Below are 124,879 nucleotides of genomic sequence, written 5' to 3' on the forward strand. Positions count from 1 at the left end.
GGGGAAAATCTTTCTCGAACAGAAACTTCAACAAGGTTGATGATGCAATTCCTTGGCTTTGTACCTTTAGAGCATCCGCAATAGGGCAGACAATAGCCCGCCCGATGCATCGTCCACCACCTCGTAGAAAAGCATGTTTTAGGTTTTAATTAATCTTAAAGCATGTTTTACTTCAAGTTTTTAGCATGATACATGTGACAATTACGCGAATAGATTTTGTTTAAATAATCTGCTGAATAGATCGAATTATTATGTGATTTATTTGTATGCGCTTCCGCTGCCAACCCCTTCAGGATGATCCATATTTAAACTATCCATCGTAATAATAAATATAATAACATAATTATTATCTAACTAATAATTTATTAAAATTTTTATTATTATTTTCTTCATAATTAAAATAATAATAAGTAGTATATTTTAAGTTTGGTGTTTAAATTAAATATAAAATTTAAAATCTTGATATTTTCCAAGCACAGGAAAGTAAAGTTATTGAGAATCATATTCTCAAGATTTATTTTTCAAGGAATCACCAAACATGGCCTCTGTATTTTTTTTAATCCGAATAAATATTCCGCTGGGTATTCAAAGTTTTATGCATAATTAATTTGTTGGACCCATACAATTTTGAAATGTTCATTAGATCAGTTCCATCACGTGGTCTAAGAAAAAACAATAAATAAAATCAAAGTATATGAAAGATATTTACATAGATAGAGTATGAACTTCACTTTCCATCGACAATGGTCAACAACGACGAGTAGTACAATTATTCCACATAATAAAATTTAAAATCTAGATGAAAATCTGAAGTCAATAATATTTTTTTTAGTTGAATGATAAAAACCGAACACATATTAGTTAATTTATAAAGTTAATTATGTTAATAGAGTTATATTATACTAATAGAGTATATAATAAATTTTATAAAATAAACAAATAGGAGTTGCCAAGCTGTTCTAATGCAACAAATTGTGTCATTTTGTATCAAAATGGTTGTTTGAATTAGTCAATATACGGTTGTTTGAGTTACTTCTAGATCTCTAAATTGTGATAATAAGTGAACACGACTTATTAATATGTTGGTGTTTTCATAAAATTGATGTCGCATTACCACTCCATCGCTAAACCAATTATCACACAATTGATATCGTCTACTAATTAATAAATGTTCTTGGTCAAGATTTGTTGTATTTACAGTTTATTCTGTATAAAAACGAGTTAAATCTTCAAAGGTTTTTGCAGAATTTTTGCACCAGTACAATTTTCTTGTCATAGTCCATCCACTTTGATGATTCATTCCACATTCTAAAAAGTGACATTAGATGAATAAGGGTTCGTTTGGTAGTTATGTTACGACTATATAATAGGACTTATTCGGGTTTAACTGTGTGTTTGGTAGCTATGTTACAAATCCGCATGACCTGTGTATTGTATCCGGCCCGGACAAAACCCACCTAAAAGCCTATGTTTCAAGCAACAATGTAACTACCCATTTGCCTAAGTTACATATCTACTCTACCTAGTTAATTTTAGGAAAATACAATTTTATCCATCAATTTTATATATAACCATATATATATATATGTACACTATATTTTATATACATTGATACTTTAATTATATTTCAATATAATAAATAAGAATTAATATAATTAATAATGTGCAATAATATAATAAAATAAAAATTAAAATACATAATTATTAATATAATATACGATGAGAAATGCTGAGTTATGGTATGATTGGGTATTTTTAATATACATGAAATATGTAATAAAAATAAAAAGTACTCCACAAATATAGTTATGATCATATTTATTTAATTTTTCATTTTTATCTTTTTTATACAATAAGAAATGGTATGCTTGGATATTTTTTTCGTATAAATAACGTTATATAATAAAAAATTAATAAATTTAAGTTATGATCATATTTATTATGTACTCCATTTTTAGCATTTTATATAGTAAGAAATGGTACTCCATTTTTAGCATTTTATATAATAAGAAATGGTATGCTTGTGTATTTTTCATTGTGAACAAACTGTCAAACCCACCCAAAATTAAGGCAACATGAAGATAGTTTAATCATTAAGTTAAACTAATAAGGGTAATTTCGACAATCCTAATTTTTATCTTTAGTTATAAATTGTTACACCAAACATCTAAATAGGATAATTCACAATTATCTTTATGTACCAAACACCCAATCAAGATAAATTAATTAATCGAAACTATGATAACTATCACTATTTGTATCATGTCTAGTCGAAACATAACATAGCTACCAAATAATCACTATTCGCAAGTTGATTATTCATGATGTCATTTCCTATATATTACTCCATGTATATCTCTTAAAAATTGTCATACATGCATAGAAACTCAACAATGATGATGATCATCTTCATAATCATATTGGCCTCCTTCCCACCAACACTAGTATTTTCATCATGACAATATAATTTCCCTATAGCTAAGCACAACTGCGACAACACTTGCAGAAATTTGTATTGGAATCTTGAATTTAAGATGCCCGGTCAACGAAATTTGACCAATAATAAATGTGACGAGACATTTAATTCTTGGAAATTAAATTATATAGCGTCGATCTACGTTCCGCATACATGACCGTAGTATATTCACTTTCTCAAATCCGATTCCCGGTGAGTGAGAAAAAGTGGAATAAAGTTGGTCACATAGTAGCTTTTAATAAATCTATGAGATTAAAGCTTAGGGAGTAATTAACTAGTGTTAATTATCCCACATAGGAGATGAGACACATCTTTTAATGTGTATTTATTAAGTGTACGTGTATTTATTAAGTGACTTTACTACACTTAATAATTATAGTGGACTAAGATGGGTTGAAGAAGCCCACACGCGCGTCGAGCCGAGCCGCACCCGTGCCCGTGCTCTTGCTCATGCTCCTAGACCCAAACTTAATGTTTTGGACCAACGCTTGTTCAGCGAGACCAGTGACATGACACATCGTCAACTATGACGCAGTCAAAGTCTACGAGGCTGCCACATAACGAAGTCCACATGTGACGGATGAACTAGGCATGCATAGCGTCTAGATTCAACGTCGATCACTCCAGCTTTCAAACTCGTAACGGCTGGTCGTTACAGCCACACCATGATGAGCCATGATGATAGCCATCAAGGCTGAGTTGACCCCTGCAGTGGACTAGGCCTATAAATTGGCTAGTCATTTCTTGCATCAACACATAACTTACACACAAAGCATCATACTCTCTCTGCATAGTCTTTTCTTCCCCAAGGTCTGCCCTCTCCTCTTCCAGTTCACCGAAGCTCTGCGGATAGCGGTGCTGCTTCACCAGAGACGTTGCCGTTTTATCTCTGGGGACGACACAACAAACCGAGAGCACTATTGGGGCGTATCTCGTCTTGCGGAAAGAGGACTTTCCTCGACTCGGCTAAGTTTAATTTTCATTTTACAGTTTCGTTGTATTTTTCAGTTTCTGTTCTTCCTACTTGGGTTGTATTACGCCGGTTTTTGTTTATCTCTTGTAATTCCAGTCATAATCTCAACAATCGCAAGACGAGATATACTTGTCGTTGAAGGATCGAACCTTAACTGAACTTAAAACTATCAAAACCTAATCCTTTGCTTGGAGATGTCGACCAACGCCAACACCTCCGCTGCCACTACTCCGTCCACCGCCGCCTCCACTGTTCCGGCCACCGCCGCCTTCACTGCTGCCGCTTTCTCATCAACATTGATGGGTCAAGGCACTCCCTTTTCTGCCTTAAATACCTCTTCGGTATGGGACAACCCCTTTTGGGCGTCCACTGGATCCACCTTTGGTGGGTCGATAGGTTCCTCTTTTAGTGGTTCCTTTGGATCCTTTAATGGATCGAGTGTTGGTGCCTCCGGGCTCAATACTAGTGTTGGATCTATTGGGATCAACACGAATGTGGGGTCATCTATGGGCCACACATATGTGAGGGGCAATAAGCTCAACACAAACTTTGGAGGCTCAACTGGAGCCAACATGAATGGTTCATATCAAGGACCAAGCTCGGTGCCTTTGATGCCGAGGATGATACCTCCCGCCGAGAAGCCCTCCAAGTTTGGAGGATCCGACTTCAAGAGGTGGCAACATAAAATGTTGTTCTACTTGATAACATTGGGGGTCGTGCACTAGCTCAAGGAAGACGAGCCACCCACCCCAAGCGATCAAGAGACTAGGTTGGAGGTCTTCTCCGACTACGATGCATGGCACAAAAGAGACTGACTATCTATGTAAAAATTTCATTTTAAGTGCATTAGATGATAACCTCTACAATGTATACTCTAATGTAACCACAGCTAAACAAATGTGGGAAAACCTAGAGAAGAAGAACCGTAGTAATGATGCCGGTACTAAAAAGTTTGTAATAGCTAAGTACTTGGACTACAAAATGGTCGATTCAAGACCAGTGATAGACCAAGCACAAGAGTTCCAAATTATCATCCACGAACTCGCCGCCGAGGGGATGATCTTGCCAGAAAACTTTACTTCTGGTACGATAATTGAGAAGCTTCCACCTAGTTGAAAGGACTTCAAGAGCTACCTTAAGCACAAGCGAAAGGAAATGACCCCTGAAGAATTGATCGTGAAGTTGCGCATTGAATCTGACGTGCGCAAGAACGACAAAAAGACTAAAGGCCATGGCCCCTTTGAAGCCAAGGCCAACTTGTTGGAGCGAGGTGGTCCCTCCGACAAACGTCTTGCCCAAATAGTCCAACGTCAAAGGACAAAGGCAATGCAAAACAACTTGTGAAAGGCGACTGCTAATGTGGCAAACCTGGGCAACAAGAAGCCTGCTGCCCACGTCGTCGAGAAAGATTTCAAAGACTGGGACGAGAATGACCTCATTGCCGTGGTCACTGAAGAGTCCAACTTGATTGAAATAAGGGAAGCTGGTACATCGACACTGGAGCAACTGCTCATGTTTGTGCCGATAGGAGCAAGTTTTCAACCTACAATCCTGTTGATGGGAGAAAGATCAACATGGGGAATGAAGCATCATCCGAAGTGAAAGAAACTAGAGATGTGATCCTCAAAATGACATCGGGCGTCTGCATCACCTTGAAGGATGTGCTGCATGTGCCCGACATCCAAAAGAACCTAGTCTCGGGATCTATACTAGTTAATAGGGGTTTTAAACTTGTATTTGAATCCGATAGGTTTGTATTGTATAAGTTTGGAAAGTCCCTCGAAAAAGGTTATGTAACCGATGGACTTTTTAAGCTTAGTGTGGCTACGCGCCTTGTTCCAAAACCTTTGGCTATCAATAACAATGCATCTACTTCCTTTTACTTGACTGAGCATTCAAACTTGTGGCATTGTAGATTGAGACATGTAAACATAAACGCCAACATAATATTAGTAAATCTTGATTTACTAAAGGCAAGTGAAGTTTATAGTAAAGATAAATGTGATATTTGTCTTGAAGCCAAAATGGCTAAATTACCGTTTCATTCAGTTGAAAGAAACACCAAACCCCTTGAATTAATTCACACCGATGTACGTGACTTAAAACTTGTGCAAACAAGAGGTGGTAAAAATTACTTTATCACCTTTATAGATGATTGCACAAGATATTGCTATATCTATCTTTTGAAAAGCAAAGATGAAGCAATAGAAGCATTCAAGAATTATAAGAACGAAGTTGAGAATCAACTTGGTTGTAAAATCAAAATGATTCGTAGTGATAGAGGAGGCGAATATGTAGCACCGTTTGAAGAACTATGCAACGAAAGTGGCATAATTCATCAAACAATTGCTCCCTATTCACCCCAATCTAATGGGGTTGCAGAACGCAAAAATTGAACTCTAAAAGAGATGATGAATGCATTGCTTCTGACTTCAGGATTACCACATAACATGTGGGGGGAAGCGGTTTTGACCGCCAACTATATCTTGAATAAAATTCTTCTTAAAGGTAAAGATGTTACTTCTTATGAGCTGTGGAAAGGAAGGAAACTATCATACAAATACCTCAAAGTGTGGGGGTGTTTGGCTAAGGTGATGGTCCCCCCGCCCAAACAAGTTACAATCGGACCTAAAACGGTTGATTGCATCTTCATTGGATATGCTCTTAATAGTAGTGCATACAGATTTGTGGTCCACAAGTCCGAAATTCCAACAGTGACTGTAGGAACAACGATTGAATCAAGAAACGATATATTTCTTGAAAATACATTTCCTTGTAAAAATAAGGAAAACGTAGCATCCAATTCTGAGACAAGAATTGAGGATGAAGCCACCAGCTCTAAACCATTGGAAATAGAGCCCGATACACGCAAACGAGCAAGGCATGATCCGAATGAGGCAACACTGAGACGTGGGAATAGGGTCAGAACACCAAAGACATTTGGTCCTGACTATATTGCATTCATGTTGGATGAAGAACCAACATCAATAAAAGTAGTCTTTGCATGCCCAGACGGGTTGCATTGGAAAGAAGCTGTTCAAAGAGAAATTGATTCAATTTTGCTAAACCACACGTGGGTGTTTGTTGATCTACCTGAAGGTGCTAAACCTTTAGGATGCAAATGAGTCCTTAAAAGAAAGGTTAAGGCCGATGGAATAGTGGACAAGTATAACACATCTTTTTAAGCCAGGTGTGTAGAGAATTCGCCAGGTCCAGGAAAAGAGAAGGACGTTTGCATGGTGCAAGGAAATGGCGATAAAAGTGAGCATTGTGGAAAAATGACCAGACGGAGGAGATCAAGAAGCTGAAGGGCAGAACGGATATTTCTGTGAAAGCTTCTAGAAGATCAAACCCGCACCTATATAAGGAGGAGAGCATGCATTTTAAGGGAGGATCTTCTCGCTGGGTGACTTTAGACAGGGAGCTCTCATCTCTCGGCACTTTTGGTTCTCTTAGCTCACTCGCCATACTCTACACACTTGTTTTATCGGGAACTTGAGGGGTTTTCGGGTTCATTTTCATTTGGCTGTTATGTAGTTGGGTAACACCGTCCTTGAAGAGGGTGAAGATACAATTTATTGCTTTCGGTTTAGTTTGTTATCGTGAATTTCACCGAGCTTCGCCGTTCGAAGCTCGGCTCTGTTTTCTGTTGAATTTTCGTTATCTATGCAATTTTCTGTTTCTGAATTTACCTTGCTGCTGTTGATTAAGATTATGGATGCAATTGGTTTTGAATTTATCATAGTTACTGAACTGGATGTTTGACTTCTGCGTTAGTTTACTGAGTTTGAGTGGAAGTATTGGAGGTTTGTGTTGATCGAAGCAGATCTGTTTAATCGAAAGTTATGGAGTTGATTTTTTTGGTTGTTGGGTTCGGAATGCTTGGATCCGGAGTGGATTAAGCATCCGACGTCTGGATCTGAAACATAGTTGATCGTGGTTGATGCCTAGTTTACGTGTTTTCATTTCATTCCGTCTAGTATATGTAGATCTGTTTTATTTCCGGCTAATAGCAAGTTTCTGACGTCCGCATTTTTACATTCTGTTTGAATCTGGAAATGTGCTCTGTTTTCTTCATGTTCCCGTGTGATTCAGGTCATGAAATGTAGGTAGTCGGTAGTTAAATCCTTAGTTTGTTATTAGCAGCTTTTATTCCGTACTTGCTATTTCTGGACAATGGTCCCCGTTGTTTACTCACTTTCTGTCTAGCTAGATTAGGAAGCTATTTGCTCGGTCTAAGAAGTTAGTTTAATATCTCACAGTTATGAGAAAGTTCAATGTCAGCATGATGTTTTCAATTTCCTAGGTCCAGAGTTTAATTCGTTCCTAGGTCTAGTAGTAGTTACACCTCAACCCAAATTTGCGTGGCAGCAGCCATTCACCATTTCCAAGGTCTTGTAAATGCTTTCTTGTGCGTCCATCTTCGCGGGATCGATCCTTGTTTCTTGTACTAATTCATAGTATAGCGGGTTGGGGGTTTTGAACGCGGAATCAATGTGTCCAACGACTGAGATTTCTGATATCCTCTGAGTTCCTAGACCTCGTGATCTAGCGGATTCTATGGATCTGAGAAGCTTGACCTAGCATTAAAAGCACACACGTTTCCAAACCGAGTTTCAAATGGTGCCGTTGCCGGGGATGGATGGCGTAATTTGTGATTGTGTTTAGAGATTTTGGCATACATAGTTTTGATTTGTTCTTTTCTTTCTTTTCAGATTCGGTTTATGAGCGACAGCTCACGGTTTGTATACTGGGGTAACTCATCTGAGTAGAGGAACGATCAGTTTATTTGGCAAGTCAAGGACACAGCATCTACGGTCACCACCAGATCAGGATTATCTACGGGAGATCCATTTCCATTTGGTTCAGGAAGCAACGAAAGTTGGTGTTCGTCGGGAAGGGAGGATCCTGAGTCATCTTCAGAAACAAGTACAGAGGAGGCAGAAATCGGGGACATGGCACACGTAGTTGATCCAGATCCGGAGATTGGTTCGCTCACTGCCCATCTAGATGGTGAGCCGGCCCAGGCTATAGTGATGAACCCGCGTCAGAGAGCCATAGATATCAAAACGAATGTGTCTACCGACATTCTCTGGACGGAGGAATGAGTGTTCGTATGAGTTCTTAAATGAGTTCAGCAAGCTGTGCAGTATTCAGAAAAGGCCTAACGACACAACAGATGAGGATTACCGCCTACGTGCGATTCCGTTTGCCTTGAAGGGAGAAGCTAACACATGGCTACTGAGGCTACCTCCAGATTCGATTCGTACATGGAGAGATTTCAAGCTAGAATTTCTGGATTACTTTTTCCCGTCGAACAAGACGAATGCCCTCAAGAAGGAGATAGTAGAGTGTAAGCAGGAGTATGATGAGTCTCTGAGTCAATATTGGTTGCGATTTAAGGGGTTGTTGGACGCTTGCCCAAATCACAGAATGATCGAAGCAGGGATTTATTATCTATTCTATGAAGGAGCAAACCCTGAGTCGAAGGATTTGATGAACTCCTCGAGCGGGGGAAATTTTACGAAGAAAAAGAGAAGTGAAGCGAGAGAGATCTTGGGGAAGTTGATAGAGGCCAAGAAGGCGTACGACAGCCCGAGGAATGTTATGAGGAGAGGGTCAGCAAATGCGCTGAGAGAACAAGATGACGAAAGAGTCAAGGCAAGAATAGATAGGCTTGAGAAAGCACTGTTGAATGCAATCGAGAAAACTAACTCACCAGCCTCACAAGAAAAAGAAAAGTCCCCGGGTCCAGGAGAAATTTCACCTCAACAATATTACGGTCCTCAAGAAGGAGATTATCAGGCCCAGGTGAATGCAATGGGAAGTTGGAATCCAGATAGGAGTTGGAACCCGGGGAAACAGAGGGATGCACCGTGGAGAAACTATCCCAATTTTAGATGGTCTGACAACGATCCGAACCAGCTACCCCCGCAACAGAACACCCAGTTGACACATCAACCAGAAAGACATACTAATTGGTCTGGGAGAAATCAGGAGGAGCAGAACAGCTGGAACAACCGGAACCAGAGAGATCACTCTAATTGGGGAACAGGAATCAGAATCAGGGGAACTCTCATGTGCCGCCACACCAAAGGAACTACACCGGAAATTATCAGAATCCCCAACCTACTTACCAGGGGAATCAAGGGCTGGGAAATCAGTATAACAACAGTTCAAGAGGTCAAGGAAACTTTCGCCATAATCAAGGAAGTGGTGCACATATGGGTCCAGGACCAAGTTCTGGCCAGTCTAGTTCTAAACCACAAAGGAATCTAGATGATATGGTACATGATTTAGTCAGTTCTCAACAGCATATGCAGAACAACTTGCAATCCAACAATGACGTGGTGCATATGAAGGGGTGGGCAGCGGAAGCGTGCGTTCAATATCCGATCACATGAATTTGATCTATTTAGCAGATTATTTAGACAAATTCTATTTGCGCAATTTTCACATGTATCATGCTCATAACTTGAATTAAAACATGCTTTAGCATATAAAATCCCTAAAATATGCTTACTACGGAATTAGCCAGTTTACCTCGTAGATTCAATCAAGAATCGATGATGGCTTGCTCCGTCTCCACGTGAAAATCTTCAATACAAGACCTCGGATCTTCTGACTGGTGTCCCGGACTATACGTTGATATTTGTGTGGGCAAATCTCACCAACGTACTAGGACTCGAATAATGGAAGACAGAAACTGCTCACGGAGGAAGCTCAAATTTCAAGCTCTCTCTTTCTAGAGGGGGACGAAAATTTTGTGTATTCAAAAGTGTATTTTATGTCTCCTTTATTCTCCTATTTATATAAGTCACATATTGGGCCCAGTCAGGGATCTAAGGAAGAATTTGGATCAGGCCTCACCCAATTAGCTTTTTACTAATTAAATTGAACCCACAAATTAATATAAGCTTATATTGGAATATTACAAGCAGCCACTACAGAAGTAATATTGCACTGCCTTTCCAAATCTGAAATTACAAGTATTCCGGGTTTCCTTTATTCGCGTTCAATTTATTTCCCGTGCTTAAGATAGAAACATCCATTAATTAATTATTGTCTGCTATGGACTTAATTAATTAATATATTTTATTTTCCAGGAGTGGACTCAGCAAGAAACTCTTATTTATTATTCATAGAGTAATCAAACTCCAACTAGCTAGGTTCCGAATAATAAAACCTCGTTTTGAGCTCCTCTTGTGGATGTTATCAAACGAGACTCTCCTCGCGCACGTTTCAACATAATAGCAATCCTAGCACCTCTAGATAATGATCACCACTACCCAATATACCTGGATAGTTGGGTTACGAAAAACTCGCACCTTTGGTAAGTCAAAGTAGTGGATACTCAATATCGTATGCTCAATGCTAACGTACATTGATTAAGAAATTAATTATCAAGACCTCGTCTTTCAGTAGATAGCATAAAGACTCGTCTTGCTGTTAGATCCATTCAGTGCTATACCACACCAACGTCATCTTATTTCAATAAGGTTTAGAAATAATCGGACTGACGTTGCAACCTTTCGCGATAGGTAGTCTAGGCCAATCTAGGTTGTGAAATTCCCATTTTTCTTTGTTTAGAACTGACCGTGTTACCTTCAATTGGACGACGCCCACAACCGGTCTACTAAAACAAAGACTTAGACTTTGTTACGGTTGCTCATACATTTAAATATGCAATAAACAACCATTAAATGTAAAACATAACAACATTATGAAAAAAATAATATGTTGCATTTATTGGAAAATAACCATTAGAGTTTTACAGTATGCAATCACTCGAAAGGTGATTTCTAGTATACAAAACCCTAACAATCTCCCTCTTATACTCAAAACAGCTTTCGAGTATACAAAATGGTAGTGCACACGTCTAAATTTCTCCCACTTATACTGAAAGCGAGTTGAGGTCTTGAATGAGTCGAACTCCCATCCCTTCAACGTGGTAGTCGAACGGTTTCACCGCCAAAGCCTTTGTAAAAGGATCTGCCAGGTTGTTCTCTGACGTAATCTTGACCACTTTTATGTCTCCTCTCTGCACTATATCTCTAATGATATGATACTTCCACTCTATGTGTTTGCTCGCTTTGTTAGCTCTTGGTTCTTTCGAGTTTGCCACAGCACCAGAATTGTCACAATAAATGGTGATGCTCTTGCGCAGATTCGAAACCACACCTAAATCCATAAGGAAGTTCTTGAACCATACAGCCTCTTTTGCAGCCTCCGAAGCGGCCACATACTCGGCTTCCATGGTCGAGTCCGCGATGCATTTCTTCTTCACACTCTTCCAAATTACGTCTCCACCTCCTAAGGTGAACACATATCCTGAAGTAGATTTTCTCGAGTCCTGATCAGCTTGAAAGTCTGAGTCAGTATATCCCAAAGGACAGAGCTCAGCTGCATTGTAAACTAGAGCATAGTCCTTAGTCCGTTTAAGGTACTTGAGTATGTTCTTTACGGCAGTCCAATGTCCTTGGCCCGGATTCGACTGATATCTTGCCACCATGCCAACAGCAAAGCAAATATCAGGTCTAGTACAAAGCATAGCATACATGAGACTTCCAACTGCCGAAGCATATGGAATCCTTCTCATTTCCTGTATCTCAGATAGCGTTTTAGGGCACATCTCTTGAGATAAATGGATGCCATGTCTAAAAGGTAAGAAACCTCTCTTGGCATCCTGCATGCTAAAACGACTAAGTACTGTTTCGATGTAAGATTCTTGAGATAAGCACAACATCTTCTTCTCTCGATTCCGAAGAACCTTGATTCCGAGGATGTGTCCCGCATTTCCCATATCCTTCATCTCGAACTGGTTTGATAACCATGTTCGAACTGATAACAACATCTTTTTATTGTTTCCAATTAGAAGAATGTCATCTACATATAAAACTAAGAACACCACATTCCCCATATCAACTTTCTTATACACGCAGCTTTCACTTGGGCACTTTTCGAATCCAAACTTGCAAACAGTTTGATCGAAACTTTGGTTCCACGATCTAGATGCTTGCTTGAGGCCATAAATGGCCTTCTTAAGCTTCCAAACCATGTGTTCTTTGCCCTTTATGGCATATCTTTCGGGTTGTTCCATGTAGATGGTCTCCTCAAGACTGCCGTTTAGAAATGTAGTCTTAACGTCCATCTGCCATACATCCCAATCCATATAAGCTGCAATAGACAACAGTATCCGGATCGATTTGAGCATGGCCATTGGGGAGAAGGTCTCATCATAATCGATGCCTTCCTTTTGGGTATACCCCTTGGCCACTAGTCTTGCTTTGAAGACTTTAACTCGTCCATCGGGTCCACGTTTACGTTTATATATCCACTTGCTCCCAATGGCAGTACAACCTTCGGGTAGGACGGACAAATCGTAGACGTCTTTGTCTATCATAGATTGTAGTTTCGAATCCATTGCTTTCACCCATTCGCAATGATCGACATCTGTTTGCGCCTCCGTAAAGTTCCAGGGATCTAATACATTGCTGTCCGAGGAGTGATCCATAGATTCTCCCAAACCAATGTATCTGTCGGGCTCATGTGAGACCCTCCCACTGCGGCGCGGCACTACAATATTTTGAGTAGAAGTTGAAGTTTCGGGAATTGTTTGTACACTTGGTACTTGTTCTTGGTTAATGGAACTTGTGACAGAAGTTAGCTCATCAAGAGCCACTTCACTGCTGGGTTTATGATTCATTACATAGTTTTCCTCTAAGAATGTCGCGTGAGTACACACAATGACTTTCTTGTCTCGGAGGCTAAAGAATTCATAGCCTTTCGTCCCTCTAGGGTACCCTATAAACAAGCATACCTCCATCCTAGATCCTAGCTTAGTTGGATCCTTTTCCAATACATGAGCCGGGCAACCCCAAACCTTGAGATGTGCTAGATTGGGCTTACGCCCAGTCCACAACTCATATGGAGTTTTAGGTACGGATTTTGATGGTAAATTGTCTAAAATGTGACTTGCAGAAAGCGAGGCATGTCCCCAAAACGAAATAGGCAGACGTGCATAACTCATCATCGATCGAACCATGTTTAACAAGGTCCTGTTCCTTCTTTCAGCCACGCCGTTCTGTTGGGGCTTGCCCGGCGCAGTCAGTTGGGATTCAATTCCCGACTCCGATAAGTAGTCCAAAAATTCGGCACTGAGGTATTCGCCTCCACGATCAGATCATAGGCATTTGATATTCTTTCCATGATACTTCTCCACAAGAGTCTTAAAGTCTTTAAACTTGTCAAAAGACTCTGACTTGTGACGCATCAAATAGACATATCCAATTTTCGAGAAGTCATCAATAAATGTGATGAAGTATCGAAAACCACCTCTTGCCACAGTAGACATTGGTCCACATACATCGGAATGAACGAGCTCAAGTACTTCCTTGGCCCTATTGCCCTTAGCCTTAAAAGGCCTCTTGGTCATCTTGCCTTCTAAGCATGACTCACAATTATGAAAAGGTTCCTCCTCTAGACCTTTGATAAGATCTTGTTGAACAAGAGAATGGATCCTCCTTTCATTGGCATGACCAAGTCTAAGGTGCCACAAGTACGTTTCGTTCATTGAACTCGAAGGTTCCTTTCGTTTCTTTGAAATTTTCGATGTTGTATTGAGTTCTGATTTGCGATTATTAAACTGTGTAGAAGTGATTGTGTACAGATTGTTTTCCATGATACCACGACAGATATAAGAACCATCTTTCTTAATAACGCAGTTGTCATTAAAAGAAATCGAATATCCATCATAAACCAATTTAGAAACTGAAATTAAATTTCTTCTAAAAGAAGGTATCAACAAAACATTCTTCAAAATCAAAAATCTATCACTACTAAAACGCAAATAAATATCTCGCACTGCAACGACCACCACTTTGGTAGGGTCGCCGAGGTGGACTTCGATTTCACGATCATGTAGCCGTGTTGTCACCTGCATTAAGTCAGGATCAAGACAAATATGAGCAGTGGCTCCTGTGTCAATAACCAAAGTGCAAATTGATGTCGAAGTCAAACAAGACTCGACAACTAGAGCCTTGTGCATACCTGTAGCCTTGCCCCGTTTAGGACAGTCTGGCTTCCAATGCCCCTTCTCTCCACACTTGAAACACTTCCCCGTGGGCTTCTTGTTAGCCCTATTCTTCTTTCCCTTAGCTATCTTGGCCAGTCCTGAGTTCGGTGCCTGCCTTTTTCCTTTGCTAGGCTTTAAGTCAGAGGAACGAGGCGCCGAAATCATCATGGCCGCCTTAGCTTGGACCATAAGGTCCTCTGGCGACTGAAGTTCAGTCAACAGCTCTGCCAAGGTGTAATTCCTTTTGTTCATCTTGAAGTTGAGCTTGAACTGTTGGAAGCTAGGGGGAAGACTTTGAAGGATGATAGTCACCTGGGACTCGGGATCGATGGTCCCTCCCAAGACCTCAATTTGGTTGAGGTTGCCCATCATCTCGAGGACGTGATCCCTCACAGATGAGCCTTCCTTCATTGTCTTCGACATGATACTCCGAAAGGCTTGAGATTTAGCCGTTCAATTCTGAGTACCAAAAAGATTTTTGAGATTCTGCATAATCTCAACGACTGTTTCCATGGCTGAATGCTGATGCTTGAGTACCGAAGACATAGAAGCCAACATGTAGCACTTAGCCATCTCATTCGCCTTATGCCACCGGCTATATGCATCTCTGACTCCTGCCGCAGCGTTAGCCGGCGGCAGTGGAGGTCGCGGGGTGGTGAGCACAAAGATGTACTCATCTGCTATGAGAACGATGTCCAAATTTTGTTTCCATTCTATGTAATTTTGGCCCTCGAGTTTATTTTCTTTGAGAATTGCGGAAAGAGGATTAAACGACATATTGACGATTTGTTTTGCACTGCAAAACAGAATATTTTACTATTGTCATAAACTTATGTAAGAAGTTTGATTAGATTAACCATAAAACTTTTCAAAATCTTACAACTGTAAAATTAAAATTTTGTACCCTCCAGAGGAAGTCAATACGCATTAAAATCGTACAATTTTACTGGTCACAACACCGACGAATAGTCCAGAGACCACAGAGTGGCATGGCCGCTTAATGTTGCCTAAGCATGACCATCTCTTTAGCATTACAGAGTCTCATTTCTACAACACACTCCCATAACAATGCTCATGTGCTGCTAACAAGATCAAGCTATCTCATAAATCCTGTGTGAACTTCTGAATCTCGCATTTTGTTAGGATTATTGTCCCCACAAAGCAGGTGGCGATAATATTGGAAACTATATTCTAGTTCATACTATTTATATTTGAGAAGTCCGCCCTCATGAACTTTCTATTTCGTTAGGATTATTGTCCCCACAGAGCAGGTGGCGATAATATTAGAAAAAAGCTTCATAAATTGCAGACCAATTGATGGAGACCATATACAAACGTTGAGTTCGTAATTATAGCTTAGATATTTAAGGTTATGGTTTTACTTTAATTATCCTTAGCCTTGAGGCAGTTTAAGGCTTAATTAAATTCTGTTGGTATTTAATCTACTGGATAATTAAATCTTTAGATTAATGTTGTTATCTTCCTGTAGGAAATTGTTGATCTAGAATTTTATTCTCATTCATGTCTACTATAGGGTATATCTAAAATTAACAAATTATTTAATCCTTAATAAGACATGAAAAATAAATTCAAATTATTTCCTTGTTCAAGATTAGGAAGAGATATTTTATTATTTAATGTATTCATACATATCTATCTTTATTAGGATCTTAGATATATAAAATTTTAGGAACTTATTAAATTATTCTCATCCATATCATCTAGGAATAAAATAATCAATATTTATTTCCATAGATATAGATAATAATAAAAATATTCCTTAAATCTAGATAAATATTAGGAAGCTATTAAATTATTTTCATCTATATCATCTATGAATAAAATAATATTATTTATTTCCATAGATATAGATAATAATAAAAATATTCCTAAAATCTAGACAAATCTTCCAAAAAGCTTTTATTTCCATTAAATAATAATATTTTAATTATATCTTTTAATAAAATAATCAAATAATCATTAAAATAATCATTCATCGTTATCTCATCGCACGAGGTTCGCACGAACGATGAACGACGAATATCCAACGAGTTCATCGTCGAAACACGACGCACGCAGCGTCTCGGCCACCGGCGCGCAGGTGGCGCGCCAGCGTATCGGCCCGTCGAGCCTTCGGGTGTCGTCGTGTCTCAGCCAGCTGCGAGCGCCCGTCTCGGTCGTGTCGACCATCGGGTGCCGACGCTCGTCGGCCGTCTCGGCACGTCAGGTGACGCGGTCCTCGGCCAGGAGCTTGCGCGGTGGCCCGGCTCCTCTCGGCCAGTGGCTCGTCACCCGTCGCGGCCTGTCCAAGCCACGATGCTCCCACTGCCTCGGCACACGGTGCGCGATACCGCGCGTCCATCTCGGCTAGCGGCTCAGAGCCCGTCTCGGTCCTTCCGCCTAGGGATTGGCCTGGTGTCACGCGGTGTCTCGGTGGTTCTCGGACGAACCACCACTCCGCGTGTGGCACCACCTCGTTGATCTCGACCCGGGTTGCGTCTGGGGCGTGTGGTCTCGGCCGGCGGTGCGCACGAGCCCCACTCGTGTGCGCGTCGCCCCGTGATCACCGCTCCCGGCTCCCACTGTCTCGACATCCCTACCTCGATCACACGTGGTACGTTCGAGCAATTCAAGTTCTTTGATTCGATAGTTCTTGAGTTCATCATGCATAAAATTAAACAAAAACACCAAGAACATGCTTCGCAATCAAATAACACATGCATACATGAATTTCGCGAAATTTAAATCCAAATAATCAGAGCCAAAGGCTGGCTCTGATACCAATTGAAGGGGTGGGCAGCAGAAGCGTGCGTTCAATATCCGATCACATGAATTTGATCTATTTAGCAGATTATTTAGACAAATTTTATTCGCGCAATTTTCACATGTATCATGCTCATAACTTGAATTAAAACATGCTTTAGCATATAAAATCCCTAAAACATGCTTACTACGGAATTAGCCAGTTTACCTCGTAGATTCAATCAAGAATCGGTGATGGCTTGCTCCTTCACCACGTGAAAATCTTCAATACAAGACCTCGAATCTTCTGACTGGTGTCCCGGACTATACGCTGATATTTGTGTGGGCAAATCTCACCAACGTACTAGGACTCGAATAATGGAAGACAGAAACTGCTCACGGAGGAAGCTCAAATTTCGAGCTCTCTCTTTCTAGAGGGGGACGAAAATTTTGTGTATTCAAAAGTGTATTTTCTGTCTCCTTTATTCTCCTATTTATATAAGTCACATATTGGGCCCAGTCAGGGATCTAAGGAAGAATTTGGATCAGGCCTCACCTAATTAGCTTTTTACTAATTAATTTGAACCCACAATTTAATATAAGCTTATATTGGAATATTACAAGCAGCCACTACAGAAGTAATATTGCACTGCCTTTCCAAATCCAAAATCACAAGTATTCCGAGTTTCCTTTATTCGCGTTCAATTTATTTCTCGTGCTTAAGATAGAAACATCCATTAATTAATTATTGTCTGCTATGGACTTAATTAATTAACATATTTTATTCTCAAAGAGTGGACTCAGCAAGAAACTCTTATTTATTATTCATAGAGTAATCAAACTCTAACTAGCTAGGTTCCGAATAATAAAACCTCATTTCGAGCTCCTCTTGTGGATGTTAGCAAACGAGACTCTCCTCACGCACGTTTCAACATAATAGCAATCCTAGCACCTCTAGATAATGATCACCATTAACCAATATACCTGGATCGTTGGGTTACGAAAAACCCGCACCTTTAGTAAGTCAAAGTAGTGGATACTCAATATCGTATGCTCAATGCTAACGTTCATTGATTAATAAATTAATTATCAAGACCTCGTCTTTCAGTATATAGCATAAAGACTCGTCTTGCTGTTAGATCCATTCAGTGTTAAGAAATAATCGGACTGACATTGCAACCTTTCGCGATAGGTAGTCTAGGCCTATCTAGGTTGCGAAATTCTTATTTTTCTTTGTTTAGAACTGACCGTGTTACCTTAAATTGGACGACGCCCACAACCGGTCTACTAAAACAAAGACTTAGACTTTGTTACGTTTGCTCATACATTTAAATAAGCAATAAACAACCATTAAATGTAAAACATAACAACATTATGACAAAAATAATCTGTTGCATTTATTGGAAAATAACCATTAGAGTTTTACAGTATGCAATCACTCGAAAGGTGATTTTTAGTATACAAAACCCTAACAGCATAAGTTCCAGGATGCTCAATTGGAGCAGAAGGTAGCTGATAAGTCGTATTCTAGGCCTTAGTTACTGGTCAATATAATGTGCATAATTGGAATATATCTGCAAAACAATTGCTAAAGTGTGCATTGAAGTGTTCCAGCCAGTATGGGAATGTTAGGAGAATTCAGGTGAAAAGGGCGTTAGGATGTTGCTATCCTGACCAGTATGCATGCTAAAAAAGCTCGAGATGGAGAAGAAGGATAGCTGGGAAGATTAGCCGCAAGCAAGGGGGCAAAAGAGTCACTTCATGTTTGAAGTCTACCCTAAAAATCAAGGGAATGCCTCCTTATAAAAGGAAGCCACTTGGAGAGAGAATCATCATCAATTAGTTCATGAACTCCTACGCTTAGTTAGCAATCTCTCTTCGGTAGATCAATCCTTCAGCATTATCCTTCATATTCTCGTTCCTCGCCGACAGCCATGGTCACCTGAAGCTCATCAGTTCGCCGGAGTTCCGCATTATCTCGTTCCAGCCAGTGTGTTTCGTAGAGTTAGCAGTTTCATCGCCATAAGTGGCAAACAATCATTAATTGCTTTCTTAGTTAATCTTTACGTGTTTCCTTACGTTGGACCTGTTGCACTTGCAATTTCCGTTTGCTTTTGATGAATTTCATTTAGATCCAAACACCTTTTATGCAATGAAGTTGTCTTTGAGCATCGTTTTCTGTTGAATCTGTTTCATTCTGCCTAGGTAGCTTAAATCCAGTAGTTACGGTAATTTCCAGTGTTGAATCGCATGTTTTCATTTCTGTAGTTAATCTGCCTGAGTTTGCAAGTCTAGATAGCTGTTAGATTTTAGATCTGAAATGGTTAAATGTGAAAGCTTAGTTTACGTAGTTTCTGCCACCTTGCATGTCACCCAGTAAGCATTATTTCAGTTTCGCTAGATTAATCTTTTGATTTGGAGTTTCTAATTTTGGATCTGAGCTGTGAAGTTTGTTAACCTGTGTTTCTCGTTAATGAAATCAGAGATTGTTGATCTGAGTTTATTCATGTTGAAGAAGATAACATCCACATCCAAGTTTGGGACCACTTTTACTTTTTAGTTACTTTTTGCTTTTGTCCTTTACTTTTCAGTTGGTACCCTATAGATCTGTCAGTCTAGTCACCTAACTATCTCTTTTCCTCTGATATTCCATTTAGCTTTTTATAGTAATCCCGTACCTTACACATATTTTCAGAGACATAATGTCCCCTACTCTCACGTACCCAGCTGCTTATCAAACGTCTCTCACACCTCCTAATCAGTAGAGTAACATCTTAACTTCCAGCCTAGATAAAGTCTCAACCCAAAGCGTGGTAGCTAACCAAACCTCTCCAGACAATTCCCAAAGCGCATTCATCTCTGTGGGATTCGACCCTTACGTCCACTATACTAGTCAGTAGAAGTGGGTTGAGGAATTATTGATACCAGGTTCAGGCATAGCTGGGGTTCCATCCTGATCAGTAGGATATATCTTGTGCTCGATACGACACCTGACACAAACCTGCTATTTCAAATGGCGCCGTTGCCGGGGATGAATGGCGTTATTAACTGTTATTGTGTATGAAACTTTGTCGTACATATTATGGATAATTTTTCTATTTCTTTTTATTTCAGTTTATGAGAAGCAGTTCGGCTCCTGACCAGTGGACACCGAAGATACTTCAGCGAGGATCTATACTCCTAACCACTCGATCCGGCCTGTCGACAGCTTTGTCTGATTTAGGTTCGAGTAGTGACGAAGAACAAGACACCATAGAAGGAGGAATACCAGACAATCCAAGGCTACAGTTGGAAGGCAATCCCAGGAGAATGGCAGACCACAATGATGACGATCCAGAGATCGGGACGCAGAAAGCGCATACCGAAGGAGAACCACCGCAGGCTATAGTAGTCATCCCGGGGCAGACAGTCTGTGATGTGAAGCCCCATGTTATTGCAATCCTGCCCACGTACTGTGGAAAGAGCTATGAAGGCCCTTACGAATTCCTTCATGAGTTCTGTAAGATTTGTAGGGCACAGAGAAGGCCAGCAGTGGCGACCGAGGATGACTATAGATTGAAGGCTTTGTCGTTCGTTCTGAAAGGGGAGGCTAACACTTGGTTCATGCGACTGCCCCCCAATTCCATTGAGAGTTGGGCAGATTTCAAGTCAGCATTCTTAGGGGAATGCTTCCCGTCATCAAAGACGAGCGCGCTGAAGAGAGAGATCACTAGTGTGAAACAAGGGTACGATGAACCCTTGAGTGACTATTGGGCGAAATATATGAGCCTCTTGGATGTATGTCCGAATCATCGTATGGCCGATATAGAAATACATCATACCTTTTATGAGGGAATGAACAAGGCAACAAATGACCTAGCAAACTCCTCGCCGGGAGGAAGTTTCACGCAGTTAAGGGTCAGTGAAGCTAAAAGAGTCCTAGGGAAGTTATTGAGTGCAAAGAAGGAGTACGACTATTCAAGAGATGGTTACAGCAGAGAAAGGATTGCTAGTGCCTTGTCTACTGACCAGGAGCACAAGTTAGAGCAGAAGATGGATTTGAAAATGTACGAATTGAAGAAGACACTCCTTAGCGCGATCGAGAAGAACGCACTACCCACTTCCCCAACTAGGAACTACAAGGGTACAGACTAGGGAAATCAAGGACCAGGCTATGATCAGCCTAATGATTTCGTCAATATGGAGCAAGTCAATGCTGCGGGGTACTATAATTCTAATGGGAATTGGATCCAGGGAAGCCAGCGGGACGCACCATGGAGGGACCATCCGAACTTTCGATGGGGAGACGGGAACCAAAACTAGAGCCAAGGTCAAAGTCAGAACCAATACAACCCCCACCTGAACCAGAATCCCAACCGTGGCCCAGCAAATCCTGACCACCAAGCCAACTGGTCAGGAAGGAACCAACAAACCCATAATCAGAACTCACAAAACCAGAACCCCGAACCCTGTTTATATACCACCCCACCAGAGAAACTTTCAAAATTACCAGAATCAGCCTAATCAGGGTCAACAACATCAGCAGAACTAAAACCAGTTCCAAAACCAAAACCAGAACCATTATCACCAAGACCAGTACAACTCTCCTGGCCAGTATAACCAGTACCCGCCTAACCAGTACCAGCAAAACTTCCAAAATTTTCAGCCCAACCAAAATTCCCAGTTTAACTGCACCAAGGGCCAAATCAGTCCCAATATCCTAACAGGTCAAGACGATCTATGGAGGATATGATGGGAGAATTGCTTGCCTCGCAGCAGGGCATCTAGGGTGAGTTCCAGTCCAATAATGAAGTAGTGCAGGGGATGCAGAATGCCCAGAAGGAGCATAAAGCGAACATTGATATGATGAATAGGCAGTTGGCCCACTTGGCAAGTTCGATGGGTGAGTTAAAAGGAAATTCAGGGAAACTCCCGTCTACAGTCCATGTACATGAGAAAGCAAACGTGAGCAAGGTCACATTGCGGTCTGGTACCTCCTATGAGGGGCCCAAACCAAAGAAGTCCAGTGGGGATTCAAGTGGAGCAACATTACTGAGAGACGCTGTCTCGGAAGAGGAGCTACACAAACCTCTACCCCAAATGCAAGATCCATTTTTCTTGAGTAAGGAACGGTCGAGGAACAGTGAAATCGGAAGCAGGCAGCCCAAGGTGGACTCATCTAAGGAAATAAAACCGACGAAGGAAACTCCAGCCCAGAATGTGCCCGAGAAAGACTCCGGGAAGGCTGTCGAGGAGCTGGTCGAAGAAGAGAAAGGGAAAAAGCCATTCCCTTACCGTTTCGTGACCAAGAGGAAGAAGGAAAACCCAGTGGATTACATGTCAATTTTTGGGAAGCTGGATATCACCATACCATTCCTCCAAGCCGTGAAGCTACCCCCGCTTGGAAAATTTATCAAAGAATTCATAGCCGAGAAAGCCCAGAAGGATGGGAAGATCATGGTGGAAGGGATAGCGTCAGCAATTGTGCAAGAAAAGCTACCACCCAAGAGAGCAGACCCCGGTATGTTCATTTTGCTTATAACTATAGGAGATGTAAAAATCGAGCATGCAATGTGTGATCTGGGAGCTTCTATAAATGTTATGCCATTGTCAGTTTATAATCGGCTGAAGGGAGTAACGTTGTCTAGCACTAGGGTATTAATCCAACTGGCTGATATGTCGTGTATAAGTCCTGAAGGAGTGTTAGAGAATGTGTTGGTGAGAGTACATGACTTTACTTATCCTGCTGACTTTTACGTGATCAAGATGGGTGAGTCTGAAGCTAGGGAGTCTAGCGGTATTTTGTTAGGAAGGCCATTTCTTAGGACAGCCAAGACAATTGTAGATATGGCTAAGGGAACAATTTGTATTGATTTTCATGGAAAAAAGTTTACCTTTGATATCAATGAGGCCATGAAAAAGCCTATCGATTCTGAAAATCTATGCTATGTGGATGTGATTGACCCTCTAGTCCAAGATTTTCTTGAGACTGAACTATTGCAGGAAAAGCTACAAGCATTGGATGTATATGGGCAGGCTGATGTAGAGGCAGCTGCATGGTGTGACCTGATCAGTAGCCAAGGGTTGACTAATGAAGAGATAGAAGGAGCAATTATGGACTTTTGTCAGAAATCAAAATTCATTGGAGCCGGAGGGGCTAAGCTACCAGTCAGTACAGATGAACTCTCAGAGGGAAAATTAGAAAGGGAAGGGGATGCTGCAAGAAACCCTCTCCCAGCAGACACACTTCCCCCACAAGTTGAATTGAAGAAGTTGCCAGCGACCATGAAGTATGCCTTTCTCGGGGAAGAAAACTTATATCCGGTGATAATAAGCAGTAGCCTGACAAAGGAGCAAGAAGCAAGGCTACTGACCGTTTTAGGTGGGAACATGAAAGCAATCGTATGGAGCCTTACAGATTTGGTGGGAATAAGCCCTGACATCTGCATGCATCATATTAGGCTAGAAGAAGGGGCGAAGGCACATCGAAGATTCGTAGAGAAAGGTGAATCCCAACATACGGGAAGAAATATTGAAGGAAATCTTGAAGTTGTTGTCATTAGGGATTATCTATTCGGTGCCCGATAGCGAGTGGGTCAGCCCTGTGCACATGGTCCCCAAGAAGTCCAGGATTAAAGTGGTTCAAAGTGAGAGGAATGAGCTGACACCGACAAGGCTAGTCACTGCTTGGCGGATGTGCATAGACTACCGCAAGCTGAACGCCGCGACCAGAAAAGACCACTTCCCCCTACCGTTCATCGATCAGATGTTGGAGCGACTGGCTGGGAAGAAGTACTTTTGTTTTTTGGATGGGTACAGCGGGTACAGACGCATGCCGTTCGGACGCATGCCGTTCGGACTTTGCAACGCTCCGGGAACATTTCAGTGATGCATGATGAACATATTTTCTGATCTACTTGAGGAGTGTATAGAAATATTCATGGATGACTTCATAGTCTACGGAGATTCTTTCGACTCATGCCTTCGTCATTTGGATGTAGTCTTGGAGAGGTGTCGAGCGAAGAGCCTAGTTTTGAATTTTGAGAAATGTCATTTCATGGTCACAGAGGGCATCGTCCTATGGCATGTGGTGTCAGAAAGGGGTATCCAGGTGGATCAAGCCAAAGTGGACATCATTTCCAAATTACCTTTTCCTACTGACCAGATGGAAATAAGGGGTTTTCTGGGGCTCGCGGGATTTTACCGCCGATTCATTAAAGACTTCGCCAAAATTGCCCAACCCCTCACCAGATTCCTCCAAAACGAAGTAGAATTCAATTTTGATGATCAATGCAAGGACGCTTTCAACTTGCTCAAGGAAAAGCTGATATACGCACCGATTATCCGGGCTCCTGACTGGGATCATCCGTTCGAAGTGATGTGTGATGCCAGCGATTATGCAGTAGGAGCGGTTCTGGGTCAGAAGATCGAGGGAAAAAGGTATGTGATCTTTTATGCATCTAAGACATTGAATCAAGCTCAAAGGAATTATGATACCACGGAGAAAGAGATGCTAGCCGTGGTTTATCCATTCAAGAAGTTTTCGGCAGTACTTGTTGGGGTCAAGGGTCATCGTTTATACTGACCATGCAACCATTAATCCGATGGGTACTCTTGTTACAAGAGTTCGATTGGGAGGTGGAAGACAAGAAAGGGGTTGAGAATAAGGTTGCGGATCATTTGAGGAGGATAGCGCATGATGGAAATAACGAGAAGATGAGAGATCGATTCCCAGAAGAACACTTGTGTGAAGTTATTTTCGCCGCCAGAAAAATTGACTGGGAAGAAGTGATAAAGCTTACTGGCCAGGATGTGACAGAGAGAGGAAAGGAAAAAGTAGGGGAGGAGCCATGGTATGCGGACCTAGCCAACTACCTCGTTTCAGGGGAGCTTCCAGAAGTGCCAAACGTCACCAAAGCTCAAAGAATGAAGATCAAGAGTGAGTCGAAATACTACTTTTGGGACGACCCGTATCTTTGGAGGGTAGGAGCCGATCAAGTGATAAGAAGATGCGTTCCTGACTGGGAGCAGAGGGACGTATTGACGCATTGCCACTCTCTGGCATGTGGAGGACATTTCGGTCCCAAGAAGACGGCGAGAAAGATTCTGGATAGCGGATTTTATTGGCCAACCCTCAACAAATATGCCTACGAGTTTTGTAGAAGTTGTGAGCGTTGTCAACTGACCGGAGGAATATCCGCGCTAGACGAAATGCCGCAAGTCCCGATCATTATTTGTGAGTTGTTCGACATATGGGAGATGGATTTCATGGGGCCTTTTCCCTCGTCGTATGGGAACTTATATATCTTAGTTGCAGTTGACTACGTCTCCAAATGGGTAGAGGCCAAGGCCACGAGCACGTGTGAAGCAAGAGAGGTAGCCAAGTTCCTCAAAAGTAACATTTTCAGTCGATTCGGAGTACCAAGGGCCATAATATCCGATCAAGCCCCTACCATCCACACCATCGAAGCCTTGATGAAGAAGTACGGAGTGCATCACAGACTATCAAGCCCCTACCACCCGCAAGCGAACGGGCAAGCAGAGATCTCTAACCAAGAGATAAAGAAGATTTTGGAGAAGACCGTAAATCCTTCCAGGAAGGACTGGAGTATGAGGTTAGAGGATGCTCTATGGGCATATCGCACAGCCTACAAAACCCCCATAGGAATGTCCCCGTACCGAATCATTTTTGGAAAAATGTGCCACTTACCAGTGGGAATTGAGTACCGAGCATACTGGGCAGTACAACAAGTGAATATAGATGCTACAGCCTGTGAAGAGGAAAGGAAGCTGCAGCTGCAGGAGTTAGAGGAACTCAGATTGGAGTCGTTTGATTCAGCCATGTGGTACAAAGAGCGAACCAAATTGCGGCACGACAGGAATCTGAGGACCAAAGATCTTCATGTTGGGCAGAAAGTACTACTCTTCCAGTCGAGGTTGAAGCTCATGCCTGGAAAACTCAAGTCGAAATGGACAGGGCCTTATGTCATCACCGCACTCCGTTCTAATGGAGCAGTGGAGATTTTAGGGAGTCTTCCTAACTCTGAACCCTTTATTGTGAATGTGCATAGGCTGAAGGTATTTAGGGCCAATAGTGATGTGGATGTAGTGGATGAGATCCCACTGCAACCACATACTCAGGTTTCATACTGATCGGTAGGATGGGGATTGGAATTCCACTGGGCTAACGCCTTTTAGCGTAATGTACATATGCTGGCAAAGTAGAATTCCAATTTTCCCAAGGGAGATGTAAATATGGTACATATGTGGTAGTTAATTAATTTGAACCTTTGCATGCTAGTTAATTTAAGAAAACCCAAAAATATTTTTAGGACCTCAAATGTTAATTGGGAGTACGTACTGACCATCAGAATACCATTTTGGTGAAACTCCCCAATTTGTTTAAGTGTCCTTTTTACTTTGTTTCTACTCTAGGAAAATATAGGGGGAAATCATTATAGGGCAGAATTTAAATTTGGGGCTTGCTGCAGCTTTGCAGGCGGGCAGCGACTGAAAAGAGGCGCGTGGCGCAGTGAAAGGACGGGCAACATCCAATCAGGAGACCGCTAGCTAAACCGTCCCTCACACTAACCAAAGCCAACCTAGAATCGCCTATCATCGGTTACAAACCCCAACTACCCTTTTTCCACCCCATAACTGAACCGTCTCTCCCATTTTTCATTTCACAAACCCTTAATTTTTCCATTTCTCTCTGCATTTTTCCACCATCACTCCACGAAAAAAACCACCACCCACATTCACCCAAGAAATCACAGATCTAAACCATAGGAAAGAAAGCATGGGCGAAGAAAGTAAAGGGCGAGAAATCTACTGCTCACCGCAGGGAAGAAACCCCAGAAGAGCAACCGCCCGTGGAAGCGCGACCTCCGAACCCGCCATCTCCGACGCTAGTTCCTCAGGCGCCGACGATGATTTCTTTAGATGCCATGGCGGAGTTTCTGCAACTACAAGACCCTAATCGGGACTGGACAGCGGCGTTGGCCGGTTTCAGTCAAATAGGGGGAGCCCCATCTGAACCCCCATCTGAACCGAATGTGCAATCCACGGTACAACCAACTGTTTCCATTCCGATTTTCGCCGAAATTCCACCAGAAAGAAAATCTCCATCGGTAACCGTACCGCCAGAATCTTCGGAAGCCTCCCAAACTCCACAACAAAGTGATTCGATGGAGGTTGACCCCATTTCCACCCATTACAATTCCGATTCAGATGAACGTGAAGCGAGGAAAAGCAGGGAACTTGGGAGCGTACAAGGAGACGATGAACCAGAGAAAACGCCAGCGGCAGGGACCGTTTCTCAAGGAACGGCGAGGGAAGAGATAGATTTAAATGAGACGGCCAAGAAACAAGGCCTAACGACGGATGACAAATTTCAGGCAATTTTGGATGGAGTAAACCAGAGGGAAGATGATACTTCCACGATGGTTGAGGATCTAAACCTCACATCTAGGGCAGTAGGAGAAGGTGAAGAAGGCAGGTCAGGAGAGAAAGAGCCAGAGCCAGTGAACCCCCAGACAGAGGCGGGGAAGAGAGATGTGCATGTGGAAGCAGAAGAAACAGAAGCAAGAGCGGAGATACCAAAACCAGTAGCACCTCCGGTGACTAAACCGAAGGCAGTCAAGAGGAAGTTGGTGTTGAAGGGCGACCCTAGGGCAGAACAGCCAAAGCCGCAAAGGGTATCTCAACAATGCTTAGGAAAGTGGGCAGCTAGTAAGGCGAAGCCGAACACAGAGGTAGATCCGGTGGAGATCTTGAGTGATGAGAAAAGGGCTACTCCCACAAAACCTGGGGAGGAGTTTTGCCTACTACTGACTTAGAGGATACTGCAAGGGAAAACGAAGCGGTCTCTCCAACACTGAGTGGCCAAGGTGAAGAGGCTGACGGGATGGCTGAGGGTCTGGAGCTCACATCCAGGTCAGTAGGCCACAAGGAGACCAGTCCTACTGCCCAGGATCAATTTTCAACACAAGCTGAGAAGGAACCCGAAGAAGAGAAAGACGAGGATGACGGAGAGGAAGCTAGATATCAGGAAGAAAGAAAACGGAAGGGGAAGGCCCCTATGAAGAAGAAGCCCAGCAACAAGAAGCCACGTACAATGAACACTGGCATAGTCAATACTAAGTCAGTTCAGCGAGCCCAGGTACACCGGAGGGAACAAAGTGATAGCGAATACGCTATCAGTGAAGAGTCAGAATCGGACAACGATATTTCCCTGGAGGACGAGGAGTACAATGAGAAACAGCTTCCGCATGATCATCGGGAGCTAGTACATCCCCCGGTAGAGAGACTGAGGTACCGGCGCTGGACAGTGGACCTTACTGATGATCTGGTGGAGGAGATGAAGCTTTTCGACTCGAAGGAGCTACAAAAAGTTTTCGATAGCAAGGATGAAGGGAGTAAGCAAGTGAAGAGCGGAAAGGTACTTCATATTCCTTCTTTAGATGAGTTGGGTGCCCGCGAGCAGTTTCTCTCTTATTTGCACGCGTTAGGATTCGAATGGTAGTTGGAGAATGGAGATCCGAGTGTCCCGGTTAGATTAGCAAATGAGTTTTTCACGTCCTTTAGGTTTAAGGTCACCACTGATCTAGATGAGGAATGTATCAGTTTTAGGCTGTTTGGCGGAGAGATACGGATGAATCTGATTGAGTGGACTGTGCGTCTGGTAATGTGCAGGTTGGAGGAGGCCATAAGGCCTGAGTGGAGAAGTAGGGAGCGGGGAATTCCCCGCAGACATGTGGAATTTGAGCCCCAGGAGGCATGGGAGGAGTTAACTCACCCAGCCTCTGGAGAATTTGCATCCACTCTCTCTCGCTCAATCCATTTCAATAACCCAATCCTACGCCTAGTCCAGCTTCACTTGGACTTCAATTTGTTGGGGCAGCCAAACTCCGCTGTCAGGACATCGATGACGGAGTTATACCTTCTCTTGTGCGCCAAGCACGGAAGGAAGTTACATCTGGGTTTTTGGAAGTCCTACCAATGCCATCTAATTGCCACCCACCCAGTGAGAAATCTCACTCTATGCCATATCTTGGGAATGTTCGTCTGAAACAACATCATCATCAAGGAGGCCGAGGACTTATCCGACCAGATCATGGTAGACCCTCCTAGTCTCTTTGATACACCTTTGTTCGTCCGAACGAACACCATTTACATGAGGCAGGGCGTACCACGTTTCTATGCAATGGGAGAAGAAGCTATGCCTACAGGGAGAGCGACGGCAGCCCAGGGAACACCAGCGCAGGAGCAGAGGCAGGAGAGGTTGGAAAAAGCAGTGGAAGAGTTGGCGGAAGAAAATGGAAAAGCAAGAGCAGAGTTAAGCCTTTGGCAACTGTGATGGAAGGAATCTTGAACAAGTTGGAAACCGGGAAGTTGGTCCGTGAATCTGGACCGAGTGGCCACGGAGGCCGAACTAATGAACCACGAGTATCAGAGGAGGTAGTACCCGAGATGAAAGAAGCAGAGCAGAAAGAAGAAGTGGAACAAGAGGAAGGAGATGCCGAAGAGTCGGCAGAATCTGGGAACAAGCAGTCCGAGAATGAGGAGGAACAACCGGAAGAACCACCTACACCACAACCTGCCCCGCGAAGGAGCAGGAGGAACAAGTGACCACCACCCCACCTGACCAGTTAGTTTTCTTTTTATTTTCAGTTATTAGTTTTTCGTATTTTAATAGTGTTTTGCTTTTTTTAGGTTGTATAATCTGTGTAGTACGTGAGCAAATCCCTTTCATAACACTAGCCTATGCAATAGTCTAAGTGTGAGAAGTAAAGGGTTTGCTATTTTTGGCGCATGTGTTTGTGTTTTCTGTTTTCTTTTTCGTATGCATGTCAACTCACACTTAGCCTATTATATAGTCTAAGTGTGAGGAGTTTGTTGTATATATATGTTTAGGTTTGATGGTTTCTGTTTAGATTTTAAACTCTCCCACTTAGCCTATTATATAGTCCAAGTGTGAGAAGTTTTTAGTATAAGTATGTCTTGTTGTGTTTTGGTATGTCTGTGTGTCAGCCATACTGACCATTACCTTTTTTCCACTTCACAGCCTTATCTGAGGGCAGACATGTGTGAAGTGGGAGGGGGGATGCAATGACTAGTATGACATGTGTACATATGTGTTATCTGTGTTTAAGTGTTTGTGTAGTGTCTAGGTCTAGTTTTTTATTTTGATTGGGCTTAAAACTCAACTGTCTTGAACTGACGGTGAGGGGAATTGAGGGAGATAGGACATGCTGGAAAATGAAAACCACCCCCCCTTAGTATTTCCTAGTCAGTATAGATGATGCGAGTATGAGAGAAAAGCCCACACTTAGAGCCCTAACACAAAAGCCCTCTTAAAATGTGAGTTAAAAGTCTAAAGTGGAACCACTTTCCACTAATTCAGAAAAGAAAAGAGTGGCTGCCACAAAGTGCCTAGGGTAAAGTGACCGCGTGTAGCAACACTGAAGGCAGTAGGAACCCCCCCCCCCAAAAAAAAAATTCCAACCCTTAGAACCCCACTTTCTAGCCATATATACTCAGATATAACCCCTAGCCCCTGGAATTGTGTGTGTGCGAGGCATAAGGCAAGGAAGCAACTGGCCAGCAGGACATACAAGAAGAAAACCAAGTGGAAGAAATAGAGAGGCAAAGAGAAAATGACCAGGAAGAGATTCCAGGCCCCAAAAAGATAAGAAGGAATAAGGGTGGCGAAGCCACAGAAGAAATGAGAAAATGCGAAGAAAATGGTCGAAAATACTTGACCACAAAAAGAATGAGAAGGAATAAGGGTGGCGAAGCCACAAGATGCTACTGACCAGTTGGGAAGCAACTTCGGAAAAAGTCCAGCCAAGCAGAAGTGGCAGCCGAAAGCCTGAGAGCACACAGTTCCCCGCATCAGAATAAAGTAATGATTTTTTAACCTTAGAGCCTTAGGAACAACCACCCCAAACACTATAACCCAATAGCCCTGTTACAAGCCTAAAAGACTTTCGGTAGCCGCACGTGAGATCTAAGTCCGAAGCATCTGTAGTTCAGTGCTATGAGAGAATACAGTCCTAACATCCCCAGTGAGGAGTGAGCGACTGAGAGAATCCAGTGTTAAACCGAGAGTGTGGGTGATCTTGACAAGCGGATGTACTGACTGGGAAGGAAAGGGGGGGCGGCGGAAATTCAAGGCTGTCTAAGGCCGGATTGCACCTAATCCCAAGGGGAGGGATGGTTGAAAATATAGCCTAGTTACTGTATTTACTGTGTTAATGTGTTTAAGTGTTTTTAGTTCTGTTTATGTGTATGTGTCCGTGCTTATGTGTTTTTCTTTGCGCCATAGTTAAGGGTCTAGGTTAGGATAGAGTCGGTCATGGGAGTAACCAAGCTAGAATTCGACTTACTTGTTTTGTTGTTCTTCACGCTTGAAGACAAGCATGTCGTAAGTGTGAGCAGTTTGATAAGTAGTATTCTAGGCCTTGGTTACTGGTCAATATAATGTGCATAATTGGAATATATCTGCAAAACAGTTGCTAAAGTGTGCAGGGAAGTGTTCCAGCCAGTATGGGAATGTTAGGAGAATTCAGGTGAAAATGGCGTCAGGATGTTGCTATCCTGACCAGTATGCATGCTAAAAAGGCTTGAGATGGAGAAGAAGGATAGCTGGGAAGATTAGCCGCAAGCAAGGGGGCAAAAGAGTCACTTCATGTTAGAAGTCTCCTCTAAAAATTAAGGGCAAGCCTCCCTATAAAAGGAAGCCACTTGGAGAGAGAATCATCATCAATTAGTTCATGAACTCCTACGCTTAGTTAGCAATCTCTCTTCGGTAGATCAATCCTTCAACATTATCCTTCATATTCTCGTTCCTCGCCAAAAGCCATGGTCACCTGAAGCTCATCAGTTCACCGGAGTTCCGCATTATCTCGTTCCAGCCAGCGTGTTTCGTAGAGTTAGCAGTTTCATCACCCGGAGTGGCAAATAATCTTTAATTGCTTTCTTAGTTAATCTTTACGTGTTTCCTTACGTTGGACCTGTTGCACATTCAATTTCCGTTTGCTTTTGAAGAATTTCGTTTAGATCCAAACACCTTTTATGCAATGAAGTTGTCTTTGAGCATCGTTTTCTGTTGAATCTGTTTCATTCTGCCTAGGTAGCTTAAATCCAATAGTTACGGTAATTTCCAGTGTTGAATCGCATGTTTTCATTTCTGTAGTTAATCTGCCTGAGTTTGCAAGTCTAGATAGCTGTTAGATTTTAGATCTAAAATGGTTAAATGTGAAAGCTTAGTTTACGTAATTTCTACCACCTTGCATGTCACCCAGTAAGCATGATTTCAGTTTCGCTAGATTAATCTTTTGATTTGGAGTTTCTAATTTTGGATCTGAGCTGTGAAGTTTGTTAACCTGTGTTTCACGTTCATGAAATCTGAGATTGTTGATCTGAGTTTATTCATGTTGAAGAAGATAACATCCACATCCAAGTTTGGGACCACTTTTACTTTTTAGTTACGTTTTGCTTTTGTCCTTTACTTTTTCTACCTTTTCAGCTGGTACCCTACAGATCTGTCAGTCTAGTCACCTAACTACCTCTTTTCCTCTGATATTCCGTTTAGCTTTTAATAGTAATCACGTACCTTACACATATTTTCAGAGACATAATGTCCCCTACTCTCACGTACACAGCTGCTTATCAAACGTCTCTCACACCTCCTAATCAATAGAGTAACATCTTAACTTCCAGCCTAGATAAAGTCTCAACCCAAAGCGTAGTAGCTAACCAAACCTCTCCAGAATTTCACCACAATTCCCAAAGCACATTCATCTCTGTGGGATTCGACCCTTACGTCCACTATACTAGTCAGTAGAAGTGGGTTGAGGAATTATTGATACCAGGTTCAGGCATAGCTGGGGTTCCATCCTGATCAGTTGGATACATCCTGTGCTCGATACGACACCTGACACAAACCTGCTCTTTCAGCAGCAATGGATATGTTAGCAAAACAAATGTCCCAGATCGCAACATCCTTGAGCAAGATGCGAGGAAACGAAGGGAAGATTCCTGCCTCAGTAAGGCCGCCAGACAAAGCTAACATCAGTCAAATCACTTTAATATCTGGGCGAGGTTATGAAGGTCCAGCGATGAGGAAGGAGGAAGAAACGCCTTCCGTGAACGGCAATGAAAAGAAGGATCTAATTCCTGAGTCCAAGAATTCGGAAGCAGAGGGTTCTAGGAATAGAGATGACCTTCAGGCAGGTGATCTGGGGAGACCTTTACCAAGTATGGCTGAACCATTTTTCCTAGACCCAGAGCTGGAAGTAGAAAATGAAGTACTGGGAAAGAAATCAGGCAAACTTCCAGCTGAATATTCTACGGGTGCAGCGAAACAAGCGAAACCGTTCCCGTACCGAGGAGAGGCTAAGAAAAAGAGGGATGAGCTTGTGGATTTTATGGACATTTTTGGGAAACTGGAGATCAACTTACCATTTCTACAGCTTTGAAATTGCTGGTATTCAGTAAGTTCATCAAGGAATTCATAGCTGGTAAGACCAGACCCAGTGGGAAGATTTTGATTGGAGAGAATATGTCGGCAGTGATCCAAAAGCGAAGAATGCCCTCGAAATGCACTTATCCAGGTACGTTTACCTTACCTATTTCCATCGGTGATGTAAAAATTGAGCATGCCATGTGTGATCTAGGGGCATCGATAAATGTTTTACTGCTTTCCATTTACAAAAAGCTGGTAGGAGTAGGGATGGTAGACACAAAGGTGGTAATCCAACTGGCGGATAGGTCGTGCATTTGTCCGGAAGGAGTTTTAAAAAATGTTATCGTCAAAGTGCATGATTTTCTGTATCCGGCTGATTTCCATGTTATTAAAATGAGTGATAATGAATCTGCTGAGTCTAGCGGCGTGCTTCTAGGAAGACCTTTCCTCCGTACCGCTAAGACCATAATTGATGTTTTTGATGGGACCATATGCTTGGACTATAATGAGGAGAAATATACGTTTAGCATGGATGAGGCACTGAGGAAACCGCTAGATGTTGAAAATTTGCATGCTATTGATGCTATTAACCCCCTGGTCCAGGAATATCTTGAGACTGAGTTGATGCAGGAGCAGGTTGTTAATTCAGAATTAAGTCACTCTATTGACAGAGAGGTAGCTGGATGGTGCAAGGCAATGCATACAAGGGAATTATCGGATGAAGAGCTGGTCGAAGCTATTTCAGAGTTCTGCACGAATCCGGAGTCAGCTCGGTCAAGAGGATCAACTCATGTGGCTAGTATGGAAAATACTCCCAGGACTGGGAAGAGAATGAAAACTAATGAAGGAAATGATCCCTTGCCCCAGGAAACAAGCACTCCCAAGAAAGAATTGAAAACGCTTCCACCAGGACTCAAGTAAGCTTATCTGGAAGAAAATGAGACTTTCCCGGTCATCGTCAACAGCAACTTGACCAAGGAACAAGAAAGGGATCTACTCTAGGTTATCAGAAGGAACAAGAAGGCAATAAGATGGACTCTCTCAGACCTAGTAGGGATCAGTCCAGATCTTTGCATGCATCATATCAGGTTGGAGGAAGGTGCTAGGGCCTACAGAGATCCCCAACGCAAGCTAAATCCCAACATGAGGGAGGAAGTTCTGAAGGAAGTTTTGAAGCTGCTTTCGCTGAGTATCATTTACTCTATCCCAGATAGTGAATGGGTCAGCCCGGTTCATATGGTACCTAAAAAGTCAGGGATACAGGTAGTTAAGAATGATAAAAATGAATTGGTGCCCACTCGACTTGTCACTGGGTGGAGGATGTGCATCGATTATAGGAAACCGAATGAAGCAACCAAGAAAGATCATTTTCCATTACCTTTCATTGATCAGATGCTAGAGAGGTTGGCTGGAAAACAATATTTTTGTTTCCTTGACGGATATAGTGGATACTTCCAGATCTATGTAGATCCCAAAGATCAAGAGAAGACTACTTTTACTTGCCCTTTTGGCACGTACGCTTATAGAAGGATGCCGTTTGGGCTGTGCAATGCGCCAGGCACTTTTCAACGGTGCATGATGAGCATCTTTTTGGATCTGCTGGAGGATTGTATCGAGATTTTCATGGATGATTTCACCGTATATGGGAACTCTTTCGATTCTTGCTTAGCAAGTTTGGACGTAGTATTGAGGAGATGTCAGGAGAAGAATTTAGTCCTCAACTTTGAAAAATGTCACTTCATGGTACCCAAGGGAATCGTCCTGGAACATGTAGTCTCAGAGAAGGGCATACAGGTGGACCCAGCAAAGGTCGATGTGATTTCGAAATTGCCTTACCCTACGAATCAGAAAGAAGTTAGTGGATTCCTAGGGCATGCGGGGTTTTACAGAAGATTCTTAAAGGATTTCGCGAAGATTGCTCAGCCGCTCACCCATCTGTTGCATAATGATGTTGATTTCGTTTTCGGCGAGGAGTGTAAGGAGGCTTTTCAACTAATGAAAGATAAGTTAGTATCTGCCCCTATTATCAGAGCACCTGACTGGAGTCTGCCGTTTGAAATAATGTTTGATGCAAGCGACTACGCAGTGGGGGCGGTACTAGGTCAATGAATAGATGGTAAAAGTTACGTGATCTTCTATGCCTCAAAGACACTCAACCAGGCCCAGAAAAACTATGACACCACGGAAAAGGAAATGTTAGCCGTTGTGTATTCATTTGAGAAATTTCGACCATACTTACTGGGGTCGAGAGTGATTGTTTTTACCGACCACGCGGCTATCAAGTACTTGCTGGCGAAGAAGGAGTCCAAGCCAAGGTTAATCCGTTGGGTGTTACTGTTGCAGGAATTTGATTGGGAAGTCAAAGACAAAAAGGGGACAGAGAATAGAGTGGCCGACCATCTTAGTAGAATTTTCCAGGGGGAAACAGATGAAGCTATACCTGATGCATTCCCTGAAGAGCATCTGTACTACATAGGGAAAATTCCTAGAACTATTAGTTGGGAAGCGATAATGGCGATAACAGGTCCATGAAATACTGAGAGAGGAAAGTGTCAGCTAAACGCCGAGCCATGGTTCGCGGACCTGGCAAATTACTTAGTCACAGGAGAGGTTCCCGGTTCACAAGAAATTTCTGGGCCCAGAAGATGAAGCTCAAGAGCGAGGCCAAGTATTACTACTGGGACGACCCTTACTTGTGGAGAATGGGAGCTGATCAGGTAATTTGGAGATAAATCATTGCCATGTGTTGGCATGTGGAGGTCATTTTGGACCGAGGAAGACTGTAAGGAAAGTCCTAGACAGTGGATTTTATTGGCCTTCGCTACACAAGGACGCTTTTGAATTCTGTCATAATTGTGAAAGGTGCCAGCAAACAGGAGGAATTTCTAAGCGAGATGAAATGCCGCAAGTCCCAGTGATTGTCTGCGAGATTTTTGACGTCTGGGGGATGGACTTCATGGGTCCATTTCCATCTTCATACGGGAATACATACATACTTGTGGCAGTTGACTATGTTTCAAAATGGATAGAAGCTAAGGCTACCACATCTTGTGAAGCCAAGGAGGTGGCCAAGTTTCTTAGGGCTAGCATTTTTAACAGATACGGAGTGCCGCGTGCGATTATTTCTGACCAAGGGACGCACTTCCATAACAGAACAATAGAAGCTCTGATGAGGAAATATGGGGTCCACCATAGGCTCTCTACCCCGTATCATCCTCAGTCTAATGGACAGACCGAGATCTCCAACAGGGAGATAAATGCGTTATTGGAGAAGACGGTGAATCCGTCAAGGAAGGACTGGAGTAAGAGACTTAGAGATACATTGTTGGCCTACCGGATAGCATACAAAACGCCTATTGGAATGTCGCTCTACGTGCTGGTTTTTGGCAAGATGTGCCATCTGCCTGTAGGAGTGGAGCATAAAGCATACTGGGCGGTCAAGGAGATTAATATGAGAGTCCAATCTTGTGAGGAAGAGCGGAAATTGCAACTTCAGGAGTTGGAAAAATTGAGACTCGAGTCATATGTGTCGGCAATGCGGTACAAAGAGAAGACAAGGCTCTGGCATGATAAAAATCTCCGGGTCAAGGAACTTCAAGTAGGGCAAAGGGTGCTCCTTTTCCAATCCAGGCTCAAGCTGATGCCTAGGAAGCTAAAGTCCAAATGGGTCGGACCATACTGTAACGCCCGTACTTTTTATAGTACATGGAATAACACCAAGTTACTACGAGACAAATAATAATTTGTCTAAACGAAAGGAAACGAACAAAAATAATTAAGGTTTACGAACTTTAATTAGTGAACAAGAATGCAATATAATAATATTACACTTGGAATTCTCAAATGATGAATTAGAGTTGAAACGTTGGTTCACGATGGCTTTGGGCCATGGAAAATAGAAGAGTTCTATGGTAAATAAATAAGTTTGGGCTTGATTTATTTACAACAAAATAAAACATTTTGGGCCTATGAACTTCAACAAATAAATAAAATGTGGGAGATAGATTTTGAGCCCAATCCTTCCCCTTCCCTAATGCCATCTTCCAGGTGATCTTCCATCTTTCATCACAACCAAAGGTAACACATGATCTTCCATCTTCCACCTTCAATTCCACAATCAAAGACCACACAAGTTAAATGCATCAGTTTATTAACTTCTCTCCTTCCCTAACACAATCTACAACAACTAGCAAAATCAAATTGAGAGAGAATCGAGAGGTAAAGAGAATAGAGGAGCTCTTGGTTTTCAAGTTTCTACCACCACAAGTCACGAGAGGTCGAGGAGCTGCCAGATTTTTCAATCAACCTATTCACCAGTTATTCAACAGAAGGTACTCCTCACTTCCATCCTTGTTTCACAAACATTCATATCATTTTTGTAGAATACGCAATCTACCAAACTCGACTCCCACATGAACAAATCCAACAGTAAACATCAATCGAATATTAAATCAGCAACAAACTCAATTGAACACCACAACTGAACACCCCTCGGTAATTAATCGAAAATGAGGAAAAGAACATAAGTTTGTAAAAGATAACTTATCTTTTCGTGTTGGTTTCGGGGCTGTTCGGGGTTGTTTCGGGGGCTGCCAAACAGTCATCGACGGAAATTGAGAGGATAGGTGGACGGGGGCTGCTCCACGAATCGGCCAGCAGCAACAGCTGGTCGGTGACCACCCCCTCTCGAGCTGCAACGGCGATTCCGTCGAGAAAACAGCAACGGCGGTGACTGGCGAAGACTAACTCGTCTGAACAGTGGCAGCAACGGTGGGACGGCTACCGCCCTTTCCTCTTGCTGCAGTAGTGTTTTCGGCGCAGCGGCGGCGATTGGTGAAGCGGTGACGGCGTGTAGTCGACGGCGGGTATATCATGGAGTGAGGAGAGCCACGGTGTTGGTGACCGGCGTCGATTTGGTGGTGAGATCCGAGAAGAGGCGTCGAACGGTATGGTGAGACGGAAGAGAGAAAAAGATTAGGGATTGCTCTCAATTTGGGGATTTCTCATTTTGGGGGAAATAGAGAAAGAGGAAGAGAGAGAGAGCCGAGAATGGGGAAGTGGGAGGCAAAATTGGGACTTTGTATTGTTTAAAGAATTTGGGCCTCATTCTTTTATTTCTTGTTGGGCTCATTTCTTTTAATTGAAGGAAAAAGGTGGGCTAAGTAAATAAATCTTTGGGCCGTCAATTAAATTAAATCGCGGGAAATTATTTAATTAATTTTTGAATAATTCGAGGGATGAATAACTTAACCTAAGTCCGAGATAAATTTAATTTTTGAGGGGAAATAATTGCGATAATTAACTTATGCGCTTGATTAATTTTGAGGTTCTGTAATTCGATATTGTGGAAAAAAATACGAGGAGCCAACGGAGGAAGTATTGGCGTGAGAAGCCGACAGGCGTTGCACACGACGCCTTGGGCGGCCGCCGAATAATCGAAAATGCACAAAAACTGAGAAAAGAGATAAAAGACTTTAATTAGAGTGCATGCATTCTAAATGATTTCTTTCTTGAGAGTGATGTGTACTTTAATTTTTCTCAAAAGGTGGTTCGCACGCTCGTTAAAGTTGGATCAAGAAGTTTGTTAAGGAAACTACTAAGCTTTTGAGGTGGCTTTATTACTTAAATGTTATGGCATGTCGTATTTTGTGTTTTGAATTGCCTATCTGATTGTCTACTAGAATAATGTTCTACTAGACTTTGATGGTTAACGAATTCGGGTCTAACTAGGGTCTAAGCCCTACTTAGGCTAGTGCACTGATGGGGATCGTGAGCCGTCCTTTAGGTCGGCCGGTCCAGTGATCGAGTTTGTGGCCACATTCTCGTTTCACATGATGGTTCAGATATGGTACATGATGGAGGACGATGATGATATTTGTCTGTGCAGACACCTTTTTATGGAAATGATTCTTAGTGTTCTCGGCATTTTAAAGTAAAACCCGAGGTTCACTCAACGATGGCTTGACATAACTTTATTGATAAAATATATTTTGGGCATGAGTTCACTGAGTGCATTAACTACTCAGCCCCTGCATGTGTTTTCCCTATGTGTAGGTTGAGCGTTGACGAGGACGGAGGATGTTGAGCATTTGGACAAAGACAGTATTCAATAAATGTTTCGGTTGCTATTGTGTCTTCATACATAGTAGTAGCTAACTCTCGATTGCTTCCGCTATGTCAAGTTTTTAGAACTCTTATGTTTTCTTTATTCTGTTGGACTATTTTCCCACGAACTTTGTGCTTCGTGTTTTCAGACTATAATCTGGTAATAAAGTTGCATCTTTTGATCAATATGTCGTACCCCTTGACTGTTTCCCCTTTCTTCCCCGCTTCTTAAATCCCCCATTAGTCGCGACCCACCGTACTTTCTATCCTTAGGAAGTGCGATCGTGACACATACACTGTTGTTAGCCTTCGAGCAAACGGAGCTGTGGAGATTCAGGGCAGTGCCTCAAACTCTACTCCTTTCCTGGTTAATGGTCATCGGGTAAAGGTTTTTAGGGATAATTCTGAGTTGTGCGTAGTGGAGGAAGTGCCACTACGCGCACTCTCTGTTATCGCCTAATCGGTCTGATAAGTAAGTGCCTTCGACGAAGTCCTGGGTCAGGTAAATGGAAATGCATTTTCAACCTATACACTGAACCAGGGGATCTCGAAGAGCACTCAATTTAATGAGTAAATAGTTTAATTGCTTTTCTAAATGAAAAAAAATGTCAAACAAAGGAAAAACTCTAATCTTCCAAAAATATTTTCGAAACACCGGGCTCCTTAGGGAAATTGTTTTGTCACAGCTGAATCCTTGACCTGGGAACCTGGCGTTTCATTTTTGTTATTTTTATCTAAGTGTGGTGTTGCAGAGAAGAGCGTTTACATGGGGCAGAGAGTTTTAGTTTGGGAGGGAAGTGGTACAATTCGAATTTCAAAATTACACTTTATGGGAAGGTGTACGGTTGCTAACCTCATGCCTGCAACCGCCTGCAAACCGTTCCTATTCTTATCCAAAACACCCATTTTCTCTCCTTATTCTTTATTTCTCAAACTAAATTCTCTCTCACTCTTAAAATCCCCAAATTTTTCTCTCGCGATATTCATATTTTTCTAACCCTAATCGGAAATTTTCTCTCAAGTTCTTGGCAAGATTTTGCAGATTCAGGCCATGGAGAATAAATCTGACGCAGGGAAACCCACCACATCTGCTGATTCCGGTGCGACGACGTTCATGTCGGATTTGGTGCAGAAATTCGGCAGTACAGAAGAAGCAATGAAGGCCTTCGCCTTGTTTACGACGATGATGGAGAACGCAAAACCTACCGCGTCGACAACCACCGCACCACCACCACCGCCGATTCCGGAAGATTCGACGGTCTAACCTTCTGTTATACATGCAGTAGCCGAACCGTCCACCAGTGCTTCTGAGAAAGACGCTGCAGTAGGCGAAGAACAGAGACAGGAGGTGTATCTGGTTGCGGGGTTGGAACAAATGGCGGTTGGTGATCAAAGGATAGCACCTGTCGCTAAGGGGGAAGCCCCTGTTATTTCTGCAAGTGTCGTTGAGGGGGAAGCCCCTGTTATTTCTGCAAGTGTTTGTGAGGGGGAAGCCCTTGTTTCTGTTGATGGTGTGATTGAGGGGGAAACCCCTGTTTCTTCTGATGGTGTTTCAGATGGGGAAAACCCTGTTATTTCTGAGAAGGTTGTTGAGGCGAAAACCCCTGAAAGGTTAGTGGGCGGTGAAACCCTAATTTCTGACAGTTTGTTTATTGAGGGGGAAACCCCTGTTTACATTGAGGGGGCGACCCCTAGTTTGTCTGGGGGGTACAGACCCTTGTTCTTGATGAAGTTTCGGAGCCTAAGGAGAACAGGCTCGAGTTGGTTATCGATATGGAAGAAAATCCGGTGGGCGCAGACTCACCGGTGGACAAGAGAGAGGCCAGACGTAAGGCCCGACAAAACTTGCGGGACGAAATCGAGGATCTCACTATACCCGCGGAGGTGGGAAGCTGGTGGGCGTACAAGCAGAGGATACCCCTAGGTCTGGAGGTGAAGAAGACGAAGCAGAGGAGCGCCGCTTGGCGGCAGAACGAACAAGGAAGGGCAAACATGCTGCTACTTCCCGGGTCAAGAAGTCCAAGCGGAGTAAGGAGGACAAAGCTGTGGAAGCTCAACTCCTAGCCCCTACTAAAGTGCCATTCGCCAAGGAACCAGTCGGGCCTCCTTCGTCAAGTGAATCCGAGGAGGAAGAAGTGGATGAGCCTGAGGAAGAGTTGAACTTTGAGCCAGCAGAAGTTTGGATAACGAAAGGGTTGTTGGAAGCCATGGGAAGGTTCGAGGATCCCAAGAGAACGACAACTTATAAGGAACGATGTAGTTCGGGAAAGCTAGCAAAGTTCGGAAAATGGTATGTTCGGGAGGAATTGGTGGAGATAGACTCCAACGAGGAGTGTCGTCAGTACATTGGTGCCATAGGGTTCGATTGGCTTCTTAAGCATAGTGACGCGGAAGTGCCAACAGTACTTGCCCGGGAGTTTTTCTCCACCTTCCGCCTGAAGCCCACCACTGATTTGGATGCAGATTCAATTACCTTTCGCCTTTTACTGAAGTAAATGAAATGAGTCTTAGAGAATGGTCCCTTAGGATGGGCTTGTTCACGCGTGCAGAGGATGAGGATGGTATCTGGAATGATCACGTGGTGGGGCCACTGAAGTACACGCCCGGATTCAAGCCGCAATCTGCTTGGGAGTTTGTTACGCATCCGAAAGTGGGACAGTTCAAGACTAGCTACTCGAAAGCCTTCCATATCGACAAACGAATCCTGCGCTTTGCTCAGATGTTCAATAGCTACAACTTGATGGGGACCGCCAATTCTGCTTTGACCACAGCCGACCTTTATTTCACATGGTGCATGGCCAAATGCGTAAAAGTGCATCTGGGTTACTTTTAGGTGCCTACCTTCAGCGCAACTCGATTATGAAGATTGCCAAGTCTGCGCCTGGGGTAGTGATGTGTGAGCCACCGGATCTTTTCAGTGTGGATTACTTTTTCAACAAAGGCTTGTTATACATGCATGGGAAAGATGTCTTCTTCTATGAGGTCGGTAGAGAGGAACCGCTAGTTAAGCCGAAACAGGATGTTGTCAAAGCTGTTGCCAGTGTTGAGTATGAGGAGATGAAAACGGAAGTGGGTGCGATGCACAAGGAATTGGGTGAAGTTAGAAAGGAAATGGGTGTGATGCAAACGACGCTCAATGACATTCGGACGGAGATGATCGAGATGCAGAAAGAATTCAGAGGAGTCAGGGAGGAGATGCAGGCTCTCAAGGGGCGCATCACTGTCTTGGTGGGAAAGTCATCTACACAGAACGATCGTATGGCGGAAGCCGTCAACTTGATGATGATGATGACAAAGTGGCTGAAGTAGAAATTTCCCGAGCCCCAAATGAAATTGTCTGCTGGACCTAGCAGTGTGCCTAAGCAGCCAGGGCAAGGAAGTTCTTCCATCCAGCAGCCCCCACCAGTGTCCAAGCCCTTGACAGCCCATCAGCATCGAAGCCAGTGTCAGTTAAGAAGCTAGTGTCTAGACCGAGTGAGAAGGAGGAGAATAAGCCGGAGTCGCCGGCGAGAAAGAAAGCAAAAGTGACCCGACCCTATGTTCCACCTCAGTTTGGATCCTGAGGGGGCCAAACCCCGAATTGAGACCCCCTTGACCAAGTAACTTTACTTTCAGTATTTCTTTATTTTCTTTCTGCTTTTATATGTTTATGTGTTTGCTATTTTTTTTATGTTTGCTGTGTTGTTTTTGTGCCAGCATGCCTTGTGATGCATATATTTGTCTGCGTTTTATGTGTCTTCTCCCACTTAGCCGAATCGTTGGTCTAAGTGTGAGAAGTTTGTGTTTCTTTTGGGCATGTTTTGGTTTTTGTTCTGTTGTAATCTCTCCCACTTACCCCGTTGCTCGGTCAAAGTGCAAGAAGTTTGTTTCGTTATGGTCTGCTCGTACATATTGGTTGTTTTGTTGTTTTTTTTAAAATTTTTGTGTGTTTGTTGTGGTCTGTTTGTACTTCCCTGTTCCCCCCCTTCACTATGATAGCTTGGGGACAAGCCTGAGTGAAGTGGGAGGGGGATGGAATAGTACTGTTGTGTTTAATGTGAATTGGTTTTTTTTAGGTCTAGGATTTTGGTTTTTTTTTGTGTGTCGCATGAGCTGGTGAATATAATACGGCAAGATTCCCTTAGTGGGAGCAATTGAAGATAGGATGCATGTCAACTTTGAGGCATTTTTCCTTAATAAGCCGAATTTGGTTTGGATGAAGTAAGGACGATAGAAGAGGCTTTAGATGACCTAGTTGTGAAGCCCCACTTTAAAAGTGAGTTATAACCCTATACACTTTGAGCTAACTTGTATAAAAAGGGGCCACCACTTGATGCTTAGGGAGTAGAGTCAGAAGGAGAAAAAAATATAAAAAATGGGTTTTGGAGGTATAAGCTGGACGAAGTCCAAAAAAACAAAGGAAAAGGAGGTATAAGTTGGACGAAGTCCAGGGAAAAATATAAAAAGGGAGAAGAAATAGCAAACTTCCAAGGGCTGGAGGCAATAGTTACCTGACCCAGGAAATAAAAAGGGCCTGTAGGAAGGAGAAACTCTCATAACCCGACGCATAAGTGGTATAACATTGACTTAAGAGTGATTCGATCCTAACATCCCTGGTGAGGAATGAGTGATCGAGTGAATCCAACAATTAGGAAGTCAATAGGTTATCTTGACGAATTGACAGACCGATTAGGTAGAAGAGGGAAAAGGGAGGATTTGGATACTGTAGACGAATCGGATAGACCTTAAGCTTGTGGGGACGACTACCTAAAAGTTGAAGCTAGTTCATGCCTTTGTGTTTTCTTTGTGTTTTTCTTTAAGTGTTTATTTTTGTTAGTCTGTTAGTGTGACTAGGTCTAGGAGTTTGTGTTTAAGCTTTTGTAGAGTCGGTCATAGGACAATCATGCATTGAAATTCGCCTTATATCTTTTTCTTGTCTTTATACTTGAGCACAAGTATGGTTTAAGTGTGAGCAGTTTGATAAGGCTAATTTCATGCATTGATTAAGGGGTTAAATTCATGCATTTACGGGGTCTAACACATCTTTTTAAGCCAGGTGTGTAGAGAATTCGCCAGGTCCAGGAAAAGAGAAGATGTTTGCATGGCGCAAGGAAATGGCAATAAAAGTGAGCATTGTGGAAAAATGACCGGACGGAGGAGATCAAGAAGATGAAGGGCAGAACGGAGATTTCTGCGAAAGCTTCTAGAACATCAAACCCGCACCTATATAAGGAGGAGAGCATGCATTTTAAGGGAGGATCTTCTCGCTGGGGGACTTTAGACAGGGAGCTCTCGTCTCGCGGCACTTTTGGCTCTCTTAGCTCACTCGCCATACTCTACACACTTGTTTTATTAGGAACTTGAGGGGTTTTCAGATTCATTTTCATTTTGTTGTTATGTAGTTGGGTAACACCGTCCTTGAAGAGGGAGAAGATACAATTTATTGCTTTCGGTTTAGTTTGTTATCATGAATTTCACCAAGCTTCACCGTTCGAAGCTCGACTCTGTTTTCTGTTGAATTTTCGTTATCTATGCAATTTTCTGTTTCTGAATTTACCTTGCTGTTGTTGATTTCGATTATGGATGCAATTGGTTTTGAATTTATCATAGTTACTGAACTGGATGTTTGACTTCTGCGTTGGTTTACTGAGTGTGAGTGGAAGTATTGGAAGTTTGTGTTGATCGGAGCAGATCTGTTGAATCGAAAGTAATGGAGTTGATTTTGTTGGTTGTTGGGTTCGGAATGCTTGGATTCGGAGTGGATTAACCATCCAACATCTGGATCTGAAACAGAGTTGATCGTGGTTGATGCCTAGTTTACGTGTTTTCGTTTTATTCCTTCTAGTATATGTAGATCTGTTTTATTTCTGGCTAATAGCAAGTTTCCGACGTCCGCACTTTTACATTCTGTTTGAATTTGGAAATGTGCTCTGTTTTCTTCATGTTCGCATGGGATTCAGGTCATGAAGTGCAGGTAGTCGTTAGTTAAATCCTTTGTTTGTTATTTGCAGCTTTTATTCCGTACTTACTATTTCTGGACGATGGTCCCCACTAGATTAGGAAGCTATTTGCTCGGTCTAAGAAGTTAGTTTAATATCTCGCAGTTATGAGAAAGTTCAATGTCAGCATGATGTTTTCAGTTTCCTAGGTCCAGAGTTTAATTCGTTCCTAGGTCTAGTAGTAGTTATAACTCAACCCAAATTTGCGTGGCGACAGCCATTCACCATTTCCAAGGTCTTCTAAATGCTTTCTTACGCATCCATCTTCGTGGGATCGATCCCTGCTTCCCTATACTAATTCATAGTATAGCGGGTTGAGGGTTTTGAATGCGGAATCAGTGTGTCCAATGACTGAGATTTCTGATATCCTCTGAGTTCCTAGACCTCGTGATCTAGTGGATTCTCTGGATCTGAGAAGCTTGACCTTGCATTAAAAGCACACACGTTTCCAAATCGAGTTTCACCGATCAACAATGGAATCTGAATCCATAGCTTTAGATAAAGTTGGTGAAGAAGCCGAGTGGCTTAAGAATTTCCTAGAGGACATTCCTTGTTGGTCCAAGCCTGCGCCTCTAGTGTTAATTCATTGTGATAGCCAAGCAGCTATCGGAAGAGCAAATAATGGCTTCTATAACTGTAAGTCTCGACACATTCGTCGACGACACAACACCGTGAGGCATTTGATCACAACTGGCGTGATTACAATCGACTATGTAAAGTCAATAGATAATCTAGCGGATCCGCTAACCAAAGGGTTAAACCGTGATCAAATGAATAAACTGCTAGAGAGAATGGGTCTAAAATCCATAAACTAAAAGAATGATCATAGTGGTAATCCAACCATGATGACTGGAGATCCCAAGAACTTGGTTCAATGGGAAAACTAAGCTATGAGAGTTCATGAAGAAACACTCATCTACATCTATTCCCTAAAGAGCAATAGAATGTTGAAAAACATGCCTAAGTGATAAAGGTTATGTCTATGACTTTTAATGGTTCTTAAGGATCTCAAAGAGATGGAGTTCTCAAAGAGACCAAGTAGGGCAAGGTACTTGACTAAGAATCACCTATGTAAATGCGAAGTGTGGTCGCTTCACAAAACGCATTTATGAATCCAAAGTGGTGTCCAAGACCGCAATGGACACAAACTGTAAGAACGGAAGAGGTTGAGGTGTTTAAGTGTTAACATCATTGTCTCGGTACACGCCGTGGAGGAATAGTTCAAGGCATCGCGCTACTAGTCCACCTGTGTATCCGATGGTGCTATCTATGGATGGTTCAAGGCCAAAAACTACCTATCCTTATACTTATATACCTCGCGGGGGTTGAGCTTGTGTCTGCATGCATATGCATTTGGCTTTTTCCACTCATGTGGGGGATTATTGGAATCTTGAATTTAAGATGCCCGTCAACAAAATTTGACCAATAATAAATGTGACGAGACATTTAATTCTTGGAAATTAAATGATATAGCGTCAATCTACATTCTGCGTAGATGACGGTAGTATATTCACTTTCTCAAATCCGATTCCCGGTGAGTGAGAAAAATTGGAATAAAGTTGGTCACATTGTAGCTTTTAATAAAGCTATGAGATTAAAGCATAGGGAGTAACTAACTAGTGCTAATTATCCCACATAGGAGATGAGACACATCTTTTAATGTGTATTTATTAAGTGACTTTACTACACTTAATAATTATAGTGGACTAAGATGGGTTGAAGAAGCCCACACGTGCGCACACGCGCGCCGAGCTGAGCCGCACCCGCACCCGCGCCCGTGCCGGTGCCCTTGCTCTTGCTCTTGGCCTTTGGGCTTGGTGCTTGGGCTTGTCCCTGGACCCAAACTTAATGTTTTGGACCAACGCTTAGTTAGCGATACCAGTGGCATGACACATCGTCAACTATGATGCAGTTAAAGTCTACGAGGCTGCCACGTAACGAAGTCCACATATGACGGATGAACTAGGCATGCATACCGTCTAGATTCAACGTCGACCACTCCAACTTTTAAACTCGTAACGGCTGGCCGTTACAGCCACGCCATGATGAGCCATGATGATAGCCATCAAGGTTGAGTTGACCCCTGCAGTGGACTAGGCCTATAAATAGGCTAGTCATTTCTTGCATCAACACATAACTTACACACAAAGCATCATACTCTCTCTGCATAGTCTTTTCTTCCCGAAGCTCTGCTCTCTCATCTTTCAGTTCACCGGAGCTCTGCTGATAGCGGTGCTGCTTCACCAGAGACGTTGTCGTTTTATCTTTGGGGACGACATGCCAAACCGAGAGCACTACCGGGGCGTATCTCGTCTTGCGGAAAGAGGACTTTCCTCGACTCGGCTATGTTTAATTTCCATTTTATAGTTTCGTTGTATTTTTCAGTTTCTGTTCTTCCTTCTTGGGTTGTATTACGCCCGGTATTTGTTTATCACTTGTAATTCCAGTCATAATCTCAACAATTTGCGCATCCGTGACCGCACATCTTTCAATCCTCCCAAGCTTTTTTGGCAGAACTCAACTATCGAAATCACAGGTATATACCTCGACGGCCAGGTGAGGTTGCTGCAGTACGTAGCCCAAAACTGTTACGATGAGGGTGAACGCTATATCAACAACATCCCCAGCCTACGCGCTACAAGTTACTTCACGGTTAATAACACCGAGAATAAGTTCACTATCGTTGGCTGTGACAGCTAGGGCTTCGTGTCAGCCGCACGGGCTGCACCGCCATGTGCTACTCCCTCGATGATCTCACGGAAGAAGAGTGCACCGGAGCCGACTGTTGCCAGACCACCATCCCAGAAGATGTATGGCAGGTCCAAATTTTTTTTATTTTTATTTTTTCAATTAAAGAGGATTAATAATGGTTCCACGTTTACTAATTTGAAAACAACTACAATATATAGGTGCGAGTTTCGATCAGAAGTTATAAAAATTACACCTCTGTTTCCAACAACATCAGCAAGTGTACTTATGGCTTTGTTGTTGAGGAGTCTGCCTTTAGATTCTCTAAAGAGAATCTTACAAACTTGTCACAAGTTGAAAAGCTTCCTATGGTGGTTGATCAGGCCATCGGGAATAGCACATGCGAGGAGGCCGAGAGAAACGCCACCACCTATGCTTGCGTCAGTGCTAACTCTGAATGCTACAAACCCTCAAATGGCTACGGCTATCGTTGTCGTTACTACAAGGGATTTGAAGGAAACCCTTATCTACCTCAAGGATGAAGAGGAATTATTAGTCCACACTTTACTTAGTTTTATGTTAACGAATTATTACTCCCTCCTGTGTGCTATTTAAAGTCTCAGTTTGCAATTTATGTGATTTAAAGTAATATTTGCTTTTTTTCGTTTTAGATAAGTAGACCTACCATTCTACTAACTCATTTTTCCATTTTTCTTCACAAAACTAATTTGCTGAGTCAAAATGGGACAATAAATGGCAGACGGAGGGAGTAAAATTCTTCGTGTTGGAATTAGTTATAACTACTATATGTCTTTGCAGATGTTGATGAATGCTTGAATGAGAGTTTACATAACTGCGATAAGCATGCATTCTGCACCAATACAATGGGCAATTACACATGCACTTGCCCCAAGAATTACTAGGTGAAGGAATGGGTGATGATGGTTGCAATGAGAAGCCGGCCAAGGATATCAAGATTATTTATGTCTTCATTGGTATATATTCTTGTTCATACAAATCATCTATTTATGTTTTAATATTTTTGAACATATTCAAATAATCAAACAGAGTTGCCTCTGGGATAATTTGTTTGCTACTTGGCACCATCCTCCTCTACTTGGAACTCAAAAGACGATCACATAATAAGATGAAGCGGAAATTCTTTCACCAAAATGGCGGCCATATGTTGCAAGAGAAACTCGCTACGACAGAAGCCTCACCGGAGATGGTCACCATTTTCAGCTCAGCTGAGCTACAGAAGGTGACCGACAACTTCCACAACAGTATGATCATTGATGGAGTACGTACTAAACAAATACTAAACAAGCCCAACAGCAGTAAAGCCCAAGAAAGAGTATCAGTTCGGCATGGCTAAAGAGTATCAGTCCGGCATGACTCAAGAGTTCAGTTCGGCACAACCACAGAGTTCGGCTCCAGCCTACAGCTCGGTAAAAGCCAACCAATCAAACTCTGCTCTCTGGTCGGCATCAAGCTCTACTCTCAGATCGGCAAAAGCTGCTCGGCAATAATTCAGCAGTCCGGTCTCAGTATTCGACCGAACTAGGAAATAGTGGACTCATGCAAGATTTCCACCTCCGCTACACCGACGATCTATTTAGTGGTGTCAAGCAGTCATTAACTCATGCAGGATAGTGGACCCATGCAAGGTCGCCACGACCTCCACGACATCCACTACCTAATAAATGCTGCATGCCACGATCTTGGTTCAATGTATAAATAGAACCTAGGTCAGATAGATAAAGGTGGTCTGTTAACTTCTGTTAAGCTCTCTAGAGAGAAAATAGCAAATAGCAAGTCTGTATTGTTAGCTGTAGAAAACAGATCAAGCAATACAACTCTGCCCTCTTTTCTTCCCGTGGACGTAGATTTACCTCAGTAAATCGAACCACGTAAATCTCTGTGTGTTGATCTTCCTTTATTTTTACGAGCATTCATCACCATCAAAAATTCGCAGCCTCATCACTGGCGCCGTCTGTGGGAAACAGAGAACCAAATTTGTGATAAAGCGAATTTTTGACCCTTTTTCCACCCCAAAAAAAAAAAAATGCATACCAGATCACATACCACCCGTAATACCGTTCGCGATAACCGTGAGGAAGCTAGTCCAGCTCGCAGGTCTGAAAAACGGCCTCGGGAGACATCTACCTCCGGTTCTCACGAAGGAGGAACAAGCCACTCCAGGAGTCATCGCACCGAGTCTTCCCAGCAGCCCGATTTAAATGAAGCTGTCAAGCTGTTCTTGGCCGAGAAGCAGGAGGAGTTCTTAACCTTCCTGCAGAAGAGCCAACAGCCGGAGAAGACAACGGCAGATTCTCCCTCCTCATCCAGACATGAAAGTCACTACCGCAGTAGTGACGTGTCTTCCAGGAGAAAGAATCCTCAACCCCGACATGTTCCAGTTCCTCCTCGGTACCGGAACCACAGGAGAACTCCATCTCCTCCGTACCGAAGAGATGTCGGGTTCGCCATGTACGGAGCATTAAAGACTCCGTTCTCGGACGACATCACCCGAACTCCTTTGCCGCGGAACTACCGGACACCGTCAATGACTTATGACGGGCTAGAGGATCCTCATGACTTCTTGGGACGCTATCAATATAATATGGCGAACCAGGGTCTCAATGAGGTCCATATGTGCAAACTGTTCCCCGAGCTGCTCATCGGGAACGCCAGAAGGTGGTTCGACAGCCTTCCTCAAGGCAGCATTAGATCCTACCGAGATCTAATGGATGCTTTCCACAGGAGGTTCTTTCAGAAAGCAGAAGCCCGGATCACTTCGGCTCAGCTGCTTTCTATACGTCAAGGTCGCGACGAAAAGATCAGCGACTTCCTGACGAGATTCCATAAAGAATGCCTACAAGTAGATAATCTCAATGATCTACTTGTCATTTCGGCATTCCAAAATGGAATCCTGCCCGGAGCTCTCTACAGAAAGCTCGTGGAGTGCGGTCCGCAAACAGCTCAAGAAATGTGGGACATTGCGGACCAGTTTTCCCGTGCGGATGAGGCAGACCGTCGAAAACGGTCTTTAGACAGCTCATCCCGAGGAGACGAAAAGAAGCCCGATCATAGCGATCAGAGGCTTCCTCGCCGAACTCCTTTTGAAAGAATTCAAAGGGCACCGGTACAAGGCAGATTGGGACCACGTCTCAACCCCGAGAAGCCGCCCGCTCAGTTCGTACCGCTGAACAAGTCAAGAGCGGAAATTTTCGAACTACATTCCGATATGTTCGAGAGACCAAAACGGATGACGAAATCAGCCGTGCGGCGACCTCAGGATCAATATTGCTCCTTCCATCAGGCCCACGGACACGATACCGAGGAGTGCCGAGATTTGGCTGCAGATATTGATGTTCTTGTGAAAACAGGAACATTAAAAAAATACCAAAGCAAGCAGCTGAAAAAGAACAAAAGACAGAGAGGTGCGAACTGCAATCCTCAGGATCCGAAAAGGCATGAGGATCCCGAAGACGACGACGAGCCGCAATATGATGGAGTAATCCTGACTATTGATGCTCTCCCTGCCGGGAAGACTAAGTCGTCCCTAAAAGCAGAACGCAGAGGTTCCAATCAAGAGGAGCCAACACATAAAAGGCTGAAGAAAGACGAAGTGATTACATTTTCAGATGCCGATCCCGTCCCAGCCATCTCTCCTCACCAAGACGCTATTGTCATTCAAGCCGGAGTGGCAAACAAACTGATCCACAGAGTATTTGTGGATACAGGAGCGTCAGTCAGCATTCTTTTTAAAGAATGTTTCGATAAAATGGAAGTGGATCCAGCTCGACTCAGTCCGGCTCCGCTTCCTCTGAAAAGTTTCGCCCAGGAGGACACCCGCCCTGAAGGTATTATCAGCCTTCCGATCACGGTGGGAAAAGCGCCTACAAGCTCCAATACGATGATCGAGTTCTTTGTGGTGAAAGCTCGGTCCCCGTACAACATCATCCTGGGGAGAGACTGGCTCAACACAGTTCGGGCCGTTTGCTCTACTTATCACCTCACCATCAAGATCCCTACTAAAGGAGGGATAGCGGTCATCCGAGGTGACCAAAAGAGAGCAAAGGAATGTCTACAAATTGCGCTTAGAAGTGCCGAGCAGTCAGATCGGCACCACCAAGCATAGCAATCACAGCAGCCGGAGTCAGAGGTGATGACCGAAGCCATACCGGAGCCGAACTCGATGACAGTTCAGCTGTACGAAGACGATCCATCCAGAACGGTTAAGATCGGCTTCGCGGGAACACCTCTACTTCGGGAAAAAACCATCCAGCTCCTCAAGGAGTATAAAGACGTCTTTGCATGGTCTCCGTTGGACATGACCGGAGTGCCCCCCGAGGTAATCACTCATCGGTTAAATATTGATCCTTCGGTCCGGCCGATAAAACAGAAGCAAAGACTCTTTGCGGCAGAACGAAGTCAAGTCATCCATGACGAAGTCCGTCAATTATTGAAGGCGGATGTGTTATTCGAAGTGAAGTATCCTTCGTGGGTGGCCAATCCTGTCATGATCAAGAAAAAGGAAGGAGGATGGCGGATGTGCATAGATTTCACCGATCTAAACAAGCACTGTCCTAAAGATTGCTATCCCCTTCCGAATATAGATAAAAAAGTAGAAGCTTTGATCGGCTTCGAAATTTTCTGTTTTCTTGATTTATATAAAGGATATCACCAAGTATTGATGGATGAGAGCGACGCTCCGAAAACAGCTTTCATTACCGATTTCGGCATTTTCGCTTATAAAAAGATGCCATTCGGTTTAAAGAATGCCGGAGCAACTTATCAAAGGATGGTAGACAAGCTTTTTCGGCACCTAATCGGAAAGCAGGTTGAAGTGTATGTTGACGATATAGTCGTCAAAAGCAAAAGCACTTCGGAGTGCGAGCTCAACCTCAAGTCCACTCTCAACGTGCTCAAGAAAGCCAACCTCAAACTTAATCCCCAAAAGTGTACCTTTTTGGTAGATTCGGGAAAGTTTCTGGGTTGTTGGGTTTCAAAGGACGGACTCAAGGCAAACCCCTCAAAAGTTCAAGTCGTTCAGAACATGGCAATGCCGAAGTCCATACATGACGTGCAAAGGCTAACCGGATGTCTAGCCGCACTGAATCGATTCCTTTCCCAAGCAGCCGAAAAGCAACTGCCGTTCTTCAAGGTGTTGAAAAAGGCACCAAAGTTCGAGTGGGGAGCCGAGCAGAAAAAGGCCTTTGACGAGCTCAAAAGATATCTAGCCAAGCTTCCTATTCTCTCTGCTCCAACCGAAGCCGAAGTAATATTCTTATACTTAGCGGCATCAGATCAAACCATCAGCGCGGTGCTTGTACGAGAAGAAGGCCTAAAGCAGTTTCCCATCTACTTTACAAGCCGAGCATTAAGAGGTCCAGAAACAAGGTATCAACCTCTGGAAAAAATTGCTCTGGCGTTAGTAAATGCAGCAAGGAGACTGCGGCCATACTTCTATGCTCACAAGGTATGCGTCTTAACCGATCTGCCTCTTCGGCAAGTTTTGACCAAGCCAGAAGCATCAGGCAGAATCGCCAAATGGGCCATAGAGCTGGGAGAACACTCAATCGAGTACCTACCTCGGAAAGCCATCAAGGGACAAGCCTTGGCAGATTTTCTTACAGAAGCCAAGTTCGATCAAGCAATCCCTGTCATTGCCGAACAGAAAAAGTCTGCCAATGCCGAACTAGCACAGCCCTTGGAATCCGAAGTAGAGCCGCCAGACTGCTGGAGCGGATTCGTAGATGGAGCTTCAAACAAGATGGGAAGTGGAGCTGGTATTTTACTCGTCGCTCCCGACGGACACGAGGTAACCTACTCACTTCGGTTCCTATTCCCCACTACTAATAATGAAGCCGAGTACGAAGCCCTCCTTGCCGGACTCCAGTTAGCGCAAAGTCTGCTCGTCAAATCTCTCAAAGTCCATTGTGATTCACAAGTCATAGTAAATCACATGTTGGGTACAAGTGAAGCTCGTGACGAGAGAATGAAGAAGTATTTGGACAAAGCGCAAAGCATCAGCCGAAGTTTCTCCTATTTTCGGATAATCCGCGTTCCCAGAGCGGAAAATAGCCGAGCAGATACCTTAAGTAAATTGGCCTCAGATCCGAGCTCAAAGGCGGAAGAATTAATGCATCGAAGCATTGATGAAGCCGAGGTACATTCAGTATCCAGCTCGCCGAACTGGATGACGCCGATCTTGCAGTATCTGGATCAAGGACAATTGCCCGAGGATAAGAGAGAAGCTCGGAAGATCACGTGCCGAGCACTTCGGTACGAACTTCATGAAGGAGTCCTCTTTAGAAAGTCTTACCTCCAGCCGTTATTGCGGTGCGTAGGGCCAGAAGAGACGGACTACATCCTCAGAGAAGTTCATGAAGGATCGTGCGGCAGCCACATCGGAGCTAGAGCTTTAGCTAAAAAAGTTCTAAGATGGGGATATTATTGGCCAACCTTGGTACAAGAAGCAGTGCAGCTCGTCAAGACCTGCCCGAAGTGCCAAATCCATGCAAATATCCCAAGGATGCCGCAAACCGATCTATCCACTATGCAGAGCCCTTGGCCTTTCATGCAATGGGGCATAGACATAGTGGGACCACTTCCTCAAGCTCCTCGGCAAATGAAATTCCTAATCGTTGCCGTGGACTACTTTACGAAGTGGGTGGAAGCTGAACCATTAGCTACGATAACGAGCTCGAAGGCATTGGATTTCGTCTGGAAGAACATAGTGTGCCGATTCGGCATACCCCACATCCTCATCTCGGATAACGGGACTCAGTTCACCGACAAGACGTTCAAGAATTGGTGCCAAGAGCTGAATATTCAACAGCGGTTCACTTCGGTCTCTCATCCACAAGCAAACGGACAAACGGAGGTAACAAATCGTATCCTGGTGAAAGGGTTAAAAGCTCGGTTAGAACAAGCCAAAGGACAATGGGTAGAAAATCTCCCTCAAGTCCTATGGTCCTACCGAACTACACCCACAACCTCCAACGGTGAAACTCCGTACAGCCTTGTGTACGGCACTGAAGCCGTAATTCCGGTGGAGATCGGCGTACCCAGTCCCCGAACTCTAAATTTCTCCTCAGAAATGAATGACGACGGACTGAGAGCTGAGCTAGATCTTGCCGAAGAAAGAAGAGAATTGGCATGCATAAAAGCAGCCAAGTACAAGGAGCAAGTAGCCCGGTATTACAACCAAAGGGTGAAGAAGCTGCAATTTCAAGTGGGAGATCTCGTCCTGAGAAACAACGAAGTAAGCCGAGCAGAAAAGCTGGGCAAGCTCGAACCCACATGGGAAGGTCCGTATCGGGTGTCAGAAGTCCTCGGCAAAGGGTCTTACAAATTGGCTCACATGTCAGGAGAACAGGTACCCCGAACATGGCACATTTCCAACCTCAAGAAGTTTCATTTGTAAGAGACAGTCCGGTCAGTCAGTCTCGAGTCCTGTCCGGTCAATGTGCTTTATTTGGTTTGCTTGATCTTTGTTTCTCTACGTGCTTTTTATTTGTCTCTGTGCGTTTTGTCTGTGTGTTTTGTCTGTCTGTGTGTGTGTCGTCTCTTACAAATGTTACTGAGGTATCTTGTTCTTCGAAGGCTGATCCCCTTCTTAGAACATATACAAGCACACGATTGTGAGTCAAAGCTTCTACAGAAGATACAAGACCACAATTCAGCTTAAACAAGCAGTTCGTCTGAAACGAGCTGCAATAAGCAAACGATTGTGAAGTCCAAGCTTCTAAAGAGGATACAAGACCACAATTCAGCTTAAGAATCAAGCACTTCGTCTGAAACGAACTGCAACAAAAGTCTGATTCTCGCGATAAAACTTGCCTGAATTAGGACTAGGGAAAGTCCGATCCACGCGATAAAACTCGCCGAATTAGGACAAGGGAAAGTCCGATCCCCAAATTAGGACAACGGAAAGTTCGATCCGAGCGATAAAACTCGCCAAATTAGGACACAAACCAAGTCCGGTCAAAGAAGAGTTCACTTCATCAGACCGAGGACAAACATCAACTTACCCCGTACCTTTATCCAGAATGCCGAAGTGATTCATTTCACTTTTCGGGGGGGGTAGTGATGGAGTACGTACTAAACAAATACTAAACAAGCCCAACAGCAGTAAAGCCCAAGAAAGAGTATCAGTTCGGCATGGCTAAAGAGTATCAGTCCGGCATGACTCAAGAGTTCAGTTCGGCACAACCACAGAGTTCGGCTCCAGCCTACAGCTCGGTAAAAGCCAACCAATCAAACTCTGCTCTCTGGTCGGCATCAAGCTCTACTCTCAGATCGGCAAAAGCTGCTCGGCAATAATTCAGCAGTCCGGTCTCAGTATTCGACCGAACTAGGAAATAGTGGACTCATGCAAGATTTCCACCTCCGCTACACCGACGATCTATTTAGTGGTGTCAAGCAGTCATTAACTCATGCAGGATAGTGGACCCATGCAAGGTCGCCACGACCTCCACGACATCCACTACCTAATAAATGCTGCATGCCACGATCTTGGTTCAATGTATAAATAGAACCTAGGTCAGATAGATAAAGGTGGTCTGTTAACTTCTGTTAAGCTCTCTAGAGAGAAAATAGCAAATAGCAAGTCTGTATTGTTAGCTGTAGAAAACAGATCAAGCAATACAACTCTGCCCTCTTTTCTTCCCGTGGACGTAGATTTACCTCAGTAAATCGAACCACGTAAATCTCTGTGTGTTGATCTTCCTTTATTTTTACGAGCATTCATCACCATCAAAAATTCGCAGCCTCATCAATCATTGGCCGAGGCGGCTTTGGCACCGTGTACAAAGGCGTGCTAGCGGACAGAGGAATAGTTGTGATCAAAAGGTCTATAAGAGTTGATCCCTGAAAGAGCAGGTTTGTACAGGTGTCGCGTCAAGCAAAGGATGTGTCCTACTGATCAGGATGGGCGTCCCAGCTAAGCCTGAACCTAGTATCAATAATTCCTCAACCCACTTCTACTGACTAGTATAGTGGATGTAAGGGTCGAATCCCACAGAGATGAATGCTCTTTGGTAATTGTGGTGATATTCTGGAAAGGTTGGTTAGCTACCACGCTTTGGGTTGAGATTCCAACTAGTCTGGAAATTAAGGTGGTACTCTACTGACTAGGAGGTGTAAAAGATGATTGATAAGCAGTTGTGTACGTGAGAGTGGGGGAACATTATGTTTCAGAAAATATGTAGAAGGTACGGGGTTACTATAAAAGGCTAAACGAAATATTAGAGAATAAGTGGTAGTTAGGTGACTACACTGACAGGTCTGTAGGGTACCAGCAGAAACGGTAGATAAAAGTAAGGACAAAAGCAAAAAGTAACTAAAAAACAAAAGTGGTCCCAAACTTAAATGTGGATGTTATCTTCTCTAACATGAATAAACTCAGATCAAGAAACCCAGAATTCATCAACTAGAGTTTTAGATTAACAACTCACGAAAACAGATCTAACAATTAAAACTCCAAATCAAAAGATTAAACTAGCGAAACTGAAATTACGCGCACTGGGTAGCATGCAAGGTGGCAGAATCTGAACCTGGAATTCACACTTAACCATTTTGGATCTAAATCTAGCATCAAACTCAATTCACAAACTCAGAACAATCAACTTAAAAATGAAAACATGCATTCAACACTTGGAAATTACAGTAGCAACTAGATCTACACTATCTAGGCAGAAAGAAACTGAATCAAATAGAAAACGATGCACAAAGACAACTTCATAGCATTAAAACGTCTGGATCTCAACCAAAGTACTTCAAAATCAGTAAGTATTGAAAATGCAATAGATCCAACGTAGGAAAAACAAGTAAGATTAACTACGAAAGCAATTAAATATTGTTTTGCCACTCCGGGTGATGAAACGACTATCACTACGCGACGAACTAGCTGGAACGAGATAATGCGGAACTCCGGCGAAATGGTGAACTTCAGGTGACCATGGCCGTGGTGAGGAATGAGAAGATGTAGGACAATTTTGAAAGGAATGATCTACCGAGAGAGAATTTGAACTAAGTGTAGAGCTCCTAAAGTTTATGATCATTCTCTCTTTAAGTGGCGTCTATTTATATGGAGGCCTGCCCTTGATTTTTAGGGTAGACTTTCTTCATGTAATGATTCTTTTGCCCTTGTTGTGGTTGATCTTCCAAGCAATCCTACTTCTCCATCTCGAGCCTTTCTGGCTTGCATACTGGTCAGTATAGCATCATTCTGATGCCCTTTTCACCTGAGTTGTCCGACACTTACCATACTGACTAGAACTCTATCCCTGCACACTTTAGCAACTGTTTTGCAGATATAATCCAATTATGCACGTTATACTGACTAGTAACCAAGACCTAGAATACGACTTATCAAACTGCTCACACTTACCACATGCTTGTCCTTAAGCGTGAAGAACAAACAAAAAGAAATAGGTCGAATTCTAGCCTGGTTACACCCCTGACCGACTATGTCTTAAACTATACTCTAAACTTGACGCAAATAAAAAACACATAAACACACAAAAACACTTAAACACATTAATCGGGCTATATTTTCATCCATCCCTCCCCTTGGGTTCAGGTGCAATCCGGCCTTAGACAGCCTTGAATTTCTACCGCCCCCCTTTTCCTTCCCAGTCAGTACATCTGCTCGTCAAGATCACCCATCCTCGCGGCCAAACATTAGATTCGCTCAGTCACTGATTCCTCACCAGGGATGTTAGGACTGTATTCTCTCATAATGCTGAACCACGGATGCTTCGGACTTAGATCTCATGTGCAGCTCCTGAAGGTCTTTAAGGCTTGTAACGGGGCTATTGGTTTGTAGCGTTTGGGGTGGATGTTCCTAAGGCTCTAAGGCTCAAAACTACTACTTATTTTGATGTGGGAGAACTGTGTGCATTTGAGCTTTCGGCTGCTACTTCTCTCGGTTGGACATTTTCTGATATTGGTCTCCAACTGGTCAGTAGTGTTTGTGGCTTCGCCACCTTATTCCTTCTTTTCTCTTTCTTTTTTTTTGTGTGGTCAAGTGTTTTCGACCATTTTCTTCAGCATTCTTTATTTGGCTTCGCCACCCTTATTCCTTCTTATCTTTTTTGGGCCTGGAATTTCTTCCTGGTCAGTTTTCTCCATGCTTCTCGATTTCTTTCTCCTGTTGGTTTCTTTCTTGTATGTCCTTCTGGCCAGTTGCCTTCTTGCCTTATGCCTCGCACACACACAGTCCCAGTACCTAGGGGGTTATATATGAGTGTAGATATGGCTTAGAAAAAAGGTTCTAAAGGTGGTTTTTTTTTTGGGGTGTGGGGGTTCCTACTTCCATCAGGTCTTGCTACCCGCGGTCACCTTACCCTAGGCATCATGTGGCAGCCACTCTTTTCTTTTCTAGTTTGGTGGAAAGTGGTTCCACTTTAGGCTTTTAACTCACATTTTAAGAGGGCTTGTGTTTGACTCTAAGGATGGGCTTTTCTCTCATTCTTCCATCATCTGTACTGACTAGGAGATACTAAGGGGGGTGGCTTAGATTGTCCATTGTCCAGCATGTCCTATCTCCCTCAATTCCCCTCACCGTCAGCTCGAGACAGTTGAGTTTTAAGCCCAATCAACAAGTATAAGAAAAAAACTAGACCTAGAAAAAACTCTACACAAACACTAAACTCAGACTACACATATACACATATGTCATACTGGCCATTGCATCCCCCCACCCATTTCACAAGTGTCTGCCCTCAGATAAGGCTGTGAAGTGGAAATGGTAATGGCTAGTATGGCTGACACACAGACATACCAAAACAAAACGACAGATGTTGATACTAAAAACTTCTCACACTTAGACTATGCAGTAGGCTAAGTAGGGGAGTTTTAAACCTAAACAGAGCTCAACAAAAGCAAACACATATATACATAAACTCCTCACACTTAGGCTACGCAGTAGGCTAAGTGTGAGTTAACATGCACACAAAAAGAAAACAACATAAACACAAACACATGCGTCAAAGTAGTAAACCCCGTACTTCTCACACTTAGACTATTGAATAGTCTAAGTGTTATGAATAGAATTTACACTCACATGCTACACAAAATTACTCTACCTAAGAACAACAAAAAATAACAAATAAAAACTTCAAATTAAAAAGAAAAGAAAATATACTGGTTAGTGGGGTGGTCATATATTTCTCCTGCTCCTCCGTGGGGCAGGGGTTGGTGCAGGTGGTTCTTCAGACTCCTCTCTCTCGGATTCGGATTCACTTCCCTCAGATTCTGCCGGTTCCTCGGTACTTTTTTCCTCTGGCGCTTCCACTTCTGTCTCGGTTACTTCTTTCTCGGTTACTCTTGGTTCATCAGTCTGGCCTCCGTGGCCACTCGGTCCAACTCATCGGATTGTCTTCCCTTGCGCAAACTCCCTCAGAATGTTTTCCATTACATTGGTCAAGCGGGTCAACTATGCTTTGGTCTGCCTATTCTCCTCCGCTAGCTCTGCCACTGCTCTCTCCAATCTCTCTTGCCTCTGCACTTGAGCTTGTGTTCCCAGGCTTGCCTCTGCAACTCTTCCAACCGGGATAGCTTCTTCTCCCATAGCGTAGAAACGCGGTACTCCCTGCCTCATGTAAACAGTATTTGTTCGGACGAAGAAAGGTGTATCAAACAGACTAGGAGGGTCGACCATGATTAGGGGGGATAAGCCTTCATCCTCCGAGGTAATGATATTGTTCCTTACGAATGCTCCCAAGATATGGCAGAGGGAGAGATTTCTCGCGGGATGGGTGGCAATGAGATGACACTGATAACCTGTCCAGAAACCCAGATGTAATTTCCTCCCGTGCTTGGTGCACCAAAGGAGGTATAGTTCTGTCATCGATGTTCGAACGGGAATTCGACTGCCCCAGCAAGTTGAAATCCAAGTAGAGTTGTACCAGGCGTAAGATCGGGTTGTTGAAGTGGATGGAGCGAGAGATAGTGGAAGCAAACTGCCCAGCATCCGGGTGAGTTAATTCCCCCCATGCCTCCTGGGGCTCAAAGTCTACGTACCTACGGGGAATCTCCTGTTCCCAAACGGACTGTCCACTTAATCAAACTCATGCTTATCTCTCCTCCAAACAACCTAAAGCTTATTGACTCCTCGTCCAAGTCTGAGGTGACCCTAAATCTGAATGTAGTGAAAAACTCCTTCGCTAGCCTTATAGGGATATTCGGATCCCTATTCTCCAATAACCAATCAAATCCTAACGCACGCACATAAGATAGAAAAGGTTCACGGGCATCCAACTCATCGAGGGAAGGGAAATGGAGTACCTTTCCACTGTCCAGCGTCTATACTTCAATCTCTCCACCGGGGGATGTACCAGTTCCCGATGGTTCAGTGGAAGTTGTTGTTCACCATACTCTTCATCCTCCAGGGAGATGTCGTTGTCGGATCCCGACTCTTCACTAGCAGCATAGTCGCTGTCGTTTGTCTCCTGACGGTGCGGTAGGGTTCTCTGAGCTGGGTCTGTGATGACGATGCCTATGTTCATTGTGCGTTGCTTCTTGCTGCTTGGCTTTCTCTTAACAGGGGCTTTCCCTTTTCTCTTTCTCTCTTGCGGTACCTGCTTTCATCTCTGTCTTCATCCTCTTCCGGTTTCTTCTCTACTTGAGTTGAAGGCTTGTCCTGGGCAGTAGGGCAGGTCTCCACGCGGGTATGTGTACTATCATCTCTTGGCTCGACGTGACCTACTGACTCAGATGCGAGGTCCAGACCCTCAGCCATCTGCTCAGCCTCATCTCTCTGGTCACTCGGCGTTGTGGAGACCACTTCAGCTGCCGTCGATGCATCTTCCAAGTTAGTAGCTGGAAAGGATTCCTCCCCAGGTTTTGTGGGAGTCACCCTTTCTTCGTCACTTAAAACTTCAACTGGATCTGCTGCTGTGTTCGCCTTCGTCTTGCTGGATGCCCATTTTCCTAGGCATCTCTGCGATACTCTCTTCGGTTTTGGTCGTACTGCCTTGGGATCGTCCCTCAACACCAATTTCCTTTTGACCGCTTTCGGTTTCAACACTGGAGGTGCCACTGATCTTGGTGTTAGGTTTAGTATACTGTAAAGCATGTTTCGAGCGAGTTCGCACGAATAGAATCTTGCTTGTGTACGGAAAAACTCTACAATCCACTTTTGACCCGATTCAGTATCATTCGAGCAGTTTGCACGAATAGAATCAATATATTATTACATTGTGTTTGCTTGTGCGTTTATAAGATGTTTTATAAACATTTAAATGCATAAGAAGTAAACAAAGCCTAAGTCTTTTTCTTAGTAGACTGGTCGTGGGCTGCTCTCACTTTAAGGTACTACAGTCGGTTCTAAGAAATGCTTTGCAAAAGAAAAGAAGAATTTCACAACCTAGATAGGCTTTGGCTACCTATCGTGAAAGGTTGCAATGTCAATCCGATTATTTCTAAGCCTTATTGAAATAAGATGACGTTGGTGTGGTATAGCACTGAATGGATCTAACAGCAAGACGAGTCTTTATGCTATCTACTGAAAGACGAGGTCTTGATAATTAATTTCTTAATCTACATACGTTAGCATTGAGCATACGACATTGGGTAGTGGTGATCATTATCTAGCGGTGCTAGGATTGCTATTATGTTGAATCGTGCACGAGGTGAGTCTCGTTTGATAATGTCCTCAAGAGGAGCTTGAACAGGGTTTTATTATTCGGAAACTGGCCAGTTGGAATTTAATTATTCCATGAATAATAAATAAGTGTTTCTTGCTAAGTCCACTCTTGGAATTAATAAGATGTTAATTAATTAAGTCCATAGCAGACTTTAATTAATTAATGGACATTTATATCTTAAGCGCGGGAAATAAATAATAAACAAATGGAAACCGGATTACTTGTAATTTCGGATTTGGATGGGAGGTCAATATTGCGTCTGTAGTGGCCGCTCGTAATATTCTAATGTAAGCTTATATTAAATTGTGGGTTCAATTTAATTAGTAAAAAGCTAATTGGGGGAGCCCATATCCAAAACCTTCCATAGATCCCTGACTGGGCCCAATATGAACTATTATAAATAGGAGGATAAAAGAGACAGAAAATTAATGAATTAATTATGAAATTTTCGTCCCCTCTCTAATAAGAAGAGGACGAAAATTTTCTAGAATTTCTCTTCCATGAGAAGTTCTGTCTTCTTTATTTGAGTCCTAGTGTTTCGATAAGATCAGCCCACCCTGATGTCGAGATACAGTTCGTGACACCAGTCAGAAGATCCGTGGTCTAGTATTGAAGATCATCGTAGAGAAGGAGCGAGCAATCGACGATTCTTTGGAGAATCAAATCGGTAACTCTAAACCGTATAATTCATGTTTAGGATTTATATTCTTTAAGCATGAATTATTTGTGTTCTAGCATGCAATTCTATGTTAACATGTGAATAGATTAATCTCATAATCTGTCAAATAGATCCTACGTGTGATTTATTTGTTTTGTACAATTCTTCCGCTGTGCAAGGGGCTCCAAACCCCAACAATTGGTATCTTATGTGGATTAATTTCATGTTATGTGAATTGTTTGGATGCATGTTTTTCATCGTAGTGTGATTTGTTTAATTTCGTTTGAACGAATGACGAAGAATGATTAACCGAATTTTCACGGATGGTAATTCTTTCTCCAAATTTAAATCATGTAATGAGTGCGTATCATAATTACGTTGTATATATACATGGGTAATGTCATGACCGCCCTACTAGGGTATAATAAATGTGGCGATCGCGACTTAAACAGACTTAAATATAACAAGGAAAATAGGCTAGGGTTTCATCAAAAAGGTTTGACCAACATATTAAATGAGTAATTAAGTATAAAACAAAATGAAGACTCGGGTTTAAATAATGAGTTGGGCCGAAAATTAATATTCAAGGAAAAGATTAAGCGTTTGACATTATCCAACAAGACTTTAAAAATCCAATAATCGAACAAATTCAAGTTCAAGCCCAATAGCTAATAAGTAAAAGAAATATCGCAGCAGAAACGACCAAGAGAAAGAGTGAAGTCATGTAGGGGTGGGAAATTATACCGAAATACCGGACTTACCGTACCGAAAAAATACCAAAAATACCGATTTTTCGGTATACCGCAGTTTCCGGTACGGTATGATACCGTACCGCAGTGTTTCGGTACGGTAACGGTATCAATTTTTCTATACCGCGGTATACCGTGGATTCGGTATACCGATACATTTATATATATATATATGTATATATATATATACATTTTTATAATATATATATATATATATTTATATATATATTAATATTAAATATGTTAATGGAATTAGCTCTGTGAGGTTTATGGTGGGTTTTGAATTAGCAAATGAAAAAATGTCGGACATGAAACATATTGTACAGATGTCTATTTCCAAATAGATTATGTAGTAGTATTTTATTATATTTTAATTTGGAACTTATAATACTTTTAATTTTGATTAGTTTTTCCTTAAACTTCTTCACATCTACTCTTGAAATATAACAAAAATACATAGGATTCATTTTACATTTATCTGACTAGTGCTTTGTTTCATGCAATATGCGAATTGCTAAATAACAATACGAAAAAATACAAAGATATTTTGAAACTTCTAATCATTATAACTATTTTAAATGTTTTTTCATAAATATAGTTCATTTTTCAAAAATATGTTATAATATATATATATATATATATATATATATATATATATATATATATGGATGTATTCATTTCCTTTTGGCATATTTCCTCTTTTTTCCTTCTTGATCTCAGCCCCACGATTTTGTCATCTGACGGTTAGATTGATGCCACGTGTCATTTAATAATGCAGATTTTCAGTTGAATAATGCACACCGACTAATAATGCACCATTATAGTGTAATAATGCAGATTTTCAGTTGAATAATGCACACCGACTAATAATGCACCATTATAGTATAATAATGCAGATCATCTGGATCGTTGATGAATGAGATCTAACGGCCCATATTAAGAAGAATAAAGGATCTAAGGGATGAATAGGAGAATAACGCTCCCATATATATATATTACATTTATATATATATATATATATATATATATATATTATATTTAAAAAAAGTTTAAAAATAGAATTTTCTAATCTACGGTATACCGTTACCATACCGCATACCGTTATTACGGTATGGTAACGGTATCAAAAATTATCATACCGAATTTCCGGTATACCGGAGTTCCGGTATACCGGAAATTCGGTACGGTATCGGTATGGAATTTTGTCATACCATAATTTCTGGTACGGTATGCGGTATGGCACGGTCGGTACGGCCCACCCTTAAAGTCATGTGTGAAGACACGACGACACTCGGAGTTTTAAGACAATACTATCAATTAGTTTAGTTTGCTCAACACCGCCAACCGCTCGTCGCCGCTCAACCTGCACATAAGGAGAACACATGCAGGGCTGAGTACTTATAAAAATACTCAGTGGACTTATGCCGAAAACATTTTCATAAAAAAATTGTTATTTATCATACCATACGTAAGTAACCATCGGGGTTTAGCTTTAGAAAGGCCCGAGGCACTCAAAATCATTTCCCATTGTAAAAGTCGACTGATCAGTCATTTTCCCATAGACGTTAGCCATATCTGCCAATACATGACAAGGAATGCGGCCGCAAACCAGGTCACTAGACCGGCCAGCCCGTACGCTAGCACACGATCTACCATAGGTGTACACTAATCCAAGTAGGGTTTGCGGCCCTACGAGGATTCGAATTCGATTTAAATAATAGTGGCAAAAGCCACATCAGATAGGCACGTTAAAACAAATCACGGCATGATAAACATAGTGATTTCCATTGATAAAGTAATTAGGACATGGTCCGTAGTTAAAAGAAAGCCCACCTCGACCGTTTAGACCTTAAGTACTTCTTTCCCTTTGTTATCACGCTTCGTGCACGAGTTATCACCTTTGATAATAGCATGTATCACCAATCAGTCACAAACATTGACTCATAATTATGCATGTCCCCACGTTTTTCCTTTATCCCCATCGACAAAAGGAAACACACCATAGCATACATCCTTGAATAACACATCACTTCATCATAGAGTGGTTCTTAAGCATTTATATAAATCATGTATATCATTTCACATAACAACGTAGTTGCTTTTGTAAAGATAGAAATCTGACAGCACTGCGACATCATTTTGTAAAAATCATTAAACATTCACACGACTTCCGTTGGGGTTAAAATTTTATCACACTGTAGTAGACTCATCAAATAACTTCCAGTTTAAAAATCACGTCAAAATAACCTTTTTGGGTCGGTCGAATTGAAAGCGTAACCTACTGGTTGGGAAAATATTCTCGGGCAGAACTGTGTAGTTAAATTCAAAAATTCACCAAAATTTCATCTTTCGTCCATATAGGTTGAAATTCATACACAACACAGAAGACACCATGGAGTTTACTCAGAAAAAGAATCGGACAAAAAGGATTTCATTTAGTTGGTTAAAAACATGTCGGAACCTACTGTCCGAACTCACAGTTTTTCATGTTTTGAAATTTTTATTAGGGTTCTATCCCCATTCATTCACACACAACCTTTTCATACTTCTAACAAACACATATGCTTAAAAGAGCCTTCACACTCATGGTTGCATATAATCACACATCATTCACCAATAATTTATTTAGACTTCACTAAATTGCATTCAAAATGCATACACACATACAAACACAAGTTTCCCCATCCATTAAACCCTTAGATTTGAAATCCCTACACTCACTAGATGCATGAGGGAAACAAAAGAAAAGTTGGGATGGAGAGGATGAAGAATAGAGGTTTGATTGTACCTTCTTTGATTAAAATGATCGGTAGAATAAATATAAATCCCGATTCTTCAACAACTCTTGGCAAGAATGGAAGAGTGGAGTAGAAGAACAAGTGGAGAGGATTGGAGAGGGGAGATGGGCGTGTGGAGGGAGAGAGAGAGACGTGAGTTTTGGGGGCTAGGTTTAGGTTTTGGGTTTAGTCTTCCCTTCCTATTTATATGATTAGAATAGGTTCTCAAATAATTAGGAAGATTTGGAGAATTAATTGCACGAATATTTGAAAGAGATTAGGGGAGATTTGGGGGAGGGAATTAACGTGAATTTGGGGAGGAGTAAGGTGAGATTTTTTAAAATCATGGCTAATTAATTAGCCTATGATTTTATTTGGTATGTCACGGAGTAGAATAAAATAATACGGAGCAGAAAAATTAATAACAAATCCTCCCACAATATGGAAATAGGCGTGTGATTTTAGCCCCTCCCACAAGGAAAATTTTCCAAATCTCTAATGGAATAAAGTAGGCAAGATTGGCTAGAATATTTATTATTTATTCATGGAAAGAAATAAGTAAGGAATCAATTATATAATAATTAATTCCTCCTCTCCCAAAAATTAGGAGATTTCGAAAATCTCCATGGACAAGTCATAGGGGTCGAAATTTCCATGGAGGAAATAAAGAATAATTAGCTTTGGATTTAATTTGGATAATTATCCCAAGCAATTAATTAAATCCAGGAAAAATAGAATTCTTCACCAACAATTCATAGTGGTCGAAAATTCTAAATTATAAGGCAAGATGAAAATTGATGATTCTATTTAAATCTCACTCCCCGAAATAAAATATAATTTACGGCAATATATTTCATTCCGCATCAATTAATTAAGGCCACGTCATCAATCAATGAATTTGACTCGGTCAAATCAAAATTAGGTCACCAACGCAAATACATAACAATTCGTCATTTAATTGCGGCAATCAAAGTAATTGATGCAAACGTCTTAGGGTTCGAAAAGTGGGGCGTTACATCCTACCACTCTTAAAAGAAATTTCATCCCGAAATTTGGTACTCTCATGGGAAGAGTTCTGGGTACAGTTCCATCATCTTGTCCTCAAGCTCCCAACACTTGGTACCTCTGTTCTTGCTATTGTCTCCTCCTGATCAATATGCGCATCACTCACCCCTACGTCTGGCTGGGGAGTCACTGACTGTGGTACTCGTCCTTCAGTTTGCCTCTCTTCCACCTCTTCTTCTAGCTGATGGGCTGGGCCTTCTGGGTCGTTCCTTGTACTAGCTTCTCCACCCTCTCTTACTGCCTCCGATGCATCTTCTTCTTCCTCACGGGTTACCTCCTCACGGGTTACCTCCTCTCTTACTCCTCATCCGTCATAAGGCCTTACTTTTTGGCCGTTTCATTCAGATCTATCTCTTCCCTCGCCATCTCTTGAGGGGTGGACTCCGCTGTCGGCGTTCTCTTTGGTTCATCTCCTCCCTCCGGTCTCGTCGGCTCCTCGCTCCTTTTCTTTCACCTTCTCTTGGGTTAGAGTCGTAATAGGAGGAGATAGGATCAATATCCATTGATTCGGTTTCTTGGCGAGTCGGAGAGGGTTTCGAAGGTTCCGATGGTGCGGTCATCGAGGGAGATTCCCATTCTGGTGGAGTTGTTGAGGAAGTCGGAACGGAAGTGGGTGGTTGTGCTGTGGGTTGCACAATCGGTTCTGATGCAGGTACTGCCGGGGTTTCTCCGGTCATGCTCCATTTGCCCCCAATTCGTCTAAAACCGGCCAACTCGGCGGCCCAATCTCGATTCGGGTCCTGCTGTCTGAGGAACTCCGTCATTACGTCCAAAGAAACCATCCCCAGAACTTGAGGAATCGGCTCCTGTGGTTGCGGGTTCGACGGCCGTTCTTCCGTTGGTGGTTGCAATTCTGGGTTTTTTTCCCGACGGATTGAAGGGGGTTTCTCACCGGTTTATTTCTTTGCCCATTTCTTCTTCCCCATGGCTTGAGTTGGTGGTTTCTGGTGGTAATGTGGTGTTGGTTTCTGGTGAATGTTGGGAATTTTCGGAAGAGAGAAATTGCAGGAGAGGGTTTGTGAGATGAAGGGGGAAATGGTTTGGATATGAGAGTAGAATGGGTAGTTGAGGGTTTGTAACCGGCTATGAGCGGTTTCCAGGTTGGCGTTGATTCGCGTGGGAGACGGTTGAGAGCGCTGCCTCCTGATTGGATGTCGTCTGTTCTTCTCTGCACACGCGCCCTTCCAGTCGCTGTCCGCCTGCAAAGCTTCAACAACCCCAATTCAAATTTCGTCCCTCAATGATTTCCCCCTATATTTTCCCAGATTAGTAATAAAGTAAAAAGGACACTTAAATAAAATTGAGAGTTTCACCAAAATGGCATTCTGGTGGTCAGTACGTACTCCAAATTAAATTTAAGGACCGAAAAATATTTTTGGATTTTAATTTTAATTGCATGCAGAGATTTAATTAACTACCACGTATTTACAATATTTACATTTCCCTTAGGAAATTTGGAATTCTACTTGGCCAGTATGTGCAAACTTCGCTCAAAAGAGACTAGCCCAGTGGATCTCCAAATTCCTATCCTTCCGGTCAGTATGCAATCTTAGTATGTGGTTGCAGTGGGATCTCATCCACTACACCCACATCACTATTCTCCCTAAACACTTTCAGCCTATGTCCATTTACGATAAAAGGCTCCGAGTTAGGAATACTCCCTGAAATCTCCACTGCTCCATTAGAACGGAGTGCGGTTATGACATAGGGTCCTGTCCACTTCGACTTGAGCTTCCCAGGCATTAGCTTCAATCTCGACTGGAAGAGTAGTACTTTCTGGCCAACATGAAGGTCTTTGGTCCGTAGATTTCTGTCGTGCCATAATTTAGTTCTCTCCTTATACCACATGGCGGAATCAAACGATTCCAATTTAAGTTCTTCTAACTCCTGTAGCTGCAGCTTACTTTCCTCTTCACAGGCCCTAGCATCGATATTAACTTTCTGTACTGCCCAGTATGCTCGGTGCTCGATCCCCACTGGTAAGTGGCACATCTTTCCAAAAATGATTCGGTACGGGGACAATCCTATGGGAGTTTTGTAGGCTGTCCGATACGTCCACAGAGCATCCTCTAACCTCACACTCCAGTCCTTCCTAGAAGGATTGACGGTTTTTTCTAGAATCTTCTTTATCTCTCGGTTAGAGATCTCTGCTTGACCGTTCGCTTGCGGGTGGTAGGGGCTAGATAATCTGTGGTGCACGCCGTACTTCTTCATCAAGGCTTCGATTGTGTGGTTAGAGAAGTGAGTTCTCTGATCGGATATGATGGCCCTTGGTACTCCGAATCGACTGAAAATATTGCTCTTGAGAAACTTGGCCACCTCCTTCGCCTCACACGTGCTTGTGGCCTTGGCTTCTACCCACTTAGATACTTAGTCAACTGCGACTAAGATATACAAGTTCCCATAAGACGAGGGAAAATGACCCATGAAGTTCATCCTCCATATGTCGAACAACTCACAAACAATGACCGGGACTTGTGGCATTTCATCTCGTGCAGAGATCCCACCGGTCAGTTGTCAATGCTCACAACCTCTACAAGATTCATAGGCATCTTTGTTGAGTGTTGGCCAACAAAATCCGCTATCCAAGATCTTCCTTGCCATTTTCTTGGGACCGAAGTGTCCTCCACAGGCCAAGGAGTGGCAATGTATTAGTACGTCCCTTTGCAACCAGTCAGGAACACATCTTCTTATCACTTGATCTGCTCCTAGTTTCCAAAGATATGGGTCGTCCCAAAAGTAGTATTTTGCTTCACTCTTGATCTTCATTCTTTGAGCTTTGGTGATGTTTGGCACTTCTGGAAGCTCTCCCGAAACTAGGTAGTTGGCTAGGTCCGCATACCATGGCTCCTGCCCTACTTTTTCTTTCCATTTTCTGTCACATTCTGGCCAGTAAGCTTCATCACCTCCTCCCAATCAATTTTTCTAACGGCAAAAATCACTTCACATAGGTGTTCTTCCGAAAATCGGTCGTGTACTTCCTCGCTGCTCCCATCGTGCACTATCCTGCTCAAATGATCTGCGACTTTATTCTCGACCCCTTTATTGTCTTCCACCTCCCAATCGAACTCTTGTAACAGAAGTACCCACCGGATCAAGCGTGGTTTGGATTCTTTCTTGGTAATCAGGTACTTAATGGCTGCATGGTCAGTATAGACGATGACCTTGGATCCCAACAAGTACTGCCGAAACTTCTCGAACAAATACACCACGGCCAGCATCTCCTTCTCAGTGGTGTCATAATTCCTTTGAGCTTGATTTAAAGTTTTAGAAGCATAAAAGATCACATACCTTTTTCCCTCGATTTTTTGGCCCAGAACAGCTCCCACTGCATAGTCGCTGGCATCACACATCACTTCGAACGGATGATCCCAGTCAGGAGCCAGGATAATTGGTGCAGACACCAGCTTTTCTTTGAAGAGATTGAAAGCAGCCTTGCACTGTTCATCAAAATTGAATTCCACCTCATTTTGAAGAAGTCTGGTAAGGGGTTGGGCTATTTTGGCGAATTCCTTAATAAATTGTCGATAAAATCCTGCATGCCCCAGAAAACCCCTTATTCCCTTCTGGTCAGTAGGGAATGGCAGTTTGGAAATGACCTTGATCTACCTGTATACCTCTCTCTGACACCACGTGTCCTAGGACGATCCCTTCTGTGACCATGAAATGGCACTTCTCAAAATTCAAGATCAGGCTCTTTGCTTGACACCTCCCCAAAACTATGTCCAAGTGATGAAGGCATGAGTCGAACGAGTCCCCATAGACTGTAAAGTCATCCATGAATATCTCTATGCACTCCTCGATCAGATCGGAAAATATGCTCATCATGCATCGTTGGAATGTTCCTGGAGCGTTGCAAAGACCGAATGGCATGCGTCTGTACGCGTAAGTTCCAAGTGGGCAAGTAAGGTGGTTTTGTCCTAGTCTTCAGGGTCCACGTAGATTTGAAAATACCCGCTGTACCCATCTAAAAAACAGAAGTATTTCTTCCCAGCCAGTCGCTCCAACATCTGGTCGATGAACGGTAGGGGGAAGTGGTCTTTCCTGGTTGCGGCGTTCAGTTTGCGGTAGTCTATGCACATCCGACAACCAGTAACTAGCCTTGTTGGTATCAGCTCATTCTTCTCATTCTGAACCACTTGAATCCCTGACTTCTTGGGGACCATGTGGACAGGGCTGACCCACTCGCTATCGGGTACCGAATAGATAATTCCCAATGACAGCAACTTCAAGATTTCTTTCAATATTTCCTCCCGCATGTTGGGGTTCACATTCCTCTGCGAATCTTGATGTGCTTTCGCTCCTTCTTCTAGCCTGATATGATGCATACAGACATCGGGGCTTATTCCTACCAGATCTGTAAGGCTCCATCCAATTGCTTTTTTGTTCCTGCCTAGAACGGTCAGTAGCCTTGCCTCTTGTTCTTTCGTCAGGCTGCTGCTGATTATCACTGGGTATGAGTTTTCTTCCCCTAAGAAAGCATACTTCAGGGTTGCTGGTAGATTTTTTCAATTCAACTTGTGGGGGAAGTATGTCAGCCGGTAGAATGCTCCTCGCAGCATCCCCCTCTTTTCCTAACTCTTCATCTGAAAATTCCTCTGTACTGACTGGTAGCTGAGCCCCTGCGGCTCCAATAAATTCTGATTTCTGACAGAAATCCTTAATTGCTCCTTCTATCTCTTCGTCGGTTAACCCTTGGCTACTGATCAGATCGCACCATGCAGCCGCTTCTACGTCAGCCTGCTCATACACATCCAACGCTTGGAGTTTTTCCTATAATAATTCGGTCTCAAGAAAATCTTAGACTAGGGGGTCAATTACATCAACGTAGCATAGATTCTCATAATCAATAGGCTTTTTCCTTTCCTCATTGATATCAAATGAGAATTTCTCCCCATGAAAATCAATGCAAATTGTCCCTTCAGCCATGTCCACGATTGTCTTAGCTGTTCTTAAAAACGGTCTCCCTAGAAAAATACCACTAGACTCCCTAGCTTCAGACTCACTCATCTTGATCACATAAAAGTCAGCATGATAAGTAAAATCATGCACTCTCACCAACACATTTTCTAACACACCCTCAGGATTTATGCATGACCTATCAGCCAGTTGGATTAATACCCTAGTGCTCGATAAATTTACTTCCTTCAGCCGATTATAAACTGACAATGGCATAACATTTATAGAAGCTCCCAGATCACACATTGCATGCTCGATTTTTACATCTCCTATAGTTATAGGCAAAGTGAACATACCTGGATCGGCTCTCTTGGGCGGTAGCTTTTCCTGCACAATCGCTGACACTATCCCTTCCACCATGATCTTTCCATCCTTCTGGGCCTTCCCGGCTATGAACTCCTTGATAAATTTTCCAAGTGGGGGCAGCTTCACGGCTTGGAGGAATGGTATGGTGACATCCAGCTTCCCAAAAATTGATAAGTAATCCACTGGGTTTTCCTTCTTCCTCTTGGTCACGAAACGGTAAGGGAATGGTTTTTTTCCTTTCTCCTCTTCAACCGGTTCTTCAACAGCCTTTCCAGAGTTTCTCTGGGGCACATTCGGAGTTGGAGTCTCCTTCGTGGGTTCCGTTTCCTTAAGAGAGTCTCTCCTGGGCAGTACGCCTTTTGTTTCACCCTTTTCCAATGGCGCTTCATCCAAAAAGAATGGATCCTGCATCTGAGGTAGAGGTCTGTTGAGCTCTCCTTCCGAGACGACATCCTTCAGTATATTCGTCCCACTAGGCTCTCCGTTGGACTTCTTCGGTTGGGGCCCTCATAGGCAGTACCGGACCGCAATATGACCTTGCTCACGTTTGCCTTTTCAGGAACATGGACTGTAGATGGGAGTTTTCCTGAATTCCACTTCATTTCAACCATTGAACTCGCCAGCTGAGCCAATTGCCTATTCATCATGTCTATGTTCGCCTTATGCTCCTTCTGGGCATTCTGCATCCCCTGCACTACTTCATTATTGGACTGCAACTCACCCTTGATACTTTGCTGCGAAGCGAGCAATTCTCCCATCATGTCCTCCATAGATCTCCTTGACCTGTTAGGATATTAGGACTGATTTGGCCCTTGGTGCTGGTTATACTGGGGGTTTTGGTTGGGTGGGTAATTTTGGAAGTTTTGCTGGTTATGGTTAGGTGGGTAGTGGTTATACTGGCCAGGAGGGTTGTACTGGTCTTGGTGATGTTGATTCTGGTTCTGGCCTTGGAAATGGTTTTGGTTTTGGAACTGTTTTTGGTTCTGCTGATGTTGGGAACCTTGATTATGCTGACTCTGGTAATTTTGGAAGTTTCTCTGGTGGGGTGGTACATAGACAGAGTTTGAGTTTGGGTTCTGTGGGTTCTGGTTATGGGGTTGTTGGTTCCTTCCTGACCAGTTGGATTGGTGGTCGGGATTTGCTGGGCCACGGTTTGAATTCTGGTTCGGGTGGGGGTTGTATTGGTTCTGACCTTGACCTTGGTTCTGATTTTGGTTCCCATCTCCCCATCGAAAATTTAGATGGTCCCTCCATGGTGCGTCCCGCTGTCTCCCTTGGATCCAATTCCCACTAGAGTTATAGTACCCTGCGGCATTGACTTGCTCCATGTTGACGAAGTCATTCGGCTGATCGTAGGCTGGCCCTTGACTCCCCTGCTCTGCATCCTTATAGCTCCTAGTTGGGGAAGGTGGTGGTTCATTATTCTCGATTGCGCTCAGGAGTGTCTTTTTCAGCTCTTCCATTTTCAAATCCATCTTCTGCTCTATCTTCTGCTCTATCTTCTGCTCATGGTCAGTAGACGAAGCACTCGCAATTTTTCTCTGTTGTAGCCATCCCTTGAATTGTCGTACTTTTTCTTTGCGCTCAAAAGCTTCCCTAGGACCTTTTTCGCTTCACTGACCCTTAGTTGTGTGAAGCTTCCTCCTGACGACGAGTTTGCCAAGTCTTTTGTTGCCTTGTCCATCCCCTCATAAAAGGTATGATGTATCTCTATATCGGCCATACGATGGTTCGGACATGCATCCAAAAGACTCATATACTTCGCCCAATAATCACTCAAGGGTTCATCGTAACCTTGCTTCACACTGGTTATCTCTCTCTTCAGCGCACTCGTCTTAGATGACGAAAAAAATTCACCTAAGAAGGCTGACTTGAAATCGGCCCAACTCTCAATGGAGTCGGGTTGCAGGCGCATGAACCGTGTGTTGGCCTCCCCTTTTAGGACGAACGGCAAAGCTTTCAATCTGTAGTCATCCTCGGTTACCCCTGCTGGCCTTCTTTGTGCCCTACAAATTTTACAAAACTCATGAAGGAATTCGTAAGGGCCTTCATAGCTTTTCCCACAGTACGTGGGCAGGATTGCAATAACATGGGACTTCACATGACAAGCCGCCTGTCCTGGGTGACAACTATAGCTTGTGGCGGTTCTCCTTCGGTATGCGCATTCAGCGTCCCTATCTCTGGGTCTTCATCTATATGGGCAGCCATTATCCTTTGGTTACCCTCCAACTGTAGCACCTGTTCTAGTATTCCTCCTTCTATGGTGTCTTGCTTTTCATCACTACTCGTGCCTAGGTCAGACAGGGGCTGTCGACAGGCCAGAACAAGTGGTCACGAGTATAGTCCCTCGTTGAAGTATCTTCGGTCTCCAATGGTCAGGAGCTGAACTGCTTCTCATAAACTGAAAGAAAAAGTAAAGAGAAAAGTTATACACAATATGTACGCCAAAGTATCACACACAAGAACAGTAAATAACGCCATTCATCCCCGGCAACGGCGCCATTTGAAAGAGCAGGTTTGTGCAGGTGGCGCGTCAAGCAAAGGATGTGTCCTACTCATCAGGATGGGCGTCCCAGCTAAGCCTGAACCCGGTATCAATAATTCTTCAATCCACTTCTACTGACTAATATAGTGGATGTAAGGGTCGAATCCCATAGAGATGAATGCGCTTTGGTAATTGTGGTGATATTCTGGAAAGGTTGGTTAGCTACCACGCTTTGGGTTGAGATTCTAACTAGACTGGAAATTAAGGTGGTACTCACTGACTAGGAGGTGTAAAAGATGATTGATAAGCAGTTGTGTACGTGAGAGTGGGGGAACATTATGTTTCAGAAAATATGTGGAAGGTACGGGGTTACTATAAAAGGCTAAACGGAATTTCAGAAAATAAGTGGTAGTTAGGTGACTAGACTGACAGGTCTGTAGGGTACCAGCAGAAAAGGTAGATAAAAGTAAGGACAAAAGCAAAAAGTAACTAAAAAACAAAAGTGGTCCCAAACTTAGATGTGGATGTTATCTTCTCTAACATGAATAAACTCAGATCAACAAACCCAGAATTCATCAACTAGAGTTTCAGATTAACAACTCACGAAAACAGATCTAACAATTAAAACTCCAAATCAAAAGATTAAACTAGCGAAACTGAAATTACGCGCACTGGGTAGCATGCAAGGTGGCAGAATCTGAACCTGGAATTCACACTTAACCATTTCGGATCTAAATCTAGCATCAAACTCAATTCACAAACTCGGAACGATCAACTTAAAAATGAAAACACGCATTCAACACTTGGAAATTACAGTAGCAACTATATCTACACTATCTAGGCAGAAAGAAACTAAATCAAACAGAAAACGATGCACAAAGACAACTTTTTTTTTTTTAAAACGCCCTTTGTGGGCGGGAGGTTTAGGCAGACCTCCAACCCGTAAATAATATCAAAATAAAATGTTCTAACAATATGATCTTAGCCCAAAAGTGACTAGGATCTAAGCAAGAACATGAAGAAGCCAAATAGAGGTCCCACAAGTCGGGATCATCTGTTCTATCGAGTGGAAAAAGCCGACTAAACACCTATGAGTGAGAAACGAAAAATTATCAAAACTAACCACCAAAGAAGCTGGGTCAACCGACATCTCTACGTCGGAAACTGAAGTTAGGATATCCCAGCTGGTCCATCCTAACCAGCGCCTGCAGAAACCGAGGCGCAGAGGTTGGATCATAATAAGTAAGGGCAAGGGTCTGAACCCCCCTACCTGCAAGAAAGTCAGCAGCTCGGTTTCCTTCTCTGTAGATGTGTGAGAACCGAACATGCCGCTGAGCAGTCATACTCCGGATCAAAGCCATGTGATGTCTGAAATCCGCAGCGCCAAGCTGTCCAGATGACAACAAGGTAACCAGAGCCGCTGAGTCAAGCTCAATCCAGATGTGTGTCGAAAGCTCCATAGCCATCTCGAACCCCTGAATCAGAGCCAACAGCTCCGCCTCGAAGCTCGATGATGCGGCTATTGGAGCACTGAAGGCACGCAGAAGCCCTCCATCAGGGCCTCGAACCAATCCTCCCTCCCCCGCCTCCATTGTCGATGTAGAGAAGGCACCGTCAGTGTTTAGCTTCACCCAAGGGGCATCAGGGAGATGCCATAGGACCATGAGTGACCGCAGAACACGCTGTCTGGGGGAGAAAGGCATGAAATCAACCGACGGCGAACATCCCCTCCAGTGGGTCGAGGTGATCTTGCCAGCCAAGACAAGCACGTGCAGGCGGTGAGTGACCTGCCAAATAACATGAGAGTGACGAAAAGGACGACCGCCATGCTTGTAGCCGTTCCTCTCCGTCCAAAGAAACCAAGCAATCAAACAGGGTACAAGAAAACTAATATGTAAGGTGGTAGCCCTCTGGAAAGAGGACCTCCGCCAGTGACCTAGTCTAAGTGCAAAATCAGTGCTCGTGTGAATCGGTGTGTGCGAGGAAGGAAACCAGGCATCAAAATACTCCCATGCACAAAGACAACTTCATAGCATTAAAACGTCTGGATCTCAACCAAAGTACTTCAAAATCAGCAAGTATTGAAAATGCATCAGATCCAACGTAGAAAAAATAAGTAAGATTAACTACGAAAGTAATTAAAGATTGTTTTGCCACTCCGGGCGATGAAATGACTATCACTACGCGATGAACTGGCTGGAACGAGATAATGCAGAACTCCGGCGAACTGGTGAACTTCAGGTGACCATGGCTGTGGCGAGGAATGAGAAGATGTAGGACAATGCTGAAAGGAATGATCTACCGAGAGAGAATTCTAACTAAGTGTAGAGCTCCTAAAGTTGATGATCATTCTCTCTTCAAGTGGCGTCTATTTATATGGAGGTCTGCCCTTGATTTTTAGGGTAGACTTTCTTCATGTAATGACTCTTTTGCCCTTGTTGTGGTTGATCTTCCCAGCAATCCTTCTTCTCCATCTCGAGCCTTTTTGGCATGCATACTGGTCAGTATAGCAACATTCTGATGCCCTTTTCACCTGAGTTGCCCGACTCTTACCATACTGACTAGAACTCTTTCCCTGCACACTTTAGCAACTGTTTTGCAGATATAATCCAATTATGCACGTTATACTGACCAGTAACCAAGGCATAGAATACGACTTATCAATCCCACACAAGTCGAGCAGTTCATCAACGAGGTAGTTGTTCTGTCTCTGATCAACCACAGGAATGTAGTTAGGCTTATTGGTTGTTGCCGAGAGACCGATATTCCCCTTCTAGTCTATGAGTTCATCAACAATGGCACCCTTTCGTCACACTTGCACAATGAGGCTAAGGCGCGTGTTCTTGATTGGAACACACGTCTTAAGATCGCTATAGAAACTGCAGGGGTCCTCTCGCATCTTCACGCTTCAGCTTCTACTCAGATCATACATAGGGATGTCAAGCCGGACAACATTCTTCTAGATCATACTTTCACAGCAAAGGTGTCGGATTTTGGAGCTTCAAGGTTGGTTCCCGTTGATCTCGCGCAGCTGTCCACAATGGTTCAAGGGACTTTCGGATACCTTGATCCTGAGTACATGCAAACAAACCAGTTGACAGAGAAGAGTGATGTTTATAGCTTTGGGGTTGTTCTATTGGAGCTAGTTACCGGGCGGAAAGCATTGAGTTTTGATAGGCCGATAGAGGAGAAGAGTTTATCAAACTATTTCCTTTATGTGCTTAAGCATGGCTTGTTGTTTAAAATTATTGATGACAAAATTGTGAGTTCGGATAATATGGAGCAAATATCAGCGGTTTGTAAGCTAGCAAAAGAGTGCTTGAATGTAAAGGGAGAAGATAGGCCTAGTATGAAGGAGGTGGCAATGGAGCTGGAAGGGATGATACATAGAGAGAAGCACTCGTGGGCCACAAATGTAGACGATCAAGAAGAGATGAAGTCTTTGATTCCGAATGATCATGATGGTGTCGGATATGATAGCATCAACATGGATCATATTGGTTTGCTCATCAGTGGAGGAAGATGATAATTTACTTTTAGCATTTATATGTGTATATTAATTTTAAGTCTTGTGATCAAGTTGTTCTAACGTATTTTATGCAAAGAATTGAGTCATTTTGCATCATAATGCTTGATTGAATTAGTTACTATATGGTTGTTTCTTTTACTTCTAGGTCTCGTAATTTATGTGGCCTCTTGTTTACAACATCAATTTTTATTTTAACTACGTAAACTGAAATGAAACATATTGATTACCAATGAGCAATGAGGCTGAATAAGATCACTACTGCTTAACATATAGCTAAACTAAATTAAAAATGTATTGGGCTTTATGAAGCCCAATATCCCACAGCCCAACCACTAGCTGTAGATTAGATATGAAGCCCATCACTCTCCCTCTTGGCATAGAATTCCTATTCTTCATTTATTTACAATTAATTTTTTTTAAAAAGGCTCAAATAACGGATATACAATTACGCCCGGTGTAAGAGTAAACCTAACTAAGTCAACAAGTACAATTCATCATTTGATCCTAATAAACATGGTTGACAAATTCAAACCTTTTGTTGTGTGGAGTAGTTAAAATTTTTAAATTGGACGCATTATTTGATAATTTGAGTTGACAAATTCTTGTTTTCGTTTAACTTTTGCTTGTTTGGTAGCCTAAATAAGACCAAGATGTATGAATTATATGGATTACTTAGCTGTTTGGTAGATTTTTAAGGTCATGTTAGTCCATCAAAGTCCATCTCAGTTTGCTGAGGCCCAGAGCAAATTAGTGTAAAATGGTGGATTATTTAATAGCCCAAAAAAATAAGATAGCGTATCCTTATCTTAAAGCTTATCTTAATTAATTATCCTTTGCTAATTAACATATTACCAAATATGTTTATACTGTTGCTACCCATTTAGTTAAGGTCGTTAACCTCACCCTTGATCGTGGTGGAAAACTACATTGAAAAGTAGTCAATTTTCAGAATTAAATATTCTGACAAAATTAAATCATACACATCATATATCTAGTGACAATTTTAAATAATACTCCATCCGTTTTTTTATAAATAGCAAGTATTTCCATTTTGGGTCGTTCCTTAAAAATAGAAACTTTAGAATCTTTCTATTTTAGGACATGAACCTCATAATGCATTAATTCTACTTTCACTATTTTTTCTCTTCCTCTCTCTTACTTTACTCATTTTCTTTTCCTCTCTCTTTCTTTACTAATTTTTCTTACTTATCAATTTTGTATTAAAACTCCGGTCATTTTAAATGTTTCTATTTTTTAAATATGGAGGTATGAAAATGACATGACATGACAAAATTAGCGTTGTGTCGATTATATACCTAAACATTAGGCACGAATTTTAAAAGATCCGAGTGTTGTGTCAATTAAATGTATATTACTATTAATCTTGTAATAATGGAGTGCTCATTTCAGTTGGAAGAAGCTCGGCTAGAAAGGAGTTCGGTAAGCTCGGCTTACCGAGCTGGAACTAGCCTGGAACTAGCCGAGAAGAAGAAGAAGAAGGCAGAAGTCGGTAAGCTCAGCGGTAAGGAAGCTCGGTATGGAAGCTCGGTATGGAAGCTCGGCGTTGAGCTGGAATGAGCCGAGAAGGAAGAGTTCGGTTGTAAGCCGAGAATGAGTTCGGTATTGAGCCGAGGAAGGAGCTCGGTCTTGAACCGAGAAGGTAGAAGCAACCTAGCCGAACTAGCCGTTGGAGCAGCAGTTAGTTAGCTGAGATGTAGCGGTTATTCTTCTTGCTTTCTTGATTCTTCTTGTAGTTAGTTAGTAGCAGTTGCTACGTGATTATAGAGCTTTAAATAGCTCACCATGTATGTAGTTTAGAATAGAGTTTTATCAATAAAGAGTTTTCCAGTTTTCTCTCCAAGATTATCATCTTCAATACTCAAAGTGTGAGTGTGTGTGTTTTCTGCATTGTGTGATCTGTTTGAGTGTGTGAAAGCCTTGTGTGCGTAAATCCCAACAAGTGGCGCCGTCTGTGGGAAAGGGATATTGAAGCTGATTTGCAGAGGATCAAACGGTTTCAGAGATGGCAGCAAGGCTTGATGCAGAGAAGTTCACAGGCAAGAATGATTATGGCCTGTGGAAGATGAAGATGAAGGCGATCTTAATTCAACAAGGCTTGGCGGCAGTTCTTGCAAAACCAGATGAGAAAGGAAAGGCTCCAGTGCTTGATGAAAAAGCTCAGGCAAAGATGGAGGAGATGCAGCTCAAGGCACATTCTGCAGTGATTCTGTGCCTTGGAGATAAGGTCTTGAGGGAAGTTCAAGAAGCCAAGACTGCGGTGGAGATCTTGGACAAGTTAGATGAAGTTTACTTGGCCAAATCCTTGGCTAACCGGCTGTATCTCAAGAAGAGGCTGTATGCCTATAGTTTTTCTGGAGATAGGTCCATCATTGAGCAGCTAGAGGAGTTCAACAAGATCATTGATGACCTGGGATCTGTTGATGTCAAGATCTCAGATGAGGATAAGGCCATTCTCACATTGAATGCCTTACCTAGCTCGTATGACCAGCTAAGTGATGCAATTATCTATGGAAGAGATAAACCTATCACCTATGCAGAAGTCTATTCAGCCTTGATGGCCAAAGAACTCCAGAAGACAGCCAACAGAGGCTCTGCAAGCTCCAATGTTCAAGCTGCAGAGGCCTTGAATGTGAAGAAGTTCAAGAAGCAGAACTTCAAGAAGAAGTTTGAGGGCCCTAAACCCTCAAGTTCAGATGCACAGAAGGAAACCAGAGCTTGCTATTGGTGCAAGAAACCTGGACATTTGAAGAAAGATTGTCATGCATGGAAGAGAAAGATGGCCTCAGAGGGACACAATCAATCTGATTGTGTGGAGAGTGCTGATCCCCCGGCTCAACTCATGAATATCAGTGATAGTGGGGTCAGTCATAGGTGGATTATGGACTCGGGGTGCAGCTTCCATATGTGCCCCAATAGAAGCTGGTTTCATGATCTTCAAGAAGCATCGGGTACGGTTGTTCTTGGTAATAACCACATTTGTCAGATCAAAGGAATAGGGAAGGTAAAGCTAAGCCTACAAGATGGCTCTATAAAGATCCTAACTGGGGTGAGGTATATTCCAGAAGTAAAGAGGAACCTCATCTCATTGGGAATGCTGGAACAGAAAGGGTTCACCATATTGATGAGTCAAGGAAAATTGTTTGTGAAATCTGGAGATGCAGTAATGATGGAGGCTGACAGAGAGCATATTCTCTATTATCTGAAGGCTAAGGCTGTTGATGGAGAAAGCAATGCAGTGTCAGATGATTCCATAATGCTATGGCACAAGAGATTGGGCCACCCAGCCGAAGGAAGCTTGAAAGAACTCATCAGGAAGGGTCTGATCTCTGGAGATTTCAACAAGATGGACCCCTGTGAGCAATGTATACTTGGAAAGGCTAAGAAGGCACCCTATCCTACAGGTATTCACTCTTCTACAGCCCCTTTAGACTACATACATAGTGATCTTTGGGGGCCTTCACCGGTGTGTTCAATTGGTGGAGGAAAGTACTATCTAGCTATCATTGATGACTATACAAGAAAGTTGTGGGTATATATTCTTAAAGAAAAATCTGAAACACTCACAAAGTTCAAGATATGGTGTAAGGAGGTTGAGCTAGAGAAGGGTAGAAGTGTTAAATGCTTAAGGACAGACAATGGCCTAGAGTTCTTGTCTGCTGAGTTTGATCTGTTCTGTAAAGAGAAGGGTATGAAGAGGCACCGGACTGTTCCTGGTAATCCTCAGCAAAATGGTGTTGTGGAAAGGATGAATAGGACAATCCTAGAGAGGGTGAGGTGCTTACTTCTTGGGTCTGGTTTGAGCAGCAGATTCTGGGGTGAGGCTGTGTATACAGCAGCCTATCTCATCAATAAATGCCCATCTACTGCCCTGAAATCTGAAACTCCTGATTACATGTGGTATGGAGCTCATAGTGACTACTCAAAATACAAGGTGTTTGGGTGTGCAGCCTATGCTCATGCTAGGCAAAGTAAGCTTGAAGCTAGGGCTCTGAAATGTATCTTGCTGGGGTATCAGAGAGGTGTTAAGGGGTATAGGCTCTGGTGCATTGAGCCCGGTAAGCAGAAGGTCTTGGTGAGTAGGGATGTGGTGTTCTTGGAGGATCAGATGCCATTCCTGAAAGATAAGCCGGACTCCAATGAAGATGAGGGTGATTTCTTCAAGGTGGAGCCTGTGGGGGTTGGCCTAGGAGCAGGTGGAGTTATTGACTCAGGGAGTGAGTCTGATTCAGATAAAGAAGAGGCTCCAACTCAGGGCAACCAGGCTGGTGAGTCTATATCAGACTCTATCAGAGACTATCAGCTTGCAAGGGACAGAGTTAGAAGAGAAACAAGGCCACCAACAAAGTTCTCTGATGTTGTGTATTATGCTCTGTGTGCTGCTGAAGGTATTGATGGTGCAGATCCACTCACATATAAAGAAGCTATGCAGAGTAAAGATAGAGAAAGATGGATTGAAGCCATGAATGAGGAAATAGAGTCTTTACTCAAGAACAAAACATGGATTTTGGTGGACAAATCCAAGCTGAATACAGATGGAAAGGAGAGGAAGCTGATCAGTTGCAAGTGGTTGTTTAAAAAGAAGGTAGAAACCACTGATAAAGACAGAATCAGGTTCAAGGCAAGGCTGGTGGCTAGAGGCTTTACACAGCAGGAGGGAATCGATTTCAATGAAGTGTTTGCACCTGTTGTGAAGCACACTTCGATTAGGATTCTATTGGCTGTGGTGAATCAGCTTGACTGGGAGCTACAACAGCTTGATGTGAAGACAGCCTTCCTCAATGGAGATCTAGAGGAAACTATCTTCATGGAACAGCCAGAGGGCTATGTGAAGATTGGAGAAGAAGGCAAGGTGTGCCTGTTACAGAAAAGTCTTTATGGACTTAAGCAAAGTCCTAGACAGTGGAATAAGAAGTTTGATGCACAGATGAAGAAGATTGGCTTCTCCAAGTCAGAATATGATGATTGCATCTACATCAAGAAGGCAGGCAAGACTCCCATTGCCTACCTATTACTCTATGTGGATGATATGCTACTTGCAGGGCCTTCTATGACAGAAATTCAGAAAGTTAAACAAGATCTGAAGTCAAGCTTTGAAATGAAGGATCTAGGAGAGTCAAGGAAGATCCTAGGCATACATATTCAGAGAGATAGAGGCTGCAAGAAGCTGTGGATGCTGCAAACTGACTATATTGAGAAAGTTTTGCAGAGATTCAAAATGGAAAATGCAAAAGCTGCATCAACTCCCCTGTCCCAGAGTTTTAAGCTATCAAAGGAACAAGCCCCTAAAACTAAGCAAGAGGCTGATGAGATGGAGGCTATCTCTTATGCTAGTGTGGTTGGAAGTGTTATGTACACTATGATTTGTACAAGACCAGATTTGGCTCATGCTATCTCAGTGACTAGCAGATACATGGCAGACCCAGGAAAGGAGCATTGGAATGCCCTTAAGTGGATATTGAGGTACATGAAGTCAACTAAGGACTGGGGGATTGTGTTCAATGGCTGGGAAGGTGAATCTGAGGAGGTTGTGCAGGGCTATTGTGATGCAGACTATGCTGCAAACCTGGACAACAGAAAGTCCCAAACAGGTTATCTTTTCACCATGTTTGGAACTGTAATCAGCTGGAAGTCAGGGTTGCAAAGTGTTGTTGCTCTCTCAACAACAGAATCAGAGTATATAGCTCTCACTGCAGCTGTACAGGAGAGTTTTTGGATTCAGGGAGTGATTTCTGACTTTGGTTTTGACCAAAAGACAATGGTGATTCATTGTGACAGCAGCTCAGCTATGTGCTTGGCTAAACATCCGGGTTTTCATGAAAGGAGCAAGCACATAGACATAAAGTTGCATTTCATTAGAGATGAGATTGAAAAGGGGAGAGTGAAGGTGATTAAGATTAACACCTTGCACAATCCGGCTGACATGCTAACAAAGTCTCTAGGTAGAGACAAGTTTGATCATTGCAAGAAATGGATCAATGTTTGTGCAAGAACTGAGATGAGCCCTCAGGTGGAGAATTGTAATAATGGAGTGCTCATTTCAGTTGGAAGAAGCTCGGCTAGAAAGGAGTTCGGTAAGCTCGGCTTACCGAGCTGGAACTAGCCTGGAACTAGCCGAGAAGAAGAAGAAGAAGGCAGAAGTCGGTAAGCTCAGCGGTAAGGAAGCTCGGTATGGAAGCTCGGTATGGAAGCTCGGCGTTGAGCTGGAATGAGCCGAGAAGGAAGAGTTCGGTTGTAAGCCGAGAATGAGTTCGGTATTGAGCCGAGGAAGGAGCTCGGTCTTGAACCGAGAAGGTAGAAGCAACCTAGCCGAACTAGCCGTTGGAGCAGCAGTTAGTTAGCTGAGATGTAGCGGTTATTCTTCTTGCTTTCTTGATTCTTCTTGTAGTTAGTTAGTAGCAGTTGCTACGTGATTATAGAGCTTTAAATAGCTCACCATGTATGTAGTTTAGAATAGAGTTTTATCAATAAAGAGTTTTCCAGTTTTCTCTCCAAGATTATCATCTTCAATACTCAAAGTGTGAGTGTGTGTGTTTTCTGCATTGTGTGATCTGTTTGAGTGTGTGAAAGCCTTGTGTGCGTAAATCCCAACAAATCTATTATCATCATCATAATTATTTAATTCTAACTGATTATATAATATATTCGACCATATACACATAATACTGCTATTACGACTGAAGATTCAATTTCATTTAAACTATGAGAGTTGACATTAGTAAATTTAAGTGACGCGTTTGAATTTTGCATGGTTTTAGAGGTTAGATTTCACTTGATTAACTTGGTTTTTAAACTAGTTTCTTAGTTGTTTTCTAATTATCTATCAATTAGTTATTTTGATGAGTTTGTTAAGTTTTGAAAGACCGAGCTAAATGATCGCAATGGATTTGGCCAAAGTTTACATAGGTCTTTTCATTTTTATCTTTTTTTATAGTTAAATGAACATAAATTTAAAAGCCGCTGATACTTTCGGTTTTTGCACAGTTTTAAAGTGATTATTTGATATGTTTTGAATGTCAAAGTTGCATTACATGTCCATTATTTTATTCATTTTGGTATTTTTGACGTGTTTTGTGAGAAATGTGCCAAAAAACACTGGAAAGGGGCATTAAAAGGTCAAAACTGGAAGCTGGAACTAAAGCGCAACCCAGTGGGTCACTGAAAGCTATCCGGAGAGATCGTATCAAGGTTTGCTACATACTATTCTCTTCGTCTTTGAAAGAGATTCACGTTGGTACCAAGATCATCTCAATCGGAGTTCTATGGAAAAAGATATGGTCATTCTACGAAAGTCGCGCATTTTTGTCAAAGTGCTAAATTTAGGCGCGAATTCAAAGAATGAAAGAAACTAATACCTTACTAAGCCAAATCTTTTCCTTAATCTATAGAGTACGACATTTCCAACTTGTAGGACACTTTTTACCAAGTTTAAATCTTTTTATGCCTATAAATACCCCATAACATAATTCATATTATTAACCAATCTTGACACCAATTCACTAGGAGCATGAAGACTTCAAAATTCAACCTTGAGTTTTGTTTGTTTATTTCATGTCTCGTACTTTAATTATTGTTTTAGTTCATCTGTTTATGGATTCCTAAACAATAGAATTTTGACGTTTGATTGTAATTGACTTTTATGTAGTTCTTTTTATGTTTAATGTTCAGAACTCATTGCACTTGATTTTTTCTAAGCTTTTGTTCGACTAATTGATTGTTACCTTGATAATTGTCAATCTCTGATCGGTGATAGCTTTGATTGGTTTATCTTATGTATTCATACAATAATTGTGACATGGGTATTGATGCATGATAGGGAAAAAAGTGGTAAAACTTGAGTCGGATGAACGTAGAACTAATTAGAATAATTAAAGAGTTAGTAAAATCATTATCTTTGAAATTCCTCTATTTTCCTGATTCTATCTTCTTTGGTTTTATTGTTTTACTTTATTTATATATCTCAAGTTTTATAGATTTCAAACCCCAATTCTATATTTCTCTAGATAGTATTTGACGCTTATATGATAGTCAGCTGCAATTCTATTCCCTCTGTTCTATATTAATCCGGTACTAACCTTTAGCTATACTATTTCTGCCTTTTATATTTGCAAGTAGTTGTAGTGCTAAAAAATAGTGCATCAAGTTTTTGGTGCCGTTGCCAGGGAGTATTATTGCTTTAAGCTGATATTGTAGAAATGTTGATAATACTAATTTAGAGTGTAATATTATTTGATTTTATTTTCATTTTATTTTTTGAGGTACTTAAGGAAAACGAGAAGCACAACAATGGAGGTGTACCAATTTTTCTTTTATTTTCATTTTTGGTTTTCTTCATAAAAAAAATAAAACAAAATTAATTAATTTTTTTATGTTTCGTTTATTTTAGTTTATTATCATTTTTCTTTAAAAAAGAAAAAAAAGAAAAAAAATTGAGTAGGGTCATCGGTCGCTGGTTCAACTCAGCGGCCCGCCGAAAGAAGAATAGTGAGGATAGACCATCCTCAACGGTCCGCTAAACTCCAGTCAGCGCCCACTGAGACGTCAGACGCGAAATTTTCACATAAGGTATGTTTCTTCCTTTCTTCTTTCATTCTTATTCTTTCTAACCCTAGCATCCACTTCCCTCTCTCTCTTTAAATTTTATTTTGTCCACATTATTTACACACCCACACTTCAAATTCACATCGCCTACTCAAATTTTTTGGATTCTACCAATTGTTCTTGTGCATAGTTGTCAACCAACACAAGGTATGTTTTTCTTGTAATTTCTGAGCATTGAACTTGAATTCTTTCATTGGATGGCTTTATTGTTGGTATACATTTTGGTAGTTTGGATTGGAGTTTGATGTGGGATGATATACTTGTGATACATTGTTGGTGAATTCGTGAGAAGCATTTATTGGAATTAATTATTGCTAAGTATGCTTGAATTTAGGGCTGAAAATTTTTGATACGACACGGACCCGCAGGTTTAGGATTTGGTTCCTTATAAGGTCGACCCTGTAAGAACCTGAAGATAACGGGTTCGGTCATGTCGGGTTTGGGTCGGGTTAGTGTTATACATTAAGAAAAAAATAATTACTTTTTATTAATTAAAAAATTATTAAACTTTAATTTTAGTTATTGTTGTTGATTAAAAATATTATACTTTAATTTAAATTAATTAAAAAATTATTATACTTTAATTTTAATTAATTACAAAATACTATACTTTAATTTTATTAATTAAAAAAATATTAATTAATTTTTTATGAATTTTAAGAAAATATTATGCTTAGATTTTATTAAAAATTAATTTTTTTTATTTATTTAATTTTATTATTTAGATTTAATATTACTATACTTTAATTTTATTATTTTGATTAAGGAAATAAATATTTTAATCTGGTAATTTTTTATTATATCGTGTAATATCATATTTAAATTGTAGAATAACATCCTGTTTTAGTCATTATTGTGTCGTGTCAAACTAACTAGCTATCATTAACAGATGGTTGACACGATAACGACCGGATGATTTTGGGTTCTGTTGGGTCGATAATGGGTTGACATGATAACGACCCAACCCGCACGATTTGACAGCCCAACTTAAATTAGCTTCTTTTGTGGATGAAATTTGAATACCCTGCTGACTTGATTGTTGATAAGCATAGTTCATGTTCATAGCATTGTGAGGCTATTTTATCTTGCATGACTTGTGTATATTTTTGAGCTTAATTTGTTTTGCATGGTCTTGGTGTCACGTCCGCCCTTTCTAAGCATAGAAAAAACGGTAAATCGCGACTAGTGCGCGATTAAAGAAGCGGGGAAGAAGGGAGAAAAACATTTGTAATTGGACTTGGTTTGAAATCATAGGAATAACTTGAATGAAATCAGATTCTCATCTCGACAATTACATAAACACGAAAGAAATACTGTTTAACAGAAGCATGCAAGAGCGAATGACATCATGTATGGAGACATGATGCATCTAAATATTATCGAAGGAAATTCGCCATCTCTGCTCAACACCGCCCATTGTCATCATTGGAACATGCACATTTTAAAACATATGCAGGGTTAAGTACTTGATATACTCATTGGTCACATGCCAAAATACATTTTGATAAAAATATCATGTCAAGCCCTCATTGAGTGACATCGGGGTTTTAACTTTGAAAGAGCCCGAGTACACTAAAACATTTTCTCGTAAAATATGACTGCACAGTCAAACTTCCTTTTCCTCATTCATCATATCTGAACTATACATGACAGAGAATGTGGTCACATTCAAAGTCACTAGACCGACCAGCTCGAAGGATGACTCTCGATCTACATGTTGTGTACACTAGTCCGAGTAGAGTTTGCGGCTCTACTGGGACCTGAATTCGACTAACTATACATGGTGAAAGCCACTTCAGATATACATTTATAAAATAAAACGTGGCATGACGTAACATATACATTTATTCTCTCATAGAACGTGCTTGAAACAAAAATCATATTTAAACAGAAAACCCACATAATCATGTAGGATAGAAATGCCCATCTCGTTCGTTTAAAGACTTCTTAACTTGAGATTTTCCTCACTCCGACCTTAAATCGCGGGGTTAAGACTTCCTTTCGACTTTTCGTGCCCTCAGTCAGCAGACACAGCACATAACACATATTTTCTGCCCAACTAATTAGTAAAAAGACAACACAACTAATTAGGAAGCCCAACTAATTAGGAAGCCCAACCAAAGTAGCCCAAATTAATACTCCCATCTCTCTCTAATTTTAATTTCACAGAAAGAGTTAGATAGAGATCCCCTATATGAGTGAGGAGACCCTCAATTTCCGTCGCCTCCTTCAATCTCACACATCACCGTCGGCTAATGCTTCGGACAGCAACGCTGCTGGACTCCGATCGTCGGCGTCTCACGCTCGTTTTGCTCAGCTGAGGCTGCTGCCTTCGGCTCGCCGTCGCTTTCTCTCGGCCTCATCATTTCAGAATTACCGCCGTCATACAGCAGCCGTCGCGCTGGATTGCTGCTGGAAATCAGCAGCGCTGTCGTCTTCGTAGTCCGATGCCTCCGTCAACCACCGCTGCTGCTCAGCGCCGCCGCCTCCTCGCCCCGCCGTGGGCGACGTCTCAACGGCTGAGAATCCCGAGCAGCCAACTCCGTGAAACTCGTCTCCTAAAGATAAGTTCTTGTTATGGCGAATTTGGAAGTCCCTGTTCTCGTCAATTTGATTGTGACTTTGAGAAAAGTGATTGAGAAAGATATTGTGAATGGAGCAAAAATACGGTGACTTGCTTGTGGAAGAATAACTTGGGATTAATTGTCCAACACAAATTTCAGGTAGTGGAGGAGAGGATGGCTATTGAAAATCAATGCAGAATTTAATTTGGGTTAATTGCCAATTAATTGAGTGAATCAATTGGATTTATTGACAATTGAATTGTGGAATGATTGCAGGTGTAAAAGCTCCGTAATGGCTGAAGAAAACGTGAGCAGCAGATTGTGATCTTCGTTGAAGAATATTGAAGGGAGGATAATTGGGCTCAAAGAAAATTGTATTTTAATTTACAAGATAGAAGCCCAATTGTATTGTAATTTGTTTAAATTACTTAGGCCCAATTTGTAAATTAAATCATTGGATTTTACTATATATATATATATATATATATGGTAGGCCCATATATACATTTCTCCTCTTGATCGACCGTAAACGTCAAACATTCCTTAAACTTGGAGTATTCATATCCATGCTCTTTGGCAAGAGCACGGATATGGGCACGTACTCACTTTTATTACTTTTTTACTCTCTGCTATTCACCAAGAGCACAACACCCACATCCATGCTCTTCCGCAAAAACATGCTCAAGGTCCCACCATTCTATTATTCAATTTAAATAAAAACATTTCCACAATATTAAAATGCATTAAAAATACCCGAAATACTATTACAAATTACATAAAAATTAAAAATTACATAATTAAAATCCTAAAATTAAAAATTTCATAATTAAAGTCTTAAAAATAAAAAATTACATAATTTAAATCCTAAAAATGAAAAGTTACATAAAGTTAAAAAAACTCACTACCCGTGGCCGAATTTCGGCGAATGTGTGTATTTATAAATGATTTTGGGATTAAATTTTTAAAAAAAAATTTCAAAAAAACGGTAATAAAACGGCTATAGTTTTGGGAATCCGAAAAAATATATATATTTTTTAATTTTTTGGTATTATTTTCGAATTTTTAAAAAAAATGCCAACAGCCAATAGAAACGTGTCATGTCGCCCTGCTCAGCGGCATGGACGTGCTCGATGCATCGAGCAGCGCCGTGCCAGCGGCAAGAGCACAGCAGCGGATAGGTGGTTGCCGCACCAGCGGCACGGACTCTGTCCTTGCGGGAGAGCACCGCTGCGGATGCTCTAAGCATAGGGGACTAAGAAAATTTGGCTCATAAATTCGACCTCCTTTCCAGCACGTTAAAAGATATAGAAAAAGTGGGGGGTGTTACACTTGATCTATTGTTGAAAATTCTTGCAAATTATTGGCGGATAGAGATCATGATGGGAGGATGATTTTTTTGAATCAAGGTAGATTAATTGGTCTTGCATGTGATTATTTTTTTCGCCTTAGTTTGATTCGAGTTTGGGGGATTTCCAAATATTATATGTTGTATCCTACTACAATTTTCTTCATATTATGCTCACATTGCGAAATCGTAGGTACAAAGGCATCCCAAAGGAATTCCCAAGATGGGGGATAACTCATGAACTTCAAAGAATGTCAAGCTAAAGACAAAAAACAAGCGCTTGTTGGGAGGTAACCCAACATTTTACACTTCTTTTATTTTTCTTTAAGTTTGTTTTTGAAGTTTATTTTTCATTTTTGTGTTATTAAAATTTCGCAGCTACTGGACTCAACCCAGTGACCGCTGGCGCTCCCGCAACGGCCTGATGGGTACTCATTGGAACGGTTCTATTTCTAACACAGCGACCGCTGGAGACGTCCAGCGACCCGCTGTAAATTCACCGCAATCCAGTCCGAAAATTTCAACTTTGTTTTAAGGTATCTTTATTGCTTTCATAGATTTCTCATGTCCCAACCAACTCTACAAACTTATTCTTCACTTAGTTTTAAATAAGTTATGGGGGATGATGTGGTGGACCGTAAGATTAGGATTTTTATTGTTTTTATCCTGTTTTTCTTAGATAATATTTTTTGTTTCTTTTTGTTTTATAAAAATGAGGTGCATTGTGTCATGAGCATAACAAGGATAATTTTTGAAATACACGTGTTTAGAGACATATTAGATTGAGTTGCCAATGATAGAAAGCTCTTTTCATCTTTGATTAAGTATGGCTTAACGTAGTTTGGTGAAAATGTGCATAATTAGTGAATTGCATGTTCACCTTGAATCATGCTTATACCTTGTGAGATTTGAACCTTAATTCTTTCTTGTGTGATTTATCTGCATGCATGTATATGTTTCTAGAACCTGCTCCTCGCCTGCCTAAATTTACATAGCGTTTAAGCTGATAAGGGAAGATGTTATGCCATCTTTTCATAGCTACTTTTATATCCAAAATTTTTGACTCTTTTCAAAAATCTATTTTACCATTTTGAGCCAATTTTGAGCGTTTAAGCCTATTCTTTAGAAGCGAAATTAATAGGGACAATTCCTTGGATTAGTATAGTTTCTTTTATTATCTTTTGTAAAGGAATTTGAGAGAAAAGGAGGAAAGTTATAAAGTGAAAAAGTAGTGTGCTTATATGTAGAAAAAGTGCAAGTTATGAAATAGAAAAATTCAAAAAGTGTGTTTGATCTAGAAAATATGTCTTTAGTATTAAAAAAATAAATAAATAAAAAGAAGGTTGTTTAAAGAAAGAAAATCCAAGGTTTGAGAAATTGAGTGGAAGTTAGAATAAATGTCTAAAGTGTCTTGGGTTTTAAAGAAAGTGGAGTCTATTTTACTCTACTTGGGATTTTTATGTTTAGTCACTTTTTAGCCAAATATTTCTCACCAACCAAAGAGCCTACATTACAAGTAAAATAAAAACCTTTAAGACTTTTGATGCTTAATCACATGTAGTAGGGGAGAGATTAGACTTTGAGCAAGCCTATGGTAAACTTTGCATGATGATGATTTGAGTGCTTATACACTTTGCATTATAGTCTTTTAACAAGGTACGGATGGAGTACTCCTCATATCTTTTAAATTATTAATGTTTTCGACTGATGCTACAATGCGATCGATTTTTATAAAATTAGGTAATCCATTCAATTAAATATTTTTGTGTTAATTGATAAAATCGTAACACATTATATATCTAGACACAATCATTTATAGGATAGTTTTGAAGAACCAAACTCGATTCTCATATATACGAATTTACAAATATGGTTTTGTCTGTGCTCTAAAGGTTTTGAGTGCTTGAGAATTAGATCTAACATCTTCAGCAGAGGTAGTAAGACCTTCAGCTTGACATTTCAAGCAAGAGAAGTAACCAAGGAGGCGCTTGTTGCAACTGCACCTCGAAACCCAGACCTTGCCCAACTATTAGTAACCAAGGATGATCTCTTGTGGTCATCGTCTACGTCGACTGAACTCAAATAATCGTTCTTGTCGACTCCACGGAAGTAGGCATCGCCTGCACTCCTACCTTCCTCCATATCTCTTTCACTCAAATATATTTTCTTTATTTAGCAAAATTACTATTTTTATTATAATTCATTAATTTATACTTATTCTTTTTGAAAGAATTTTCTTAAAGTAAAGAAGTGTTCAATGACCATATAAAATAAAATAAAAATGAAACAAATATTATGAAATTAAGAAAAAATTTGGAGAAATATCATTAAGCCTTTGACTTTTTAAACTAAATTGACTGTGCGAAATTCAAGTTATTCCTACACAAACATATTTTATCCTACTATGCACATACTATCCGTCAAATTCAAGAATTAGAGAATTGAGACGATATTGTTTCATGTACTTTCAAGAATTAGATTGCAACTTGTTAGTTTTTTTAAAAAAAGTATTTTTCTAATCACTTGACCAACAGACGTGAATGATGTTGTCCTAATTAGTATTGCCAAGACAAATCATGTCGTTAATATTAAAAAGTAGTACTCCCACAGTTTCACAGTCATATTTGGTGTAAGCACGAGTTTTAGGAAATGTAAAGAATAATAAATTTAAAAAAATAGTAGAATATGATATCCACTTTTTTATATTGGTTTTATAATAGAATGTAAGTGAAGTGAGTTAATGGAATATGAGACCTACTTACCATTTATGATAAAAGTGAAATGTTGACATTTGTTGTTGCTGTTATTTTATTATCTGTTGACATTTTCTGACGGTCCAGATCATAGTTTGTCATCTATTGACATTTTCTCACGCTCTGTACAATATGTAGAGTTTGCATTTTATCACTACCCGATCATACATGGAGGCTAATGATTATAAGGTATGAACACTAAAGAAAGCGGTAAATATTTTTGTTTTCTAAATTGAACTTAAGCTGGCAGAAGAAATCGAGAAAGCAAAGCCTTGATATTCTGAGAAAGAGAGAAGAACTACTCATAATTTGCTTTGGGTTGCTATTATAATGTATCTTGTTTCAAGAATGTGTTTCTCATATTTTAGGGATACGTGTTGGTTTTATGCTTCCATGTAGTAGTCACTTACTTGTTGGGGAAATCGTATAGCTTGAATGAGTTGATCATATCTTGTAAACTCTTAGTCACTAATATGTCGCCTCTATTGATACATGGGGTAGACTTTAGATTAGTTTCTAAACTGTATCAACAATTCATTCCTTGGACTATCAGTGTTCAGGTTTCTAATCTCAGGTACTCTCTCCTTATTGCGAGTTAAACAGACATTAGAATTAAAGTGATTAGTTCCTAAACTGCATCAACAATTCATCCCTTGGACTATCACTAGTCATATTTCTAATCTCAGGGTTTCTTAACTACTCTTCATATTCCAAGTTAAACACACATCAAAATTAAGGTTATTCATGTATAAAAGTGATGAGCTCCTCACTTACACGGATTAAATTGAGCACGATGGATAGAATTAAATTGACATAAAAAACTCAATCATTCAATGGAAAGTATATGTTCCCACAAATCCTACTATAACGAGTAATCAGTCCAACCAATCATGGTGGTAACAGTGACAAAATCAATTGATGTAAACATAAACATCATGTTAAACGAGTCTTCGGTAGATACGAGTTTCACTCTTTTCTCCAACTTTCTATATTCTCTATTTTCCTTTAATCTCTCTATCTCTCACCTACTTTATTTCTATGTGTTGGTGAAATTTCAAGATATAAATATGCAGTTTACTACTCTCTCCGTCCCACTCGAGATGTCCACATTTTTTGGTGGCACGGGATTTTAGGAAGAGGAGTTGTTACGTGGAGTAACCAGAGAGAAAGATAGTTGATATTTTAACGAGGAGACACGGATGAAGATTTATTTCCAATTATAAAAGTGGACATTATGAGTGGAAGAAATTAAAAATGAAATATGGACATCTTGAGTGAGACGGAGGGAGTACGACACAACTAAGCTTTAAAAACCTTAAAATTACAACTATATGCAAGAGAACATATACGATATAAAATAATAGGTATCGATCACACATGGAGGCTAATGTCTATAAAAGTATGAACCAATGTTTTAAAAATCAGGGCGACAAGCAACCCGACAAGGCTACTGGTTTACGGTTCATCTGGTTCAACCCATCGAACTATCGGTCAAACCGTTTTATTAAATGACTGACTTTCCTTTTTAGTTTGTCCCACTCAATATGACCTATTATTAAAAAATAGAAACCTCTATTAATCTCTACTTAATTCACTTTCACTTACTTTATTCTATCCACCTAACACACAAAATAAAACTACACTAAATCTTGTGCTACACAAGAAAGAGATCATTTTCCTTGAAACGGATAAAGTATATATTTATATACCAAAAATCTGTGTTTTGGTGATTGATTGAAGGATTTATTTGTTCATTAGTTTTTCAATGTATATTTGATACTCCCTCCGTCCCATAAAAATATGTGCACTTTCCATTTTCGTCCATCTCACAAAAATACGTGCATTTCATTTTTGAAAAGTTATATCAATTTAATAGTGTAGGTCCCACTATCCACTAACACTACTTTAACTATCATTCTCCCCCTCTCTCTTACTGTACCAATTTTATCTTAATTCTCATGTCATACTCATTGCCCATATTTTTATGGGACGAAGAGAGTATTCCATCCGAATGGATAAGCGCTAAGTACTTTTTTATTTATAGATGGTCTCAGTCCTCCTCCTCTTTCATCTGTTCTATCTTATTCTTCTGTAATTTTCTCATATCCATTTTTTTTTCCAATTCCTCCTCCATTTTGTTGAGAAAACCCTCAAGAGACCTCATCATCAACCGTCGTCACCTATGTACTACTGAGAAACCGAAGCGACACTAGATAGAGCGAGGTGGCTATGGAGAAGAGACCATAGTGATTTTGAAATAGACCTCAAAGAAGCCGTGGAATAAGAGAAAGAGGTGTGAAGTCAGAAAGAAAAATTTTAAAAATCCTAGGTGAAAGGATCATGGAAGTCGTGTATCAAAGTTTGTACATGTATCTGGTTTCAATCAGTATTCTGCCTATTGAAATGATGTCCAAAATCTCTGAAACTGCCACCAATGTCTTCTTCTTCGAGAGAGCTTCGCGTGAGTATCTTACACGTCCCAATCGGAGTTCGGAGGAGGGAGTTATGGACATTTTACGGAAGTTGCGCATTGCAGAAAAAGTCCCACCCGGACGGGTGACTTTCGGTCACCAAAATCCACCCGGACGGGTGGCTACCTAAAAGCCACCCATCCAAGTGTGTCTTCTTCGAGAGAGAGCTTCGCGTGAGTATCTTACACGCCCCAATCGGAGTCCGTAGGAGGGAGTTATGGACATTTTACGGAAGTTGCGCATTGCAGAAAAAGTCCCACCCAGACGGGTGACTTTCGGTCACCAAAATCCACCCGGACGGGTGGCTACCTAAAAGCACGGTTGAAACAGCAAATTCCACACGGACGGGTTGCTTTCGGTCACCAAACTCCACCCGGGCGGGTGGCTACCCGAAAGCATGGTTGAGACATCAAATCTCACTCGGACGGGTGACTTTCGGTCACCAAAATCCACTCGGGCGGGTGGATCACGCAAATGCTAGATTTTGTGGGCCTTTTCTTGGAATTTGAGCCTAAATAACACATTCTCTCATTTTCTAGTTGGCTGATTGATGAATTAAGATATCTTTATGAGTTTTTCCTATTTGAGGATTGTATCCAATTCCTTCATTGAAGATTGCTTGTTTCTTTCTTTAGATTGATTCAAGTTTAGGTATGTATAAATGGAAGTGTATCCATTGAGTAGTGGAGCCAAGGGGTGATTAGAGTTGATGAAAGATGCCTAGGGTTGTTTCCATCCTTTTGGTCAAGGTCCTATGGTTGTAATTCTAATCCCTCATCTTATACACATTTTATCATTTCTTATCTTCCATGAATCGCCATTTTGGATTAGTTTTTGTGGCTAGATCCACTCTATCTTTTGTTTATTTTGTGCTTTGTTGATAGATCTACATTCTTGGCATAATCTTGGGTAATTTCATGGATCTAAACAATCAAGATCCTTATCACTAGGTAAACTATGAACGACTTGATTGTCCATTGGTTCCGGCCGAACCACCCGGTTCCGACTATTCAAAACGACTTGATTGTCCACTGGTTTTAGAGGGTGAAGCGGACCGGACAAGGCGGCAGTTCAAAGCCAAACCAGTTGAATTGGTCAGTCCGGTTCAGTTTGTAAAAACATTGGTACGAACACTAAAGAAAGCAGTAACTTTATTTATTTTCAGAATTGAACTCAAGCTAATAGAAGAAATCAAGAAAGCAAAGACTTTGAGATTTTCAAGATTAGAGAAGAACAATTCCTGATTTGGTTTGTGTTGCTATATAATGCATCCTATTTCCTAAATGAGCTTCTCGTGTTTTAGGGATCCGGGTTGATTTTACACTTCCCTACAGTAATAAGTTGTAGGGGAAATTTTATACCTATATTAAATTGATCACGTCTCATAAACTCTACTCACTAATATGCCACCCTTATAGATACATGGTAGACTTCAGATTAGTTTTTAAACTTGATCAACAATTCATCCCTTAGAGCACTGTTCAGGTTTCTAATCATAAGGTTTCTTAACTACATTTTCTAGTCATAAGGTTTTTAAACTTGATCAACAATTCATCCCTATAGTTAAAGAGGCATTGAAATTAAGACCATTCGTGTTCTTAATGTTCGAACTTTGTTTACTCGTACAAAAACACATAACCAACAAATATACAACGAAAAACACATGCAATCTTGCAATTCACATAATTGGCTTTGATACCAATTATTGGGGTTTTGATGAACCATGCACAACGGAAGACTTGCATAAAGAAATAAATAAGATAAATGATTTACTTGACCGATTATGAGATTAATTGATTCATACATAAATGTGGTTTAGAGTTACTGAATTGATTATCCAAAAAATCTACAATTGCTTGCACCTTCATCATGTGATGATCTTCAGAACTCAACCATAGATCTTACGGATCTTCTTATTGTTTCAAAGAGAGTAAATTATCGATTAGAGAATCGAGTTAAGGTGCAAGAAGCTTGATGTCACGCCCGCATTTTCTAAGGATAGAAAACACGGTTGATCGCGACTAGGGGAGGATTTAAGAAGCGGGGAAGAAAGGGGAAAACAACGCAACTCGACCATATCTCGAAACAAATGGGAATAGCTCGAATAAAAATCAGAGTATCTCAACAATCAACAACTCAAAAATGAATACTATCTCAACGATACAAGAACTCAAAAGAAAAACAACTACTTAGCGGAAGCATTTGAGAGAATGAATATGCCACGTATGAAGACATGACACATTCTACACACTTAAATTTCTTCAACGGTCTTGCTCAACACCCACCGCACCCGTCACCGCTCAACCTGCACATAAGGAAAACACATGCAGGGCTGAATACTTGATGTACTCAGTGAACAAATGCCAAAACAATTTTATAAAAACAGTTATATCATGCCACCATTGAGTGATCTCGGGGTTTTAACTTGAAAAGGCCCGAGACACTAAAAATATCTCCAACACAAAATTTCAACTCCTCCTCAAATCCTTCTTCCTCATCATTTCAAAACACAACCATTTCTCCTTGAATTATTTAAGAAACTGCCATATCTGTTCTTTAGGGTGTCGTGTAAGGAGGCCACTTTCCACGAGCACGAAAACCGGCCAACCCGTTCGATGACTCACGGTCCTCATCGTGTACACTAGTCCGAGTAGGGACGCACCCTTGCTAGGACCCGAATTCAATTAAACTCATTGTAGGGACTCACTCCCCACCAATCAATCATCAACATCAACATCAACATCAATCTCATCAACATCAATCTCATCAACATCCACATCAACATCCTGTGAACGAGAACATGGCCGCAAACTCGATCACTAGACCGGCCGACCCAAAAGACGGCTCACGATCCCCATTGGTGTACACTAGCCTGAGTAGGGACTCACTCCCTAGTCAGACCCGAATTCGATTTCAATAGGTCTAGTAGGGACAATTCCCTTGCTAAACAAACAGATAGGCATTTCTCAAAACAAAAACATGGCATGATATTCCCTTTGCAAATTTTATTTTCCTCAAAGACGTATTTGTGTTTCACAAATAACTTTTATGTCAAGGTCGAGCATCAATTCACATCACATCAACAAGTCGAGCAAATCACAAATCACTCGATAAATCAACTCATATATCACATAACATCACTTTCACTTAAATCATTTCACTTTAAGCACATAAATCACATCATCATCGAATAAAATTAATAATACTTGCAATCTCAGTTAAAAGGAATTTCGTCACATAAAATGATGCTCGAATCAAAATATTAAAACTAAAGCTCTTGAAAGTATTTAGTTCGAAAGCCCACCTCGATCGTCTAGAGCCTTAACTTTTGTTCCATTTCATTCTCGAAAAGCTTGCATGAAAACGTCCATTGATTGAATATACTCCAGCCATCTCCTTAATTATAAAAAGTGGCCCAAAACATTAAAATAAAACAAAATCCCAAGCTTTCTCTCTTCTCACCTTACGTGAAATTCCCAAATTCCGTCGCCCCTTCCGTTTCACTCCACGCCGCCGGTCATTTCACCACAGCTCACTCGCCGTCGGTCAACATGACGGTGCTCCCATTCCGGCGATTGGATTCTTATCTCCGTTTTCCCCAAATCGAATTCTCCACCGTTGAAGTCGTCGCTACTGTTTCTGTGCAGCCATCGTCGTCACAGGTTCGGGCTCACCGTTGTTCACTGACGGCTTCACCCCTGCTGTTCGGAGACGCCGCCTCTGCTGATTCTTCCATCTCCTCCGGGAAGACGCTGCTGCTGATTCTGCCATCTCCACGTCCACCGCTGTCGCTCGGCGCCGCAGCAGCCGCTGCGTCGCCGCTCCGGCAGCCTCGCCAATACGATGCCTGTCCGCCTCTCCTCGATTCGCCGCCGCTGCCCTCTCGGAATTTCATCAATGCGCTGCTGCTGGCCGCCGGTTGCGAGGCTGCTGATCGGGAAAGAGGCGTCGCAATCCAGCACCGCATCATCCCGGTCTGCGTTCCTCGTTGCTCTGTATCTCTCAAATCATTTCTCTGCTCTATCTTGTTTCTCTCTAACTCTCTAACTCTTTGTTTTCTTTGGAATTTATTTTCCAGTGATGAAACGTGGTGAAAGGTAGAAAGTATATAGATGGTCTCACATTGAAAGTATAAACTGATTTGATTCCTATCTTCCGGTGGTTACTGATCATGGCCAAAAATTCCTCAACAGAAAAGGGAGTGGCTGATTTTGTGGGATTGCAATAACAATGAGGCTCACTTGGGCTCTTAATAATTGGGCTTTCTCAAGAAAAGAATTGGCTTGATAAAATAATGGAAACGATCATGGCCCGATTTCTATTAACGGCTTTAGCCCATTCTATTAATCATCGAAAAGAATTGAAGGCAAAATTTTCAGCTACGTAAACAACGTTTTGGAGAACAAATAAAAGGTAGAAAAAGTCGGGGTATTACACTTGAGCTTGCAGTTTTGGAGAGTCACCATACTAGTGATTTCTAGTGCATTAAGTTTGTATTTTCTTTTCATTTTGTACGATTGATTAGCTATGTGAATAAAGTTCAATACTCATTGTTCCATGAACATAGATTGTTAGTAAAGACCTCTCACATTGCTTGGTCGTGTTATCGTCGTTTATATCAAGAATCTGAACAGTTTTAGATACGTCTGTTAGTATTAGTTAGATACGTCGTTATAAGGATATACAATGAAAAATGTAAAAACAAGATGAGCACTCCTACCATTTCTTTTTCCCGCATATTTCTTTACGACTTAACTGAAAATCAAGAACGTACACATTCAACCACAACCATAACTCACATCTGGAACGGAAACAACAGGTTCAAATGAAACTTCAACTCTCTCTTTCACAATGCACCTCGCCTCCCCGTTTTCAACGATGGGGACCTTCCCCGGTGGGCAGTCCACGCTATTCCCCTTCTCTTCATCCTGCCGCTGCTGAAACAGATCCAAGACCTTGAACTGGTTATCCCGTTTCCCCAATGCCACCTCAAAGCCCGCCAAGCTCAAGATAGTCATCACCCCGACTACGGTCATGGCCATCTTAGCTGCTGCGCCTAACAAAACTCTGACTGACTTAAATGCCCCCCCGGCCTCCGATTTTTGAACACTGCTGGGGATGTTGTGGAGATTTTTTGCGCCACCACTTGTAAACCCGTTCTGAGGGGATCTTCGGGAGGAGGTGAAAGTAGAGAGGTAGCCATTTTTGGATACGATGGACGGAGAGGGTCGGGTTGGATATGGAGGAAGAAGGAGATCATTGGTGTCCTCTGTTTCACTGGCAAAAGACACTGCCTCCTCGTGTATGACTTCCAAGTCCTTGCCTTTGTATTCCTTCAGCTCTTTCAGCAACTTCTTCTGACTGTATTCGATTTCAGCCAAGGCTCTTCTCTTTCGTACCATTGTTGCTGCTGAAGTGCCTGAAAAGAAAATAGCAAGCAGTCAGAGGCCTCATTATTGAAAAGAAGAAATGGGTCCAAAGTTGCCGAAAAATGAAGCCATGATTCAAGATCGCAATAACATGAGTTGGAGGATATTTTTAGCCATATTTTCAAAAAAATAACAGGTAAACATCTGTATCTAATTAACATGAGTTGGAGGAAATTTTTTAGCCACAACTCCAAGCCGAAGATACAAAATGGATCAAGTCAATTTAATCAAAACATAGACTCAAAGTAGTTTTTCCTTGCCTAGAGTATAGAGACAGCTAAGTTTAGTAGAGTAGAGCTAAGTTTCCAATGAGGTGTGCGTTCAAAGATTACAATCTCGAAAAAAACAAAGCTATTTGTGGAAAGGCTCAGTTCAGTTTTAAGAGCAACTCAGCAACAACTGATACCTAACAAACTGAACTTGTTATCTGCCTAATGCTCTTTTTTATTACTCCCCCGTCCCATAAAAATATGTGCATTTGAAATCAGCCTCTTCTATCCTCCAATCTAGTGACCTCTTGTACATCTAGATTTTAAATCAGCCTCTTCTATCCTCCAATCTATCTATATACAAGCCTGCGCCATCCAAATAAACTGAACCTCCTCATAATAGCAGATAGCCAACCTTCTATCTCAAATGCACATATCTGATTGCTTCAGTTTATTGTTTCTCTCCAGTCATCGACCTAGTAATCACTTTTACTATCGGACATGTGTCATGTCTATCATGAAAATTTCTATTGTTTCTCAATCTCAATATCTGCTATCTAAATCCACATATCGAAAGCTAGCTACCAAGACCTTGTGTTTTTTCTTCTTGTGGTCATCATTTGAGGATATTTATTGCACTTGATTAACCAATAAACCAACCAACTAAAACTGAAAGATCTTGGTCCAGCGATTGCAAAAAAAAAAAATCACTCTTTTCAATAGTTAGTCCAGTTTTGTTTTGGCCGAACCTCTACCTTATCACCCCGGTCCTCTCATACATGTGATGCATCTATCCTCCCAACTTCTACCTAAAACTGATTAACGACTGCAGCTCCTTTTATTATGAGTATATCTTACACATAGTTTCTAAGCTTTTCAGGTTACAAGAGTTACGGAAAATTGGAAAATGAATAAATGGTTACAAAACCTCTGAAACCTTGAAGCGCAGAGCCAGATCGTTGTACACACAAAATGATTTAATATGCAGGATTTACCTCTGAAATCACTACTACTAAGCAGTCACTACAATTTACAGGAAGCATCATTCAACAGTTATAAAGCCCCTTCCATGTAGAGACAGAGTTGAAACATATTTGAGACTACGATCGATGAATTATATACTTAATTCGTGAAATTATTAAACCAGACACTGAAAAAACCTAATTCGGAATAGCCAGTGTCAAAACCTCATCTCAAAACGCCCTTAAACTAATTCATCAAAACCTAGAATTGGAAACTTGATTGAAGGAACAAAAAGCAGCTGAAACCTTTGAAGAATCCAAATTATGATTAAACCCCCAAAAATCAATACACCGAACCCTAAATTATGAAAATGCTAGAGAAACAGAACGCAAAGAAGAGAGCTGCGCCTCAAGGGATTCGAGAGCATCTTTAATATTGAGGAGACTCTCAGCTTCTTCCTCAGCATGATTGTCTGCAGATTCGTTGGACTCACTCCCGAATGCGCCAACAGCTTTTCGTAGTAGGCGTCCACATCATTCCCGAACACGGAGACGAGTCCGATTCCCGTGATCACCACGCGCTTCTTCGGGTCCGTCTCGCGCTTGGGTGCCGTGGCCGTCAATGCGGAGATTGTGAGAGGGCGAATCTTCTTAGCTGTGGCTCTGGCATTGTAGCTGGGTAAAGCGGCGGAGGGTTTCGAGCGGGGAGGGGTGGAGGAAGGCGGTGGATTGGAGGGCTTGCATGGCGGAGGCGGCGGCGGAGTTTGCGATGAAATGAAATCAATTTGATAATGAAATGCAGCTATGGAGTGAAGAGACGCATTTGCCTAACGCGTGTTTAATGATACACGCATTCCACTCATGCGTGTTTCATTTTAGACACGCCACAGCCTCTCGCGTCTTTCCCTTCTCCGGAAATGTTTTTTTTTCCGGGTACAAATGGCGGATACTAGCTCCCTGGAGGTAGTTTTGTGGAATTTGCCCCAGCATTAGAAGAAGCTGTATTCTGAATGCAGCTGATAATCTTGGAGCGTAAGTCAGAGGTCATGGCCAAAACCAGCACTATTCTATCCTCATCCATCGGATGCCTACAAAAATTGCTTCTTCTTTCTTCAAATTGAAATTAAAATTGTGAATTTTGTTAGGTTTGATGGAGCAATAAAACCAGTAGTACAAGAAATTGTGGTTAAAAATAAGATTAATAGTGTCCAGATATTTTCAGTTCATAGAGTAAGATCTTGTTGCACCAAACTATTTATTCTCTACAAAACAGAAACTGTATCTATTTTATTTTTCACTAACAATAACCCCATTTTCCATTCACAATCATTCAAATATTGTTTTATTTGATCTATTTCAATTTACCAATATACTCATGTCCCATTAAATACTCCATCCGTCCAATATTAATAAGTCATTTAGAGTTAGCATGGATTTTAATGCAAGTAAGAGTGAGAGAAAAAAATAGTTGAAATCATGTAGTGGACGGTAAGATCCATAAATAATAAAGTAAAATAGAAAGGGAAAAAGGTTGTCGTAAATGGATATGGACTATTTCTATGAAACATATGCAAAAAAAATATGGTCTATTTCTACGGGTCGGAAGGAATATAAAAAGAAAAATGTTTATTTTTTAATGAGACAACTAAAAAACCGTTTCATTTTTAGTAGGACACAAAAATTATTAAAATCTGTGATGGCCCTAAAAGTTTTCATTTTAAAAAAATATTTAATTTTTAATGAGACAATTAACAAAAACGTTTCATTTTTTAATGAGACAACTTCAAACTATGATATGAACCGTTAGAAATTGTCAACAGCTTACAAAAGAATAGTAACAAAAAATATTAACACAATGTCAACGGTTGATGTTGTGTTGACATCAAAATCTTTAAATTTTACACTATATTGACATTGTGTTGAAAAGTTTGAAATTTATACAATATCCTAATTGAACAATACCTAATAATTTCATATGCAAATTTTTCCCAAAATTTATGTCATTAATGATGAAGATTCATTCAATGGATTCCCAATTGAATTTCATAAAAGCAATTGGATAGAGACTAATATGTGGATGTTGGATGCGATCAATTAAGTCTTGAAAAAAAAAAAAGTTGAAAGAAATTGAGGTATTCACAAAACTAGACCACTTAGTTATTTAACTCTATCCTCAAATAAAGGAAGGATTGATAAACACACCAAGATATACATAATCTTAATCCTTTAAACTCAATTGGTCCATTGACAATGGAAACACATTCAACTCAACCAGTTTTTGGAATGACAAATGAATCCCTTCCGATTCATTTGTCATTCAAAGCTGCAAAATCACATGCATACATATGTCCTACTGATCATCTGAGGAGCTCGTCACAGAGCACGAAATGGAAGGCGAAGTCGTGGGGGGCATAATCGACTTTTCGCCACACCTTTCCTCTTTGCTGATGAGGCATTGAATGCTCAAGCATTTCTGCAATTCCTAATGGAGACAACCCCATCTCCTTTATGTAATACTCCACATTCTTTGGCACAACCAATCTCTTCTGCTCTTTGTGCACCTTTATGTTCATTTGGATGTACTCTTCTTTAGCCATCTCTAGCTCTTGGTGCACACTCTTCGCTGTGTACAGGCGAACCTGCACTAGTCCAAAATACGGCATAAGTAATCCGCATTCGGGACGTTTCATTTTGAGAAAGAATAAATTAAGACAGAGAATAATATAGATAATAGTCTTCTCTATATTATTTTGTCTCTTACTCCACTTTCTCTCTACTTTAATTATTTATTATCATTTTTTCAAAACGAGGGCTTAAAATGAAATGCCTCGGAGATAGTTTTTAACATTAGAAGCTAAACACCAAACACAATCATTATAAAATAACGCAGAATTTTATTTGTAGATCATTATAGTTAATTCAGAGATTTAAAAACAATGACATCATCCGGCATAATTTGAAAATCAGAAGTTCATTATAAGTTTGTTATCAGGGTTATTTTTCGGCGTGATTTGGTATTGATCACAATCCTATATATTTGATCATAATATTTTGGCTTACTATTGGATCTGACCGGCATCCTGAGCACAGGGCGAAGTGCAGCCGCGCCTCTTGATGCTTCAATGCATATGATTTACGCGGATCCCTTGCCTTAAACTTCGCCTTGGGGAAAAACAACGCTTGCAGCCACTGTTTGCGAGGCCAGTTTTCATGTTTAAGTCTCTCTGCGGCTTTACCATTACATGAAAGTGATTTTGTGGAAGGTTGTTGGTTACCTGAGTTGGACGAGGCAGTCTGCACCTCAGAATCGAGCTTTGTATGGTGTCAACGCTTATCGTGTGGCCTCCAATGTCGTATGCAGCCTGCAAAATAGCAAGATTAGACGATGAAACTGGACTACTCAAGTTGAGTTGAGTTGGAGCAGAGTTTTTAGCACCTTGAGGACTAGGGAGATCCTCTTTAGGCTTCCTCGTGGCACCCCGTATACTATAAACGCCTGTATCGTTTACCATAAACTTGATTTTTTTTGTAGATACACAGATAAATATTACTACATCAGATGTGAATTTCTCTTACATGCATTACTAGTGCATTGTGTACATTGATCCAGAATGCTAATTTCTCTTCATGATTCAGTCTGCCTGGATCCACTTGAGCCAGTTTAGAAATGATACACCTGAAAAGGACTAGTACATTACCACAAGTTTCTATTTTTAGCGAAAAATCGAGCTCTAATACCTGTACTTGTGCAGCAGGTCTTGAACAGAATTCAGCTCCCTTGCAATGCTGCACACTTGGACCATTGCGTAGAATGATCCAGAATGTTCTCTTGTGTGCTGCCCCGATGTGCTCTCTTCGCCTTGTGCATAGAGAGGAGGATCACACAGATGAGAATAGATGGTTGAGATGCATCTGATCATCTCCTCAGATATCCAGTTGGGGGTTTCCCGGAAGCCACAACGAGGCTCCTCTGCTTCATTAGCGTCTTCGGACGTGTGCTGGTGAAGTCCAGGATACACATCAGGCCATCTTTTGACATTAATGAATGTTTCAAGAGAGAAAAAGTATGTACCTCAAGCATGGATAAGGGGAGAGAATGGTAGGAGTCTAGGGCTTCGGCGGTAGCTCCATAAGGAGGCGAAGCCCTGAAGGAGGCAGCCGAGTGAGAGAGGGACGAGTGGCTGCGGTATATACCAGTGTCTGCCAACGGGTCTGAGGCATTGGAGGGAATCACAGAATCCTCACTCACTGATTCTAAACTAGTCTTGCCAACTTGAGCATCAGTTTTAGGCAAAGGAGAGAGCCTTTTGGAGAAGCTTGTTCTGTACATTGACAGAAGATACTTCTCCAGATACACAACCTCCATCTCCAAGAGGGCTATTTCTTTGATGAGATTTTCTGCAGGCTGGATTTTTATAGTTAGAACAGGAACAGAGGAAATAGAAGAGCAATATAAAATTGACTATCTGTCCCTCTGTTAGAGGTGTTCCAGAAATGTTTGCGATCGAGTTCGACTTGGAAAATGGAAAGATTTGTACAAGTTATACATTTCGTCACCACTTTGTAGAAAATCATTAGGTATGAATATGTTAGATATGGTCATGTAACTCGATTGGTGAAATAGTATCTCTCCCCTCAAAAGCATGTTTTTTTTACAAAGAAAATAGTTTGTTGCGAATGAACAACCTTAGAGAGTGATTTGTAGGAGGAATCATCGATGAGGGGCCGTTGATTGAGCGCCTTCTCTAGCGCGGAACGAACCAGAGTTTGGCCCTCCAGCTCTCTCTGGAGCTGCACAATCTGCATATCAAAAGCAATCAATCTCTTGATTCTTAGATGAGTTTTAGGGAGCATAGAATAAAAATGCACCTCTTCTTTCAATAGATTGGGTTCCAACTTCCCCATAACACCAATTCTTTCCACCTGCAAATAACATAATTGAGGTCAGGTAATGATGAAGAAAGAATATTTTATTTTCAAGATTAGGCCAAACATACCTTGACCTTGTAGAGAGGAGGGAAATGGGGAGGGTATGTATAATTTAAACCAAATTGCAGAGGGCAATAAATGTTGGAAGGGGACACAGCAAACAGAAACCTCCAAGAAGCATTAAATTTGGTGACAACCAAGATACTACACACACTCCCAACAATCTGCCTTTGAAAGCTACTGTTGCTAAGACCAAATGGATCTTTCAAATTTATGGACCTATCACTACTCCCACGGTCACTTACCAATTCAAGACGACAAATATTAACATATAATATTATGAATAAATATTATATATAGCTCTATATGTCTTGACACTCACTCTTCATATTTTGAATCAATGGATATTGTTTCCACTACATCTAATTTTCTCCATAAATCTATAATTATTTTCATAAGTTGGTACATGTTTTGGTATGATGAAATGAATGATTGGATGAGAGAATTGAATAAAAATGTAAAATCCAATTTTTTTGATTTGAGATAGTATTTTAGATATCTTTTTGTATCACATAAAGTTTGTTATTACAAATAATGAAATGAATTCGTCTCATTTTAAGTGATACATTTTTTTTTGTTTTTTGGACATTGCTTAAAATAGGAATATCAGTCTTTCTACCTTTTCTCACTCTCACTTTATCCTCTCTCCACTTAACTCATAAAACAATACTACGTAAAATCCCGTGCCAAAATACAATGTTCCACTTAAGATGGGATAGAGCCTAGAGGGAGTATATTTTTATCATTCTCATTAAGAAATCGATTATGTCTCTCTTTTATTCTTCCCTCTTATTTTACAGCTCTGAAATGTATTAGCAATTGGAATTAATACTTATTGGATGTAATCAAATGCAAACTCTAAATATTGTACAAATTCCAAACTATGATCTAGACCGTTAGAAAATGTCAACAAATGACAAAATAATAGCAACAAAAAATGTCAACACAATGTCAATTGTTGACACGGTATTGACATTGTATTAACACGGTATTGAGGAGTTTGAAGTTTGTACAGTGACCTATCACTCACAGTATATGAAATTTCTGAATTCAGAATTGTGTGGATTAGGCGTCCGCTCCTTGTAAATTGTAATAATGATTTAGTTAATCCCATACTCCTAGTATTTAGTTATGGGAATTTGAATGGAAAAGAGAGATTGGAATAATGAATATAGATGCACACATGCAAGGTGGGGACGTGGCCAGGCCAATATTTGTTTTGACTGCTGACTCTCTCATAAAGCCTCGCCAACTTTGTGCTGGCTTTATTCTAAGCTTTTTCTTGCATCAAAAGAAGCAAATTTGTTGTGGCCTTTCCATTCAACTTCAAGATCTTCTATTTAAGATTTTCACTTGCCCTAATCACCCACCACCACTTTGTTTATATGTGTATGTAACGACAAGTTGGACATAAAGACATTTTAACAGAAAAAAAGCTTCAGAATTGTTTTTCCTGTGATTTGAATTTGGCTTATTAACTACGAGCAAAAATTCTGTAGTCTAAATTACATAATTGGTGTGTCTAATCAATATTTTTTTTGCAAATGTAATCAAATACTACATAACATAAAATTAAATGCACCCTAAAATATGGAACTTTATTTAATTATTTTAGCCTTATTTATTTTATTAAAGTTTTTATGCATATAAAATTTAATTTTCAATGCATATTATTACTTTGAAATTTTCTTCCTTCTATTTTCTTGTTTTTTAGAAGTTTCTAGAATTTTCTATTGAAATTGATTAATTGATATGTTACCAACTTCTAAATCATGGCCATACTTTGATAACAAAATTATTTTCAATGCATATAACATTGATTAATTGAAGAACATCAACCTTTCCTTTAATTGCACTTTAAAGTTATTTTAATTTAGAGTAAAGGCCAAAATTGGTCCTGAACATATAGTCATTTTACGATTTTGGTCCTAAACATTATCTTTTGGATTTTTTGGTCCTGCACATATGGACATTTGATCATTTTGGTCCTCCGTCAATATTTCCGTTAAAAACTAACGGTCAACATTATCTTTTGGATTTTTTGGTCCTGCACATATGGACATTTGATCATTTTGGTCCTGCACATATGGAATTTTGATCATTTTGGTCCTCCGTCAACATTTTCGTTAAAAACTAAGCATAATATTCTTAAAAAATTAATTAATATTTTTTAATTAATAAAATTAAAGTATAGTATTTTTTAATTAATTTTTTCATGAATTTGAAGAAAATATTATGCTTAGATTTTATTAAAAATAATTTTTTAATTATTTAATTTTATTATATAGATTTAATATTAATATACTTTAATATTAAAAATGTTGACGGAGGACCAAAATGATCAAAATTCCATATGTGCAGGACCAAAATGATCAAATATCCATATGTGCAGGACCAAAAAATCCAAAAGATAACGTTGACCGTTAGTTTTTAACGAAAATGTTGACGGAGGACCAAAATGATCAAAATTCCATATGTGCAGGACCAAAATGATCAAATATCCATATGTGCAGGACCAAAAAATCCAAAAGATAATGTTGACCGTTAGTTTTTAACGAAAATGTTGACGGGGGACCAAAATGATCAAATTTCCATATGTGCAGGACCAAAATGATCAAATGTCCATATTTGCAGGACCAAAAAATCCAAAAGATAATGTTTAGGACCAAAATCGTAAAATGGCTATATGTTCAGGACCAATTTTGGCCTTTACTCTTTAATTTATCTATTTATCAATACATCGAACTTTAAAACAAAGTTTTAAATGGAAAAGATGCATTAAAACGATGAAATCAATCATAGAATTATGCAAACATTTGGGAAAAAGGTTATTGTATAAGAATGGCTTTAGCTTCCTCAAAAGGGCTGAAAGTCGAAGGTCAAAACAAAAAGGCAAAAGGAGAAAATATTCTTTAGCATTTTGCATGGCCGAATTTCTCCCATAAATATACCACCACCAAAAAGATGTACTAGATCTAGATCTTTTGTGAGTCACAGCTCATTTTAGATAAGATGTTGGCTTTAAGAGAATGCAACTTTTTTTATTGAACGTCGTGCAATTTTATTTTAATTGAATAGATATGTCTTGACATTCCTACAAAAAGTGTGTTATCTTTAGTGTTAATATATTTAGCCTTCCAAGGACCTCGCGTATAATGTAAAATTTAAGGTATTTTTTCACATTTTCAATCTCATATTTTTCCTTTTTCAGTCTAAGAGGTACAATTGACATTTTCTTTATATCACATTCTCTTTGTTACTTACTTAATTATTTATAATTTCTATCTCTCCTCACTCTTTCTTATTTATTTTATTAACTCCTTAAAATTATTAGTTATACTTCACATATAATCCTATTTAATACTCCCTCCATCCGTGAAAGTTTGTCCCATTTTTCATTTTCGTTCGTCCCACAAAATTTGTCCCAATTCACATTTTACCATTTTTTTTAGTAGACATCATATTCCACTAACTCATTCCTACTCACATTTTATTATAAAACTAATATATAAAAGTAGGACCCACATTCCACTAACTTTTTCAACTCACTTTTCATTACATTTCTTAAAACCCGTGCCGGGTCAAAGTGGGACAATATTTGGGGGATGGTGGGAGTAGTTTGAAACAATGAATGAAATACTCCATTTGTCCCACTAGGGGTGTCGAAACAGTTAGCGGGTATTGGGTACCCGCACACCCGACCCATTACCCGTCGGGTTTCGGGTACCCGCTACCCGACATAAGCGGGAACGGGTATTGAGTTTCAGGTTTTTACCCGCTTATATACCCTTTTAAATATAAATATTGTATTAAAATTTTTAATTAATATCTGTTTAAGTCTTTTGTCCATTACCGTAATTTTAATTAATACACGTTTTAGGATTAACTCTGAAGTCTTTTGTCCATTACCCTAAATTGTCTGCTCTTCACACCCGCGCCGCCACCCGCCGCCCGCCACCATCCACATCAGCCGCCGACCCTTGCCGCGAAGAAGGTAAGGGCTCAAGTCAATAACTTCCAGATTGCTGCCCCAATTCCTAAGAAACTGCGTTGGAAATTATTAAAACTGAAACAAGATTTTGTTCTGTGTTTACAAAATTTTGCATACTCTTTCATGCAACCTCTTTATGCATTAAAATATAGATTTAGGTGGCAAGTATTTGGGGATGAGTTTTAGAATTATGACACGTAACCTATGTGCTAGATGAGTATTTGGTAAATTAATTTTTTATCAAGCTGGTGCATGGTGAGTAGGTTGTCAGCAATTGATACTATTCTGTTAATATAAGAATATATCATGGGAAACTATAATATGTGTTATGAACCTCGGTGTTCTGTATATATTGATTGATTGGGTAATATTATTAGTGAGAAGTTGTTGGTGCTAACTTTGAATTTCAGTTTTGAATGGGGTAGGGTAAGTGTTTGGGCGAATTCGAATCTGAATGATTTTTATTAGTATGTAATTGAAAATACCGTAAGAATCTTGTTTGGATTTTCCTATTTGCAGTGGTATTTTCGGCAGTTGATTTATGTCCAAATCTATATAGTAACATATGCCTATTACACATGTCATGCACTCATAATTGGACTTTGATTTTTTTTAGGATGAGCAATATTATTACGGATGGCAATCAACAAGTTAAGGACGATGAAATACTTAAGGATATTGAAGATGAAGAAGAAGCAAGAACAGAAGCTCCAAGTCCATCGAGAAAAAGAAAAAGAGGTAAGGTGCCATCCAAGCGGAAATCAACATCAGTGCATTGGAACAACTACGACAAAATGATGATTGAAGAAGGTAATCCCCCTGTTGCAAGAACGAAAGGAAAATGCAAGGAATGTGGAACTTTGATCGCTGCAGACACATGGAATGGGACAAATGGCTTGAAGAACCACATAATTTCTTGTTTAAAGAAGAAAGCTGATGCCGAAGTCGGTAGTGGTCAGACTATTTTGGCATATTCCGTGGATGGTCAAAGTAGAGCATTGACTACTTGGAAGTCTGATCAGAAGAAGTTCAGACTAGGACTTTGCAAGATGATCCTTCTCGATGAGCTCCCATTCTTATTTGTTGACTGGGAAGGATTTCAGAGTTTCATGCGGCTTGTTTGTCCACAGTTTCAAATACCTTCAAGACAAACGATAAGGACGGATTGTGTGCAATTGTTTCTCGAGGAGAAACAAAGTTTGGTTAAATTGTATCAGAAAAGAGGCATGGGAAGAGTATCTATCACGACAAACTGTTGGACTTCGGTGAATAACAACAACTTCATTTGTGTCACTGCACACTACATTGGGAAAGATTGGGTACTGCACAAGAAGATAATAAGCTTTTCTCAGATTGACAGCCACAAGGAAGATGACATTGGTGCTACTATAGTGAAAACATTGACAGAGTGGGGTGTGAATCATTTATTCTCTTGCACTTTGGATAAATGATAACGCCATTAGTGTCATCCTGGCTCACATGAAGAAGAATAATATAGATATATTTAGTGGCAAGTATTTCCACGTGCGTTGTGCAACGCATGTCTTGAATTTGATTGTGAAAGACGGTTTGAAAGAAATCGGCATCTCCTTTAGGAGACTTAGGGAGGCGGTGAGGTGGATTAAGAGTTCACCACAGAGACGGGGGCTGTGGGAAAAAGTCTAGGATTATTTAGGAGACAAGATTGATTGCAAGAAGAAACTTTGCATATATGTTCCTACTCGATGGAACTCTACATACTTGATGTTAGAGTCGGCTATACCATATGCCGAGGCATTCACTACATTTGGAAACATGAATGCTTATTTTGGGAAAGATTTACGTGACAAAATGCATGATGATAAACCTATAGGACCGCCTGAGGAAGAAGATTGGGTAAATGTGAAGAAGATGGTTTCCTATTTGAAGAAGTTCCACTCATTTACACAAATTGTCTCCGTCACCAAAAAGCCCACCTCACATTTGTTCTTCGCAGAGATGTGTGGCATCTTTGACCTTATTCGTCGGTTGGAGATGAACAATGACAAGGAAGTAAGTTCCATGGCTTCCATGATGAAATTAAAGATTGGAAAGTATTGGCTGGAGGAAAGCGAATTGAATGTGAAGATGAATAAGATTTTATACAGTGCTGCTATTCTTGATCCAAGGCAAAAGATGAAGCATGTTGAGACGTGCTTTAAATTACTTTATGGAAATGCTCGAGGTCTTGAAATGGTGAAGGAGGTGACAGACTCGATGAGGGAGTTGTTTGTGTTTTATAGTGCGAGGTATGCACCTCATCCTCCTAGTCGATCATCAGTTGATGCGACTATAGAGGACACGTCAGATGAAGAAGATAGTTACAACATGTTTGGTATGGATATAAGTGATGATGACGGGGACTCTAGTAATCAGACTGAGCTTGATATTTATCTAACGGACAGGAGACATAAAGTCCCGAAGGAAGAAATGGCAAGCTTCTATTTATTAAAGTGGTGGTCTGAGCATACACACTATCACATTCTGAGCGAGATGGCGAGGGGTATTCTAGCGATTCCCGTTTCAAATGTTGCTTCTGAGTCTGCATTTAGCATGGGCGATCGTGTTCTTTCTCCATATAGAAGTTCATTGACTTGCACGATGGTGGAGGCTTTGATTTTTGCCGGAGATTGGTTGAAGACTTCTGATTTGGATAAAAAGGAGGAGGAAGACGTTGATGAAGAAGAACAAGAAAAGGAATATCATGGTGGTAAGTATAATTCTAATTTTTATATAATTTATATTTCCTTTTCATATTATAAGAAGTAGAATTCTTATTTATTTTTATTTATTTGTTTAGTCTTAATCAAGATTGAAGCCATGGCTCCAACGAGTGCACGATTGTCGATTGACGCTCATGCCAGATGAAGGATGATTGCTTGATCAGTTAACCAGTTATTTACTTATTTTATATTTAGACTTTGGATATTTGGATTGTTAAGACTTTTGGCTACATTGTTGGTTACATTTGGACTTGGTTAATTGGTTTTGGTTTCATATTTAGACTTTTGAATGATGATTTGGAGTTTGAATTTATTTGCATTTGCATTTGATTTTATAGGTATATGTTACTCAACATATCTAAATATGGTCACACAATCTGAATAATATTCATCACGTTGGCTTTATATAATATTTTACTGAATAATATTATATCTGAATATGGTCAATCTATTCATCACTATTGAGCATTCTCAGGATTTATTCAATGTGCATTGTGTGACCATATTATAACCCTCTACAGAGAAATTATTAGGACAATATTATTGTCATATTTAATCTATAGTAAGGCTGGTGGAGTTTTTGTTGTTTGTTGTGTGAATGAATATTATTCAGATATGTTGCGCCGAGAAGGACTGTAGCTTCCGGCGCCTGCCAAATAACTGGTTGAGTAAAATATACCTATTATTCAGATTGTGTGACCATATTCAGATATAAAGCAAACGTGATGAATATATTTTAAATGGGTAGGGTACGGGTACCCGCCTGTCAGGTACGGGTATCCCGTACCTGACAGGCGGGTACCCGTCACTGTGCGGGTCGGGTAACGGGATAAAGATTTTGGCTACAAACGGGTACGGGTACCCGGTTCTCTGGGTACGGGTACCCGTTTCGACACCCCTATGTCCCACGTTACTTGAATCACTTCTTTTTTACACTCGTTTAAAAAAAATAATACTTTCTTCGTCCTATAAGAATATTTTGGTTGGGCACCGATTTAATGCATAATTGGTAAAATAAGTGAGAACTAGAAAAAAAGTAATTAAAGTATTGTTAGTGGAGAATGAGTCCACCTCATTACAGAAAGTGTATATTCTTGTGGGACGAACTAAAGAGGAAAAAATGCATGTTCTTGTAAGACGGAAGGAAATAGTTAAAGTGGAGAGAGAGTAAAGTAAGAGAGAGAATGTAGAGAAGAGTCTTCTCAAATGTAATCTCTCTCCACTATTATTTATTAATATCATTTTTTCAAAATGAGTGTAAAAAAAGTGACTCAAGTAACGCGGAACATAGGGAATATAATAGATACTACTGAAGAAAAAATTTGTAATATTGTTATTTTAAATTCAATTATTTATACAGTACAATTTTTTTTTATCAAAATTGAAGTTATAGTTAATGTATTATTATTAATTAGATATTTATAAAATAATATTTGAAAGAGTTATTTTTTCTTTTATTTTTTCATTAGCCTTTACTCATTAACAATAATTATATAATATTATTATTCATTCGAATTATTATTTTTAGTTAAACTAAAATATGATATAAATTTAAATTTATTTTTTGTTATATATTATTTTAATTCATAACTTTAATATTAATTATTTTTGAAGTATATCTAATAATTTTAAGACAAATTAATGAAATAAATTATAAAAAAAATAAAGAAAAGATAGAGAAAATATAAAAATCATAAATAAATTGGAAGAGTTGGGACATAGGAGAGATATGACCCTAAGAACTAAACTAAACTAACGTAAATATGAAGCTAACCCATGATCATGCAGGAATACCAACTCATGTACCAGATCTAAACATCCTAAAACACTTTATCCATAATATTCTTTGCAACTAGACAAAACATGAATCGAAGACTCAGATCTACCCAAATCAAACCGCAACAAAACATTTGAGCTAAGATGTACACCGTCAATAGGAAATCAAACATAGATAAGAGAATTCATGCATAATAACAGAGCATTGCAACGGGAATTAAGATCATAACACTAAATTTACTGGATCCAAAAGGTCAAGAGTTTGCAACACAAGCGTAAACTGAAAGTAAACAGAAGAAACTAGAAATTGTTTCATCACTCTTTCTCGAAGCGGAATTACAGAACCCAAGCAAGTTAAGTAAAAAAACCAACACCCAAAACACCACTAAACTAAACTAGAACAGGAACCAATTGTATGTGTGTGTGAAGGAAATCATGAAAATGAAATGAAATGAGCTTCCATTTCAGCCATAGAAGAGAGCTGAATTCCTAAGATCGTCATTGACATTGAGGGCGTCCCACCACCTACTCGCGCTGGGCTTTCTATATATGGAGAGGCGTAGGGCTCTGATCCATAGGGTACCGTCCTCTCGAATTGTCATTCCTGCCCTTGGCTTTTGGTGGGGTCCTTAGGTCTATCTTCTATGTGAAAACTCCTGCTGGCTTCGGTTAATTCTGACTTGATCAACTCAGCAATACAAGTTTTCGACTTCATTTCTTGATTCGTTCGTCCGCCCAATTGATCAATTCAATCTTCTGAATATGGCGGAATTTCACACACCTGACTCATATTTGCATGTTAGATTTACAGATTTGGGTGCAATTTTATCACAGAACACATGCATGAAACGAGGCTCATCAAACTGCTCACACTTAACCCATACTTGTCCTCAAGTATGAAAGAAAAAAAAAAAGAAAAGAGGCAAGTTTCAGGCATGGTTCTTATTCAAAAAACAAAATCAAACATGTAAGAGAACTAAAAATAAGGGGAAAAAATACATAAGTAAACTAAACACATTGTCATGCGGAAATAAAAGACAGAACTGTTTTATGTTGTTTGAGAATCGTCCCCACAAGCTTAAGGTCAATGCAATTGTTTGTCCGTTTGTCAAGCTTAAGTCTCATATTCCTTTCCCTCCCCTGTCTACCTAAACATGTTTGTCCGTTTGTCAAGATAGCTTCTATCCTTCCAACCGTTGGATTCACTCAGTCACTCATTCATCACCAACTTAGGACAGTTCCTTAAGGTCTTTGATCACATTGTAATGGGGCTAAAAGGGTGTTATGTGAGATTAGGTGGGAGTGCTAAGGGTTCTAAGTTCATAACAAACAATAAACTCATTTTTTTGTGAACATGTGAAATTAGAGAAAGAATCAGGACAACCTCCCTGTTTATTCCGACTATTTCCCAAAGGAAGATCATATATTTTTTCCTTTCTTAGCCACTCTAGCTCCATACATTCTTTATTTTTTTTCTCAGGGTCAGGTTTTATGATTCCTGCCCTTTTTGTTTTTCTAAGGTTCCTCTTTTTGTGGGTCAAGTTTGCAAAAACCTTCCCTTCTTGCTTAAAAGCTCATTTATTCTCTCTTCTCTTTTTTTTTTCTGGGTACATATTTTCCTCACAATTTCATCAGATCAGCCAGCCTATTCTTTCTATCCAAAATTGGTGAGTTGTCTCAGCCCTATCCCTTCTGTTCACATGTGGGTAAAAATTTTGGTTTTCAAGAGAAAGGTTAAGTGTTTGAGCTTCAAGGTGCAATCTAGTGGTTGCCCTTACAACGAGGCTGGTCATGGTTCGAAAGAATTTAGGCTCAACTGGTTATTCCCTAATGCCTTTAGTCCTTACTGACTTCTGTCATATTTCTCATAGCATCAATGGTAGCCACTCTATTTATCTAACAGTAGAAAGTGTTCTACTATAGGCCTTTAACTTACATTTTAGAGGGTTTCACAGAAGATTTAGATTAAAGCATTTCTATCGTTCTCACTTCATCCAAACAGATTTCGGTTTATTGAAGGAGAGAATCTCACAACTCAACATGTATCCTTTCTTCAATCATTCTTACTAAGGGAATCTTGCATTTATTTTCTTAAACCAATTCATATCTAAAAACACAAAGACTCTGACTAAACATGCATGCTTCAAAAACTGACTACACTGAATTTTCCCCTCTTCCACTTCATTTCAGCTTGCCCTCAAGCGAATTTCATGAAGTGGAAAGCAGGGTGGTCAGTGTTTGATCAAAGAAAACTCAAACTTCTCACTCTTAGACCGAGCATTAGGCTAAGTGGGAGAAGATATCAAAACATATATACAAAACCAAGCATGCTGAACATATTTACAGACAAAACTTCTTATAATTAGACCAATCATTGGGCTAAGTGGGCGAAGTACACATGTTAATTGAGGACAAACAAACATATTATGTACACAAAACTTATCACACTTAGACCGTGCAACGAGCTAAGTGAGATAAGGTAAACAAAACAGAGACAAAGAACATGGAGCCAGAACCCCTGGTCATCTTGACCCCCTTGGCCGATGATGAAGCAGGTGTCTCAGTGAGTGGTTGGGTGGTGTTGGTCCTTCTATTCGCAGCAGCTTGGGCAGGGGTAGTGTCTGGACCTTCTTTGTTCCCTATCGATTTCCCTTTCCTTTTTCTTTCGAATTCTTCCATTTCCCTAATCGCCTCAGACGCAATTTCCTCATGAGGGAAACGTGTTCTCTCCACCCCTTGCTTACTGGTCTGACTAGAGCTGCCCTTCATCTCCTCCTCATCCTCCTCAGAATCTATTACCACATCTCCACCAGATTATCTGTCTGCTTATCGCATGCTGCCACTTGTTCCATTCCTACCGACCGCCCTTTGTAGATCATCTCCCCTTCGGCCCTATTACTTCTTGTATCTCCCTCCTTGCTGCCTATGTCCGCAAGCATATCATGTGAGGAGGAGGGAGTAAAAATCATGGCTTGAGTGTCAGAGAGAGATCTGGCTTCGTCCAAACTCTCGAGAGAATTTGGCGCATAGGGGGGTATTTCTTCGTTTCTGACGTTGGTGGCCTGGTAGGTGAACGGGTAGGGCATTTCTCCCCTTGGTCTGACTGTCCTCATTACGCCCCTAGGAATTACTAATTGTGATTCGCCTAGGGATGTCTCTGGAGATTGAATGGTGTCGGTGGTTGATGACGATGAGGTTGTGGGTGTTGAGGGCTCCTGGCGTGGTGTCGACGGAATCAAGTGCACTCGTCAGCCGGATGAGGGATTCTAAAAACGGCCGGAAGCAGAAGCTTTGTCCATCGTCGGTAAATGAGGGTGGTCTCACCTGAAATTTGAGTAAAGTAATTTGAGAGATTGTGAAAGTTAACGAAATGAGAGAGAGTGGGATAGAGAGGCGTGGATATAGGAGTATAGTGGGAAGAGGGAACGGTCGCTTATGACATCAGCGTCTGTTCGCCTTCCTACGCCAATTTTCAAATTTCAAAGTTAAATGATTCCGATTTTTAATTTTCTCAGTTAAAAATAAAATAGCGCAGTATGTTCCTCTCTCTCTCACTTATTTTGCCAAATCTTAACTGAAAAGTAAAAGAAACAAAATAAGAGATTTTCGTGGAGTACTGGTCAGAGATCTTTTCAAGAATTAAAAGATTTAGCATTCAAATGTAAAACTCCCCCAGATACATCCAATTTTTTTGAGAAAAATATTTTTGCTATATTCTAAAATCAATTTGTTGGGATTTTCTTAAAATAAAGCAAAAATAAAAACATTTATTCCCAGCTGTGGGCAATTCTCGAAATCCACTTGATCAAGTGCCTTACTCACACATGAGTATTGAGCTGAGTAAGTAGATTCTCGAGGATTGTCCAACGAACATTTATTTACTTGATCAGGTTGAGTATGCGTTGTCGAATTTCTTCTGCTATACATACTACCAATTTATTTACCATCATCCTTTTTAGGTAGAACAGTGAAAATAAGTTATAGATCAGGATACTCCCTTCAAACTTTGTAATTCCTGGGAGGTGGTGGACCGATTCTCTTGCAGGTTGAGCTTGATTTATGTTGATTTCTACCAAGACTGGAAGAGTAGTACTTTCTGCCCTGCTTGTAGCCATTGCACCCTTGTGTTCATTTATCGGCAGCTTCCTTTCCTCTTCGCAGTCGTTCATCCCTCGGTTTCTGCCGCCATCTTCGCAGATAACTGGATCAAGTGAGTTAATCTTTCCCTTCAACTTGACGAGTTCAAATGTCAACAAACGCACTAGGTACAATTTCCAACTTGAGATCCTAAGATAACTTTTCTTCTAGCAGTTCCTTCTATTAATCCTCTTTTCCAAGGGTGCAACATAATCATGATAGCCCACTTTTTCTTGTGATTCATGTAAGTCCCTTAAATTTTCCTCTTTTCCTTGGGGCATAATCCAGTGTCAGGAGGTTTCTCCACTTTAAATGACTCAGGCCATGGCTCTAGTTGTACCCAGTAGGTAAACGTTGGAGCCTTTTTCCTTGGCCTCTCCTCCTTCAGCTCTGGCTCTTCTTCATCGTAGTACCCATCAGGCTTGTCAATCACGGAGGGGGTTTCTCTGCCTGTGCTTTATGTCCTTTCACTTCAGGTACAAACCTCTCCACTTTTTCTTCGAAGGCATGCTTTATTCTTATCTGGAGGTAGAATAACGAAGCTCCCGGTCTCTTATGGTGTTTGATGTCCCCTTCTTCCTTCATTTGAGGCTCATCCTTCGCTTCCTCTGGAATTTCGTATGTCATGTCGTCCATGAGAGGTGCGACGTTCGACTCTTCTTCGGCTTGGGACTCCTCCTCTACTGGTTCGGTCTCAACGGCTCCTGCTTCTTCTTGCTTCCCCAGTGATTCCTCCGACTTTTGCTTAGCATCTGATGGCTCCCTTTCCTCGAGCTCACTCACCATTTCTTCTTCTACTTCTTCTCGTTCACCCTGGCTTCTGCTCTATCCTCTTGTATCCCCTTCATGATATCAGCTAGCAGGGCGACTTGCTTAATCATTTCATCCATGCTGGATTTTTGCTCATCATATGTCTGCTGCATTTCCAGAGTTAGCTCGTCATTTGATTTCAAGCAATGCCTCATGCTCTGCTAGGATATGATCAATCCTCCGATCCTTTATTCTGTAGAGTCTGCATAATAATTTCCGTTAAAGGGTGGTCCAAGACTCTGCTGCGGCTGAGGTTGATATAGATGTTGATCAGGACAAGCTTGGCTTTGATAACACTGGGGATCTTGAGTTTGCCGGTTCCCTCCTTGCCATGTTGGGATATAATCTCTGCATCTGGGAACCACGGGATGTGGGGTTGGTCTTGGAAGGGTGGATAGTGGCTAGGGTAGTTTGCTTGATAAGTCTGCTGACTAGGCTCATCGACGTGAAAATCAGGGTGAGGTTGGTGGTTTGGATATCCCATTTTCCATGTGGGCATTTGGGTGGCAATTGGATATGGTTCTGACTGGTATGGGAAAGGTGAGTACTCTTTCGCCCAGCTCCATTCTCTGCAGTGTTGGTTTCCATGTTGGTGTTCCTTTGCATGCCCCCCTAGGATTCCAACTCCTATTTGAACTCCAAATCTCTCCCGTATTTTGGCGATGACTTACTTGATCAGTCTGAAAATGGAGTTCGATTGAAGGAACTTGTAGATGGCTTGACTCAATCACTGAACTGAACGCTCTATGGGGTAATCTCCACTTTGCCTTTGGACAGAGTTTGTAATGTATCATCGTACCCTCTTTTTACACTTAGAAGTTTCTCCAGAACAATCTTGGCTTTACTCAACCGGAGTTGGGAGAAATTACCCCCGCTTGACGAGTTCACAAGGTCCTTATTTCTTGCATCCATCCCATCGTAGAACCTTGAATAGATCTCCACTTCCAGCATGTTGTGGGCTGGGCATGCGTCCAAAAGACCTCTGTATCTGTGCTAATATCTGCTTAAGCTCTCATCTTCTCCTTGCGTAGCTTCTCTGATTTCCCTTCGGAGTGCACTTATCTTCGCTGCTGGAAAGAATTGGTTGAAAAACTCCTCCTTGAATTCCGGCCATGACTTGATGGCGTTAGGTGACAATCCTATAAACCAAGTATCTGCTTCATCCTTCAAAGAGAGGGAGATGACCCTTAGCTTGAAGTCCTCCTCACTTGACCCATTTGGCCTCTTCTGCACCCTGCAGATTTTATCGAACTCATGCAAGAACTTTGGGCTTTCGGTACTAGCTCCCAGGAACATAGGTAATACGGCCAGTAGATCTAGTTTGACATATATTGCTTCTTGCCCGGAGGTGTTGGAGATAGCATGGGCTGGTTCGTTCTCATTGTGGGCATACAGTGACCCTATCTCTAGATCGTCCTCCTAATTGCCAACCATAGTGGTTTCTATCTCCTTTGGGTAAGCCACCGATTCTAGCGGACACATGAAGGTGATGTCCTGACTTTATTCACGGCTGGCATCCGGGTCATTCAGCTGGCCAGGAAGTGGTTCTGGTTGGACAACGTTTGGTTCCTCTTCTTCCTCTGTCTGCCTCCTGAACTCGGTGCCTTCGAACTGTTCTCTTGCTCCAGTATTTCCTTAGGTCCACAACAGTAGGGGAAACGCTTGATCCACATAGATAAGGACATTGATTCTCTACTGTTGTTGCCATGAGCTGTCTTTCAATTGAAAACAAAATGAAGATACTATTAACAATTTGTACACCAAAGTGTCTTACAACAAATGTAGGATAAACGCCATCATCCCCGGCAACGGCGCCATTTAAAAGTCCCCGCTTTCGCTCTGCTTGTGATGCTCTTCTTTTGTCGTTGGATTACTGAAAGACTCTGCTTTGTTCTCTATTTTTTATGTGTCATTTTGGATTACTCAAGTCAAACTGTCAAACTGATCCAGCTGGCCGGGTGAGTGACACTAATGGAGATTCAGACTGGTCAACTTGACTTAGATCCAACTTGAGTGAGAGCTCAAAGCGCTTTCAAAACCTTAACCCACAACACTATTAACTAGTATAGGGAAGTAAGGATTGATCCCACAAAGATGATGAGTTTGACATTGGTTGCGGACACGAATGGGAATGGCTGCTGCCACACTTCACTACGGTGAGATTCTAAACTTGAGAGACTAAACTAACTAGACTAGTCCACTTGTTAAACGGACTAAAATGTAATTGATCAACTCATCATAAAATTTCCCGAAATGGACAATCAAACAAACATGAATCAAGACTCAGATCTACCAGATTAAACCGCAACAAACAGATTGAGCTAAGATATGCATCGTAAATAGGAAATCATAGTAGATCAGAGAAATCATGCATAACAACAGAGAAATCCAAGTGGAATTGAAATC

At 41.1% G+C, this 124,879-nt stretch overlaps 1 protein-coding gene, 1 long non-coding RNA gene and 2 pseudogenes across 4 annotated transcripts; 1 reads left to right on the plus strand and 3 right to left on the minus strand.

Annotated features, from left to right (window-relative positions):
* Positions 1-37,490: 37,490 nt before the first annotated feature.
* Positions 37,491-38,773, minus strand: LOC121809690. Its single transcript, XR_006052292.1, has 2 exons — positions 37,974-38,773; positions 37,491-37,818 (listed from the first exon to the last, which is right to left on the minus strand). It is a non-coding gene; the product is annotated as an uncharacterized LOC121809690 (long non-coding RNA).
* Positions 38,774-48,444: 9,671 nt separating this feature from the next.
* On the plus strand, positions 48,445-79,674 carry LOC121808960 (annotated as a pseudogene).
* Positions 79,675-102,143: 22,469 nt separating this feature from the next.
* On the minus strand, positions 102,144-105,110 carry LOC121807771 (annotated as a pseudogene).
* A 1,036-nt stretch (positions 105,111-106,146) lies between these two features.
* Positions 106,147-109,241, minus strand: LOC121806344. Of its 3 annotated transcripts, none has more exons than XM_042206347.1 (10): positions 109,033-109,241; positions 108,899-108,952; positions 108,716-108,829; positions 108,102-108,434; positions 107,768-108,027; positions 107,606-107,705; positions 107,466-107,525; positions 107,305-107,391; positions 107,090-107,218; positions 106,147-106,668 (listed from the first exon to the last, which is right to left on the minus strand). In XM_042206347.1, the coding sequence occupies exons 2-10, from the start codon at positions 108,932-108,934 to the stop codon at positions 106,387-106,389; spliced, it is 1,401 nt and encodes a 466-aa protein (XP_042062281.1). In that variant the 5' UTR covers positions 108,935-108,952; positions 109,033-109,241; the 3' UTR covers positions 106,147-106,386. The 3 variants fall into 3 exon arrangements, with proteins under 3 accessions (XP_042062281.1, XP_042062280.1, XP_042062282.1); XM_042206346.1 differs by having other exon boundaries at positions 109,027-109,241; XM_042206348.1 differs by lacking the exon at positions 109,033-109,241 and having other exon boundaries at positions 108,102-108,427; positions 108,899-108,915.
* Positions 109,242-124,879: the final 15,638 nt, after the last annotated feature.

The sequence above is a fragment of the Salvia splendens genome, chromosome 6 (assembly GCF_004379255.2).
Source record: "Salvia splendens isolate huo1 chromosome 6, SspV2, whole genome shotgun sequence".
In the NCBI taxonomy this organism is placed as follows: domain Eukaryota; kingdom Viridiplantae; phylum Streptophyta; class Magnoliopsida; order Lamiales; family Lamiaceae; genus Salvia; species Salvia splendens.

What these genes read in the sequence shown, in the direction of transcription:
- LOC121806344 (XM_042206347.1), bottom strand. Translation starts at nt 108,934, where the DNA reads ATGGGGAAGTTGGAACCCAATCTATTGAAAGAAGAG. An exon ending in CCAATCTATTGAAAGAAGAG is followed by an intron (nt 108,830 to 108,898) that starts GTGCATTTTTAT and finishes TTTGATATGCAG; the next exon opens with ATTGTGCAGCTCCAGAGAGA. An exon ending in CCTACAAATCACTCTCTAAG is followed by an intron (nt 108,435 to 108,715) that starts GTTGTTCATTCG and finishes ATAAAAATCCAG; the next exon opens with CCTGCAGAAAATCTCATCAA.